The sequence below is a fragment of the Salminus brasiliensis genome, chromosome 1 (assembly GCF_030463535.1).
Source record: "Salminus brasiliensis chromosome 1, fSalBra1.hap2, whole genome shotgun sequence".
NCBI classification, from domain to species: Eukaryota; Metazoa; Chordata; class Actinopteri; order Characiformes; family Bryconidae; genus Salminus; species Salminus brasiliensis.
This window is the reverse complement of record NC_132878.1, coordinates 97,186,736-97,306,827: the sequence shown is the minus strand read 5'-3', so window position 1 is coordinate 97,306,827 and position 120,092 is coordinate 97,186,736. Positions and strand designations below refer to the sequence as shown.

The 120,092-nt window shown below is 42.8% G+C and overlaps 6 protein-coding genes across 11 annotated transcripts in view; 5 read left to right on the top strand and 1 right to left on the bottom strand.

Moving 5' to 3' along the window:
• Positions 1–4,937: 4,937 nt before the first annotated feature.
• psmc4 (proteasome 26S subunit, ATPase 4) lies at positions 4,938–15,144 on the top strand. Its single transcript, XM_072692527.1, has 11 exons — positions 4,938–5,011; positions 7,224–7,322; positions 7,537–7,723; positions 8,131–8,277; positions 9,094–9,203; positions 9,522–9,615; positions 9,932–10,099; positions 11,418–11,494; positions 13,325–13,493; positions 13,658–13,713; positions 14,728–15,144. The coding sequence occupies exons 1-11, from the start codon at positions 4,976–4,978 to the stop codon at positions 14,839–14,841; spliced, it is 1,257 nt and encodes a 418-aa protein (XP_072548628.1). The 5' UTR covers positions 4,938–4,975; the 3' UTR covers positions 14,842–15,144.
• An 8,333-nt stretch (positions 15,145–23,477) lies between these two features.
• Positions 23,478–48,639, top strand: LOC140537638 (beta-1,4-galactosyltransferase 3). Its single transcript, XM_072659756.1, has 7 exons — positions 23,478–23,589; positions 39,798–40,672; positions 42,589–42,824; positions 44,429–44,616; positions 44,842–44,964; positions 46,027–46,131; positions 46,365–48,639. The coding sequence occupies exons 2-7, from the start codon at positions 40,405–40,407 to the stop codon at positions 46,624–46,626; spliced, it is 1,182 nt and encodes a 393-aa protein (XP_072515857.1). The 5' UTR covers positions 23,478–23,589; positions 39,798–40,404; the 3' UTR covers positions 46,627–48,639.
• Positions 48,640–56,676: 8,037 nt separating this feature from the next.
• Positions 56,677–71,870, top strand: mtdhb (metadherin b). 2 transcript variants are annotated; one of them, XM_072692526.1, is made up of 13 exons: positions 56,677–57,132; positions 59,593–59,688; positions 62,452–62,533; positions 63,057–63,386; positions 63,503–63,580; positions 64,126–64,266; positions 65,420–65,479; positions 66,076–66,150; positions 68,290–68,387; positions 68,924–69,034; positions 69,125–69,193; positions 70,114–70,216; positions 71,370–71,870. In XM_072692526.1, the coding sequence occupies exons 1-13, from the start codon at positions 56,854–56,856 to the stop codon at positions 71,435–71,437; spliced, it is 1,590 nt and encodes a 529-aa protein (XP_072548627.1). In that variant the 5' UTR covers positions 56,677–56,853; the 3' UTR covers positions 71,438–71,870. The 2 variants fall into 2 exon arrangements, with proteins under 2 accessions (XP_072548627.1, XP_072548626.1); XM_072692525.1 differs by having other exon boundaries at positions 66,073–66,150.
• Positions 71,871–77,097: 5,227 nt separating this feature from the next.
• On the top strand, positions 77,098–97,502 carry cep85 (centrosomal protein 85). Its single transcript, XM_072692524.1, has 15 exons — positions 77,098–77,260; positions 81,413–81,463; positions 81,549–81,680; positions 86,594–86,953; positions 87,311–87,582; positions 88,065–88,192; positions 88,887–89,004; positions 89,512–89,697; positions 89,816–89,968; positions 90,988–91,142; positions 91,740–91,857; positions 92,075–92,125; positions 92,293–92,400; positions 93,099–93,354; positions 94,525–97,502. The coding sequence occupies exons 2-15, from the start codon at positions 81,424–81,426 to the stop codon at positions 94,689–94,691; spliced, it is 2,244 nt and encodes a 747-aa protein (XP_072548625.1). The 5' UTR covers positions 77,098–77,260; positions 81,413–81,423; the 3' UTR covers positions 94,692–97,502.
• Positions 97,503–100,190: 2,688 nt separating this feature from the next.
• ubxn11 (UBX domain protein 11) lies at positions 100,191–110,478 on the bottom strand. Of its 2 annotated transcripts, XM_072659744.1 has the most exons (14): positions 110,287–110,478; positions 110,165–110,199; positions 109,788–109,901; positions 107,638–107,738; positions 106,780–106,825; positions 105,903–105,982; positions 105,137–105,233; positions 104,667–104,884; positions 103,616–103,693; positions 103,351–103,504; positions 101,240–101,343; positions 100,911–100,984; positions 100,533–100,676; positions 100,191–100,444 (listed from the first exon to the last, which is right to left on the bottom strand). In XM_072659744.1, exons 1-14 carry the CDS (start codon positions 110,355–110,357, stop codon positions 100,288–100,290), a joined length of 1,473 nt encoding a protein of 490 aa, XP_072515845.1. In that variant the 5' UTR covers positions 110,358–110,478; the 3' UTR covers positions 100,191–100,287. The 2 variants fall into 2 exon arrangements, with proteins under 2 accessions (XP_072515845.1, XP_072515846.1); XM_072659745.1 differs by lacking the exon at positions 110,165–110,199 and having other exon boundaries at positions 110,287–110,375.
• A 3,053-nt stretch (positions 110,479–113,531) lies between these two features.
• The window catches only part of atp2c1 (ATPase secretory pathway Ca2+ transporting 1), a 50,057-nt gene continuing 43,496 nt past the window's right edge, over positions 113,532–120,092 (top strand). For 2 of the 4 annotated variants that reach the window (XM_072692521.1, XM_072692523.1), the window contains exon 1: positions 118,144–118,740. In XM_072692521.1, coding sequence (XP_072548622.1) covers positions 118,738–118,740 — 3 coding nt within the window. In that variant the 5' untranslated portion in view covers positions 118,144–118,737. Of the gene's footprint in view, positions 113,629–118,143; positions 118,741–120,092 lie in introns of those variants that run through there. The other 2 variants (XM_072692522.1, XM_072692520.1) reach the window with 2 other exon arrangements.

Here is a 120,092-nt window from a genome sequence, read left to right as displayed (position 1 = left end):
AACTGTGTTCTCTGGAATGATGGTGGTGGAGCTCCATCCAGTACTTGTGGGATGAGTTAGGGATGATGAGGTGGGGTGGTGATCATCATCATCATCATCATCATCATCCAACATCCTGACCTCACTAACACAGCTCTTGTTGCTGAATGCAATCAAATCCTCACAGCAATGCTCCTCCTCCAAATTCTACTAGAAACCCTTCTTCACTGGACTGTAGAGACAGTTACTCCAACAGAAGCAGGATCAGCTCTTTTAATACCCTTAATTTCAGAAGAAACAACGAATGTGCAGGTGTCCCAATACTTTTGTCCAAATATCATATATGTTTTTCCACCATTTAGTTCCCTTCTGAAATTTTTAAACACAAATTACAAACCTGTTTATTCAGCCTGGCTTTTATTTAGTGGTTTTAATAACTCTTTTGATGAGTTCATCGTTATTTCTGTTTGTTATTATTTTATTTGTTTATATTATATTATTTGTATTTCTTTATTTTGTTACTGTTTAATAATATTGTACATTTTTCACTTTGCATAGCACTTTATACTTTATCATTAAAAACATTTTTTTGCTTTTTTATTTTATTGTTCATATTTTGTGTTTTTTTATTGAAAATATTTAAATTAAAAGTATTTTAAACATTTATAATGCTGTGATTTGTCTGAAAAATGCAATATAAATACAGTTTAACTGATTGATTGGTTTCAATATGGCTCACAGCACAGGCTTCTACAGTCTGGAGTTAATTGAATTGAATTGAACTGGATTAAATTGAATTAATTGAATTTTCCCTCATTTTATTTCATTAAACTCATTTCCAAAACCACGTCCACAACAACTGCAGGCCACAGTCTGACCAAAGCAATCCCAAGCACAGGCCATGCCAAGACTAACATGAGCAGAAGATCCTTTAAGTCCTGTAAGTTGTGAGGTGGGTGGAGCCTCTATAAGCATTAATGAGCCTTGGGCGTCCCAATACTTTTGCTCACTTGTGCACCTGCTTTGGTCCACCTTTGGTTTGCATTTTCCTGATCCAGCTGTTGCGGTTAGCCCTGACAGGCTTCCTCTAGTGGGTGGGGTTTGTGTAAATGTTGGGGGTGTGAAGACTGTGATGTAACAGTTTTGGGGTTTTGGAATCGGCCTGTTTTCCAGCTCTGTTCATACGTGTACATGAGCTGTACATAAGCTCCAAGCTCCGATCGGACCCAGTGCATCTGGGCTCAGTGAGACATATCTCTCATTTTTTTTAACCACCGCCGTCCAAATGTCCTTTCAAGCATGCAATAGTGCTCCACCTACAGGTGGGGAGTGTACTCCTCTTCTACACCACAGCAGTACATACAAATCACCCTTTAAGCACCCCATCATGGACAGCTGGATATATGCGTTTGTTGACAGAGTAAATAATACAAGGGTCAATACTGTAATATATAATACCTTGGTCTATGCTGTATATTGTTATATATATATATATAATATGAATCTATACTCATCCAGCCGTTGCGTTTAGCCTTGACAGGCTTCCTCTAGTGGGCGGGATTTGTGTAAATGTTGGGGGTGTATCAAGTGTGAGTCTATACTCTACACTGTAATATATAATTGTAGGGTATATAATGTATGTTGATCATTAGAATACATGAGTCCATACTGTACACTGTCATATATAATACAGAGGCCTATACAGTATATTGTAATATATAGATCATGAGTCTATACTATACACTGTAATGTATAATACAAGGGTCTATACTGTTTATTGTTATATATAATACATGAGTCTATACTGAATACTGTAGTATATAATACCTGGGTATATACTGTATATTGTTATATATAATACAAGGGTATATAATGTATATTGACATATATAATACATAAGTATATACTGTACACTGTAATGTATAATACATGAGTCTATACTGTACACTGTGATATATACTATAAGGGTCTATAATGTATATTGTCATATATAATACATGAGTCTATACTGTACCCTGTAATATATAATACATTAGTCTATACTATACATGGTGATATACTGTATAATACAAGGGTTTATAATGTATATTGATATTTATAATACATGAGTCTAAACTGTACACTGTAATGTATAATACAAGGGTATATACTGTTTATTGTTATATATAATACATTAGTCTATATTGTACACTGCAATATATAATACCTGGGTCTATGCTGTATATTGTTTTATATAATACATGAGTCTATATTTACACTGTAATATATAATACAATGGTCTATAATGTATATTGTTATATAAAATACACAGGTCTATACTGTTTATTGTAATATATATTTCAGGGGTCTATACTGTATATTGTTATATACAGTATAATACATGAGTCTATACTATACACTGTAATATATAATATATGAGTCTATACTATATACTGTAATATAAAATACATGTACACACACACACTCTCTCTCTCTCTCTCTCTCTCTCTCTCTCTCTCTCTCTCTTCTCTCTCTCTCTCTCTCTCTCTCTCTCTGTCCTGTCAGTGTGAGGGGGTGAGCTGCACGGGACGGGGCCTAATGGGGATGAAGAGCAGGACACGGTGTGCTCACTCTGCAGCGGTGTTTCCATAACCGCAGACTCTCCGTTTCACCAGAGGAGGACGCTGTTTCCACATTCACTGTAATCACAGTTTCATCACTGCAGGAAGGAGGACAACATCTACACTGATGTGATTCTTCTGGGAAAGCACCATAAATTACCATAAGTACCACAAACATCTACACCTATACCTACCACACACATCACAAAGAGCTTCTCCTGCTTCTGCTGGAGTGACTGTCTCTACTGTCCCAACCCAACTCCCCAACTCATCCCAGAAGTGCAAAAGAACTTAAAGTAGCTCAATGCATCCATTAGAAGGGGTGTCCACAAACATTTGGACAGGTAGTGTAGCTCTATTCTGTATATTGTTTTATATATATAATACATGAGTCTATACTATACACTGTAATATTGAATACAGGGGTCTATAATGTATATTGGAATATATAATACATGAGTCTATACTATACACTGTAATATATAATACATGAGTCTATACTATACACTGTAATATTGAATACAGGGGTCTATACTGTACACTGTAATATTGATTACAGGGGTCTATAATGTATTTTGTAATATATAATACATGAGTCTATACTATACACTGTAATATATAATACATGAGTCTATACTATACACTGTAATATATAATACCTGGGTCTATACTGTACGCTGTAATATTGATTACAGGGGTCTATAATGTATATTGTAATATATAATACATGCATCTATACTATACATTGTCATATATAACACAAGGGTTTATACTATACACTGTAATATATAATACCTGGGTCTATACTGTATAATACAATATATAATACATGAGTCTATACTATACACTGTAATATATAATACAAGAGTCTATACTGTTTATTATAATATATAATACAGGGGTCTATAATGTATATTGGAATATATAATACATGTACACACACACACACACAGTCCTAACCCAACTCCCCAACTCATCCCAAAAGTGCAAAAGAACTTAAAGTAGCTCAATGCATCCATTAGAAGGGGTGTCCACAAACATTTGGACAGGTAGTGTAGCTCTATTCTGTATATTGTTTTATATATATAATACATGAGTCTATACTATACACTGTAATATTGAATACAGGGGTCTATAATGTATATTGGAATATATAATACATGAGTCTATACTATACACTGTAATATATAATACATGAGTCTATAGTATACACTGTAATATATAATACATGAGTCTATACTATACACTGTAATATTGAATACAGGGGTCTATAATGTATATTGGAATATATAATACATGAGTCTATACTATACACTGTAATATTGAATACAGGGGTCTATAATGTATATTGGAATATATAATACATGAGTCTATACTATACACTGTAATATATAATACATGAGTCTATAGTATACACTGTAATATATAATACATGAGTCTATACTATACACTGTAATATTGAATACAGGGGTCTATAATGTATATTGGAATATATAATACATGAGTCTATACTATACACTGTAATATTGAATACAGGGGTCTATAATGTATATTGGAATATATAATACATAAGTCTATACTATACACTGTAATATATAATACACGAGTCCATAGTATACACAGTAATATATAATACATGAGTCTATAGTATACACTGTAATATATAATACCTGGGTCTATACTGTACACTGTAATATTGATTACAGGGGTCTATAATGTATTTTGTAATATATAATACATGAGTCTATACTATAAACTGTAATATATAATACATGAGTCTATACTATAAACTGTAATATATAATACATGAGTCCATAGTATACACTGTAATATATAATACATGAGTCTATAGTATACACTGTAATATATAATACCTGGGTCTATACTGTACACTGTAATATTGATTACAGGGGTCTATAATGTATATTGTAATATATAATACATGCATCTATACTATACATTGTCATATATAACACAAGGGTTTATACTATACACTGTAATATATAATACCTGGGTCTATACTGTATAATACAATATATAATACATGAGTCTATAGTATACACTGTAATATATAATACAAGAATCTATACTGTTTATTATAATATATAATACAGGGGTCTATAATGTATATTGGAATATATAATACATGTACACACACACACACACAGTCCTAACCCAACTCCCCAACTCATCCCAGAAGTGCAAAAGAACTTAAAGTAGCTCAATGCATCCATTAGAAGGGGTGTCCACAAACATTTGGACAGGTAGTGCAGCTCTCACGCGCATGGAAGCGTAACTCGAGCCTCCATATAGGAGTGAGTGGACGCCGGCCGTGACGTCACCGCGCCGTCACCGCGCCGTCACCGCAGAGCAGCGCAGAGCAGCGCAGTGTCAACATGGAGGACGGCGGAGTGCTAGTGGAGAAGGTGCAGGTAAAGCCCTCACTGCCCGCTGATTTAGGGGCTCACTCCGGCCGGGTGGCTCTGCTTCACATGTCCGCGGTGTTTCTGTGTGAGATACGCCCCTCAGCGGCTCCAGGAAGCGGCCCGCAGCTGCGGGGTAATCGCTTTAGTCTCCAGAGCAAAAAGCTGCCGATTCATTCAGATGCTCCGTCATGCTGCTGCGCTAGGCTAGGCTAGGCTAGGCTAGGCTAGGCTAGGCTAGGCTAGGCTAATTAGCTAGCGCGTTTACCGGCGTTGTGCGTTTCTCCTGCGTCTAAAAGAGGACAGGGGGTCTGTTATTCGGCTAGGTCCTCTTTTACTGAGCTGAGCTGAGCTGAGCTCTCAGCTGTTTTGGATAGGTGCAGTAGCGCTAATGCTGGCTAGCGGCGTTAGCATAGCGGCTAACTGAGCCCAGTGTAGTGCAGAATGAGCGGCTGTAGCGGCTCAAACAGCCCATAATAGTTACAAACGGGTCAAACCCAACTTCTGGACCCGCGGAGGAGCTTCGGAACCCCTCCAGCATCTCTCAGCATCTCTCAGCATCTCTCAGCATCTCTCAGCACACGAACCGAGGAGTGTTGGGCTCTGTTTGGGTCTTTATGGTGGACAATAATAATACCATCAGCTCGGCCCCATCAGCTCTGCACCATCAGCTCGGCCCCATCAGCTCAGCACCATCAGCTCTGCACCATCAGCTCGTTAAACTCCCTGTTTATCCACATGTTTATGGACACCCCTTCTAAAGAATGCGTTCAGATGCGGACACTGGTCCCTGTAGAGAGGTACTGCCAATAGAATAGGACAACATCATGACCCTATTGGCTCCAGGCTGCCTAATAATGCCAGGCGTGGGCTAGAGGGGTATAAAGCCCCCCAGCATTGAGGAGGTCTGCCTGTCGGCTGGTCGGTCCCTCTATGGATGTCTGTCGGCCGGTCGGTCCCTCTATGGATGTCTGTCGGCCGGTCGGTCCCTCTATGGATGTCTGTTGGTCGGTCGGTCCCTCTATGGATGTCTGTTGGTCGGTCGGTCCCTCTATGGATGTCTGTCGGTCGGTCGGTCGCTCTACGGATGTCTGTCGGCCGGTCGGTCCCTCTATGGATGTCTGTTGGTCGGTCGGTCCCTCTATGGATGTCTGTTGGTCGGTCGGTCCCTCTATGGATGTCTGTCGGCCGGTCGGTCCCTCTATGGATGTCTGTCGGTCGGTCGGTCCCTCTATGGATGTCTGTCGGCCGGTCGGTCCCTCTATGGATGTCTGTCTGTCGGTCGGTCGCTCTACGGATGTCTGTCGGTCGGTCGGTCCCTCTATGGATGTCTGTCGGCCGGTCGGTCCCTCTATGGATGTCTGTCGGCCGGTCGGTCCCTCTACGGATGTCTGTCGGTCGGTCGGTCGGTTGGTCCCTCTACGGATGTCTGTCGGTCGGTCGGTCCTTCTACGGATGTCTGTCGGCCGGTCGGTCCCTCTACGGATGTCTGTCGGCCGGTCGGTCGGTCCCTCTACGGATGTCTGTCGGCCGGTCGGTCGGTCCCTCTACGGATGTCTGTCGGCCGGTCGGTCGGTCCCTCTACGGATGTCTGTCGGTCGGTCGGTCCCTCTACGGATGTCTGTCGGTCGGTCCCTCTACGGATGTCTGTCGGTCGGTCCCTCTACGGATGTCTGTCTGTTCCTCTATGGACGGATGTCGGTCGGTCGTTCGGTCGTTCGGTTTGTCTGCCCCTCGACGGATGTCGGTCGGTTGGTCGGTCGTTCGGTTTGTCTGCCCCTCGACGGATGTCGGTCGGACGGTTCGTCCGCCCCTCGACGGATGTCTGTCTGTCTGTTCCTCTATGGACGGATGTCAGTCGGTCGGACGGACGGTTTGACCGCCTCTCGACGGATGTCGGTCGTTCGGTTTGTCCGCCCCTCGACGGATGTCTGTTGGACAGTCTGTCCCATTACAGATGTCAGTCGGTCCGTCCCTCTACAGACATCGAACGTTTAGTCTGTCCTTCTACATCTTTCGGTCGACCGGCCAGTCCCTCTGTCCGTCCCGCTATGTCTGACCCTGTGTCTGTCGGTGGGTGGATGGGTGGTTCTGTCTGTCCCTCTACAGCTGTTTATCTGTCCGTCTAGGTGTCTGTCCGTCCGTCTACAGTGTGGTAGTAGGAGGTGTTCTTCAGGTGAGCTTCCTGAAGGTGATGTTCTTCATGTGTCTCTCTTTACAGGAAGACGTGCCGGCCGTGCTTAGCTCCCGGCCCCAGACCGGCTTGTCTTTCTTGGCCCCTGAGCCGGAGGATCTGGAGGATCTCTACAGCAGATATAAGGTTCGTTAGTGATTGTATTCAAAACTTCACCATAGCACTTTCACAGGGGCTCTTCAGAGTGAACAGTGTCTGCAGGTCCAAAAGTATGTGGACGCCTGCTCCTCCTGTATGTCCTCAAATGAAGGATATTGGCTGAAAGTTTGTCCTCCTTTACAGTAGTAGCAGACTCAGTGGCGTGTGTGTGTGTGTGTGTGTGTGTGTGTGTGTGTTGTAGAAGCTGCAGCAGGAGCTGGAATTTTTGGAGGTGCAGGAGGAGTACATCAAAGATGAGCAGAAGAACCTGAAGAAGGAGTTCCTCCACGCTCAGGAGGAGGTGAAGAGGATACAGAGCATCCCTCTGGTCATCGGCCAGTTTCTGGAGGCTGTGGACCAGAACACCGCCATCGTCGGCTCCACCACAGGTAGATATACACCTTAAAAATTCGCAGGAGTGGTCAGCGTGGGTCTCAATGGTCGGTCAGTGTAAACAACGTACTCTGTGCAGTAATATGAATATATAGATATTCGGTATTGGTGGCAAAAACACAAGATAATACAAGACAATGCAAATATTTATTTATTATTATTATTATTGTTTTTTAATAAAATAAACATGTATAAAATATTTGTTTGTTGAAAAAAAAATGTTTTAGGATGCAGCTGAATCACTGCCCTGAAGCCTGACATTGTAAAGTCCCTAGTACATGTTATTAACAGACACACTAACGGGGCTAACAGAGACCTAGCTGCTTACCCTAGCCCTCACCGTTGCTTTCTTCCATGTTCAGACGTCAGTGTGATGTGTTGTGTTGGCTGTGCTCCGTTTCAGGCTCGAACTACTACGTGCGAATCCTGAGCACCATAGACCGAGAGCTGCTGAAGCCCAATGCCTCGGTGGCTCTGCATAAGCACAGCAACGCTCTGGTGGACGTACTGCCCCCAGAGGCGGACAGCAGCATCATGATGCTCAGCTCAGGTAAACACATGCGTTCCTTTACTGTTGTCTGCACCTCTTCTGGGGTTAAGGATTCATTTGGGCTTTACAGCAGCACACATGCAGCAGAAACAGTTTAATAAAACGGTAGCGAGGTAAGGTAACGCTCAGCTGGTGTGTGTGGGTGTGTGAGCCTTTGTTTGTAATAGTGGAACATTTAATGTTATATAATAATAATAATAATATATTCTGTCCTGTTGGAGATTATTTGGTTCCTCCATACATAATAATGTAATGTCTTTTAAAATGACTGCAAATTCATACTGGATTAAAATATCTCTACAGTCATTAGTCAGAGTGTAAAACCCTACACACACACTGCAGATTCATCAGATTCATACTGGATTAAATATCTCTATAATCATTACAGTCAGGGTGTAAAACTCTACACACTGCAGATTCATCAGATTCATACTGGATTAAAATATCTCTACAGTCAGAATGTAAAACTCGACACACCTCAGATTCATACTGGATTAAAATATCTCTATAATCATTACAGTCAGAGTGTAAAACCCTACAGAATGCAGATTCATCAGATTCATACTGGATTAAAATAGCTCTACAGTCAGAATGTAAAACTCGACACACCTCAGATTCATACTGGATTAAAATATCTCTACAATCATTACAGTCAGAGTGTAAAACCCTACACACACACTGCAGATTCATCAGATTCATACTGGATTAAAATATCTCTACAATCATTACAGTCACAGTGTAAAACTGTACACACACCTCAGATTCATACTGGGTTGACCTGGAGCGTAACTCTGTCTGCTGTTTCTGTCCTCACAGACCAGAAGCCGGATGTGATGTATGCTGATATCGGTGGGATGGACATTCAGAAGCAGGAAGTGCGGGAGGCTGTGGAGCTGCCCCTCACACACTTTGAGCTCTATAAACAGGTGTGTGTGTGTGTGTGTGTGTGTGTGTGTGTGTGTGTGTGTGTGTGTGTGTGTGCGTGCGTGCATGCAGACCACGGGTGAAATTTGTGAGCAGTATAGTATAGGCTACATCACTTCCCCAGTTGATTACTTGCATTAATTATTATATTATGATGTTGGATTAGTGTCCTCTGGTGAATAAACTATTATTATTATTTATTTATTTATTTATTTATTTATTTTTTATGTGTATATATAAATATTTTAGTATATAGTGGCCGTGAAGTAGACCAGCCGTCCGTCTGCTTACTGCTTGCTTGCTTATTTACTTTCATTCAGATTGGTATTGACCCACCCAGAGGTGTGCTGATGTACGGCCCACCCGGCTGCGGGAAGACCATGCTGGCTAAAGCTGTGGCTCATCACACTACAGGTAACCCACCCAACCAGTTACCGCCCAGCATCATCTAGAGCCTGTCTGCTTAGTGTGCGCAGCCTGTGGAACGTGGTTCTAGCTGGTTTAGGAATGAGTACGCTCTTTAAAAAGGGTTCTCCAGAGTCGTCTAGTAAAGGCAGCAGGTTTCCATAGAACCATGGCGACTCCAGGGGATGCTGTAATGGTTCTCTGGCCGGTTGTGGGGTTCTTAACGTTGGTTCCGCTGTTGTTACGAGGCAGAGAACCCTTTTGACCAAGATTTGTCGTGATCGTTCTTACAGTTGTGTGTGTTTGTGTGTTTTCCGGTGCTCAGCTGCCTTCATCCGCGTGGTGGGTTCAGAGTTTGTTCAGAAGTATCTCGGCGAAGGCCCCCGCATGGTGCGGGACGTGTTCAGGCTGGCCAAAGAGAACGCCCCAGCCATCATCTTCATCGACGAGATCGACGCCATCGCTACCAAGCGTTTCGATGCTCAGACTGGAGGTACACGTCTCCTTTATTGAACATGTGTTCCTTTATAAAGGCATTTGTGGCCAGGTGGGGGTGGGTGGGTGAGCCATACCACTGAGCCATCAGCAGCTGGAGCCTGGGAGAGCACAACTGGCCGTGATTTCTCTACAGGTGGGTAGATGGCATTGTTGGCTGGCCCAGGTGTGGTGGAGCTGGAGACCCGGTGCTTTCCTCAGAGTGTGCATATGTGAGAGGAGACGTGTTGGTAGTGTTGGTAACATTGCTGGTGCTAGTGGGAGCTATGAAGGGGTGGGTTCATTGGCAGAACCAGATTTTTGACAAAACCGGTCTATAAAGCAGATGGGGGTGGGCGATATGGTGAGAATATCATGTGTGTAATTTCACAGGTCAAATTCACCAGATTTAGAACAACCTGCTGCTTATTTGCTCTCCTACATTTTGGTACGTTGTTTTTTTTATCCACAGCGTTTTGCGCTACAGCCGAGTAAACCAGACTAATTACTGATATTACTGATGATACAGGGGTTACGATTCAGAATATTGATATATTGCATTACTGCTTTACATCATTTTAATGTTTATCATATTCAATTTAAGGGCAACTTTCATCATAGTATTAAAAACACCATCATATGTATAAATTCTGAGTAGGTTTGTTTATGGCTTCTCTTCTACTGTTGCTCGGAGTTGCTGGTGATTTTGGGGACGTGAGGACGCTTGATTGTGGCTTCTCTTCTCTTCTCAGGCTGAGAAGCAGCCTTAATATTGGGGATTTGGTAGACTGTGTTTTTAAACCCGGCCACTAGATGGCAGTGTTGTACTTTGTCACAAGTACTTTACTTTTTTTATTTTTTAGATTTTATGCAATTTTGTTTTTAATTAATTAATAATTTGTCTTTGAAGTGCTTTTACATCGACAGCTGTCTTTGAAGTCCTTTTTTTTCCCACCTTAATCAAGACAACACTGCAATCTAGTGGTCGGGGTGTAAACACAACACTAAATTAATCATTAGTCTTTACATCTAAACTACTGATCAGAAATCAATACTGACAAGACAACAGAGCTGGGCAATATGGTAAACATACTAGATCATGATGTTTAAAGACTTTTATGATATTTATCATGATGTATTTAATAACAGACTAAAAACATCAGTATCAGATTTTTATAAACTACTATTCAGTGTGAGCTAAATGGCGTGGAGGTCATATGATTATTATTATTATTATGATTATTATTATTATTATTATTCATTTATTATAGCCCAGATATGTTCTCCCAACTATATCTAATCAGATTTATTCAACTTTTTTATTCCCTCTCTTCCAGCTGACCGAGAGGTGCAGAGGATCCTCCTCGAGCTGCTGAACCAGATGGATGGTTTTGACCAGAATGTCAATGTAAAGGTGGGTTTGGTCCGATATTCAGATCACACTGTCCAATCAGATGGACGGACCCAGAAAACATTGGTGTGAGCTCACTGCAGACGTCCCCGAAGGATCAGGGGAAGTAACTAAGAAAAGATTATTAAGGAGCTGCCGCTGTGCTCAGAGGGTCGCTGGTTCGAATCCCTTGCCATACTGTGTTTTGATGTGTTTTGATGGCACTAGATGGCAGTGTTGTACTATGTCTTCAGATCCCACTTTTTGTAATTTTGTTTAATTAATGAATTAATTAGTTAGTTAGTTAGTCTTTGAAGTACTTTTACATCGACAGCCGGGAACTTGAGAGAGCGCAATTGGCCTTGCTCTCTTTAGGGTGGGTAGATGCTGCTGCGAGGGCTTCCTCTGAGCACAGGCCGACCAGGACTTCAGAAGGATGGTGCCACATGTCCAGTAACCACCGTTTACCACAGCTTATTAAGTGACAGGCCTGAGCCTGCTGTCAGCTGGTTTCTTAACCCGTCCAGTACACGTCCAGACTTTGCTTTTTAATAGTGTAGTCTGCCTTTTAGTTGATGAATTTGATTTATTTTAACGAATGTCTTAAACTGTGCGTATTTAAGCTGCATTTTCCATATTATTTTTCATTATTCTCCATAAAGACTCCTGAGAAATCTGCAACCTGTGCAGTCTTGGCAGTGGTAAACACATGATACTCACACATCAGCATTGACTACTGCACCGTTTCTCCAGATATACAGTATATTAATATATGTAATATGAAATATGTACATTTTAGTGGACATATATGCACCTATAATGAGCGAGGCCTTAGTAAAGCAGTGTGCTCCGTTACTGTCGCCGACTGAAGCAGCTCCGAGCTCCACTTCTCTGCAGTTCAGGACTGAGCAGGAGGTTCGGAGGTGGGTTAAGCGGACCAGACCGACCGGGATGTGCAGCAGGATGCTGCCGGATAGAGGCTGCAGGTTCTCTGTAGAGGAGTTGGAGGAGTCGTGATCTCTATATGGTCCCGTTATGGCCCGGTGGTATGAACAGGGTGGAGGGGCTGAAGTGAGCCCCACATCGCCGCAGTGTGAATTTGTGTTGACGCCCTAGAGCCCGGCAGGTGTTCTCATTAACACTTTTACCGAGTGGAGCAGTCAACAACCTTGAGTTTGTCCTCACTCCCCAGGTAGAGCTAAAGGAGCTAATTCGGCTGTGTAATTTGGGTCAGTATGAAGCCGTACAGGCTATAAAAATAAAGTCTTGTGTTATGAATTAACCTTCAGATTCGTTCAGACGCGAGTGCCGAGTTTATTTTGGTCCAGTCTTGTCTGGAAGTTTTTAAAATGGAACTTTAGAAGTGCAAAAAAGGCATTTATTAAGTGTTTTAAGTGTTAAAAGTAAGTAAACTATCTGGACAAAAGTATTGGGACACCTGCTTGTTCACTGTGTCTTCTGAAATGAAGGGTATTAAGGGTTGATCCTGCTGCTTCTGTTGGAGTAACTGTCTCTACTGTCCAGAGAAGAAGACTTTCTACTAGATTTTGAAGGAGGAGCATTGCTGTGAGGATTTGATTGATTGCATTCAGCAACATGAGCGTTGGTGAGGTCAGGATGTTGAATGATGATGATGATTATGATCACCACCCCACCTCATCAGCCCCAACTCATCCCAGAAGTATTGGCAGCAGCACCATCCATCATTCCAGAGAGCAGGGGGCTTTATACCCCTCTAGCCCACGCCTGGCATTAGGCAGCATGGTGCCAATAGCTTCATGATCCAGACAGTCCTATTCTATTGGCAGTACGTCTTCTCTACAGGGACTAGAAACCTTTCTCTCTTCTCTGCAGGTCATCATGGCCACTAACAGGGCGGACACTCTGGATCCTGCCCTGCTGCGCCCCGGTCGACTGGACCGAAAGATTGAGTTCCCCCTGCCGGACCGGAGACAGAAGCGGCTCATCTTCTCCACCATCACCAGCAAGATGAACCTGTCTGAGGAGGTGGACCTGGAGGACTGTATCCTTACCGCTGCCTACTTTACTGCTTTTACTAGACCTGATGGTTTTACTGAGTTCATGGAAGGCGATAGTTCAGGTAGTGTGTTGGATATGAGTGTGTGTGTGTGTGTGTGTGTGTGTGTGTGTGTGTCTGTGTCTGCTTTGGCCTTAACCAGCGTGCAGACGTTGCCAGGCCGGACAAGATCTCTGGAGCGGATATCAACTCCATTTGCCAGGAGGTGAGTTGTTAAACTGTCAGCAGGTCCTTCTCACTGAGCTGGTGCCCGCCAGACCACAGCCTGACACCCTGCCCTGATTTAAGACACATCGATATCCAGATCTTTTCCGGAGGGTCTTAAATCTGACCACCTTCACACCCCTCCTAGCAAAATCTACCTGCGTGTGCAGGTGTAACCTTGTACAAAATGGAGCTTTAAAAGTGCCAAAAAGGCATTTTTGAGTGTTAAAAGTAAGTAAACTATGTGGACAAAAGTATTGGGACACTTGCTTGTTCACTGTTTCTTCTGAAATTAATGGTATTAAGGGTTGATCCTGCTGCTTCTGTTGGAGTTAAATGTAGAAGATGAGCTCATGTGAGTGTAGAAGTGCATTTGTGAGGCATCAGTCTGAAGGTGGTGATTCAGCTGCATCCTCCTCCAAATGTAAAGATAAGTTATAATCAGTTACTGAACTTTTAATTTGAATAATTAATATTTTAAAACCTTTTTGCCAACATAACACATTTTTTAATGATAAATAATTGAATTGGGCTAAATTTGTGAGATTTATAGATGCACAGATTTCCTCAGACAATTGTAATATAATTATTAAATGTTTGAATTAATCTATTATAAGGGAAACTCCCCTTCCGAAGACACATCTTGAGGGTGGGACAGACTTGAAAAGCGTCAGTAAGCACAGTGCCTTTAAAATAAACAAATAAACAAAATAGAAATAAATATTTAAAAAATCTGTATTTAATAAATTGCAACAATTATTAATTTATTAAGTTTAATTCCTCTTTATTTAATTTATTTTATAATGCAGCAGGCTAACATTACTGCTAGAAAGCTTTTCAAAAAGCCCCGCCCCCTACAAAATCCACCCCTAAGCTCCTCCCACCGACTAAACACCTCATCAGTAGGGTGCTTTCCTAGTCTGGCTAAAGCTGGGCTCTAACTTGACCTTAAGTTAAGAGTTCTTGGTATGTTTCTATGGTAACCATGGTCTCCGTCTCCGTGCTGTGTCTCCAGGCTGGAATGCTGGCTGTGCGGGAGAACCGCTACATCGTTCTGGCCAAGGACTTCGAGAAGGCCTACAAAACGGTCATCAAGAAGGACGAGCAGGAGCACGAGTTCTACAAGTAGAGAAGGCGGCGGCCGTACTGGGATTAGCCCCTCCCCCCTTGTTTTCCCCTCCCCCCTGGTTTTTCCCACTGTGGTTTTCTCATTCCCAGCGTTTATTTGTACGTTCAGTACGTGGTTGGTGTAGAGGACTGCCCCTGAGCCCCTGGGGGTGGGGGTGGGGGGGGTCAGTAAAGGGACTCTGACTATACAGCAATTCATGTAAACAAGAAACACACACACTCTCCTGCAGACAGACATTGTATGTATTCAGTTTAATAAGTTTGTTCACGGCAAAAAGAATCAATAAAATGTTTTTCCATAAAACTCCAGTTTAAATCTTCCTTTATTAATAATCAATAAATGTCTAGACCCAGTCCAGAACTGATCTCTCTGCATACTTATGATTTTGGTAATATGATGATTATTCTTTAATTTAGTCAATTTAACCTTCAATCATTTACGGCACACATTTGACAATCAGAAGCTGAATGAAATGCAGTGGTAATAATGAAGCGCAGGTAAACGGACGCCGTTCAGGTCCAGGAGGAGGAAGAACACCTGCAGTGTTTTGGGCAGCAGCAGTATGTCAGCAAGTTTAACGGCTTAATATCTCAAAATAATGACTTCAACATTAGAGTGTATATAAAACAATTATAAGTATTAACATTAACACAATTTTTAAATGATTTGAAATGTTAATTATTTAAATACTTGAATATTTCCCTTAATTTTTATTTTACTTATTACTTTCAGATTTCAGATATTTTTCTTCAAATTTGTATTTAGTACCCCTTTTTTTAATTAATATCTAAAAAAAAAATATTTTAACTTGGTATCTCAATTTACATTTTAAAATATAATTAAAATACTTTTCATATTTTACTTCTCAATTCATTTTTTTATTTGATTTCAGAATAATTTATTTTATTTAACATTCTGACTTGGTCTCTAATTTGCTTTCAAACTATTGCCTTAATAGTTTAAAATAATCACTTAATTTTAAATAATCACTTGATTTAATAGAAATTTATGTAAGTAATGATTCCCACTATTTTTAAAGTTAATATTTTTTAATGACTTTTAGTTTATCATTACTATTAAATAAATGAATAACTAAATAAATTTAGTGTAAAATAATTTTAATGATGAACTATTTTTGTTTCTTGAAATTGAATTGAAATTTACATAAAATGTTTTCTCTGGTATTTTGAGATCACTTAAAAAAACCTACACGACAAACTGCTGAAGGAGATTCTTCTCCTCTACCCGGTGGAATTGAGTTTCCATATAAAGAGTGTTTCACAAATAAAACTGTTTATTTTATTACGAGAACCAAATGTAATGTTGAAATATTTCTAAATAAAATACAAAAAAAAACTGCTGTGAAATGAAGTATTAAAAGGTGGCTCAGTAATTTTACCCTAAATAAGAAACGCAGGTACATTTGCAGGTACTTTAGCCACTGACGCTCCTCATCTCCAGCTGCTGGGAAAGTTCTGGAGGTATGGACCTCTCGCGCCTCCTCTGGCTCTGTACTGCGCGAGTCTGGACGAGCGAGGGCCGCTGGTCCAGCTGTTTCTCTCCCTCTCCCTCTCCTGCTCTTTTTCCAGGTCTGCCCAAGAGTTGAAGCAGCTCAGACTCAGGTTGTAGTTCTGCCTGTAACCACAAGAGGGCGCTACAGTCAGTGGTCAGTGGTGCTACAGTGGTCCTAACAAATATAATAACAATGGTTACAATTATATTGTCAATAAGGCGATCTCCAGCCGAGGTCTCACAGCTAGGATGGAGGTTGGCCACCTAGCTAGCTAAAGCCACGGTCACACTAGGCCTCTGTGGGCGAATTTTCGCAAGTAATTTCCGTTAATTTTAACGAAATTTGCTGCGAAAACTGCAATTTTGTGTGACTTCAGAGAATCAGTGTCGCGTACGAATTTGTGTCGAGTGAACTTGTAAACTTTGCTGCACATGTTTGCGTTGACCACCAGTAGCGCTGTTGCGCTGATGCAGGTTCGAGTGGTGCCGTAACGTGAAAAATATTGCGTAGCTTAGAAACTGCAGCCGAACGACCAGTTCAGAGGTGCTTAACAGTGGGAAACTCTGGATCTGCCCATTAAAACCATGCATATCTGTGGGACATCCTAAAGCAACGACATTAGAGAAGTCCGAAAACTCGACTAAATATTCAACTAAATTAATAAACATTCATTAATTTAGTGAAGTTGTTTTTACTAGTTAACCATCCGGGACACACAACCTTCTGATGAGCTCTTGAACGCAGCATAATCACAAAAACCAGGATTAAAGAAGGTAAAACTGTCTGATAATAATTATTTAATTTAATTTAATTTAATTTAATATTTAACATTATTTATTTGTGGACGACTTTGATGTTCTTGGTCAGAGATCTCTAATAATCACCATGGTTTTAGTGGGCGGGTCTCCTGTTGAACGCTGCATGACTGGACTGAGGCAGCCCAGCACTGACGACCCAAAGCTGAGATGCTAATGTTTACAATTTTACACTAAATATTTTTATACTTAATCAAACTGATATTAAATTGCAATTTTCTCAATTATTTTAATATCATATGTAAAAAAAAAAAAAATTAAAAAAACATACGGCAAACTGACGGTGACGTGTCTCCTCCGATTACGTAAATTAGATACATTTTAAAAATGTTTTAAAATGGAAAATGTTGAATATTTTACTCCTAAATATGAAATACTAACTTCAAAGTCCAAATTTAACATTTAAATATTTCTCAAATAAAATATATCCCACACTTTTAGGCCGTTTGAAATGTACTAAAAGAAATGTATATTCTTATTAAATTTACATTTTGAAATAAATTTTTTTTTATATTTATTAATATTAATATTATTATTAATTATTGTAAAAAAAAAGACAAACTACTGAAGATGACGTTTCTTCAATTGTGTTCGTTTTTTACCGAAAATGTTGAATATTTTACGTCTAAATGCTAAATATTTATTAAAAACTCATCATTTATGAAATTGAAAAAAAACATTTAAAAAATCTAATAAAATATATCCCATGCTTTTAGGCCGGCTCTTGCAATATGCACCTGAACGCTGCATGATTGGACTGCGCTGACCACTGAGGGGAGGCAGCCCAGTGGCGAAGACCCAAAACAGAGACGCTAGCTAACGTTTGAAATGTACTCAAAATAAATGCAAATTTTTATTAAATTGATACTTTCTAAATTATTTTGAGAAAAAATAGACATGCATGCAGAGCCGGCCCAAGGCATCCTCGAACTACGCGGCCGCTTAGGGCCGCAATGCCACCAGGGGGCCCCCAAGAGCACCAAGATATCATAATAAAAAATGTATATTTTAAAAATAACATTGAATAATAAAATGAAATGATTTGACACAGATAAAAGGGAGATGTGAGGGTAAAATGGGTGTTGGATAACGGCCCGGGCGCTTTAAAGAGGTGGTGGTATGGGGGGCCCCAAATGAAAGCAGCTAGGCCTCAGACTGCAGTACTGCCTTTAACCACAAGAGGGTGTCGCATGTGCTGTGCTGGGGCATGGGGCTTTGGCTTCAGCCTCGTTTGCCCTCTAAACCTTCCTGTTGTTCAGCTGTCAGCTCGAGGCCTTGTGCGTTCCTATTGTTCCAGGATGCGGACACATGAAACCGGACCCATGGTGTCGGGTTTATAAACGGGTGGTTCTACTGGTTCCACCGCTGTGAAGAAATGAGGACACCCCCTGGAAACCTGTGTCTTTTTGAGCATATCTGAGCAGCAGTGATGCGATTCCCACCTGTTCCCACCGCATGGTCGGCTGTCGGGCAGGTGGGTGGCAACCGGGTCGAAGTGGCAGGTGTAAAGGACCCAGGTGGCGGCCTCGCCGAGCTGAGACAGCTGAGTGGAAATGGAGCCTAAATCAGAGCTGTGAGGCCACCTACAGCCTGGACAGAGAGCCCGCCACAGGGCCCTCACCAGAGCGTCCAGCAGGGGCTGAGGCTCCCACGGCTGGAACGACGGGTCAGGTGCGAGCGGGCCTGCTGACATTCTGTGAAAAAAACAAAAGTATGCACAAACCAATCAGCCTAAACATTAAGACCACCTCCATCACCCCCCCCCCCCCCCCCACCCGGTTACGGATCCACGGCAGGATTTGGGAGTGGGCGTGCAAACACACTCCAGCAGGAGCTTTACATAAAGCCTTCATACACTCCCTGTGACACAACACACACAATCCATATATACACACTATACGTCCAAAAGTTTGTGGACACCCCTTCTATTGAATGCATTCAGCTACTTTAAGCTGCACCCATTGCTGCTGATACAGATGTGCAAATGCACACACACAGCTTGTCTAGTCCCTGTAGAGAAGAAGTACTGCCAATACAATAGGACTCCCTGCAGGAGCAGATTGGCTCCATGCTGCCTAATAATGTCAAGCGTGGGCTAGAGGGGTCTAAAGCCCCCCAGCATTGAGGAGCTGTGGAGCAGTGGAAGAACTGTGTTCTCTGGAATGATGGTGGAGGAGCTCCATCCAGTACTTTTGGGATGAGTTGGGGATGATGAGGTAGGGTGGTGATCATCATCATTCAACATCCTGACCTCGTTAACGCTCTTGTTACTGAATGTTCCTCCTCCAAAATCTAGTAGAAAGTCTTCTTCTCTGGACAGTAGAGACAGTTACTCCAACAGAAGCAGGATCAGCTCTTTTTATTAGCCTTGATTTCAGAAGAAACAGTGAATGAGCAGGTGTCCCAATACTTTTGTCCATACCGCATGTATGTAAATGTGTTTCGTTCTGGCTGCTCTGTATTGTGACTCATTCAAGAAGCACTTACGCAAAAGGACTTACACATGCATGATTAAACTGGGAGTTAATGGTGTGTGTTGAAACTTTAACAGTTTTACACAGCGTCACACTCTTTTATCTCAAGTTAGCGATTTTCAGTTTCTGATATTTCACACAGAAATGTGTTGCTATGCAGTTGCTATTGTATCCAAGATATTTGCTATGGTATCTGAGGTGGTTACTAGGTTGCTGCCATATAGTCACTGTTGAACCCCATGTATTTATAGACCTTATAGATCTTACATTCTTTACTTTTGGTCCTTATAAATATTACATCATTTACTTTACATCCTTGTATATGTTACATCCTTTATTTTAGGTCCTTATAGATCTTGAAATCTTTACATTAGGCTCTTACAGACCTTACATCCTTTTCTTTATGTCTTTATAGACCTTACATCCTTTACTGTAGTCCTTATAGACCTTACATCCTTTACTTTAGGTCCTTGCAGACCCCAAATCCTTTACTTTAGGTCCTTATAGACCTTTCATATTTTACTTTAGGTCCTTATAGATATTACATAATTTACTTTATGTCTCTATAGATCTTACATACTTGACTTTAGGTCCTTTTAGATATTACATCCTTTACTTTAGGTCCTTATAGACCTTTCATATTTTACTTTAGGTCCTTATAGATATTAAATCCCTTACTTTAGGTCCTTATAGAACTTTCATATTTTACTTTAGGTCCTTATAGATATTACATCCTTTACTTTAGGTCCTTATAGATATTACATCCTTTACTTTAGGTCCTTATAGACTTTTCATATTTTACTTTAGGTCCTTATAGATATTAAATCCCTTACTTTAGGTCCTTATAGAACTTTCATATTTTACTTTAGGTCCTTATAGATATTACATCCTTTACTTTAGGTCCTTATAGATATTACATCCTTTACTTTAGGTCCTTATAGATATTAAATCCCTTACTTTAGGTCCTTATAAATATTACATCATTTATTTTACATCCTTGTATATGTTACATCCTTTATTTTAGGTCCTTATAGACCTTTCATATTTTACTTTAGGTCCTTATAGATATTAAATCCCTTACTTTAGGTCCTTATAGATATTACATCTTTTACTTTACATCCTTATAGATATTACATCCTTTACTTTAGGTCCTTATAGACCTTTCATATTTTACTTTAGGTCCTTATAGATATTACATCCTTTACTTTAGGTCCTTATAGATATTAAATCCATTACTTTAGGTCCTTATAAATATTACATCATTTACTTTACATCCTTATAAATATTACATAATTTACTTTACATCCTTGTATATGTTACATCCTTTATTTTAGGTCCTTATAGATCTTGAAATCTTTACTTTAGGCTCTTACAGACCTTAAATCCTTTACTTTGGGTCCTTACAGACCCTAAATCCTTTACTTTAAGGCCTTATAGACCTTGTGTAACATATACAAGGATATTACATGCTTCACTTTAGGTCCTTATAGATATTACATAATTTACTTTATGTCTCTATAGATCTTACATACTTGACTTTAGGTCCTTATAGATATTACATCCTTTACTTTAGGTCCTTATAGACCTTTCATATTTTACTTTAGGTCCTTATAGATATTACATCCTTTACTTTAGGTCCTTATGGATATTACATCCTTTACTTTAGGTCCTTATAGACCTTTCATATTTTACTTTAGGTCCTTATAGATATTACATCCTTTACTTTAGGTCCTTATAGATATTACATCCTTTACTTTAGGTCCTTATAGAACTTTTATATTTTACTTTAGGTCCATATAGATATTACATCCTTTACTTTACATCCTTATAGATATTACATCCTTCACTTTAGGCTCTTATAGCCCTTATAGACCTTGTGTAACATATACAAGGATATTACATGCTTCACTTTAGGTCCTTATAGACATTACATAATTTACTTTATGTCTCTATAGATCTTACATACTTGACTTTAGGTCCTTATAGACATTACATAATTTACTTTATGTCTCTATAGATCTTACATACTTGACTTTAGGTCCTTACAGATATTACATCCTTTACTTTAGGTCCTTATAGACCTTTCATATTTTACTTTAGGTCCTTATAGATATTACATCCTTTAATTTAGGTCCTTATAGATATTACATCCTTTACTTTAGGTCCTTATAGAACTTTCTTATTTTACTTTAGGTCCTTATAGATATTACATATTTTACTTTACATCCTTATAGATATTACATCCTTTACTTTAGGTCCTTATAGATATTACATATTTTACTTTACATCCTTATAGATATTACATCCTTTACTTTAGGTCCTTATAGATATTACATATTTAACTTTATGTCCTGATAAACCTTTCATATTTTACTTTAGGTCCTTATAGATCTTACATCCTTTTCTTTAGGTCCTCATATACCTTTACTTTGCAGGACTTACATGCTTTAGTTTAGGTACAAACATTACATCCTTCACTTTAGGCTCTTATAGATCCCGTACAGACCTTACCTGTTTCACTAGGCACTTTTCTACACTGCTTTAATCCTCATTAAAATACATGTTCATTCTAAACGACTGTAATAATGTTAGATTAGCTCTTCATGAGTAACTCGTGCTGTACCCCCTCCTAACTGAGCTCTGAGGGCTGGTCTGTTAAAGGTAAATACTGACTGATTCCAGGCTTTGTTAGAACTGTGGGACTAGATGAATGGGTTCTAGCTCTCTACCTGACAGTCCTCAGCAACCTCCCTCTGATTTATAGACCCCTGAGAGCTCGGACCTACCTCCAGTGCTCTCGAGCTGCAGTCTGGAGGTCAGCCCTGATTGTGTTTATGTTTGATTTGGAACCGAACTTCAGAGTTCTGTGGACCGAGGGCGGTCCGGCCACTCTCCAACTGACCCACACATTCATTAACCCTCATCAAACGAACTGAGCCGAGCTGAGCCAATTAAACACCTCCAGGAAAACTAACTTAGTGGTCAGAAGCCCTCTGTACCGAGTGCATCACTTCCTGTGCTTTCAGAGCGATTCACTTATGAGTGACTCGGTTCTTTTGAATCTTTTGAATTGATTGAGAGGGAAGGAGAAAAGAGAGGGGGGGGGGGTCACATGGGTGGAACATGGTCATGGTGGGCTCTGAGTGGGTTCCCACATGTGCTGTTACTGGACTTCCCAAATGGGACCTATTGTTGTGTGGCCCACCTTAATCTCACATGGGTCCCATCAAGGCCCTACACTCAGATAGGGCCCATGTTGGACCCCTCCTGGTCCCATCCCTGACCCTGATGGGACCTTAGTGGGCATCCATCCCCATGGATTAAGCATTCTGGGTCGCAGTTAGTCCACCTATGTTATCTGGGGAGTTGAATGAGCAGAGCAGGTGTCCCAATACTTTTGTCATTTGTCCATATGGTGTATAAGTATGTGTAGAAAGTAGATGTAACCTTTTATAATATTTAATTCTGTAAAACTGTGGTTGCTTTAATACTTTAATTATCCATTTTTGCAATACTGTCCCCATCCCATTCTGAATCTGAATCTTTGAGGAGGAGGAAGAAGAGGGAAGATGATGAAGAAGAGGAAGGAAGGCTGGATAGACGAGAGATGATGGATGAAGGTGATGAAGAGGAAGAGGAGAAAGAGAAGTAGAGGGAAAATAGACCAATAAATCCAACAAAATAATAAAAAAGAGGAGAAAAGCAGCTAGCTAGCTCCGTAGAATCGGTTCGTTGCTTCGAGTCGGCGATCAAGCGTTTGTCAGAGTGGGAGGAGCGAATCAGCCCAGTGACTCGGTTCACTGCTAAGACTCATTCATAAGGATCCGAGCAGTGGGGAACGCGAATCATTGAATCTCGTAACTCCAGCGGGCAGATGCGGGCTCAGAAGAGGGGCAGATGGCCGGTTTCTCCGGGCTGTTGTAGGAAGTGAGCCGGGGATCGAGCGGTAAGCGCGGATAACTAACTTGCCGTGGTGTTTGGAGGCTCGGTGGCGTTGGGCGGGTTTTCCGTTACAGCCGGGGACCGCGCTGTTAGCCGTAGCCGCAGCAGCTAACCTGCTAACCAGGCTGGCTGATGTCGCAGAGCGCTGCGCTGCTGCGGCTTGTTTTGGAGGGGAAATTCAGCGGAATGGGGGTTAATTTCAGTCTTAAACCGGGTCAAACGCATGTAGGAGCTTGTGTACTCTGTCTGAGGCAGTTTGGAGCTGTTTGTTGAGCTCGCCGTAGTTTAACGGGACCGGACTGGTTCAGTCAGCAGTGATACCGTCTCTGTTTACATCTGTTACCAGACTGAAACCAACTGGACCGGTCTGTAAAGTGACCAGACTCGAAGATAAGCCCATATCTGATCAGATTTGGGTAGTTAGGGGTATTTAGACACGGTTCAGCTGCTTTTAAGATGGGATAAGTTAGTTAAGCTAGTTAAGTTTACCACCTGTCTGTCTGACTGTCTGTCTGACTGCCTGTCTGTCTGTCTGTCTGACTGCCTGCCTGACTGCCTGTCTGTCTGACTGCCTGTCTGACTGCCTGTCTGACTGCCTGACTGTCTGCCTGACTGACTGACTGTCTGTCTGACTGTCTGTCTGTCTGTCTGTCTGACTGCCTGACTGCCTGTCTGACTGACTGACTGCCTGACTGACTGCCTGACTGCCTGCCTGTCTGACTGCCTGCCTGTCTGTCTGTCTGCCTGTCTGACTGCCTGTCTGTCTGTCTGTCTGACTGCCTGTCTGACTGTCTGCCTGTCTGTCTGTCTGACTGCCTGACTGACTGTCTGACTGTCTGTCTGACTGTCTGTCTGCCTGACTGACTGCCTGCCTGACTGCCTGACTGTCTGTCTGTCTGACTAACTGCCTGACTGACTGACTGCCTGACTGACTGACTGTCTGACTGACTGTCTGACTGACTGTCTGACTGACTGCCTGTCTGTCTGACTGACTGACTGACTGTCTGACTGACTGACTGAGTCAAAGAGACTTTGTGTAAAATAGAAATCTTAATACCAAACCTTTTATTTCTAAGTCTTTATAAAGTCTTACAGACTTTACCCGGAGTCCCTATAGACTGCTTTCCACTGTAGGTCTTTATAGATCTTGTAGTCTTTAATTTAGGTCATTTTAGACCTGACAGCATCTCATCTGAGGGGCTTATAGACCTTACAGCCTTCATATGAAGCCCTTATAATCCTGGCAGCGTTTACCTCGGGTCCTTATAGACCGTACGGTCTTTACCTCGGGTCCTTATAGACCGTACGGGCTTTACCTCGGGTCCTTATAGACCGTACGGGCTTTACCTCGGGTCCTTATAGACCGTACGGTCTTTACCTCGGGTCCTTATAGACCGTACGGTCTTTACCTCGGGTCCTTATATTCCTTACTTTGGGTCCTTATAGACCGCACGGTCTTTACCTCAGGTCCTTATAGACCGCACGGTCTTTACCTCGGGTCCTTATAGACCGCACGGTCTTTACCTCGGGTCCTTATAGACCGCACGGTCTTTACCTCGGGTCCTTAGTGTCCTTTCTTTAGGCCCTTATAGTCCGTACAGTCTTTACCTCAGGTCCTTATATTCTTTACTTTGGGTCCTAATAATCTGTACATCCTTTACTTTGGGTCCTTACAGTCCTTACAGTCCTTACTCTAGGTCCTTTTAGTCCTTCTTTAGGCCTTAACAGTCCTTATAGTCCTTACTATGGGTCCTTATAGTCCTTACTATGGGTCCTTATAGTCCTTACTATGGGTCCTTACAGTCCTTACTATGGGTCCTTATAGTCCTTATTATGGGTCCTTATAGTCCTTACTCTAGGTCCTTACAGTCCTTACAGTCCTTACTCTAGGCCCTTACAGTCCTTACTCTAGGCCCTTACAGTCCTTACTTTGGGTCCTTATAGTCCTTATTATGGGTCCTTATAGTCCTTACTCTAGGTCCTTACAGTCCTTACAGTCCTTACTCTAGGCCCTTACAGTCCTTACAGTCCTTACTCTAGGCCCTTACCGTCCATACAGTCCTTACTCTAGGCCCTTACCGTCCATACAGCCTTTACTTCAGTTCCTCACAGTTTATCTGACTGTTTTGCCCTGAATCATAGACTGGTCTGGTAAGAGATTGTGTGTGTGGGGGGGGTTTGGTGTTTAATAATGCTCAGCTGCTTTTCAGTTAGGTGGGAGTCCCCTCCTGTGTGCAGGCTGACTAATACTACAGGTGTGTGAAAAACAGCTCATGTAGCTGACGTCCAGTCAGCAGAGTGACGGTACAGATAGGAGTTATAAAGCTTATTTAACGCACAGAGCTGTTGGCTGATATGTCAGATTAATGTGGAAACCGATGTGTGTGAGTATGATCTTCCCCAAAATCTAGTGGAAAGCCTTCCTCTCTGGACAGTAGAGACAGTTACTCCAACAGCAGCAGGATTGACTCTTCAATACCATTGATTTCAGAAGAAACAGTGAATAGGTGTCCCAATACTTTTGTCCGTATAGTGTAAAGCAGTGTGGGAAGCTGTTCTTTCATTATTGTGTTGAAACTAATCTGCTGTCTGTGTGTCTGCAGGCTGTTCTCTGTGAGATGGCCGTTGGTCAGTAATTCGTCCCGCTGCAGTTTCGTCCCCCTAAGCGTCACTGATTGTCTGGCGTCTCCGTATCGTTCACAGTAAACCACCGTCTTTCTTCAGTGTGAAACTCCTCCCAGCTGATCTGCTCACCCCTCCCCACAGCCCGCCAGCACAGACCCCATCAGCACAGGCAGACTGACCAGTTCAACCACAGATTAGCATTCAAGTGAGGGAGGGTGGGAGGGAGAGAGAGATCTAAACCAACTCACTAAATGGACAAAAGTATTGGGACACCTACTCAATTACCATTTCTTCTGAAATCAAGGGTATTAAAATGAGTTAATCCTGTTTCTGTTGGAGTAACTGGCTTTACTGTCCAGAGAAGACTTTCTACTAGATTTTGGAGGAGGATTTGATTGCGTTCAGTGACTAGATCTAGAGTTAGTGAGGTCAATAATAAGGTCTCCTCATCCCAATCTCCTCAACTCATCCAAAAGTACTGGATGAAGCTCCACCATCATCATTCCAGATGGGGTGCCTGGCATTAGGCAGCATGAAGCCAATAGGGTCATGATGTGTCCTATCTGCTCCAGAGGCTCCTATTCTATTGGCAGTTCCTCTCTACAGGGTCTAGACAAGCTGTGTGTGCATTTACACATCTGTGTCAGCAATGAGTGCAACTTAAAGTAGCTGAATGCATTCATTAGCAAAGGTGTCCACAAACTTTTGGCTGTTTTTTTTTTTTTGTGTGTGTGTGGCAACGAGAAGTGTGGGAAAAGCTGCTCTGCAGAAGCACAATGACAGGGGGTGGGAAAGACCTTGAGGTTGTTTGGACTACAAGACACACACACACACACACACACACACACACACACACACACACACACACACACACACACACCGTGAGAGGAGGACTGCAAACCTGTGTTTATCAGAAAGTGAGCTGTAAGTATGGTAGTCAAGGAGGCGGAGCTACAGTCTCATTAGGGTGAATAATAATTAATAACGCTCTAAATGTAGGTATTGTGATATACACTGAGGAGGAGGAGCTACAGTCTCTCATTAGGGTGAATATTAATAACGCTCTAAATGTAGGTATTGTGATATACACTGAGGAGGAGGAGCTACAGTCTCTCATTAGGGTGAATAATAATTAATAACGCTCTAAATGTAGGTATTGTGATATACACTGAGGAGGAGGAGCTACAGTCTCTCATTAGGGTGAATAATAATTAATAACGCTCTAAATGTAGGTATTGTGATATACACTGAGGGGGCGGAGCTACAGTCTCTCATTAGGGTGAATATTAATAACGCTCTAAATGTAGGTATTGTGATATACACTGAGGAGGCGGAGCTACAGTCTCTGATTAGGGTGAATAATAATAACGCTTATTTATTAGAATAAACACTAATAATAACACTCCTACAGAAAGTGGTGGAGGTTCTCCATCACTGTGTTCATCATTAGAACATCTCCAAAGTTCTCCTCTCTCATGGAGTCTAGTGTTATTTAGAGCTCTCCTCAGATCAACACCTGGTTTGGTGGTAAATCAGGGCTTAATGATGGTAAATCAGGTGAGCTGCTGCTGCTGCTGCTGCTGCTGCTGCTGATGATGGAGTTGAACACATCCTCCACGCTGTGCTGGCTGGACTGGGGGGTGTCCAGAGGAACCCTGGAGGAACCGAGCTCTGTTCTTCAGACTAGCTCACCGACAAGATCTCATCTCATTTAGCACTGTTACCACCAGAGGGAGCTCCGCTAGAACACAGCGGTAAAAACAAAGGATTGGAAGTGGATCAGGGCTTTAACGTGGGGTTTTGGGCGAGTGGTCAGATGTTCGACCATGAGCTGCCTCCCTGCCTGCCTCCCTGCCTGCCTCCCCTGGAGAAAGCCTTGCTGGTATTTTTCGTGGTTGCTATGCAAATCCAGTCAAATACTGCGGTATGCTTTTGAGGCTTCATATTGGCAGCTGCAGGTTCTGGCTGGAAACCGCAGGGGTTTGCTTCATTGGGCAGAACTATTATTTTACCTGGAAATCAGGAAACCTGGTAATTAGCACTATGCAAATTAGTGGCGTGTGTGCGGCGTCGCTATGTCTTGGCCTTGCTGGAGGACCGCGTTGGTGTTTCGTGCAGTTTGGATGAACTTCCTGTTTGAGTGATTTGTGATGAGATGTAAAGCAGCTGCAGAGTTCAGCGGCGTGTCCTGGTGACGAGCGACTCCCTGTGTGTTCGGCGTCGGCTCACGGTGGGCTGTTTGTTAGAGTGCTGTGTGTTTGGTCCCCATGGAGCTGATCGCCTGGATACGCAGCACACAGCGGTACCATCACATTCACCCCCTCCTCTCTCTCTCTCTCTCTCTCTCTCTCTCTCTCTCTCTCTCTCTCTCTCTCTCTCTCTCTCTCTCTCTCTCTCTCTCTCTCTCTAACCCTCCTTTATCTCGCTGTTCCCAGGTGATTCATCTTTCACACTCACTCTCAGGTGAAGCAGGTCTATCACACCTTACCCAGGTGAATCTCAGACTAAGCCAGTTTCTCTGGCCTGTCCCAGGTGAAGTCAGGCTCGTCTGGCCCCTTTGCCCCCGGGCGAGGCCGGGTTCATCTGACTGTACGGCCGGTGAGGAGGGGGGGTTCTCTGGCCCCTTTGCCCCAGGTGAGGAGGGGGGTTCTCTGGCCCCTTTGCCCCGGGCGAGGCCGGTGTTCTCTGGCCCCTTTGCTCCAGGTGAGGAGGGGGGTTCTCTGGCCCCTTTGCCCCGGTCGGCTCATCTTTTTGCCCCCATCTCACCAAGTAGCCTGGGTGGCTAACTTTTCTCACCTTTCCCAGGTAAATCTCAGTTTTGCTTAGCTCAGGTGGGCGGGGCTATCACACCTTTCCCAGGTGAACAAACTGACCTCCACCTACTAATGAAGACCTTTCACCCTGTTATTCATGAGCATAATAGATTAATCTGCTTACCTTTCCAGACGCCCTTTCCCCCCCGCACACACACACACACACACACACACACACACACACACACACACACACACACACACACCTACACCTAGTGTTCCTACTTCCTGACAGCTGATGAGAGAAAATGCGTCCCACTCTCGGACAGAATGAATAGGTGAAATCCCAGCCTCGACACACACACACACCCCCCGAGTGATGGTCTAAGGTTTTAGGTTAACCCGGATGCGAGGGCTCGGGTTCCGGATCTACATCGGGTTCTATTGACACTCAAAGAGGGCAAACAGGCCCTTACAGCCAGAACCTGGCAAAAAATCAAATGTCCTCTGGAGTGACGTCAGTCAGCCACGTCACGTTTGCTACAAGCTACAAGGCTAAAGTGGCTAACGGGTGGTGGAGACTTTTACACTATGTGGACAAAAGTATTGGGACACCTGCTCATTCATCACTTCTGTCGAGTTGATCCTGCTGCTTCTGTTGAAGACTCTCTACTAGATTTTGGAGGAGGAACATTGCTGTGAGGATTGCGTTAGTGAGGTCAGGATGTTGGATGGTGATGATGTTCAACACCCCACCTCATCATCCCCAACTTATCCCAAAAGTACTGGATGGAGCTCCACCACCGTCAGTCCAGAGAACACAGCTCTTCCACTGCTCCACAGCTCCTCAATGCTGGGGGGCTTTATACCCCTCTAGCCCACTCCTGGCTTTATTAGGCAGCATGGAGCTGATGGGGTCATCTATGTGCAACTTAAAGTAGCTGAATGTGTTTGTTAGAAGGGGTGTCCACAAACATTTGGACAGTGTGTATATATGCTGCTGGTGTCGCAGGGAGTGTATGAAGGCTTTATGTTTGCACACCCAATCCTGAGTCCTGCTGTGGATCCGGGGGGGTGGGGGGGGGAAAGGAGTATTAAGGTGTGTGTGTGTGTGTGTGTGTGTGTGTTCTGCATCAGATGGAGCAGCTGTGGCTTTTGGGTATTTGTTTCACAAATATCTCCTCCCAGGGTGCGCCCAATACACCCCCCCCCCTCACCGGCCGTACAGGCCCTGTCCCACCAGCCTCGCTCTCCAGCCCTCTCGCGCTTTCTCACCTTTACTCTCTCATTTCTGTTCTGCCTTTCATCTTCATTCTTCTTTGTCTTTTGTTTTTATTTACTCTTCTGCTCTTTTGATCTTTTCTTTTGTTTTCATTCTTTGGTTCTCGTTTTGTCTGGTTTCTTCTGTTGTCTTTGTTCTTGTTCTCGTTCTTTCATCTTTATTCTCTTTTGTCTTTAGTACTTGTGTTTATTTATTTATGTTTGATCTTTTCTTTCCTTTATTCTCATTCTTCGGTTCTCTGGTCTCATTTTTTCTATTCTCTTTGTTCTTGTTCTAATGCTTCTGTTCTCCTGTCTGTTTTTGTTCTAGATTTCTTCTTTTGTTTTGCTCTGGTTCTCATTCTTCTCGTCCTTCTTCATTCTCTTTTCTCTTTAGTACTTGTTCTTCTAAAAAAATATATATATACTTTATATAATATATATTTATTAATAATAATAATAATAAATATATAATAAAAATAAATATACAATATTTATAATGCTAAATATAATAATAAGAATACATATATATATAATAATAATAAATGTAATATTTATTATTATTATTATTATCACTGGTTTGTTTGTGTTCCCTCTTTGTTCTCTTGATGGTTTGATGGTCGTGGGTTCTCGTTCTTTCATTCTCAGCTTCTTTCTCTTTCATTCTGTTTTATTTTATTTTTATTCTTAATCCTCCTTTTTCGTTTCATGTCTTTTGTTGTTGTTGTCGTCGTTTTCTTGGTTGGTGTGTATAATTTAAGGCTGGGTGATTATCGTACAAACTAGTGTCTATATCAGTGCGGATACCGGCTCTTACACACAGTGTCGGTATCTGCGATAGAGAGCACAGATAGGTAGAGCTGGGCGATATGGAAAAGGTTTAATATCACGATATTTAAAGATTTTGTTTTTTTATGTTTTTTATATTTATCACTATTTTCTCATTTAGACAAAATGCACCAACAGTCAAACATTTTTAAACTACTCTCCAATACTGAGTGATTTTTTTACTCCCAACATGCAAATAATCAGTGCTTTTTAAGCTCTGACGATATTCACAATACACTCACAAAAGCATTTTGTAAACCTTGATACACAATTTATCACGATAGGATAAAATATTGTCATATTGCCCAGCTCTACCATGAAGCTTACTGACTCCTTAATTGAATTTTTTTTTTTTTACATTTTAATCAAACAGTAAAACGGCCAATCTAGTCATAAATGTAACTTTCAGCTCGTTCTGTCTTCATGTGCTGTTTATTAGGTTCAGAAAGCAGAAGTTTTCAGAGTTTCAGCAGCTTGTTTAAAGGAAACACTGAAGTCTTGAAGGGTGAAATTAGCTGCAGAAGCTCTTTCTGTTTCTAATCTGGTGTTTTTTTTTCTCACGGCTCTAAAATGTGAATTTAAACAGCAGTTAAAAGCTGTTTGGTGAAGCTGAGCCGGATTCTGCTTCCCCACCTGCTCGTGTTTCTGCACTGTGGAGTTGGAATGGTGTTTTTAATTATTTCAGCTCTGAAATGTGTTATTGTGCAGCTCGCTGCTCTTTCAGGGTCAGATATTAAAAAATACAACCTATAAAAAGTGGAACTCCTATAAGTATCGGTTTAGATTTAGAGCGTGTATCGCTGTTTAAGGCCGAGTTGGTATCAGTGTCAGCAGATGCTTTAAAATCTGTTATCAGTATCGGAAAGGAAACGGTGGTATCAGTCTGTCCCTAACACAAATATCACTGTTTTTTTTTTTTTAAGAATGTTTTTCTTGGTACAAAATATTCAGAATATTCTGTTTGTTACTTTTGCAAAATCACAAACATCGCCAGCTAGTGCACCGCTTTACTCAATATTAATATAAAAAATATTATATATTGTTTTTTTACAGTACTGCTCCTCAGCACATGAGCTCCAGATGTTGTGAACTGGAGCCAGTGTTGAGCCCCTCAGCGTCTCTCAGGAATCTCCAGCCTTCCTCTTACTCGCTCTGTCGCTCGCTCGCTCTCTCTCTCTCTCTCGCTGTCTCTCTCTCTCGCTGTCTCTCTCTCTCTCCCTCTCGCTGTCTCTCTCTCTCTCTCGCTGTCTCTCTCTCCCTCTCGCTGTCTCTCTCTCCCTCTCGCTGTCTCTCTCTCCCTCTCGCTGTCTCTCTCTCCCTCTCGCTGTCTCTCGCTGTCTCTCTCTCCCTCTCTCTGTCTCTCTCTCTGTCTCTCTCTCTGTCTCTCTCTCTCTCTCTCTCTCTCTCTCTCTGTCTCTGTGTCTCTCTCTCTCTCTCGCTGTCTCTCGCTCTCTGCCTGTCTCTCTCGTGTTCAGTTATAGAAAGAGTCTCTCCTGCTTCTGTTGGAGTAACTGTCTCTACTGTCCAGAGAAGAAGACTTTCTACTAGATTTTGGAGGAGGAGCATTGCTGTGAGGATTTGATTGATTACATTCAGAGACTGAGCTGCATTATTGAGGTCAGGATGTTGGATGAAGTTCTTCCACAGCTCCTCAATGCTGGGGGGCTTTGAACCCCTCTATAGCCCACGCCTGTCATTATTAGGCAGCATGGAGCCGAGGTTCATGATGTTGATCTGCTCCTGCAGGTGGTCCTATTCTATTGGCAGTAGTTCTCTGCAGACGTGTGGAGGTGGTGCAGCTCACTGTTGTGGGTGCAGCTGTTTGTTGATGGTTCTTGGTCTGGATTGTTCATTTAGTGAGGCTCTGAATGCGTCCTCAGCGGGATCACGTTGCTTCCCGGGGGTGTTTACACCTGGCTCTTCATGAGGACGCGTGAAATCTGAACCCGAGCCTCTGCTCTGAGTTTGTGCTGAAAACAGTGTGTTTAGAGGCGGGACCAGAAGTGCGGCCTCACTCTGTAAGCCTGTTTTCCTGTTGTTGGTCCTCTCCGATGGTACTGCAAGAACACACACACACACACACACACACACACACACACACACACACACACACACACAGAGTGCTATACAGGGACATGTACCTGGGCATGCTGCTTCTTGCTGTTAATGTCTTTGGGGTAGAACTTGTGCTGCTTCCTGGCATGACCCCAGACTGCAGTGAGGAGGAGGAGGAGGAGGAGGAAGATGACCCTAACATGCCTGGGCTTGATAAAGAGCGAGTTGTCTACGCTTCTAATATATATATATATATATATATTGTGTGTGTGTGTGTGTATGTGTATGTATGTGTGTATGTGTGTATATGTATGTATATATATATATATATATATATATATATATATATATATATATATATATATATATATATATACTTTAGTGGCCTAAGTTTATATAATCAGAATTAAAGCTATATTTTTTTTTTTGTTCATTGGACAGATAAATATGTATAAACACCAAAAAATATATCTAATTTTCTTTCTTTCTTTTTTTTTTTTTTTTGGTGTATATACATATTTATCTGTCCAATGAACAAAAAATATAACTTTAATTCTGATTATATAATTTAGGGCTGTGTGTGTGTGTGTGTGTGTGTGTGTGTGTGTGTGTGTGTGTGTGTGTGTGTGTGTAGATAGATAGATAGAGACATGATTTAAAAAAAATTGTTTAGAAAGATATAGATAGATGGACAGGGTGGGTTTGCTTTATTTATTTATTATTAATTTTATTATATTAATATAAAAAAAAACATAGTATTCATGAAGCATTTAGCTAATATAAGCCAGTAGTGCTGGGCAGTACACAGATTTTTATCATTATTAATTTTAAAATCCTTCAAACATCCAACAAACGTATTAAAAGCTAATTAAACCAAAGAGAGGCCAAATCAGAGGCCACGCCCCCTGAAAGCGGGCTGTGTCTAAACCACACTCTACCCCCTTAAATGTGCTCCTAAGTACACACGCCTGTAGAAGTGTGTTAGTAAGCACAGAGTAGGGGGCAGTGTGGTCTGGGACGCAGGCGTGTTCCTGCAGACGGCGAGCCGCGGCCTAAAGAGCTCCCCCTCGGCCGTCTGAGGACCGGGAGTGTTTTGGGCGGAGGCCAGCAGAGGGGCTCTCCGTAAGCTTGGCCAGGCGGAGGAGGCCGCTCTTGGTCAATTGCAGTCTTAAGCAACTCGATAGTAAGTAAGTAACGGCTGTGTCCTCATCGGCCCGGGTTAACAGGAGTTTCTGCGGCGCTGCTGTTGCATTGTGGGCCGTTTGTTATTGGGCTGTGGTCTGTTTCTGAGTTTAAGGGCGGTGTGCCAGTGAGGGAATCTTCTTAAAGCTCCTTAAATCTGCTTAATTACAACTCTGCACCACTCTGTTGCAAAATTACATTTATAATGATTACCTTAACTGTATACAGTCTTACCCCAGTGATGACCATTCCCAATAAGGCTGCACAGTACGGGAGGAAAGATTATTGTATATTATAATAAATAAAATAAATAAATAAATAAATAAATATTCATAATATATATAAAATAAATAATCAGATTACTGTTCAATCTTGTTGTTATTAGAACATAATAAAGGAAAACGAGTGGCACTGTGGAACTGCAGAGTTTAGATACTTTTTAATTTAATGTATTTCATTTTTAATTTCATTTTTTTTATGGACAGTTAAGATACTTATTTTTCATTGGACTTTTCAAAACTGATGAAATAAATAGTATTAGGCAGTCTGGTGGCTCTGTCATGGGAAATTATACAAAAATAAATAAAAATGTATATATTATAATTTTTATAATCAAGCAAAGCTTTTAATAAATGTTGACTTTGCATGTCCTGTGATGTGTCTTTTGCACATTATGATAATAAAAAAAAGCAAAATCAATACATTGTTTAGACCTAATTCCAAATTTTAGTGTTTAAATACAAATATTGACATTAAGTGACCTAAAGCAGAGGTTACCTGGTAACATTGAGGTAATTTTACTGTAGAATAATAATAATAATAATAATAATAATAATAATGATCTGAAGTGCAAGAAGATTAAAGCAAATATTGAAAATCAACATTTCTAATCTTTTAAAGATATTTATAATTGATTTAAATTGATAATCTTTGATTCTATATAATAATTACTAATTATTAGTTTTTCATTTTTATGGTTAAATTATTTTGACCCAAGTGTTGTTTCACACCAACAAACCCCTTTCAGTAACTTTACTCATTAGTAAGGTGCAGCCCTGCTCGTCACACCCCACCCGTCCTTTTACAGATCTAAAGAAGATCTGGAGGCGTTCTGAGGGTGGATGTTTTTGGTAGGTGTGTTACAGAGCTGAGATCAGGGTCGTTAGCAGGCTGCTGACTGCGGGCCTGAGGTGTTCAGTGACCTCTAATAGACCTGTAATCGACAAGCAAACAGTTTGAGCTACTTTTATTATTATTGACATTTAAAGCTCTTGTTCTACATCCAGACGACGGCGGAGTGATCCTACAGCGGCTGTTAACTTTATTATTATGGACTTTAATGACTGGCAGCCTTTGTCCTGTGGCTGAAGTGTTAAGAGGGACTCTATAAATGTACAATAACTAACAGCTGCACTTAGAGCTGAGCAATATGACTCTATTATATTATATTGTTAACACGATAACAAATTTATCACAGTATGCTTTTAGGAGTGTATCGTGGACATCGGCAGCGCTTAAACAGCACTGATTAACTGCACCTTTCATTACAGAGAGTGTATCGGTCTTATTTATTTCAGTGGGGTGAAGCGTATCTTGATTTACGTTGCTGGTGCATTTTGTCTGCTTCACAAAATATTGCGATAAATCTCGTATACCGTAAAATGTCTTAAAATATCGTGATATAAAGTTTTTCCATATTACCCATAACTAGCTGGGCTTTGAAGTTCAACAGAAAGTGGAAATATGACCATATTAAAGCCCAGCTAGAGCTTAGCGATATGGAAAAACTTTATCGTAAAATTACTTAAATTATCGTGATATACGATATTTATCGCAATATTTCGTCATGTAGACAAACTTGAATATGATCAAATTTCCACTTTCTGTTGACCACATTAGAGCCCAGCTAGTGCTGAGTGATATAGGAAAAAACTTTATATACCGATATTTAAAGACATTTTACGATATATATATATATATACACACACGTTATTAATCACGATATTTTGTCATGTAGATAAACTCGAATATGGTCAAATTTCCACTTTCTGTTAATCTTTAAAGCCCGGTGAGTTATGGGTGATATGGAAAAACTTTATATCACGATATTTAAAGACATTTTACATTTTATATATATACGATATATATTCACAATATTTTGTCATGTGGTCAAAAAAACAAAACAAACTTGAACATGGTCAAATTTCCACTTTCTGTTGACCATATTAAAGCCCAGCTAGTGATATGAGTGATATGGGAAAACTGTATATCCCAATATGTAAAGACATTTTACGACATTTTATATATATATACGATATTTATCACGATATTTTATCATGTGGGCAAAACGCTTGAATATGGTCATATTTCCACTTTCTGTTAATCTTTAAAGCCCGGCGAGTTATGGGTGATGTAGAACAACTTTATCCTGATATCTAAAGACATTTTACGTTTTATATATATATATATATATAACGATATTTTGTCATGTAGTCAAAAAAAAACAAAAACTTGAATATGGTCAAATTTCCACTTTCTGTTGACCATATTAAAGCCCAGCTAGTGATATGAGTGATATGGAAAAACTGTATATCCCGATATGTAAAGACATTTTACGACATTTTATATTTATTTATATATATATTTATTTATATATATATATATATATATATATATATATATATATATATATATATATATATATATATATATACGATATTTATCACGATATTTTATCATGTGGGCAAAACACTCTAATATGGTCATATTTCCACTTTCTGTTGAACTTAAGAGTTTTTATGTTATTGAAAAAGGATGGAATTGGGACTCCAGCTTATCGTGTCATACCCCCAGTGCTCCCAGTATCAAATAACGCTGCTCTTTCCACATGCCTCTCTCATCAAGGGCGTTTTCTCGTCACCCGATTTCGGTTCTGTCCGCCTCCGTGCTTTGTCTTCACACGTGAACTTTAACGAGGGCGGGCGTCTATTTCCGGTCCTCGTTAGCACTGATGTTTACACCACACCACGACTCCTTCAGACCCCAGCCATGTAACATGAGGACCTCTGCAGGGTTAGCACTAGCGCTTGTTGCCAAAATGTCCAGTCTCCGGCTGCTCAAGGCAAGGACGTCCTTAATTGTGCGGACGCTCTGATTTTGTCAGGTGCGTCCATCTGCAGAAACCGCCAGAATCCAGGCCTCGTCCCGCTCTGGGGGGGGACTCTAGGCCCGCTGTAGCTGAGGGTTTAGCGACATGCTAAGCTCAAGGAGGAGGGAAAGGAGGGTTATCCTCTGAACAGGTGGGATCTGATCTGAGCCTCCGTTAGCTGGACGTTCCAGACTGCATGTCGCTGTCCATGGACTGTTGGGTCTTTGGTAATGTGGACGGGTCAGATGGTCGCTGGTTTCAGTGCCATGGTTCAGCCGGGGGGGCCTCTATTGTATCTGGTTACGGTGAGTGAAACCGGTGTGAAGTAGACCTGGGCCAACAGTAGCCAGACTGGCACCTCCCGAGATGTTCTTGCGGATGGTTTTGGGGGCCGTTTAGAAGGGTCCGAGTTCATACGGCACATTCCCGTCTGCAAAAGTGCCAAGTGTGGAAACCACCCATGTTCCTCCACAGCTCCCAGTCTGGCTCCCGTCGGCCAGATTAGGATCAGAGCCGAGCGAGGGCCTGTTTTAACGAGCCCTAATTGATCTGCAGTTACAGGCGGCAGATTAACCAGCTCTGAACCAGGATCACTGGTGGAAGCTCCTTTCAAGGGTTGGTTTAAGTTCTTGCAAATTTCCTCTGTGTTTTCCCATGATCCTTCCTCTTCACACCCCGATTCTGTTCGGTACTGTTTTCAAGCTGTCCACAGGAATGATACCAGGTCTTCTGGAAAGCTGTGCCTCTGTTTTGATGCTCTATAATGCTCATATGATCCACACGCTCATTCTGACAGACTGTAATACACTACAGGAAGCGTAGGGGGCGCTCTATAATGCTCTATAATGCTCATATGATCCACACACTCATTCTGACAGACTGTAATACACTACTGGAAGCGTAGGGGGCGCTCTATAATGCTCTATAATGTTCATATGATCCACACGCTCATTCTGACAGACTGTAATACACTACAGGAAGCGTAGGGGGCGCTCTATAATGCTCTATAATGTTCATATGATCCACACGCTCATTCTGACAGACTGTAATACACTACAGGAAGCGTAGGGGGCGCTCTATAATGCTCTATAATGTTCATATGATCCACATGCTCATTCTGACAGACTGTAATACACTACAGGAAGCGTAGGGGGCGCTCTATAATGCTCATATGATCCACACGCTCATTCTGACAGACTGTAATACACTACAGGAAGCGTAGGGGGCGCTCTATAATGCTCTATAATGTTCATATGATCCACACGCTCATTCTGACAGACTGTAATACACTACAGGAAGCGTAGGGGGCGCTCTATAATTCTCTATAATGCTCATATGATCCACACGCTCATTCTGACAGACTGTAATACACTACAGGAAGCGTAGGGGGCGCTCTATAATGCTCTATAATGCTCATATGATCCACACGCTCATTCTGACAGACTGTAATACACTACAGGAAGCGTAGGGGGCGCTCTATAATGTTCATATGATCCACACGCTCATTCTGACAGACTGTAATACACTACAGGAAGCGTAGGGGGCGCTCTATAATGCTCTATAATGTTCATATGATCCACACGCTCATTCTGACAGACTGTAATACACTACAGGAAGCGTAGGGGGCGCTCTATAATGCTCTATAATGCTCATATGATCCACACGCTCATTCTGACAGACTGTAATACACTACAGGAAGCGTAGGGGGCGCTCTATAATTCTCTATAATGTTCATATGATCCACACGCTCATTCTGACAGACTGTAATACACTACAGGAAGCGTAGGGGGCGCTCTATAATTCTCTATAATGTTCATATGATCCACACGCTCATTCTGACAGACTGTAATGCACTACAGGAAGCGTAGGGGGCGCTCTATAATGCTCTATAATGCTCATATGATCCACACGCTCATTCTGACAGACTATAATACACTACAGGAAGCGTAGGGGGCGCTCTATAATGCTCTATAATGTTCATATGATCCACACTCTCATTCAGACAGACTGTAATACACTACAGGAAGCGTAGGGGGCGCTCTATAATGCTCTATAATGATCATATGATCCACACGCTCATTCTGACAGACTGTAATACACTACAGGAAGAGTAGGGGGCGCTCTATAATGCTCTATAATGATCATATGATCCACACGCTCATTCTGACAGACTGTAATACACTACAGGAAGCATAGGGGGCGCTCTATAATGCTCTATAATGATCATATGATCCACACGCTCATTCTGACAGACTGTAATACACTACAGGAAGCATAGGGGGCGCTCTATAATGCTCTATAATGATCATATGATCCACATGCTCGTGAACCAACATCTTTTTTGTCACTTTGCTCTTTCAGATGGTGAGCTGCGATTGGCTGAGCTTTCATCATCCAAGGCTTCCTGAGACTGTGGTGCAATCAGGCAACAGCTGCGGGTGCAGAACATCCTGTTTTGGACTCTGAGACCTCCTGATGGGCTGGCTAAGCTCCTGTGGACCAGCCCTTGGGTTTCGGGACTCTGCTCGAGGTTGTTAGAACCTTCTGCCCCGAGCTGGAACGTCCAGAAGGGAAGTGGATCAACCTGAAAGCCATCAGTAACCTGAGAGGAGCCGTTTTACTGTTTAAGCCTCATTACATCTCAAGTGCCTTCCTCATATAGCTTCTCCACCTGTGCCAGAACGTTTCCTTGTCCGTAACTCTCCACGGCTTCAGTTCTGAGTCATTTCAGCTGTTTGTTTGTTTGTTTGTTTTTGGTCTTCTCCAAAACTGCGAGATGATCCAGTAACAGTATCTCTCAGCACGTTTAGCACCGAGCCGTTCTCATGCCTTCATATAGGAGAACCTCATCAGCCTGCCCTCACCGCCAGGGATGAGACCCCCGTAGACTGAGAGCTCCTCAGTCTCGCCTGTTTTCTTTTGTTTGTTTGTTTGTTTGTTTGTTTGTTTGCTCAGTCGGACCGTCGCCATGTTCTCCTTTCACTCCAAATGGCGCTATCTGGTCATGCTGCTGGGCGTCCAGCTCGTGGTCATGGCTCTTCTGTCCAGGGATGGCTACCAGAAGAGGGTGACCTACTTCTTCCGGATTTTCCGGAAGCTGGACGTTCTGTCTGGCTCGCCGGCCGGTCATGGACGGAACCACACTGGCGCGGACGTCTATGCCAACCTATCCTACCTGCTCAACGTCCAGAGCAAGGACGACGTGCCCTACTGCCCGAAGAAATCGCCGCTAACAGGTGAGCTAACGGCACCGCCGGAGTGGGGGCCGGGCCCGGTGTTGTGCTTTTCCTGCTCGAGCCGGTTTAGCGGGTCTGTTGGAGCAGTGCTGGACTCCGGCCCCTGCTGCCCGCCCCCGCTGCCCGCCCCTAGTGTAGTAGAAGTGTACGCTTCCTTGCACTTGATCCCTTAAGAAGCCGTAGCCCGAATACGGGCCTCAAACCCGTCACTGTGAAGATCTAGCAGCATATCTGAAGCGTTACAGCTCCACTGTAAGCAATGAGAGACAATATTAAAGCTTAGATTCTCTGCTTTTCCTTAATTTTGCCCTTTTATCTTCAGTTTATTGCAAAATGTTAGGTACAGTATGCATATTCATATTTTTCATGAAGCCATTTTTAGCCAAAATGGACAGAATTGTATACAGATAGAACGAGCAGACTCTCAGCACTGCGGCGGTGTGCGGCTACTGAATTACAGTCAAAAGAAAAAGCTTTTCCAAACCAGAATCCATTCAGACACGCCTCACACACAAACACACACACACACACTTCATAGTATAATTTTATTATTATTGAGATCTATGATAACCTTATTATGTTTCTTATTTTTACTACTGACTAATTTTTATTATTGTTATTAATAATAATATATAAATAATGATTTACTACTAAAGGCAATCTATTTGACTGCTGCTGAGGGTGGTGATTTAATGTCCTCAATAATATAAATATAAATAGTACTACTACTACTACTAATAATAATAATAATAATCTGTAATTTAAAGTGTTTTTTTCCCTACAATGAGGACAGCTTATTATTATACTACTGATATTTAATAATAATAATAATAATAATCTATAATTTAAAGTGTTTTTTTCCTACAATGAGGACAGCTTATTATTATACTACTGATATTTAATAATAATAATAATAATAATCTATAATTTAAAGTGTTTTTTTCCTACAATGAGGACAGCTTATTATTATACTGCTGATATTTAATAATAATAATAATAATAATAATAATAATAATAATAATCTATAATTTAAAGTGTTTTTTTCCTACAATGAGGACAGCTTATTATTATACTGCTGATATTTAATAATAATAATAATAATAATAATAATCTATAATTTAAAGTGTTTTTTTCCTACAATGAGGACAGCTTATTATTATACTGCTGATATTTAATAATAATAATAATAATAATAATAATAATAATAATCTATAATTTAAAGTGTTTTTTTCCTACAATGAGGACAGCTTATTATTATACTGCTGATATTTAATAATAATAATAATAATAATAATCTATAATTTAAAGTGTTTTTTTCCTACAATGAGGACAGCTTATTATTATACTGCTGATATTTAATAATAATAATAATAATAATAATAATAATAATAATCTATAATTTAAAGTGTTTTTTTCCTACAATGAGGACAGCTTATTATACTACTGATATTTTACTACTATTGCTACTATTACTAATAATAATTATTATTATAATAATGATGAGAATTTTAAATGAGATCTTGGTTATGTTAATGCAGTCTTTCTCCTCGCTGAGTAAATCCAACCTGTATGTTTAAAAAATTACTCTATATACATACACACTGTGTATAATTCTTTTATTATTGTTGACCCCTGACGTCGCCTGCTTTCTGAAAGGACTTTGGGCTGCTATCAAAGTTATAATGTCCAGTGCTCCATCTGAGGTCAGTGCTCCATCTGAGACTGTGGAGTTTTAGTGAGGGCTGAGCTGTAAAACAGGCCAGTAAAGGTGTGTAATAAAACCATATAAACAGACTGAAGTTCAGCACAGTGCGGCGCAGGAGTGTCTCAGTGCAGGGTGTGGGGATTAACTGTGGGATAATAATAATAATAATAATAATAATAATAATAATCATCCCTGCTGGCTGCTCTGACAGGTGGACCCATCCATGTCAGCTTCCCATCCGGACTGACCCTTGCTCAGATCGAGAGGAAGAACCCACTGGTGGTCCGAGGGGGGCGCTACAGGCCGCCTGACTGTGAGGCTCGGCATCGCACTGCCGTCATCATCCCCCACAGGAGCCGAGAACACCACCTGAAGTTCCTCCTCTACTACCTGCACCCGTTTCTGCAGCGGCAGCAGCTGAACTACGGCATCTACGTCATCCATCAGGTGGGTCTGTAGACCTACGTCATCGCAGAGGGTGGTGACGTTACCAGGGCGTCTGACTGTGATTGGGCATAATGACTGCCTTGTTTGTTCCAAGACCCCGCCCCCTCACTGTTTATTCTGAAACTCCTCCCCCCTGACTGTGACTGGTTCTAAACGCTGCCACGTTTGTTGTGAGACTCCTCCCCCTTACTGCAACTGGTCCTGTTTGCCACCTTGTTTGTTCTGGGACCTCCCCCTGACTGTGATTGGTCCTCTTGACTGCATTGTTTGTTCTGTGGCTCCTCCCCCTGACTGTCATTGGGCCTAATGACTGCCCTATTTATTCTGAGGCTCCTCCCCCTGACTGTGATTGAATGAATGAGGCAGTGATCAGGATCAGAGACCTCCTGATCATTGGTTAGTCCTAATCACTACCTTGTTTGTTCTGAAACTCCTCCCCCTGACTGTGATTGGTCCCGATCACCTCCTACGGGATGTTGAGCAGTAGTTGGTAACTTTACAAGGACCTAGAAGAGCAAAGCGAGCTCTCTGGATTAATGTCAGGGGAAAACTCATCTGTAGCTGGACATTTATTCCCACCTCATATTAAAGCTTGGATTAGGCTGTAATCCCCGTGGGTCTGATCCGCGGTCTGATCCGCGGTCTGAACTCTCTGGATGTTCTGGGATATCCTGCGGCTTTAGAGGACTCTCCCCACAAACATTCACAACCAAATGAAATTATCCACTTAATTTTGTTGCATCAACTGTGTATTAGAGCTCACCTGAGCTGAGCTCTCCCAGACGATTCACAGCCTGGTGAGTCGGTTCCAAAAGAGTCGCTTATTTGATTCCTGTTGGGTAAAAACAGCCGCCTGTAAACCTTTATGCGCGCAGGGTCGCTTTGCCGCCTGTAAACCTTTACGTCCGCAGTCGCTTTGCCGCCTGTAAACCTTTACGTCCGCAGTCGCTTTGCCGCCTGTAAACCTTTACGCGTGTGCGCAGGGTCGCTTTGCCGCCTGTAAACCTTTACGTCCGCAGTCGCTTTGCCGCCTGTTAACCTTTATGCAGTTGCTTTGTCGCCTGTAAACCTTTACGTCCGCAGTCGCTTTGTCGCCTGTAAACCTTTACGTCCGCAGTCGCTTTGCCGCCTGTAAACCTTTACGTCCGCAGTCGCTTTGCCGCCTGTAAACCTTTACGTGCGTGCAGGGTCGCTTTGCCGCCTGTAAACCTTTACGTGCGCGCAGGGTCACTTTGCCGCCTGTAAACCTTTACGTCCGCTGTCTCTTTGTTGCCTGTAAACCTGTACGTGCGCGCAGGGTCGCTTTGCCGCCTGTAAACCTTTACGTCCGCTGTCTCTTTGTTGCCTGTAAACCTTTACGCACCCGCAGTCCGCTTTGTCGCCTGTAAACCTGTACGTGCGCGCAGGGTCGCTTTGCCGCCTGTAAACCTTTACGCACCCGCAGTTGCTTTGTCGCCTGTAAACCTTTACGCGTGCGCGCAGGGTCGCTTTGCCGCCTGTAAACCTTTACGTGCGCTTAGGGTCGCTTTGCCGCCTGTAAACCTTTTTTACAGTCCGCTTTTTTTACGGTCATTAACCGTTTGTTGGTTGGTTTGTGTTTGAAGGCCGGTAACTACACGTTTAACCGCGCTAAGCTGATGAACGTGGGATTTCGGGAGGCCATGCGGGAGGAGGACTGGGACTGCCTGTTCTTCCACGATGTGGATCTGATCCCTGAGGACGACCGGAACACCTACATCTGCGACCAGAACCCCAAGCATGCCGCCATCGCCATGGACAAGTTCGGCTACAAGTCAGTGTCCTCCCACCTGTCCATTCTGCTCCACAATAACACACACACACACACACACACACACACACACACACACACACACACACACACGAGGAGTCTGCAGTATCAGAACCTGCTCCTGCTGGGAGGTCCGTTATGTCCTCTGTCCAGCACTGGATGGGTGAGGAGTCAGGTTCCCGGTTCGGTCCATTAATGTGAGCTTCTGTCTGACCTCCTGTCCCTCAGACTGCCCTACAAGATGTATTTTGGAGGGGTTTCGGCGCTGTCCCCCCTGCATTACCTCAAGATGAACGGCTTTCCCAACAACTACTGGGGCTGGGGGGGCGAAGACGACGACATCGGGATCCGGTGAGTGTGTCTGAAATAGTCTGGGCTCAATTCCTCAATCTTTCTTTTCTTGTTTTCACCATAGAAACCAACTGGGATACCCTAGCAACCACTTAGTAATACTATTGCCAACCACCTTGGATACCACAGCAACCACCTAGGAAATTCTTAGCAACGCTGTAGCCGCCAACTAGGTTACCATATCAAGCACCTGGCATCATCATTGCAGCCACCTGGGATACCATAGCAGCTGCCTAGCCTAGCAACTAACTGGAATAACCTAGCAACTACCTAGTAACACCATTGCAACCTCCTTGGATACCACACACCATAGCAGCCACCAAGCAACCACTTAACACATTCCTAGCAACACTGCAGCAACCGCCTGGGATACCATAGCAGCTACCTAGCCTAGCAACCAACTGGGATACCTGAACATCCCCTAAGTAACACTACTGCAACTACCTGGTAACACCATTGCAACCACCTTGGATACCACATACCATAACAACCACCTAGCACATTCCTTGCAACACTGTAGCCGCCAACTGGGTGCCCATAGCAACTCCTTGGCACAACTGTATCAGCCACCTGGGAAACCATAGCAGCTACCTAGCCTAGCAACCAACTGGGTTACCAAAGCAGCCCCTTAGCACAATCGTAGCAGCCACCTGGGAAACTATAGCAGCTATCTAGCTTAGCAACCAACTGGGATACCCTAGCAACCCCTTAGGAACACTATTGCAACCACCTCGGCTACCACATACCATAACAACCACCTAGAAACCAATTCCTAGTAACACTGTAGTCACCAACTGGATTGCCATAACAGCCACCCAACCTAGCAACACCATAGCAACCACCTCTCAACCACTTAGCATCATCATAGAAACATCCTATTAAATCCATAGAACACGGAACACCATAGCAACTAGCACCAGCCTAGCAACCGCCCACTGTGCTGATCAGTGAAGAACTGTGTACAGTAAGATCTGTAAGGCAGTGGATTGTGCAGCGGTGTGATCTGTCTGTCTGTCTGTCTGTCTGTCTGTCTGTCTGTCTGTCTGTCTGTCTGTCTCTCAGGGTGTCTCTGGGGGGGATGGTGATCACTCGTCCGTCTGTGAAGGTCGGCCGCTACAAGATGATCAAACACAAACTTGACCGGGGCAACGAGGTCAACCCGAAAAGGTCAGCAGCTGCTCGTCGTCTAAATCTGCTTTATTTTACACCTTCAGGACCGCCCGCCACGGCCTGGAAGCCCACCTCTCAGTGTACAAACACACACATACACACACACGCACCTCTCAGATAACCTGTTTAATGAGGTGGTCAAGGGTGTGATTTACATACGACTGTGTAAACATTCACTCAGGTGGTCTCAGTCTAACCCACCCCCCCCCCCCCCGACTCTTGTCCTGCAGGTTTAACATGCTGGCTAAGACGAGGCAGACGTGGAAGCTGGACGGGATGAACTCTGCAGAGTACGAGGTGCTCTCTCGGGAACACCGCCCCCTGTACACGAACATCACAGTCAACATCGGCACCGAGGCGGGACTGCACCCCCCCACGCAGCCCCCACCCAAAAAACAGAAACCGGAGAAATCGCCTGCGGATGACCCGGAGGACCACGAGGACACCGAGGACCTGGATGAGGAGCTGACAGACTTTCAGTCTCAGCACTGACACAGAATGCCTGCACCCCTTTATCCCCTCCCAAACACACACACACACACGCTTACTTGCATACAGAGAACTGAGTGTGTGTTGTGTGGGTTTGGGTACGTCATGCCTTCACTGCACTCCTTAAACCAGTTACAGGCTGGTGCCATATCTGTCTCTCTCTCCATTTACCTAATCCCCTCACAGACTGCTGCAGGCTGGACCGCTGCTGCCCTCCAGTGGGCGTTGGCGGATGCTCTGAGGGCTAGCTGCACGCCATCCCACAGACGGACTGCCTCTCTTCTCCTCAGTGCCAGACGTGTGCTGGTAAACCGCTGTGGCCTTAGACTAAAGCTTCTCTCTCTATCTCTCTATCTCTCTCGATCGATCAATCAGTTGATCGATCAACTTTTCTAGGTTTTGATTGATTGGTTGTTCTAATATATCGTTTAAAAGGGAACTGCGCTGTTTGTTCAACCCAACCTTCATCTGCTGCTGCGTTAGCACCGTTAACGACGGTGACAGGTTGCTGGTTGACTTCCTACAAAAAAACATTTGAGGCAAAAAAATAATAATTGATTCCTTGTTTTAAGAAACACAAATTAGTTCCTGAACCTCAAATGAATTATTCTTTCATTAGACGCTGTTTAAGATTATTTTGGGTAACCGCTTGGATTAGCGGATCTTTTGTGGCGTCCCAACAGGCTCCGTTTTAGGGCCCATGACCCTTCCGTTGATTATGACCGTAGTGTGGGCTTACAGGGTCTAACAGGGCTTAGAGGCTCTTGTTCGTTGTTCGGTAAATAATTACATTATTAGTTACATAATAATCCACAATAGAGCCTTTGTTACCACCCTGTTATGCAGCTTATTAAGCGCTGTCTAGTTTGCAATTAGTGATTAGTAGAACCGACAGCACCTGGACTTGTCCGTTACAGCTGGACAGGTGTTAGTTTGACCCCTGAAATGTAGTAAAACCTCACAATAGAATCTGGAACACGTCTTGATGTTTTGACGATTATTAAACTCTGATTAACCAGAAAATTGCACACCAAGCAATACGTCTAGCACGATCTAGAACCCACGTAGCGTAAAGTATCAACGTTCTGCTAGCATGTGCATTTGAGTAGTAGCTCATGCTCGTTTCTTTGCGTAACGGGGTGGTAACGTAACGTTTAGTGTGCAGTAATGCGTCTGATGATGTGATTAGTAGTGATTTCTGCAGACGATGGCTGTAATTATGTACAGATAAAGGTGTGATGATGGATAAAAGCTTAATTCACACTGAAGAACCTTTAATATTAACCCTAATTTGTGTTCCGTTCTAGAAACCGCTACCTAGACGGACAGAGCTCAGCAGCTGCCCCTGACTTCTCACATAGGTTCTACAAATTTCAGCAAATTCTGCCAGTTATTCTCTGTAAAGATCGACTGTTCACCCCAAACGCAGCAGATGGGGATTAGCTTGAGCATCAGGGGCGTGTCCCTTTATAAGGAACAGGGTGCGGGGCCTGTAGGGCTGAGTCATGCCGCTTTCAGGCTCGTTAGGACTGGAACGCATGACTCTGCGGCGTCTGTTAGTGATTTTCTTTATTACGATTATTATCCTACTCTTCTTTTTGCGTACTGTAACGGATGAGCGGACTGAAACCCTTCTCCCGCACCCTTTTTTTTTCTTTTTTTTTAATGGAGTAAATGATTTAACTCAATCAGGACTGGTTTCGTAACGGTAGCCACTGCTGTGTACATATCTCCATAGCTCCGCTTTGCCATTATCGCCTTTCCGGACCGGCAGAGGGGCGTCTGGAGCGGCCTGCCTGCTCCCGTTATGAGTGAAGTGATCTGTGTTTCTGTTCTGTAGATGATCAGTGATGCATCAGGGCGATCAATCGATCTGATTGGCACTTTTAGACGGATGGCTATTCAGGGTCACTGTGTTGCAGTGACTGGCTGGGTTTGAGTGTGAATGTGAGTGATGAGACATTTCCTCCCGTTTTTCAAACTTGCACCACTGTGTCTCTCTCTAGGGGTCAGGGATTAGGGGGTAGGGGGTAGGGGTTAAGGATTAGGGGGGACATGTAGAGCAGTTTCTCCACAGTTTGACCATTTCAGTGTGCCAACACTCCACCCAGACCCTGCGTTCCTCTACCGGTCCTCACCGTAATGACCGAACTGGCCTGGCTCTGGCTCTCTGAGGGGAGTGTTGACCGCACTTCCTCCTCCTCCTCCTCACATCATCAGTCCTAGTGTGATGATGTGAGCAGGGGAGGAGCCGGGCTTTCCTCAGAGCCCTCTGGCTACCCATCAGCTGCATCAGCGGTGGCTGGCTTCATATGTCTGAGAAGACGTGCTAGTGCTAGTGCTAGTGCTAGTGCTAACCCTTCAGATCTGGCTTCAGAGAGTTGAGTTCAGACCCGCCCCCAATGTAAATATATTGTAAATATAACACAGCTGTAACTCTCAGTACTTCAGGTACTACTCAAGCAGATATATATACACACACACACACACACACACACACACACAGAGATTATATATTTATAAAAGTAGGTACTACACTTGTTTTTTATATAAATATGTATTTCATATATATATATAATATAGTATTTTATGTAAATATGAAATATTATCCATCTATCTATAGTATATTTCAGGTACCTTTTTAAAATCAGGTACTACTCAAGCAGAAATATATATATATAAAAAAAAAAACAATATATATATATATATATATATATATATATATATATATATATATATATATATATATATATATATATAATGTGTGTGTATAATAAATATATATATATATATATTTATTAATCTTATTTTCTAAATAAATAAATATTTCTGCTTGAAGAAGGTACCTGAAGTACTGAGAACTGCAGCTGCTATATTTACAATATAAATATTTACTACTAACTATATATATATATTAAATTAATTGATTGATTCTTTTGCTGTCTAATTAAAAAAAAAAAACATGTATCTCCATCTCCAGAATTTTCTACAAATGGTACAGAAGCAGCTACAGGGTTCAAACCATGGAAGAAACTAAAATCAGACAAAAATGGAGATACATGGTTTTCAGCAGCGTGATATATCAAATATTCAGACAAAGCTTTCTCCTGTTCTTAAGACGTCTGTTTTCCAGAGTTTATCAGCCTTTTCGTTTAGCGTGTCAACATTTCATGAAAACCCGACCAGTATAAACAGTCCAGATTTGCATAAACTAAACAGTCTATATAAAACAGTCTTGTGCAAAAATGATCAAAGGGTACATTAATTATTATTATTATTATTATTATTATTTTCTGCACAATTTCCACACTTTCAGTTGTTCTGAATTGAACACATGACTACATTTGACCTTTCATTTTTATTTATTTATTTTTCTGGGTACACATTTACACTTACATCCTCAGCACCAGATGTAACGTTACCAGCGGTGCCAAAACTTTTGCACAAGACTGTGTGTGTATAACCTATATTAATATGATATAATATAGGACCCTGCTAGTCTGTAATTCACAGTGCTGTTGTCCACCATTCAAAGAGGGCACCAGCAGTTACCTGCCACCCTTAGACAACTCCAACACAGGTGTGTGTGTGTGTGTTTTGGGGGGGGGGGGGGGGGTGTTTTCAATCCTCTTGCTGCTGCAGGTTGAGGGGTTTATGGGTAATGGCTGTTGGACCTCTTGCTGTTGATGCTGGGTGTTGGCGGACTAGGTTGGTTGTGTGTGAACATTAGCTGGCCATATAAACCACACACACACACACACACACACACACACACACCCTTAACCCCAAATGCAGTCCATTGTCCAAGTCACATCTGAAGTTGCACACGCTGGAGCAACGAGGCTAATCTACACTGTGTGGACAAAAGTATTGGGACACCTGTCTCTACAGCGACAAGATCTAGAGTTAGTGAGGTCAGGATGTTGGATGATGATGATGATGATGATCACCACCCCACCTCATCATCCCCAACTCTCCCAAACTCCTCCCAAAAGTACTGGATGGAGCTCCTTCACCACCATCATTCCAGAGAACACAGCTCTTCCACTGCTCCACAGCTCCTCAATGCTGGGGGGCTTTATATATACCCCTCTAGCCCACACCTGGCATTATTAGGCAGCATGGAGTCAATAGGGTCATGATGTTGATCTGCTCCAGAGGGTCCTATTCTATTGGCAGTACTTCTTCTCTACAGGGACTAGACAAGCTGTGTGTGTGCATTTACACATCTGTGTCAGCAATGGGTGCAACTGAATGCATTCACTAGAAGTGGTGTCCACAAACCTTTGGACAGATGGGTTTACCAGTATGACCAACCCGATCACACTGGTGGACCAGCCTGGTCAAGCCAGTCATACTGGGGAAACGAGTTCTATTCTGCTGGTGGATCAGTGTGGACAGGCTGGTCATGCTGGTAGACCAGCTAAACCGTCAAACAACATCCAGCACACTCAATGCTGGTCAAGAGCTGAACTGGTCAACCACTTTAACCAGCATGACCAGTTTGAGCTGTCCGGGCTTTATTTTCTAGCAGGGACTAATTAGCTAATTAGCCTCGTATCTCCAGTGTGAAATGACCGCAGCTGAACTTCAGAGCGTGAACCTGCGGGATTAAAAAGATGGGGAATCTTGAATTTCCAATTTTTGATGTTTTTGATGTAAATTAAGGCGGTTCTGAGTGTTTTAGGCACTAAAGCCAAGATGCTAGCTAAAACCCGCTAATGGCACTGTCCAGCTAACGGAGAGATCCTGCTTTGCCCCCCTCCGGTCTGAATGGCGCTTAAATTGGACTCTGAAGTGACCGGGTTCAATCATCTCAACGCTCAACATTTCTTCCATATCGAAGCCATAAAGGGAAACTATAGTTAGCGATTAGCTTAGCGTTCGTCTCGCGTTCCCACATTTCCGTTTCCCAGCTGAGCTTTCCAGCTGGGGTGTAAATATCAGATTATGAACGGCTGATCTCTAAACTTCAGTGAGGGCCTGAGTCCTGAGCCTTGAGGCTGGACTGGGAGCGTGACCTGGGACGGCCTTTCTGAACGTGCCTTGTAGGGCAGCGGGACCTGCTGGATTTGGAGCTCCTTGATGGACGGAGGTCAGACGGGATAACGTGGCGTTTTTATTATTATTATTATTTTAATTTTTTTTTTTTTTCTTGAGTGAATGAGTGAGAGTGAATTCTGCACACAGTACATAGTGGCCTTATAATGAAGATTAATAAAATAAACATGTTCATGATCTTTGATTATTCTGCTGTTTTTATTTATTTATTTTTAACCCGTTTTCTCCCCAGTTACCCAACCCCTACGCTAGTGAGGGTGAGACCAAGACACTCCCCCTCCGACAGGTGCACAGCCAGCCACACCTCTTTTTTTCCCGACTGCAGCTAACCTCCGACTCTGACGCACCGGTTAGCACACGCCAGTGACGGCCAGCGCCGCACTAGAGCGATGTGGGGGGAAACAGCGCCTTCTACCCAAGGCCAGTTGTGCTCTCTCTGGGTTCCGGCTGCCGATGGCTAGCAGCGTGAGCGGTATTTGAACCAGCAACCCTCTGATCACAGTGATGGCGCCTTCATCCACTGTTTGGAGAAGGTGTTCGTGTGACGGCGACGAATTTTGCACAGAAAAATGTTTGGTACCAATTAGCCATAACATTAAAACCACCTGCCTAATATTGTATACGTCCCAAACAGCTCTGACCAGGGCTTCCCACGACCTCTGAAGGTGTCCTGCCCTGGAATCTGAGACCAAGACTAACGTTAGCAATAGATCTTGTAAGTTGTGAGGTCAGTGGAGCCTCCATTGACATTGGTGAGCCTTAACCTCATGACCCTGTCACTTTAGATTAGGCACTGACCACTGCATGCCTGGACGGGAACACCCCACATGACCTGCCTGATCGTCTGGAGATGTTCTGACCCACTTTCCTGCTCCTGCACATCACCTGCAAGAACTGACCGATCACTTGCTGACTAATATGCGTGTCCCGCCCCCTTTTTTTCATGTCACTTGTAGGTGGTTTTAATATTATGGCTAAATAAAAGGACTTAGTAGATGGAAGCAAGAAACTGTGAACCTCCAACACTGCTGTTCCTCCTTCAGAAGAGCCTCCAGCAGAACCAGAACAGAGCTGGAAAACAGGCCGATTCCAAAACCCCTAAACTGTTACATCACAGTCTTGTAATATTTAAACCCCGCCCACTAGAGAAAGTCTTTCAAGGGCAAAACACAACAGCAAGGCCAAAAACAAATGGCTAAATGCTAATTCTCGGCTGAAGCTAGCATGTGCTAGGCTAAACGCTAACCCACCCTGCCACAATCTCTGTAGCTAGCTAATCTCACACCATAAGGACAGCAAAGCTAGCAAGAATTGTGAATGATTGCGGTGCCCGGCAAACTGCACTGTGCTATGGCGCTAACGTCGACCATCTCTGCTACGAAAACCAGCCGAGGTCAAATAACAGGGTGGTAAAGGGGGCATTTTTTCACCCCAGCCAAAACCACACACTTCTTACTGACGCATCAAACACCACCTTAAATACTCAGCAAATTGGAGAACTGAAATTGAGGACTGGTGATCATTATGTCTGGTGGGCCAGATTCGGACCTCTGCGGTGGTCGTCCCAGAAGGTGAAAAGTTGAGTAGCTCTTCAGGCCACCTTCTTCTCATTAGCATATTGTTTAATAATGCCACAACCAAATTTGCCATCAGTGAGCCAATAGAAAGAAAGCATTCAGTTGCTCATTAGCATATACCAAACATGGCTATTCATACATGATCTACAGTCACTGTAGGTACGTGTTCTGCCTAGCTGGACAACTATCAAGCACACCCATAAACAAGGCTTCATATACAAGGAAAATACGCCCTGTTTCAGTTCATTCGCACCTTCACGGCTGTACTGCTGTTAACACAGCGCTGGGATACACTCTGAACTGCAGTAAGGAACACGCCTACAAAGATATTTAAGGGTGCTTTAGAAAACCGGTATCCCGACAGTCTTTGACTGTTTCAGGAAAAGTTTTCCCGGGAGTGTTGTGGTCTTTAGCCCCTCCCATTACTACCTCCACCTGCCAATCAGAAGAGAGCAGAGTAAGAAGTGGCAACACTAAGGTATAGACTACATACTGATATTCATAGTGTGGGTTTGGGAGATTAGCACACTCAATATTAACATACTAACCCACTTTCTGCTAACAGGAAGTGATGACGCATTGCTAGGCCAACATACATCACCGATATTGTTCCCGATATTAATGATACTGTCGCACTTGCTTTGTTATCCGGCACTTTTTCTAATCATTTAATAAGACATGAGCAGCTCCTCCCTTTCCATTTCGCACTGCATTGTGGGATAATAGTGTCCCACTGTGACCACACTCATGTATCATGGATATTTGAGTATACTCAACTTTGACCATTTCGTCTATATTACATAATTCATACTCACAGAGTAGTTAGTGTTAGTAATTTAATGCCCACATTTAATGTTCAGCCTGATTTCAGTCCATTCGCACCTTCACGGCTGTACTGCGGTTAATACATTGTGCCCCTAGTGGACACCTTGTGAACTGCAGTTGCTTGAGAAGCTTAAATATAATTATATTATTATTATTTTTTATTTTCTAAACGAGTTTCAGGTACAATTTCAGGTCAGAGTCATTCAGGTATCTGGGCTCAGGCTTCCTGATGGGATGAGGAGCTCTGTTATCTGAGAGAGGCTCATAGTAGAGCCACTGTGCCCACAGCCAACTGGGAGGAGACCCTGAGGAGGACCCAGGACCTGCTAGAGGGGGTAACACCTCACAGCTGGAGGCGAACACATCACTCTGCTCCAGAAATGCTAAAAAATCAATGTTTGATGAATAAATTTGTTCTTCGTAGCTTTACAGCTTTAATGTAGTCCCTCTGAAAGCTGCCATCCAAAGAATGACAAAAGTGTTGACACTCATCACTCAGGTAGTGAAGTGGAGATACGAGGGTTTAAAAGACTTCTATAGAAGCTGAAGTATCAACTGAAGCTTTTTACTCCAGTAAAAGTGTAAAAGTACTGGTTTCAGAACCACTTCAAGTAGAAAAGTAAAAGTAATGGAAGGAAAACAAAGGCTGAAAGCTTAGGCCGCACCACAGGGGTCTATAGTGCACTACCCCCCCCCCCCCCAATCCCCAAAACCCATTTCTCTAAAAGTCATAATGAGGATACTGTTCTATATTAATATTAATATCTGATATTCTAATGTTCTATTAAAATGTTGATGTTAAAATGTTGGGCTGCACTAGGCCCCTGTTTCAGCTGCAGATCTGCCCATTGAAAATGAAGCATTTCAGTAATATCAGCTCTATTAAAGGAGCGTCTCTGTGCTCTACTGAGCATCAACATGAGCTTCATGGAGGAAAATATGAGGAGTCGTTGTCTAGAAGTTCTGTAAAGCTGCAGAAAGTCAGACTTCAGAGGCGTGTGATCAATAAGCTTTATTGGAATGTAAATGTGGGGCTCAGTCGGGACGTTTCACTGCAGCTCTCTTGAGTCTCTGCCACGGACACAGTCTTCATACTAGACTACAGACACAGTCTGCTGTGAGCTCTCTGTCCGGATGGAGGATTTATTTGGAGGGTTTTTTACTTTAATTCAGACAGAGGCTAAAACTTAGCAAATCATCAGCTAATAAAGATCTTCTCCAGTGAACTGTCCTGTAAATCATATGGATCATATCTGCATCTGTATTTAATATTGGTGTATTTTTGGTCTGTTTGGGTGTTTTTACATCTTTTCCAACAGTCAGCAAAACTCAGAACACAGCGGCTAGCAGTGTGGAGCTAAAGCTATCAGTGCAATGCTACAGAGACCCTCACAGATAAAGGCCAAAAAAATCATATTTAAAAATAAAATAAAAGTAATAAACTCTTAAATTGGACGCTTAGGAATGGATTGTTAAATAATATTTTTTTAATTTAAGGAACAGTTTGTTAAAAGGAATAAAATATTAAAATCAGAAAACTATTTTTATATACTGAAGAAAACAATATTACATTGAGAAAATTAATTAATAAACAGAAGGAAAAATTATTAAATGGAGAAAATTAATTGTTAAACTGAAGGAATAAATTATTAAAATCAGAAAATTAATAGTTTATATTAAAGAAAAATTATTAAATGGAGAAAATTAATTGTTAAACTGAAGGAATAAATTATTAAAATCAGAAAATTAATAGTTTATATTAAAGAAAAAATATTAAATTGAGAAAATTTATTGTTGCATTGAAGAGAAAAATATTAAAATTGGAAAATGCATTGTTAAACCAAGGGAATGATTTAAAACCAGAGGAGACCATTTATTATTTATAATTAATATATAATAATTTAACAATAATAATTTAATATATATATATATTTATTATATAATTTAAGAAAAAAATATTTTCAACTGAAAGGAAAAAATAAAAAATTGAGAAAATGAATTGGTAAACCGAGGGACCATTTATTATTTAACCATTAATTATTATTTATATATATATAATTTAACAATAATAATTTAATATATATATATATATATATATTTTTTTTTTTTTTTTGAGAAAATAGTTGTTAAATTAGAGGGATTAAAATTTTTAACTGAAAGGAAAAAATACAAAATTGAGAAAATGAATTGTTAAACCGAGGGAATGATCTAATACACAAAGGGAACCATTTATTAAATTGAAAGAATTGTTTATTAAAATCAAGGGATTTAATACATTTCTGTTGAAATGAAAAAATAAAATGTATTTAACTCTGATGACCTTTTGACCTTTGATGATCTTTCCTGTGTGTGTGTGTGTGTGTGTGTGTGTGTGTGTGTGTGTGTGTATGTGTGTGTGTGTGTGTGTGTGTGTGTGTGTGTATGTGTGTGTGTGTGTGTGTGTGTGGGGCTGTGGAGATCCTATCAGTATTTGCTCTGAATCTGAGTGAACTGAGTGGAAGCAGCACTGCTGTCAGATGCAGTGTAGGGTCTGAAGGCGGGCAGCAGGCGGCGCTGTTCAGCACACTGAAGATAAAGCCGCTACACCGAGCGCGACCACCACCACCACCACCACCACCGCCACCGCAGCAGCAGCGGGAGCAGCAGCGGGAGCAGGGACGCGGTTTCTCGGCCTCTTCGTGACTCATTTAGGCCAAAATGGCTCGATTTTCACTCCTTACCGCCATGTTTTAACGCCGCGGTCCGTTAACGCACCGCCCGGGCAGAAATGGCGCTGAGCTGGGCGGAAAGGGCCGAGCAGATGGTGTTTTCTTTGGGGGAAATGCTGGGGCTGGAGGCCGCGGCGCCTCTGGCCCTGTGGCCGGCCGGAGTGCTGCTCTTGTCGGTTGGCCTGGGGCTGGTCCTCACGCTGCTGCTGCTGGGGCTCCACAGGCCCGGAGCAGCGAAGGAAAAGAGGGGAACGGCCGAAGACACCGCGCTGGAGGCGGGCCGGGCCGGGAAGGCCGAGGAACCGAGGAAGAGGAGCAGAAAGAAAGCGGGGGAGAGGGTAAGATCAGGCGGGGAGAGGAGACTCAGCCCGCCGCCCTCAGACCGGCACCCAGCCTGGAGGCCCCCAGCCCTCAGTAGAGCTGCTGGGGTGTAGAGCTGCAGAGCTGCTGGGGGGTCACCGTTATATTTATTTACTAAAATTAGACATTTTTAATTCAATAAATCAGAATAATGGTTGTATTGAGTGAAAATGGTGAATTTTAGTGTTTATTAATTAAAAATAAGAGTAGTTTTATTCAGTAATTCAATAATAAAACTAAAAACAGATGATTTACATTCATTAAAAGCAGAATAATGATCATATTCACTCAAAAAAGCTGGAAATTATGATAATTTCATTCATTCAAAATGACAGTGAAATCATTTATTCACTGAAAATGAGAATCTAAACTAAATAATAAAAAATCTAATATTAGTTTGGTAAAGTAACAGTAGAAATACTGTAATATCTCAAAATTAAAATGTAGTAAAAATGAGAATTATGCTGTTTTTATTCCCTAAATTGAGAATAATGCTTATTGCATTCAGTGAAAACTGGAATAATACAGTGATCATTTGCTAAAAATGAGAATAAAGCTAATTTTCATTCTCTAAAAATATAACGTCTCTTTAATTTGCTACAGATTAATGAGAATTGTGCTGCTTGCATTTAGTAAAAATGAGCTGAATCACTAAAAATAAGAGTAATCCATAAACATGAGGAGATAATAATGCTGTTTTCATTCATTAACATGGAAATGATGCTTCACACATTCAGTGAAACTGGAATAATACAGTGATCAGTTGCTAAAAATGAGAGTAAAGATAATTTCCCTTCATTAAAAAAGACTCCTACTATTTTAATTAAATCTATAATTAAATAAATATATGTAATAATAAATAAATAAATATAATATAATGTTTACTTAATAAAAGGGGATTTAGTCGGTGGTGGGTTTACTTAATGGAGGGGTTTAGTCAGTGAAGGGGTTTACTTAATAGAGGGGGTTTAGTCAGTGAAGGGGGTTTAGTCAGTGGAGGGTTTACTTAATGGAGGGGGTTTAGTCAGTGGAGAGGGGGTTTAGTCAGTGGAGGGGTTTAGTCAGTGGAGAGGGGGTTTAGTCAGTGGTGGGTTTACTTAATGGAGGGGGTTTAGTCAGTGAAGGGGGTTTAGTCAGTGGAGGGTTTACTTAATGGAGGGGGTTTAGTCAGTGGAGAGGGGGTTTAGTCAGTGGAGGGGTTTAGTCAGTGGAGAGGGGGTTTAGTCGGTGGTGGGTTTACTTAATGGAGGGGGTTTAGTCAGTGGAGGGGGTTTAGTCAGTGGTGGGTTTACTTAATGGAGGGGTTTAGTCAGTGGAGGGGGTTTAGTCAGTGGAGGGGGTTTACTTAATGGAGGGGTTTAGTCAGTGGAGGGGGTTTAGTCAGTGGAGGGGGTTTAGTCAGTGGAGGGTTTACTTAATGGAGGGGTTTAGTCAGTGGTGGGTTTACTTAATGGAGGGGTTTAGTCAGTGGAGGGGGTTTAGTCAGTGGAGGGTTTACTTAATGGAGGGGTTTAGTCAGTGAAGGGGGTTTAGTCAGTGAAGGGGTTTACTTAATAGAGGGGGTTTAGTCAGTGAAGGGGGTTTAGTCAGTGGAGGGTTTACTTAATGGAGGGGGTTTAGTCAGTGGAGAGGGGGTTTAGTCAGTGGTGGGTTTACTTAATGGAGGGGGTTTAGTCAGTGGAAGGTTTACTTAATGGAGGGGGTTTAGTCAGTGGAGGGGTTTAGTCAGTGGAGGGGGTTAGTCAGTGGAGGGGTTTAGTCAGTGGAGAGAGGGTTTAGTCAGTGGTGGGTTTACTAATAGAGGGGGGTTTAGTCAGTGGAGGGGTTTACTTAATAGAGGGGGGTTTAGTCAGTGGAGGGGTTTACTTAATGGAGGGGGTTTAGTCAGTGGTGGGTTTACTTAATGGAGGGGTTTATTCAGTGAAGGGGGTTTATTCAGTGGAGGGGTTTACTTAATAGAGGGGGGTTTAGTCAGTGGAGGGGGTTTAGTCAGTGGAGGGTGTTTACTTAATGGAGGGGGTTTAGTCAGTGGAGGGGGTTTAGTCAGTGGTGGGTTTACTTAATGGAGGGGGTTTAGTCAGTGGAGGGGTTTAGTTAGTGGAGGGGTTTACTTAATGGTGGGGGTTTAGTCGGTGGATGGGGGTTAGTTATAGGTGGGTTTATTTAATGGAGGGGTTTAGTCAGTGGAGGGGGTTTAGTCAGTGGAGGGGGTTTAGTCTGTGGAGGGGGTTACTTAATCGAGGGGGTTACTAATCGAGGGGGTTTAGTCGGTGGAGGGGGTGTTTAGTCGGTGGAGGGGGGGGGTTTAGTCAGTGGTGGGTTTACTTAATGGAGGGGTTTTGGGTTAAGGGAGTGTATGCTGACCCTGTCCTCTAAACTGGGGGAGATCCGTGGGGGTCTGCTTCATGCCGTCTGTGTGTTTCTGCTTTGTCCTGCAGAAGCTTCAGAGGAACGGTCTCGCCGTCGAACCACAGGAAGAAGTGAAGCCGGCGGAGCTCCGGAGTCCGGATCCGGCCGAGCCTAAAGCAGATAAGGTAAAGGTCCAGGGCTCTGGGGGGGCGCGTGCGGAGGGAGGGTTCAGGGTATGTATGGCGAGTCAGGAAGTATAGACGTTGACCTGAAAGCGGCAGCTGTCGGTGTCGGGTTTCTGCTCAGTCTGCAGAAGCAGTTTTAGAGATGTGTCTACGGTGCCGGATCTCCTTACTGAGCTGAGAAGAACCCGTGTAGAACCAGGACCACTCCTAGAACCTGTGCAGTGGTTATGTAGAACTAAAGAGTTCTGGTGGACCCGAGTACTGTGTACTGTGTAGGACCTTGTTTGTTGTTTGTTTGGAGGCGTGTGGGTAGAGTGAGTAAAGTGGGCGGGGCTTGAGCTGTCAACACCTCCACATTCAATTTACTGCCTTTTTTTTGTCACTTCTACAAGTCATTTGAATTAGTTTTATTTATTTTATGGTGAATTTGACGTTTTCGGGAGAGTTTGGAGGGGATTTGATAAGTGAGGAAGTGTGTAACAGCAGCTCAGGCTCACTGATAAGCAGCCCCACATGTGTAGTACAGGGTTTTAGTGGTAAGACGACGTCACAGGTTGCTGTGTCTCATTTTTATATTAATATTTTTATAAATATCTTTCTAACGGTGGATAAAAAGGTTTATGTGTGTAAAATATCCAGCTGCACTTTATTTATGGTCTGAAACTGATGTAGAGCATGTTGATTTGGACGGTCAGTAACAGCTGCTTTGAGGGCTGAGCTTCGGTCTTTAAGCCAAGGGGAAAATTGGCTAGAACTTTCTTGGTCCTGAAGGGAAAATAATTAATTAATTAAATAAGAATATAAAATACACATAAATACATTAATTAATAAATTAAAATAAAGTAAAATTAAAGTAAAGTTAATTAAATAATAATAAATTAATAAAATAAATTCAAATATTAATTCTAAATCAATAATATAATAATTATAATATAATTTAATTAATTATAATTAATATATTTTAATATATTATAATATAATTTATAATATATTTTAATTAATATTTTAAAATGTTATAAATTATCATAATAAATAAATCTAATGAATTAATATAAACCAAATAAATTAAATTGTAAAAATAAATAGTAACTATTAAGTAAAATAAAGTAATTAATTAAAAAAAAAATGTAATGTGCCCCGTAAAAATCAAAAGAAACATAAAGGTAATTAACGTCTAATTATACATATTTTGGAGTAATAAAAAGTGCTTTAACATTTTTAATGTGGGTTTTTTTATGTTTTTTTTTTTATATTTAATCTCTGCTGCTGATACGATGCTGTGTGTAAGTGCCCGTTTCAGCGCTGATACCGGTACAGTACAGTCGTCAGTGCAACACTAATTATATTGCAACTGGCAAGCGTCGGGGCCCAAGCACTACACGGCCTCTACGATACTAAAAGAGGTTCTAATGAATAGTGGTCAGATCGTATAAGAGGTTCTACACAGAAACGTCTACATCGGCTTTTTTCCACCAATCTGAATCTGAAGAACCGTTTAAGTGGTTCTAGATGGTGTTGAGATGTCGTGGTTCTGTTTGATACCATCGTCTTTACTGAGGAACTTAATTAAAACTAAATAAATAAATAAACTTGATATTAAGAGAATGTGAGCGATTATGGAGCCAGTAGAGCACAAACGATGGCCGTGTTTTTAGACTGGTCTTAGTTATGAAAGATGTGGGTCTCTGTTGTGGGAGTTTTTTGGACATTTACGTAGTTTTTCAGCTCAATAAACTTGATATTTTCACGTTAGCCGCACCGATATTTTCGTCTTTGCAGGTTTTTAATTTTTTTACTGGGAACGATGCCAACCAGAGCTGCTACTAGTGACGTCCTGATCCAGTAAATTTGCCCCGATGAAATCAGAGTCTCTTTATTCTAAATATCAGCCGATACTGATCTGATCCGATCTGATCCATGTTAATATAAATGATCCAGCTCCACAGTTTAGATCAGATGAGCTGCTGATTTAATCTGATCAGTAAAATCCTTTATTTTCAGGATCAGTTTCTATAATCAGACTTTCTGGACTGACTGATTTAGTTTAGTCAAGAGGTTTATTAAAATCACTGTTTTATAGTGTTTAATATCTGATAATCCAGTCTGATCTCCTCCCTGACCAATCAGCTCCCAGCTCCTTTACAACACTGCAGTCTGATCACTTCCTGTGTGTGTAAGTGTGTGTGTAGTGGTACGCAGTCTGGACTGGTATCTGTGGTTGTTGTTGGTCTACTGGTGTGTAGTAACTGGTTTATAGTGGGTGAATGTGCTGTGTGTGAGATTCGTGTTGCTATAGCTAGCGAGTGTGTGTGTTAGCATTAGCATTAGCCTCCACTCGGTCCTGACCGGGTTCTTCACTGCTGGTTTATGAACAGAGAGAGGTGAGCGAGCTGGTAAAACAGAGCGTTTCAGTGAGAGTTTTATAAAGGATCAGATATTATGGTCTGTTTTCAGGTTCCACTGTAAAATAGCTCCACACTGCAGAACCTCAACTCCTTTATTTACCTTCTGAGAACGTCCACACTGCTGCAGCTGGGGGTAATGTCCGGTATTGGCGCCTTGAGGAGACCAGAACACTGTTTTTTTTTAAACAAAGCCATGGAACTGGATTGGGATTAAAATAGCCAAGACCCGATCCATTCAAACAGGCCTGGATTGGCCCTGATCCCGATCCACTGGATCAGATCTCTAGCTTTTACGGTGGTTTTTGGGCTTATTTATCAGTTGCTGTTGATTTTCACAGTCTGTTTTATCTGCTTTTAGGCCAAGAAGAACAAGAAAAAGCCCAAAGCTCCAGCAAAAGAAGCTAAATCTGCCCCTTCAGAGCGCAGAGAGCTGGATGAAGGTATGTTGTGACGGACAGTATTTATAAAAGTCGTAAACTCCCTGAACTCACTAAACTCTCAATCTTTGGTGATTATGTGGTTTCTGCCAGTGTGGGACTCACTGTTATCTATCAACATAGACTAAATTTGGGCCCAGAGTGGTCCAGCGGTCTAAGAGCTGGTCATGCTGCCAGCCGTCAGCAGCTGAGAGAGCACAATTGGCCGTGCTCTAAAGGGTGGGTAGATGGCACTCTCTCTGGGCTGGTCCGTTGGGAGGCTTGACGGGCCACCCTCACTGGTGTATGTAGAGGTTGGGTGTTGGCGGCCCAAACTGGGAGAAAATGGGTGAAAATTTAAACTAAAATTTAGCTGCATTAGCTGTTTAGCTCCAGCGCTAAAAACAAAGGAGCTAAACCGCAGACGGCCAGCGTATCTGTCCTGCTGAGAGAAGGGAGTAACTGCATTATTGATTATTGACCGATCTATCGCTTAAATAAGAGTGTGTGGAGGTGTTCTCATTGGCTGGATGTTGTTCGCCGGCAGCTGGAGCCTGGGAGACGAAGGTCAGTAACCGTGAGAAGCGCCAGCAGAGGAGGAAGGATAAAGGAGCAGGAGGTGACGAATCGGGAAGTCCTGGAGGAGTGGAGCCCAGCGTCAGTGTTTCAAGCACTGCACAGCCCATAATACCTCCAGATGAACCAAAAGTCACCACCCCGCCGACCCCCACCAACAAGAAAAACACCACTAACACCACCAGCACCACCAGCAGGACCACCACCACCACCACCACTACTACCAGTAAAAACACCACCAGGACAAGCAGCAGCAGCAGCAGCAACAACACCACCCCTGCCTCTGCAGCCCAGAGAAAAGGTAGGACCTGGGTTCCTACCGATTCCTCTGGCTGTGTGTGTGTGTGTGTGTGTGTGTGTGTGTGTGTGTGTGTGTGTGTGTGTGTCTGCTTACAGTGCTGTCATTGTTCTTTACAGAAGAGCCTCCTACAGCTGACGTCCCTCATGCTGTCGTTCCAGTAGACATACATCCAGCTGCGTCTTCTGAAATCAGGGGTATTAAAGAGTCTCTCCTGCTTTTGTTGACTTTCTACTAGATTTTGGAGGAGGAACATTGCTGTGAGGATTTGATTGTAATCAGCGACAGATAAGTGCGTTAGTAAGGTCAGGATGTTGGATGATGATCAGCACCCCACCTCATCATCCTCAATCATCTGTACTGGATGGAGCTCCACCACCATCATTCCAGAGAACACAGCTCTTCCACTGCTCCACAGCTCCTCAATGCTGGGGGGCTTTATACCCCTCTATAGCCCAGCCTGGCATTATTAGGCAGCATGGAGCTGACAGGGTCATGATGTTGATCTGCTCCTGCAGATGGTCCTATTCTATTGGCAGTACTTCTTCTCTACAGGGACTAGACAAGCTGCATGTTTGTGTGCATTTGCACATCTGTGTCAGCAATGGGTGCAGCTTAAAGTAGCTGAATGTGTTATTAGAAGGGGGTGTCCTGTCCACAAACATTTGGACACCGTGAATGATGTAGGAGAGTTGTATGGTCTGAAAGGATGGCAGTGTAACTGTGTGTGTTGGGTCTGCAGTGTCTCCTGGCTGGGAGGAGGTTCTGAACATGAACGGGTCCGGCTGGAGAGAGTTCGGAGCTCCGGTTCAGCTGGACAGCTCCAGCGGCCTGAGCTCGGAGCGGCAGGACAGACACAGCGCCTGGACGCACGACATGGAAGGTAACGCACCAGCTAAAATCGTGTGATTAATGGTCTGTAGGGGGCGCTAAAGGGCCTAGGAATCTCCACACTCTACCCAAAAACTTTTAACAATAGTGGAACCCTGTCTGGTTCTATATGGGAAGGTTTTTAATCGGTTCTAAAATAAAAAAGAGGTTTTTAATCAGGCAGAGAATCAGAGAAGCATCCAGGGGTTCGTTCAGTTCACCTTTCCTAAGGAACCCTTGGAGAACCCAATGGTTCCACTATTGTTAAAGTCAAAGAACCCCTTTTTGGGTAGAATGTGGAGATTCTTAGTCCCCTTAGCGCCCCCTACAGACCATCAATCACCCGATCTTTCCCTCAAGCGCCCACTGTTTAAGGGTGTGCATATTTAGGCTGATAAAATATTTAATAAATCACTCAGGCTGATACAGATATGAATAATGTAAATTATTTACTAATTAATTTTAGAATATTACAAAAAATCCCATTAATTTATAACTGAAGTTCAGTGAATGCAATGTAATATTGATCAATTTTACATAATTAATATTTAACTATAATTAAAAGTACATGTTGTTTATAAAATTAAATGAATAATCAATCAATAAAACCAATAAAAGTTATTAGAACAAATCTTATAGAAATATTACTAATATTAAGCTCTTCTATTCACCGTTCACATTAGGGGTGTAAGAAAATATTGATAAATCAAAGTATCGTGATATCATGTTTTGCACTATTGTATTGATCCTCGAACGCACTATTGGTTTTTGATTAATAGTAAAGATTGTTGGTGAGCAGTGGTCCGCTTATCGCTGTGTCTAAACCCCGACCGCTAGATGGCAGTGTTGCGCCGTCTTCAGACATCTTTTCTCATGCAGATTTTATGCAGATTTTATGCAGATGTTGTGTCGGGATACGTCAGCGAAACTGAATCGTAAGCCCTGTATCGTGATGCGTATCGGATCGTATCACCGTGTTATGGCCAGCACCCTGCTGTAGTTCTGGACGGTAGGTGAAGGGAGCGCTGGACTGAATACGGCCCGTTTAAAGCAGGTTGAAGAGAGGTCCGGCTCCTCAGCGCTGCCTGTGCTGCAGCTGGAGGGGCTCTGGTTGGGTTTGGGAAGGGAAGCTGGAACTCCAACGGTCCTCTGTCTGTTCCTTTAAGGCTCGTGGACGATCGTGGACAGCTCTAATATCCCAGTCTCCTTCCCTGGACTGCCCGCAGGTACACCATACACCATAGCAGCCATCTAGCAATCATGGCCACAGCAAACACTGTGGCAACCAACTGGCATACCATAGGAAGTACTAGGCAACACCATAGCAACAACCTAGCAACGCCATCTGAGATACCATAACAACCATCTAGCAACATCATAGCTGTCACCTAGCAAACACTGTGGCAACCAACTGACATACCATAGCAACACATTGGCAACACCATAGCAGCCACCTGGGATTCCATAACAGCCATCTAGCAACATCATAGCTGTTGCCTAGTAACCACTGTGGCAACCAGCTGACATACCTTAGTACTCTCTTTGCAACACTATAGCAACCACCTAGCAACACCTTGGTAACGCCAAGGCAGCCACCTGGGTTGCAATAACAACCATCTAACAACATTATAGCGGTTGCCTAGCAAACACTATACAACTGGCATGCCATAGCACCCACTTAGCAACACCATAGCAATCACCTCACTCCCCCCCCCCTCCCTCTCCCCCCCTCTCTCTCTCTCCCCCTCTCTCTCTCTCCCCCTCTCTCTCTCTCCCCCCTCTCTCTCTCTCTCTCTCTCTCTCTCTCTCTCTCTCTCAGCAGCTGTTGAAGCTCAGGCTGTTCCGGACCTTACCTGGCCCTGCCAGCCTCCGGTGGACGACGAATGGTCTGAACTGAGTGAGTCCTGTTCCCACGCGCTGTGGTGGCCTGATGGTCAGACAGCTGTTCCTGTGCTGCCGAGTGAAACCCAGGCCTTGCTCCCAAACTGACTGAAAAACAGTGAAATTGAGCTTTTAGAAAATTCAGTTTGTAATGAACTACAATCAGTAAACAATCATTTAAAACGTTTAATCACAACAATATTCTGTCCTTAACGATTAATCACGAGTTTAAAAAGCTAGCTAGCACAGCCTTCAATCTGCCCTTTCATTTATTTATTTATTTATTTATTTATTTATTTTATCCCATTTTCTCCCCAACGTGGTCCGCCAGTTACCCAACCCGCACGTACTCTTCTGCCCGACACCATTGAGGGTGCACTAGCACACGCCCCCTCTCATTTTTTAAACTTCCGCCTGGGAGGGAAGCGCCATATACCCGGCTCCGATACACCAGCGATCGGCCTATTGTGCTCTCTCTGGGCCTCGGCATCATGACTGGGATTCGAACCAGCGACCCTCTGATCATAGTGACTGTGCCTTAGTCCGCACCTTGGTCTGCCCCCCGGTTTTGATTGATTGATTAATTAATGTGTGTGTGTGTGTGTGTGTGTGTGTGTGTCATATATATATATATATATATATATATATATATATATATATATATATATATATATATATATATATATATATAATTTTTTGTTTAGAGAAGTTCAGCCTCAAACGGGATGAAGCTCGAACCCAGACGCTTTAATAGAGAACAAGCTTCAACAACTTTCTAAGACATAAATGGATGATCAGTGATTGAGCTGGATTAGCTAAGAGCTAAGTGTGTGTGTAAAAATTAAGAGTTAGTTATGAGATTTTATCCATATTTCAGCATAAATAAAGTGTAATCTACCCTCTGAACAGTAGCGACGCAGTGTTTCCATCGCTAAGTAAAAGCGCTAATGCGTCACTAAACTCTGTAAAGAGAGAGAGAACTACGGGGAGGAGTTCGGCCCAACTTCAGTAAAATTATTCATTTGTGAAAAAGAAATCATCTACGTGACACTAACAATAACTTAACAGTTAAAAACGGTGAAACTGGAAACGTGTCGTTACCATCACAGCCGGTTTGTGTCGGTAATGAGTTTTCAGTTTTTCAGGAAAAATAAAAGACTCTAGATCACGAGTTTCTGAACACGTCTATCTTTTATTAATTAATTAATTTATTGTGAAATGTTGTCGTGATGACAGAAGCAGTAATGACACTGAATAAATCGACCCCATGATCAGGAGGAACACATGATAATATCCAGATAATATCCAATATCCTTTTCCAGACGTCAGAATGTCACTCGTTTCTCGTGTGACTACTTTGTTTCCATGGTTACGAGACAAACGCATGCGACCAAAAACAAAAGTTACAGGCTGTTGCGGTAATGGTGGGATGGTAGTGTTGGGGTGGTAGTGGTAATGATGGGGGGGTAATGTTGGGGTGGTAATGATGGGGTGGTAGTGGTAATGTTGGGGTGGTAGTGTTGGGGTGGTAATGTTGGGGTGGTAATGGTAATGATGGGGTGGTAATGTTGGGGTGGTAGTGGTAATGGTGGTAATGGTAATGGTGGGGGTAATGTTGGGGTGGTAATGGTGGGGGGTAATGTTGGGGTGGTAATGGTAATGTTGGGGTGGTAATGTTGGGGTGGTAATGGTAATGGTGGGGGGTAATGTTGGGGTGGTAATGGTAATGGTGGGGGGTAATGTTGGTACTGGTAATGGTGGGAGGGTAATGTTGGGGTAGTAATGATGGGGTGGTAATGTTGGGGTGGTAATGATGGGGTGGTAATGGTAATGTTGGGGGGGGTAATGGTAATGGTGGGGGGGTAATGGGAATTGTGGGGGAGGTAATGTTGGGGGGTAATGTTGGTACTGGTAATGGTGGGAGGGTAATGGTGGGGTGGTAATGATGGGGTGGTAATGGTGGGATGGTAATGGTAATGGTGGGGGGGTAATGGTAATGGTGGGGGGGTAATGGTAATGTGGGGGAGGTAATGGTGGGGGGGTAATGGTGGGGTGGTAATGGTAATGTGGGGGAGGTAATGTTGGGGGGGTAATGGTGGGGTGGTAATGCACTGCTCACAGATATAAGCACTGCTAATACGGTGACTATGCGCAGACTCTGACTGGAGGGAGCCGTCTGAGGAGTGGGGTCATTACGAGGATCAGCCACCGCAGAGCGCTGTGGACACCCAGCTGCCGCCAGCCGAGCCGCAGGTGAGCCATCCAAACACCCAGACGCCCGTCCAGAGTTATAACCTGACTGTTCCATTGGTTAAAACCCCGCATGTCATTAATTTTCAGTCTTCATGCTGCTGTCGTAATTTACTGATGAAGTTTCTATGCTAGCTAATGCTAGCTAGTCGAAAGGGGATCAGCCCAACTGGCTAACTAGTAGCAAGTAGCATGATGGCTAATACAGTCGAGGGGGTGGACCAGCACAGCTGGCTGACTAATAGCATGCTAGCCAGTACAATCGAAGGGGGATCAGCTTGACTGGCTAACCAGTAGCAAGTAGCATGATTGCTAATACACGGGTAGCATGCTAGCTAATACAATTGAAGGGCTAGATGGACCAGAAGCTAGAAGCTCCTCTGTAGGTGTAGAAGGTTCATCTGCTCCAACTAAACCCAGCAGGTTCTAGAAACCCTCTCTGGACTTCCTCATGTCTGAATTGGTCTCATGCCCCTGCTGGGCCAGAACATGCCCTCTCTGAAACCGTATGACCCTGTGTGACCTTCCTGTCCCTGCAGGAGTCTGATCCTGAAAAGGACAAGGACGACCCGACTGCCCCCGGCAGCGGCAAAGCCAAGAAGAAGAAGAAGAGGAAGAAGAAACCAGAGGAGGGTGGAGCTGCTGCTCAGGTGAGCAGTACCTCAGTACCCCAGTGCTCTCTGATCCAGTATGTTTCTAAAGTGAAGGCATCTCTGACTTGACTCTCCTCTAATTGGCAGGTGGAGGTAGAAGTGGGTGTGGCTAAAGACCAGAACACTGCAGGGAACGTTTTGCCTAAAACAGTCAGAGTAAGTTCCTTAATTAAGCGTGATCGAGGCTGCAGTTCGGAGTGCGTCCACTAGGGGCAGCGGTGTGTTAATGGCAGGACAGCAGTGACGGTGCAACTGAGCTAGAAATCAGGCGCGAGCATATTAAAGGTGCTCGGAGATGAAGCCAGCTCTTTCTCGATCGTCTCGCCTCTGATTGGCAGGTGGAGGTAGGAGTGGGAGGGGCTGAAGAACATTTTCTCTCTGTCCAGATACTGGTTCTCAAAAGCACCCTTAAACACGGTCTCAAACCGTCCCTGTAGGTTACTGCAGTTCAGAGGGCGGGGCAGCTACTAGGGGGCAGCGCTGAGTTAACAGCAGTACAGCAGTGAAGGCGCGAATGAACTGAAATCAGGCGTGAACCCGATGGTTTTGGAGCATTTCTATTGGTCCATTCATTCTGGCACACTATAGATTACTTTAGTGTGTAGTGTATTTCCCCTCTGAGTAATGAGGGCTTTATCTAGTACCTAAAAGGCTATGGTTCTACATAGGATCCTTATTGAAGAACCCCTGTAGAACCTCTTATCTGAGGGCCTTTTCTAAGTGCTTGTAGTTCAGGGTGGCCTAAAGAAAGCGGACTGGTCTAAGTGTTGGATCAGTCATCAGTTTGAATCATCCCGAGTGATGCCACAGCCATCCGTCAGTGACTGGGGGTCTCTGGGTGGGTAGGAGGGTCGCCCCTCTCCCCTGTATCTTAGCGTGGGTGATTAGCAAACCGTGCTAACCTTCACCATCCAAGTGCAGGTCGAGTCTCGTGATTAGTCGAAAGCTGTGGAGAACGAATTGTGTGCTAAAATTGTTCAGGTGTGTTTGCACTGATTTGAGGTGTGTGTGTGTGTGTGTGTGTGTGTGTGTGTGTGTGTGTGTGTGTGTGTGTCTCTCTCTCTCTCTCTGTGTAGGAGCAGGAGAGCATGGCCCCAGCTGGTCCTCCCCGAGCTGCTGTGAAAGCAGCTGAATCGGCTGAAGCTTCAGTCAGGAGCACGGCGGCTCCACCTGCACAGAGTAAAGCCCTGCACTCAGGAGCAGCTCGGCTGTAGCTCCTCCCACTACAGCAGTTTCTCCTCCAACAAACTAAAAATAATGTCATTTGCCGGGGGGTGGGGGGAATAAATAAATATATATATACACACTTTTTAAAAATGTAAATAAGGGGTGAATTGGGGCGTGGTAAATAAGTTTCGTGGGGGGGGGGCTTGTTTCAAAAAAGTGTGTGTGTGTGTGTGTGTGTGTGTGTGTGTGTGTGTGTGTGTGTGTGTTACATGCATGTGTACTGTGTATACATACTATTCTGTGAATAGAAACAAGCCCCACCCACACCATTAACCTATTATGTACAAATGCCACGCTCTATTTGCCCCTTATTTACATTCATCTTTTTTTTTTTTTTTTTTTTTAACTGATTGTTGCTTTTGCCTGATCACTCTCTCTGATCTCTCTGATCGCTCTCTCTGATCTCTCTTTCTGATCTCTCTGATCACTCTCTTTGATCTCCCTTTCTGATCTTATTGATCACTCTCTCTGATCTCCCTTTCTGATCTCACTGATTTCCCCTTCTGATCTCACTGATCACTCTCTCTGATCTCTCTCTCTCTCTCTCTCTCTCTCTCTCTCTCTCTCTCTCTCTCTCTCTCTCTCTCTCACTAATCTCACTGACCACTCTCTGATCTCCCTTTCTGATCTCACTGATCTCTCTTTCTGATATCACTGATCACTCTCTCTGATCTCTCTCTCTCTCTCTCTCTCTCTCTCACTAATCTCACTGACCACTCTCTGATCTCCCTTTCTGATCTTTCTGATCTCACCGATCTCCCTTTCTGATCTCCCTGATCTCCCTTTCTGATCTCCCTGATCTCTCTTTCTGATCTCCCTGATCTCTCTTTCTGATCTCACTGATCACTCTCTCTGATCTCCCTTTCTGATCTCACTAATCACTCTCTCTGATTACACTGATCACTCTCTCTGATTTCACTAATCACTCTCTCCGATCTCTTTGATCTCACTCTATCTCTCTCTGATCTCACACTATCTCTCTGATTTCACTAATCACTCTCTGATCTCTTTGATCTCACTCTCTCTCTGATCTCACACTATCTCTCTGATTTCACTAATCACTCTCTCTGATCTCACTGATCACTCTCTCTGATCTCTCCTCTAGAAAAGCCTGAGGAGAGCTGGGAGTCCCCGAAGCAGGTGAAGAAGAAGAAGGCCCGGAGAGAAACGTGAATGAGTGTCCTGCAGGAGAGGAAGTCGATATGCAATTTTTTTTTTGGTTGTACGAAATTTCATAATTATTTACCTTTACTTCTCAGCCGTTGCCAGTATTGATTAGGGTCAGAAGGTGACCGGGTGCATTCAGACGATGCACGGATAGTAACATATCAAACTTGTGACTGGAAAAAAATTAAAGGTTTGTGTTTCTTTGTTTTTGTTTTTAATTTTTTTTTAAGTGCGTCTGTTAATTTATAACTGTAGTGACTGACGAGGTTTTTATAGTGACGTTTGTTCTGAGCAGAAATCAAATCCGGATTAAACTGCTGACCGTGGTCAGAACTGAGGTGGTGGTTTAGTTGTAATATAGAACAATCTGCCTAAAATCACCTTTAACTGAGAAAACGATCAAAAACTAATTCCATCAAATAAATGGAAATTAAAATTAGCTGTTTTATAGATACGATTATTATAATTTTTTTTTAATCCCCTGTCAGAAATGATGAACCCCGTCGTTGGTATTTGCGTATTTTTTTGCATGTGTTGTTCTTTGGTTTGAGGACGTTAGTGGTTAATATTCATTCGCAGGTTTGTCCGTGTTTTAGCTGCACAGCTCCGGAGCTGCAGACGCAAAACTCAGTAAATTAAACCCTATAAATAAACTAAAATCACCCTCATCGGTTAAAGGACTCCTCTAGTGCTTTCCAGCGTAACCGCTCCCTTCTGCATCCGCCCGCTGACGTTCATAAGTGATTGACCCGCAAGTAAACTGTCAGCAGATGCAGTTCCTTAATATGTGTGGTTTTTATTAGGGATGCACCGATCCGGCTTTTTCAGTTCCGATACGATACATAAACTTTGCGTATCGTTGATACTCGATACCGATCCGATACCATTGTTAAATTAATAAACTGTAACCTCACCATGTGGGAGAGACTTACGGCATTAGGTTTGACTAAATCATAACAAATGAACATAAATATAAATGTAGTAAATGGCTTTCATTAATTTATTTGTCACTAAAATAAACAATTATGCAGAACACAGCATTCAAATTAAGAAAAAAAGGAGTCATGCTTCTAACATTTTAGGTATTTTAATATATTTTAAGAATTTTGAATTACGCTAAACAAAATTTAAATAAGATTAATTACCGTTTGTGTGTTTGACAAAGCGAAGCTACAGATTTTTAAAATTAATTAATTAATAATTTTTTTTGAGCTTTGGCCAATAAATATTATTTAATATATTTTAAGACTCATTTTTTAACTTAACTCAAAATGAAAAAATGAGTCCAAATTCTTAAAATATATTAAATAAATCAAATTAATCGGCCATATCTATAAATAAATAAATAAATTTTAAAAATCTGTAGCTTCGCTTTGTCAAACACACAAACAGTAATCAATCTTATTTAAATTTTGTTTAGTGTAATTCAAAATTCTTAAAACATATTAAAATAAATGAAACTTATCAGCCAAAGATAAAAAAAAAAAATCAGTAGCTTCTCTTTGTCAAACACACAAACAGTAATTAATCTTATTTTTTTATATTTAGCATGAACAGTAACTCTGAATAAAATCTAGCAGCTGAACCTGAGAATAAATAAGTAACTTGGTCAAACATGTAAACATTCAGTTCAGTCTCACACCAACCAATTAAAGAGAAAGGATCGGTTCCATGGATCGGCCTAATTATCCCATACCTGATCCCACTAATTTAGTTAATATCGGGACCGATATCGGATCCTAATATCAGATCGGTGCATCTCTAGTTTTAATCCTTAAAACCTTTAAGCAAATCCTGTGAACAGCTCATAACTGCACAGCAGACGGTTCCCCAGTCTGTAAAGCCCAGCATCCAGCCCATTGGCTTCCATTCTAAGTGACTCAGCAGACTGTGTACTAGCTCTAATAGGTCAGTGGCCCATTGACTTCCACTGTGGTCACGCTCGGCCTTTTCAGTGACGCATCTCTTGAACTCGTGGCAGCCAGAACAAACTTGGATGCCTTAAAAGCTCTCGTGTGCAGAACGACAGCTGGAAACATCTGTCTGCCGCATGCATTTCTGTGCTGTTGTGGATTAAAGCAGTCCTGTCTGATTAAAGTCTGATTATAAAGATGGGTTCTTTACAGATCTGCTGTTTCCTGTAGTTCTTCCTCCTGACCCAGTAGCACACCTTCAGACCCAGAGCTCTAGTGTGGTGGTGTGTCAGGTTTGTTAATGAATCATTAAAAAAATCAATTAGATATAAATGAAATTATAATGTGGATAAATAAACGGATGAAAGGGGGCTGGAAGTTACCATTAAACACTAAGCCTAAATCAGCTGAATGCATTTATTAGAAGGGGTGTCCACAAACATATGGACACACTAGGTACAACCTAAAGCAGCTGAATGCATTCATTAGAAGGGGTGTCCACAAACATATGGACACACTAGGTACAATCTAAAGCAGCTGAATGCATTCATTAGAAGGGGTGTCCACAAACATATGGACACACTAGGTGCAACCTAAAGCAGCTGAATGCATTCATTAGACGGGGTGTCCACAAACATATGGACACACTAGGTGCAACCTAAAGCAGCTGAATGCATTCATTAGACGGGGTGTCCACAAACATATGGACACACTAGTGGCAACCTAAAGCAGTTGAATGCATTCATTAGACGGGGTGTCCACAAACATATGGACACACTAGGTGCAACCTAAAGCAGCTGAATGCATTCATTAGAAGGGGTGTCCACAAACATATGGACACACTAGGTGCAACCTAAAGCAGTTGAATGCATTCATTAGACGGGGTGTCCACAAACATATGGACACACTAGGTGCAACCTAAAGCAGTTGAATGCATTCATTAGACGGGGTGTCCACAAACATATGGACACACTAGTGGCAACCTAAAGCAGTTGAATGCATTCATTAGACGGGGTGTCCACAAACATATGGACACACTAGGTGCAACCTAAAGCAGCTGAATGCATTCATTAGACGGGGTGTCCACAAACATATGGACACACTAGGTGCAACCTAAAGCAGCTGAATGCATTCATTAGACGGGGTGTCCACAAACATATGGACACACTAGGTGCAACCTAAAGCAGCTGAATGCATTCATTAGACGGGGTGTCCACAAACATATGGACACACTAGGTGCAACCTAAAGCAGCTGAATGCATTCATTAGACGGGGTGTCCACAAACATATGGACACATTAGTGGCAACCTAAAGCAGTTGAATGCATTCATTAGACGGGGTGTCCACAAACATATGGACACACTAGGTGCAACCTAAAGCAGCTGAATGCATTCATTAGACGGGGTGTCCACAAACATATGGACACACTAGTGGCAACCTAAAGCAGTTGAATGCATTCATTAGACGGGGTGTCCACAAACATATGGACACACTAGGTGCAACCTAAAGCAGCTGAATGCATTCATTAGACGGGGTGTCCACAAACATATGGACACACTAGGTGCAACCTAAAGCAGCTGAATGCATTCATTAGACGGGGTGTCCACAAACATATGGACACACTAGGTGCAACCTAAAGCAGTTGAATGCATTCATTAGACGGGGTGTCCACAAACATATGGACACACTAGGTGCAACCTAAAGCAGCTGAATGCATTCATTAGACGGGGTGTCCACAAACATATGGACACACTAGTGGCAACCTAAAGCAGTTGAATGCATTCATTAGACGGGGTGTCCACAAACATATGGACACACTAGGTGCAACATAAAGCAGCTGAATGCATTCATTAGACGGGGTGTCCACAAACATATGGACACACTAGGTGCAACCTAAAGCAGCTGAATGCATTCATTAGACGGGGTGTCCACAAACATATGGACACACTAGGTACAATCTAAAGCAGCTGAATGCATTCATTAGACGGGGTGTCCACAAACATATGGACACACTAGGTACAACCTAAAGCAGTTGAATGCATTCATTAGACGGGGTGTCCACAAACATATGGACACACTAGGTGCAACATAAAGCAGCTGAATGCATTCATTAGACGGGGTGTCCACAAACATATGGACACATTAGTGGCAACCTAAAGCAGTTGAATGCATTCATTAGACGGGGTGTCCACAAACATATGGACACACTAGGTGCAACCTAAAGCAGCTGAATGCATTCATTAGACGGGGTGTCCACAAACATATGGACACACTAGTGGCAACCTAAAGCAGTTGAATGCATTCATTAGACGGGGTGTCCACAAACATATGGACACACTAGGTGCAACCTAAAGCAGCTGAATGCATTCATTAGACGGGGTGTCCACAAACATATGGACACACTAGGTGCAACCTAAAGCAGCTGAATGCATTCATTAGACGGGGTGTCCACAAACATATGGACACACTAGGTGCAACCTAAAGCAGTTGAATGCATTCATTAGACGGGGTGTCCACAAACATATGGACACACTAGGTGCAACCTAAAGCAGCTGAATGCATTCATTAGACGGGGTGTCCACAAACATATGGACACACTAGTGGCAACCTAAAGCAGTTGAATGCATTCATTAGACGGGGTGTCCACAAACATATGGACACACTAGGTGCAACATAAAGCAGCTGAATGCATTCATTAGACGGGGTGTCCACAAACATATGGACACACTAGGTGCAACCTAAAGCAGCTGAATGCATTCATTAGACGGGGTGTCCACAAACATATGGACACACTAGGTACAATCTAAAGCAGCTGAATGCATTCATTAGACGGGGTGTCCACAAACATATGGACACACTAGGTACAACCTAAAGTAGCTGAATGCATTCATTAGACGGGGTGTCCACAAACATATGGACACACTAGGTGCAACATAAAGCAGCTGAATGCATTCATTAGACGGGGTGTCCACAAACATATGGACACACTAGGTGCAACCTAAAGCAGCTGAATGCATTCATTAGACGGGGTGTCCACAAACATATGGACACACTAGGTACAATCTAAAGCAGCTGAATGCATTCATTAGACGGGGTGTCCACAAACATATGGACACACTAGGTGCAACCTAAAGCAGCTGAATGCATTCATTAGAAGGGGTGTCCACAAACATATGGACACACTAGGTACAATCTAAAGCAGCTGAATGCATTCATTAGAAGGGGTGTCCACAAACATATGGACACACTAGGTACAACCTAAAGCAGCTGAATGCATTCATTAGAAGGGGTGTCCACAAACATATGGACACACTAGGTGCAACCTAAAGCAGCTGAATGCACACTACGTGTCCATATGTTTGTGGACACCCCTTCTAATGAATGCATTCAGCTATCATCATAACATCATGACCCTCTCAGGACCATGCTGCCTAATAAAGCCAGGCGTGGGCTAGAGGGGTATAAAGCCCCCCAGCATTGAGGAGCTGTGGAGGTGGATTGTTGCTGAATGCTATCAAATCCTCACAGCAATGCTCCTCCTCCTAAATCTAGTAGCAAGTCTTCTTCACTGGCGAGTAGAGACAAAGGCATGAAATACCACATCCAAAATACATGAGCAGGTGTCCCAATACTTTTGTCCACAGAAGTGCCACCACTCACTCAGGCTCGCTCTGCAGGCCTCTCTGTGCTGCTGTTCGGTGTTCGGCCTCGGGGCGGCGCTGCGGCGCTTTCACTGCGGCAACAAAAGCCGCGAAGAAGAAGAGCGCGGTCGCTAAGAGCCAAAAAACAGCGGCGGTTTCGGAGCTGCGGCGCGTTAAAGGCTCGTAAATACCCCGATTATTAACCCAGTATTAACCCGTTTAATACCCCAATAAACACCCACAGAGGACGGGCAGCTCTGCCCCGCCATGTTCAGGTGAGTCCCGGGCGTTGTGTGCGTGTTGGGGGCGGCGGGAGCGGGAGCGGGAGCGGGAGCGGGAGCGGGGCAGCGGGGCTGAGCGGCGGGGCAGCGGGAGCGGGGCAGCGGGGCTGAGCGGCGGGGCAGCGGGAGCGGGGCAGCGGGGCTGAGCGGCGGGGCTGAGCAGCGGGGCAGCCGGGCTGAGTGGCGGGGCAGCGGGAGCGGGGCAGCGGGGCTGAGCGGCGGGGCTGAGCGGCGGGGCGGCGGGAGCGGGGCAGCGGGGCTGAGCGGCGGGGCTGAGCAGCGGGGCAGCCGGGCTGAGTGGCGGGGCTGGCCGGGCTGGTCAGACTCACCATCGCGCTGTTTCACCCCGGTTCTCTGCGTCCGGTCGCAGTACAGCCCTTACTGAAGGCAGTCTGGAGTTCCGAGGTTTCTCCAGTTCTGAAATAAAGACCTTTTAGCTGTTTTAGTCTCCTAAAATCAGAACTCTGACTACCGGAGGCAGGGGGCTCGGGCAGGGGGTTCAGCTCCAGTCTGGGCTGTGTCTGACCGGAGGGGTTCGATGGTAAAGCTGGATGATTTGATGGTGTTGAAGTGTTTTCTGAGCTTGTTGAGCTTCAGCTGCAGGTTTCAGTACAGGGTGATTAGACTGGGTTAATCAGCTGTTAATTGGATTGTAATCAAATCAGGTTTGTCTCTACAGTTTTGGAAAACTGTAGTGAACTTAACCTATACCATACACACACCCCATACACACACCCCATACACACTATGAACGCACCCTATACGTATACTATACACACACACACACTATAAACACACCCTATACGTATACTATACACACACACACACTATAAACGCACCCTATACGTATACTATACACACACACACTATAAACGCACCCTATACGTATACTATACACACACACACTATAAACGCACCCTATACGTATACTATACACACACACACTATAAACGCACCCTATACGTATACTATACACACACACACTATAAACGCACCCTATACGTATACTATACACACACACTATAAACGCACCCTATACGTATACTACACACACACTATAAACGCACCCTATACGTATACTATACACACACACTATAAACGCACCCTATACGTATACTATACACACACACTATAAACGCACCCTATACGTATACTATACACACACACTATAAACGCACCCTATACGTATACTACACACACACTATAAACGCACCCTATACGTATACTATACACACACACTATAAACGCACCCTATACGTATACTATACACACACACACACACTATAAACGCACCCTATGCGTATACTATACACACTATAAATGCACCCTATAAATATACTATACACACACACACACTATAAACGCACCCTATACGTATACTATACACACACACTATAAACGCACCCTATACGTATACTATACACACACACACACACACTATAAACGCACCCTATACGTATACTATACACACACACACTATAAACGCACCCTATACGTATACTATACACACACACACACTGTAAACGCACCCTATACGTATACTATACACACACACTATAAACGCACCCTATACGTATACTATACACACACACACACTATAAACGCACCCTATACGTATACTATACACACACACACTATAAACGCACCCTATACGTATACTATACACACACACTATAAACGCACCCTATACGTATACTATACACACACACTATAAACGCACCCTATACGTATACTATACACACACACTATAAACGCACCCTATACGTATACTATACACACACACTATAAACGCACCCTATACGTATACTATACACACACACACTATAAACGCACCCTATACGTATACTATACACACACACTATAAACGCACCCTATACGTATACTATACACACACACTATAAACGCACCCTATACGTATACTATACACACACACTATAAACGCACCCTATACGTATACTATACACACACACACTATAAACGCACCCTATACGTATACTTTATACACACACTATAAACGCACCCTATACATATACTATATATATTCTATACATATACTATATACACACACACTATACATGCATTGTAGATATTCTCTACACATACTATACACACACCCTGTAGATATTCTATACACGCACTACTGATGTTCTATACATAGGCTTCACACACACACACTATGCATATACTATGCACACACTACATGCACTATAGATATTCTATGCATATACTACACACACTACATATGCTATACTACTCATACAATACACATACTATTGACATACCCTATACATATACTATACATGCACTACTGATATTCTATACATATACTATATACACACTATACATACACACCCTATACATATACTGTGCATACACTATACACGCACTACTGATATTCTATACACATACTGTACACATACACTCACACACACCCTATACATATACAAAATACACACACACGCTATATACACACACCCTATACATATACTATACATGCACTACTGATATTCTATACATATACTATATACACACACTATACATACACACCCTATACATATACTATACATGCACTATATATTCTATACATATACTATACGCACAATACATATACTACACGCATGCTGTGTGTGTGGTTGTTATAGCGGTGTGTTATAGTGTGTGTTTATCTGGTTGATGGTCACTCATATTACAGGTCAACTTTGTCCTTCCTTCTCACCTCCGATGTGTCTCTGATCTAAATGTAGTTACAGTGATAACACTGTGCTAAATTTAGCCCCGGTAAGCAGAACACACTCAGTATTATATCATGATCACTGAGGTTTCTGCTTTGTGACATTTGTTGTGAAAAGTCTATAGAAATAAACTTGATTTGAGTTGAATCTGTGCAGACAGATCTTGGGGACGGCTGGTTTACGAAGGTTGGCTTAGATTGGATTTTAAAAGGGAGACATGTCTATATGTTTGCATCATGTAAGTCAGGGGTTTTGGGGGGGGGGTGGATGATATGATGAGATTTTGTTTTCTTGATACAGGAGAGCATATTCTATTCTGGGGTTCTACAGTACAACCCTGTTAGGCCAAGTATGTGGTGCAGCAATAGATGGGACATGGTGCAATTAACGCTGGACTGTGTTACTACACTAACAGTGAAATATAGTAAACATGTGGAGTAGTGATGGATGTGCTGTGGGTGTAAATAAAGAGTAAACGGGGAGGTCAGGAGTGTGTATGCTGGGGTAGACCAGTCAGGTGCTGTAAACAGAGTGTAGGGGGCAGTACTGAGTACAGCAGCTAGTGCTCAGGTAAAGAGAAGAGTACACCGCTTGTGTTCAGAAAGGGACTTTAAAGAATGTTGACCCAACTGCACCTTCCTTTCCTTTCATTACAGGGAGGCTAATTAGTGCTGTTTAATTAGATGAAGAGCAGCGGATTGTGAAGAATATTTAAGATGTGTTTTGTCTGAAATTTCAAAATATTGTGCTAAATATTGTCTTCACAATATTGTGATAATATTTTTACCATATCGTCCTATAAGTTTCTGCAAAAAGCAGTTGATCCTCAATTACTGCATGTACCACAGTTTGAGCTCCACTGTGAACAAGGGTCAATGTTATCAGTAGTGGAAACATTAAATTTGATGTAAGAATTCATTTCTAACATGCTGAGAGAAACCCTGTACCAATAAACAGCCCCTGTAAACAACGCCAGCCACTAAGCCGGCTAAAGCCACTTAAAGCTTAAAGTCATGCTGATGCTCCACTGCCTGGAACAGGGGGAGAACGGCGTCTCCGTCATTCCCACTCCGGGCCGGAGCGCTGCTGCTGCTGCTGCACTATGGAGGTTTGGTGGTGGAGCTGCAGGAGGAGAACCTCTCTCCAGAACTGCTGCTGTGTAACACTGCAGAACCCATAGAGTCATATTAGTGTAAAATCCTGTAGTATTACTCTACCACCTCAGCCCACATGCTGCTACACCTTCAGCTCTCAGCTTGTCCAGAAATGCACATGTACAGCAGTTTTAAACATGTGCAGTAAAAGTGAATTGCGCTGCCTGAGTTAGCTTAGATGTAGCGTCGCTGATGAGACGCTCCACATCAGCTCCTGTCTGCCAGCTCTTCAGTGTGATTAACCTGTTGTTTCTGCACAGCTGAGTCTGGAATGACGACGTCTCAGAGGTATCAGAGCTCCAGGACTAAAGGTAAACCTCCACAGCATTGCAGGAGTCCAGTCTAACCGGGCTGTCCTGCAGCAGAACAGTGATGGAGTGTGTGATTCTGTTGTAGCCGGACACTCAGACATGGAGTTCCAGACGCCGGCTATATCGGAGAAGTTCCAGAGCCGCTTTGGCTGGAGGCAGAGCCGAGCCGATCATTCGGACACTGGGCTGGGCACTACAGCCTCGGACGGCGCAGAAGGTGAGTGTGTTCTGACCTCTGGCTTTGGGCTGTGATCAGAAATGTCAGACAGACAGACAGACATTGATGGAGAGCGACAGACAGACAGACAGACAGACAGACAGAGATGGAGAGAGACAGACAGACATTGATAGAGAGAGAGAGAGAGACACAGACAGACAGACAGACAGACAGACAGACAGACAGACATTGATGGAGAGCGACAGACAGACGTTGATGGAGAGCGACAGACAGACAGACGGACACATTGATGGAGAGCGACAGACAGACAGACGGACACATTGATGGAGAGCGAGAGACAGACAGACGGACACATTGATGGAGAGCGAGAGACAGACAGACGGACACATTGATGGAGAGCGACAGACAGACGGACACATTGATGGAGAGCGAGAGACAGACGGACACATTGATGGAGAGCGAGAGACAGACGGACACATTGATGGAGAGCGACAGACAGACGGACACATTGATGGAGAGCGAGAGACACACACATTGATGGAGAGCGAGAGACAGACAGACACACATTGATGGAGAGCGAGAGACAGACACATTGATGGAGAGACAGACAGACAGACACACATTGATGGAGAGCGAGAGACACAGACAGACAGACACACATTGATGGAGAGCGACAGACAGACAGACACATTGATGGAGAGCGACAGACAGACACATTGATGGAGAGCGACAGACAGACAGACAGACACATTGATGGAGAGCGACAGACAGACAGACAGACACATTGATGGAGACAGACAGACAGACAGACAGACAGACAGACAGACAGACACACATTGATGGAGAGCGAGAGACAGACAGCCATTGATGGAGACAGACAGACAGACAGACAGACAGACTTTGATTGGGGTGTGGTGCGGGGTGCAGGGGACAGTAACGTCCTGCTGTTTTGAGGCCGCTGGTATTTTAGCTGGGGTGGTGAGGTCAGCGGGGTGGTGAGGTCAGCGGGCTCCTGGGAGAACTGGAAGTGTGTGTTATGTCCTGTTCCACTCCCAGAATTTCCAGCAGCTCTGCGGCTCCTTGCTAGGAGGACATGAACTGGACGGCTGAATGGAAAGAGTGAAAGCCGCCCTCCTCCTTCCACCCTCCACCCCTCGTCCCAACACGGCCAGGTCAGCTGTTCTGTGAGGCACCCCCTCACCCTCACTGCAGCTGATCACAGCTGAGCAGAGCTCTGACCGCAGCCTGGCCGGTGAAGGGAATATGCTACAGGGCTGGACGTGAGATAGAAAACCCGAATAAATTTGGAAAATATGATGATCAATATTTCTAACAGTAACAGTAAAAATGCCTTATTTCAATTAAGAAAATAATAATATATTAGCCTTCTTATTAAGATCAATAAACGTAGCAATAATATAATATTAAATTAGCTCTAAAAATAATTTATTTAATGTAATTAAATGTGATTATAATTGATATTGATGTTAGTATAGTAGTATGTAGAGATTTTTAAAATAAAATTACAGCTTATTTAATCAGATCAGATCCGGGAATATAATTTAAATAGAAGTTATATGAATGGCTGACGGTAAGAATTTATAAATATATAAAATATTTAATATTTGTTATTATATATATATATATATATATATATATATATATATATATATATATATATATATATTTTTTTTTTTTTTTTCCATCACTGATTAAAATGAAATCAGTAGAATTTGGCGCGATCAGACAGTGATGAATTTATTTATGTATTATTTTGCATTGATCCTGGCTGATCAAGCGTTCACTGTATAAACAGAAGAACGAGGCAGTGCTCTGATTGGCCGGGCCGTCGTTAAGCTGTGGTCGTTAAGCTGTGTGCTGTAAAGCGCTCGGAGCTCCAGGCCTCGGTTATCGGGCTGTAAAAGTGCAGCTGGTTCTGATAAACTCCTCCGCGGCTGGCGCGCAGGGGCGTGTTGGGCCGTTACGGGGTGGTTCTGTTAGCAGTGTGTGGAGTCTGGCGCTGTTGTGATGTTATCTTGAGTTATCTTGGTTTGGGGTGCAGCTCGTAAACCTGTGACTGTCTCAACTTGTCCTGAGAGAGAGAGCGGGCGAGAGAGCGGGCGAGAGAGAGAGAGGGCTAACACTGCACACCCTGAGTGAGAGCACAGCAGCTCCTGTTGCCTGGCTGTTAAAGGAACCGTTGGGCTGAACTAGTTAGAACTGATCTGGGATCTGTTTAAACCCCTTCCCAGACTCCTCTGCATCTCCACCCTTCTTTCTGAAGGCCTCAGAGAGCTCTCTGGATCTGACCATGATGGTGATCTTCACCCCCCACTTCAACCATCAATCCAGATCAGACCAGACTAAACGTCTGAGGTTTAAATCAGACTCCAGACTCATCCAGAAGAATCCTCTCCAACCATGTTCTGAACATCTGCAGCTGATGTTCTGCACCGGAGTGTGTGTGTGTGTGTGTGTGTGTGTGTGTGTGTGTGTGTGTGTGTGTGTGTGTGTGTGTGTGTGTGTGGGGGTATTATTATTATTATTATTATTATTATTATTGTTATTTAATTTCATTTAATAAATGATGATTTAAAGGCATTTCCTCTGGTGCAGTAGCCGTTTAGAGCCTGCCGTTGGTCCACACCTCCAGCCGTGTTTATAGATCTCGGGGCATCGTACAGTGTCAGAAACCACATAAGCAGACTTGCCCAGTGCTGATTAATGTACATAAGCGTCCATCGCTTGTTAGAATCACACATTGCAGTTGTTACAGTTGCAACCGTTCATGTAAGAATAAACAATTAAATAAACTATTAAATACATTTAAAACAAATAGAAAAATATGAGAAACAAATAGTATGTACAAATATTTAAATTAGATGAATATGGTGAAATGGCATAGTGGTGATAACTTCAATTAAGAATGAAAAATTAAGGTTATTGCACACATTAATATAAATTGTATTATTATTATTATTATTATGATTGTTATTATTGCACATATGAACAGTACTTAGTATATAATTTCACAAATTTACAAATCAGTATTGCATAGATGAGCCATAGCTACTTTAGTGCAGAACTGAGAAAAATGTGAAATCCTCATAAATGTAGTCTGCATATCTAAAAGTGCACATTGTGAGATTATTGTAGTAATTATTAGATTATTTAACTAGTTTTTAACCTGTTTCTACTGGTTTACAGTGATTTTTATGTACTAAAAGTGTTTTATTCTATTGGCAGATTATTTTGCTTGTTTCTGTAAATAACAGAAAATTCAGCTTTTTAAAAGAAATCCAGCTAAAAACAAGCAGCCTGATCTGCCGGCGGGATAAAGAGACACTTTCAGTAGATAAGACTGACATTTAGACACTTGAATAAGTCAAAATAAATGAGTTACCTTTGATCAAATTCTTGCATAAACATAAAAAATTGAAATATAAGCTAAACTATGTGGACAAAAGTTTTGGGACACCTTATTTAGTGTTCTGAAATCAAGAGTGTTAGAGTTGATGCTGCTTCTGTTGGAGTAACTGTCTCTACTGTCCAGAGAAGAAGGCTTTCTGCTAGATTTTGGAGGAGGAGCATTGCTGTGAGTTTGATTGCATTCACTGACCAGAGCGTTAACGAGGGCAGGATGTTGGAAGATGATGATCACCACCCCACCTCATCATCCCCAACTCATCCCAGAAGTACTGGATGGAGCTCCACCACCATCCTTTGTTCCAGAGAACACAGTTCTTCCACTGCTCCACAGTTCCTCAATGCTGGGGGGCTTTCTACCCCTCTAGCCCACGCCTGGTATTATTAGGCAGCATGGAGCTGATAGGGTCAAGTTTATCTGCTCCTGCAGATGGTCCTATTCTAATGGCAGTACTTCCTTCACTACAGGGACTAGACAAGCTGTGTGTGCATTTGTACAACTGTCTCAGCAATGGGTACAACTCAAAGTAGCTGAATGCATTCATTAGAAGGGGTGTCCACAAACTTTTGGATGTAGTTTTTAGCCGCAGCTAAGCTGTGGCTGTGAGGGGGTGTTTTGCACTCTGGTGAGTGTTTGTTATGAAGAGGGTCGTGGGAGTTGGGTGGTAAATCGGAGGCAGGCGGTGCGTCTCTCTGTCTGTAATCTGACCCGGCTCTATAAATACTCGTAACCTTTCTGCGTGGGCGCTCTGATTCAGCCCCGGGGGAAAAAAAAAATATCTACAGCTGCATGCTCACCTTGTCTGGGCTTGACTGTGCTGTGTGGAAGGACGAGGTTGGCTTCGACTTCGGTACGGAGAGCAGAAATGTGGCGGTGGAGAGTAGACAGCGGTGTGGAGTGCGCTGCGGCTCGCCGGCCTGCGGCTGGACATGCTGCTGCTTGGTGTTTGCGGCGGTTCTGTTAGTGCTGCTGAGCTTCAGGTGAGTTGTATTAACTACGGGACTCGTACTGGTTCGGGATATTGGATGCACTGTATGTCCAAATATTTGTGGACGCCCCTTCTAATGATTGCATTCAGCTACTTTCAGTGTGCGAATGCGCACACACACACACACACACACACAGCTCGTCTAGTCCCTGTAGAGAAGAAGTCCTGGACTCTCTGCAGGAGCAGATCAACCTGATGAACCTCTCAGCACCATGCTGCCTAATGCCAGGCGTGGGCTAGAGGGGTGTAAAGCCCCCCAGCATTGAGGAGCTGTGGAGCAGTGGAAGAACTGTGTTCTCTAAAATGATGGTGGTGGAGCTCAATCAAATCCTCACAACAATGTTCCTAATCTAGTAGAAAGTCTTCTTCTCTGGGCAGTAGACCGTTACTCCAACAGAAGCAGGATCAGCTCTTTTTAATAGCCTTGATTTGAATGAAACAATGAATGAGCAGGCGTCCCAATAATTTTGTCCATATAGTGCTAGTATAGTATAGTGAACTCCTAAACTAACCCCCCCCCCTTTTTCTCTTTGGTAGAGCTGTGCAGCTCCAACAGCAGCCCGTCCTTCCAGCCAATCCGGAGTCAGATCCCAATCCCCACAGCTCATGTCATGCCGTCCACGGCCGCCCCCCCGGCCGCCTCGACCCGCTCCAGTTCCTCCAGCTCCAAATCCTCCCTGTCCAAATCCGCATCGTCCCCCAATCTGGAGGCGCAGGGCGGAGTCGCTGCAGAGGGGGGCGGAGTTAAGCAGGACTGCCTGAGCCGCTACCGCAGCCTCGTCAACGGCCTCGACCACTCGCTCTTCCCCACCGCCGATCACACCCGGCTGGATGATGGGCACCGGTTCGAGACCCCGGCCGTGGAGCCCACTCTGAACCAGTCTGGCCTGCTAGGAGGTACAGCTAGATTCTCACGCTTACTGACCACTGACTTTATGTTTATCTGGGTTTATTCTAATGTTATATAGAGTTAATTACAGGTAGACACTCTCACTGACCACTGACTTTATGTTTATTTGGGTTTATTCTAATGTTATATAGAGTTAATTACAGGTAGACACTCTCACTGACCACTGCCTTTGTTTATTTGGGTTTATTCTAATGTCATATAGAGTTAATTACAGGTAGACACTCTCACTGACCACTGCCTTTGTTTATGTGGGTTTATTCTGATGTTATATAGCGTTATTTACAGGTAGACACCCTCAGTGACTAATGTTATAGAATAAGAGTTTTAACTGGTACATCGTGCAGGTCTGATGGGAGGCTACACCCCGGATGTGCGGATGCAGCTGCACATGACCGGCCTCAGGGACGGCCCTGAATGTCGGAGCGATGGTTATACTGGCCCTTTAGAACAGACCTACAAGGTTCTTCCTGAAGCCAGAGCTGGCGTCCCCTGCTCCTTGGACCCCTGCAGTAAAAGGAGCGCCCCCCTGGTCCCCGGGCCGGTTGGGGATCCGTCAGGATGGCAGCAGCACAAACAGAAACTGGAGAGTCTGCGGCTGCAGGTGGAGCAGATGCAGGTGAGCAGCTACATAATGGTACGCATCTCATCCAGATCCCATCAGATCAGATAAAGCAGCTGAACGTGAACCCAGCCCTGATTTACCACCAAACCAGGTGCTGATCTGAGGAGAACTCTAAATAACGCTAGACTCCATGAGGAGAACTTTCTAATGATGAACACAGTGATGGAGAACCTCCACCACTTTCTGTAGGAGTGTTATTTTTAGTGATTATTCTGATATTTATGTATGTGTGTGTGTATGTGTGTATATGTGTGTGTGTGTGTGTATATATATATATATATATATATATATATATATATATATATATATATATATATATATATATATATATATATATACACACACACACACACATATACACACACACACACACACATACATACATATATATATATATATATATATATATATATATATATGTATGTATGTGTGTGTGTGTGTGTGTGTAATATATACACTGTGCTCCTCTTTTGTAGTTAATGACCGGCGGGAGTGGTCAGTACCCCCCTCTGTACCCGTCTCCTCTACAGGCAGAGAGTAAATGGGAGGCGGTCGTGAAAGCCAATGAGAATCTGCTGAAGGAAAAGGAGCTCGTCATTGAGAGGTATTCCACCAATCAGCTTCTTCAGCTTCTGGCTATTAATCTAAAATTACTCAAAACCGACATTCAGAACTTTAAACCAACATAATGTTACCCATGTTGATTATTCAGGTATTATTTTCTTATTTATTTCTTTTTTTATTATTATAATTTTTTTTTACTTCAATTTATAATTTTTTTTTTTTTTCTTCCTTTTCAAATTCTGTTCGAAGTCGAAATCGGCCCACTCTCCAGCTCCGTTCTGGTTCTGCTGGAGGTTTCTTCAGAAGGAAGAACAGCAGTGTTTGAGGCACCATCAGCACCTTTTTAAAACCGTTGATCCTGTCTCCATATCACAGCCTCTACAATATTACAGCAGCATTATGGAATAATTCTACCTTAAATCAGCAGCTTCAGGATCATGCAGATGTGTGACGCTGCAGAACCCATAGAGTCATATTAGTGTAAAATCCTGTAGTATTACTCTACCACCTCAGCCCACATGCTTCTACACCTTCAGCTCTCAGCTTGTCCAGAAATACACGTGTAAAGCGTGTCCTGCTTTAGGAGTGTCTGAAAGCGCAAATTAAACTTCCTGACTGTAGGGGGAGCCCAGGAGCAAACCATATGCAAACAAGCAAACCCTAATGCTGCTTTAATATAATGTACAGTAATGAATATAGAGTCATTTAGTTGTTGCTGATTGGCTGTGTTTCAGGCAGAAGCAGCAGCTGTGTCAGCTGGAGCAGCGTCTCCGAGAGAGCGAGTTACAGATTCACGGGGCTCTGATGGGCCGCGGAGCGCCGTTCACTGACGTCTGTCTGTTACGACTGCAGGTGAGCACCCCTGCTACCCCCCCCCCCCCCCCCAGTAATTTTGGAGCATTTCTATTGGTCCGGTCATCCAGATTATAGGATTCTTATGGGATAGTGAAAATATGGTGGTGGTGGTGGTAGTAGGCGGTCCACATGGAGCTGGTGGTTCTTAGCATGCATCAGTGGTGACAGTTGGGCTTGGTAGGGTAAGTCACCAGGTGGGCTGGTGATGGGTCTATGAACTGAGTTAAGAGGGGAGTGGAGAGGGTCTGGGTCACTGGACCTCACTGTTGAGCCTTCCAGAATTGCTGTGGGCTTGATTCAGCGAAGCCCTGATAAAGGGAGGTGCCTACCTGCTGTATGTAGCGGGTGGTTAGAATAGGGGTGATGGGTGCAGGATTTTGGGGTATTTCACTCACTGGCTGGTGTAAATGCATCTGGAAAAGGATGAAGGTCATTTTTGATGATGATGATGATGATGATGATCTTTGATGATGTTCTATGATTAAAAACTCGATACATTGGCAGGAGGCTCAGCGGGAGAACGCCTTCCTGCGCTCTCAGTTTGCAGAGTGCAGCGACTCTCTGGCTCAGGAGAAGCTGGAGGCGGAGCGGCGTCTGGCTGCTGTAGAGACGGAAACCCACCGGCTGAGTGAGACCCTGAGGGAGAGCAAAGAGAAGCACAGCGAGGAGCTGAAGAAGCAGGAGGAGAGGGTGAGCGTCCCAGTACCGTATCCACTTAGACACAGAGGCTAGGACCACTGGAGATGTACTGTAGATGTGATGGTGGGTCAGGAGAGTCCTGATGGCGCCAATCTTGTTGTTCTCACAGATCCGAAATCGAGACAAGCACATCAACAACCTGAAGAAGAAGTGTCAGAAGGAGAGCGAGCAGAACCGCGAGAAACAGCAGCGCATCGAGACGCTCGAGCGCTACCTGGCAGATCTGCCCACCATGGAGGACTACCAGAGCCAGAGGAAACAGGTACCGGCCTCGCTCTTCACACACACACACAACATATGATTCACTCCTAAATGATCGGAGTCTCCTCTTGGTGGCGTAATAGAGCACTGTTCAGAAGCAGATCAATTTCAGCTCACACTGAGAGCTAGCCAGGCTAAAGTACAGCCTCCAAACATGGTGGAGGTAGTTTCACACACTACTACTGTAACTAACAATATGAGTGGGTCAGGAGTGTACTGTAGATGTGATGGTGGGTCAGTCAGGAGTGTACTGTAGATGTGATGGTGGGTCAGTCAGGAGTGTACTGTAGATGTGATGATGGGTCGGTCAGGAGTGTACTGTAGATGTGATGGTGGGTCGGTCAGGAGGGTACTGCAGATGGGATGGTGGGTCGGTCAGGAGCGTACTGCAGATGTGATGGTGGGTCAGTCAGACGGTGTGACACAGTAGCCTCTTTTCACTGGTCAGAATTATTTGGACACATATATTCTGATGTGTTTAGGTGGGAAAGCTGGTCTGCTTCAAACAGTATACAGGATGGGCCATTTATATGGATACACCTAAATAAAATGGGAATGGTTGGTGATGTTAACTTCCTGTTTGTGGCACATTAGTATTTGGGAGGGGGAAAACCTTTCAAGATGGGTGGTGACCATGGTGGCCATTTTGAAGTCGGACATTTTGGATCCAACTTTAGTTTTTTCAATGGGAAGAGGGTCATGTGACAAATCAAACGACATCAAATCAAATGGTTTTAACGTAACTTTATTCTTTCATGAGTTATAAAATGTGTTCAAAGTGCTGCCCATTGTGTTGGATTGTCAGTGCAACCCTCTTCTCCCACTCTTCACACACTGATAGCAACACCACAGAAAAAATGCTAGCACAGGCTTCCAGTGTCCGTAGTGGCCGACTTCAACCATTCCCGTTTTATTTAGGTATATCCATAGAAATGGCCCACCCTGTAGAACTGGACTGAATTAATAGCGTTTGTATGTTTACACTCGCTCAGCTGTAGTGTGTGTGTATGTGTCTGTTAGTTGGAGGCAGCCGAGCAGAAGGTGGATGAGCTTAATGCTGCGGTGTTGGAGCTGGAGACCCAGCTAGAGGAGACCCGATCAGCCAATCGCAGCAAAGACAGCCAGCTGGAGGAACAGCGGCGTCGAGAAAGAGAACTGCTCAGCACTGTCACCAGGTACCCACCCCCAAACATCTGGAGTGCATAGATGTGAAGAGCATCTCACACACACACACAGACACACACACACACCTTTCTCATTAACTCAGCATTTGCAAATGATGACATAAGTATTGGGACTCCTGCTCATTCATTGTTTTTTTGGGGAATTTAGAGTTGATCCTGCTTTTGTTGGAGTAATGATCTCTACTGTTTAGAGAATGCTTTCTACCATTTATTTATTTATTTTTTTTGGGGGGATGAGCATTGCTGTGAGGATTTGATTGCATTTAGTGAAGAGCGATAGTGAGGTCATATTACCTCATTATCCTCAACTCATCCCAAAAGTACTGGATGAAGCTCCTCCACCATCATTCCAGAGAACACAGTTCCTCCACTGCTCCACAGCTCCTTAATGCTGGGGGGCTTTATACCCCTCTAGCCCACGCCTCGCTCAGTTTAAAAAGATTGGTCATGGTCATGAGCTGTGTAGTGAGTTTCCTAATGTAAGTGAAGCTACATAAACACACACACACATGAAATTCATTGCAAAAATGTGTGTGTGTGTGTGTGTGTGTGTGTGTGTGTGTGTGTGTGTGTGTGTGTGGTATAAAGTCTCCAGGCCAGGGTTCAGGAAGGCCTTGAGGATGGTGCTCGGTTGCCGTCTCTGGATGTGGAGAAGCTCAGAGAGGAGAATGCGGCCTTAAAGGAGGAGCAGCAGAAGCTGAAAAAGGTGTGTTGGTGTGTTGCGCTGTATGATGAACACCATCAGAGGCCCTGTGCTAGCCTTAACCCTCCCAGCACTGGTAGCGTTGTGAGATCATGGCAGTTCTAGATAGTGGGGGTGATCACACTGGGGGGGGGGCATTAGGGTAAATGCCAGTCATGTGCAGACGAAACCTAAAATAATAAATAAATAATGAAATAAATAATGAAATGTTCTGTTTCAGGTTATAGAGAAGCAGCTGCGGATGATGGAACAGCTCGGCTCACAGATGAGGGTAGGACGTTCACTCACATGCTAACAGGGGCTGCTCAGTGTAGTAGTGCAGAGAGCTTGACACGGTCCTAAGGGCCATTAATCAGATAATCATTGTGTGTGTGTGTGTGTGTGTGTGTGTGTGTGTGTGTGTGTGTGTGTGTGTGTGTGTGTGTGTGTGTGTGTCAGAGTGTGCAGCAGCACCTGTGTGAGGAGGAGAGCAGTAGTCAGGCTCTGAGAGAGGAGCTGGAGGTGAAGGAGAAGGAGCTGCTCCAGCTACACTCCGCTATGAAGGAGGTCAGTGGTGCTCTTTTTAAAATGTGTATTAAATTATTATTATTTATTTAACTTTAATATTCCAGCAATTTATTATTGGTGGTTGGTGTAGTGCAACAGAACACCACTACCTGCCAGTGAGCTACCACACCATGTGAGAGACTGGGGTTTGATTCCCGGTCTGGGTGACTGTGGGTGCTGCGCTACACCAATAAGAGTCCCTGGGCAAGACTCCTCACACTACGTTGGCCCACCTCTGTAATACGAGTCACCCTGTAAGTCGCTCTGGATAAGAGCCTCCGCTAAACGCAGTGAATGTAAATGTATTATTCAGTTATTAATCTTAAAACTATTCAGACCTGTAGATAATTCAGCATCTACTATTAATTATTCACTGCCCACTATTACATACAGCTATTTTAAATTATAATTAAGTTATAATATTATTCATTGATCCTGGCTGGAAATTACAGTGTCTGAGTACTGTACGTATTGCACACAGGATCAGACGTCCATTAGTAGAATAAATACATCAAAAGTTATAGAAGAGCTGTTAAATAATAAAAGTTAGCAGGACTGATATTTGGATATTTAAAGCATGTACAAGAGCAGCATATGTGTTATTGCCCTGCAGAGATCTGAGGTAGTAAGACTTTATAGATTAAATGTAATTACTAGGAGCCACAGTGACAGGAGAGGTGTGTGTGTGTGTGTCACAGCTGTCGTTACAGAACCAGGATCTAATGGAGCAGAGCGTGACTCTGCGGGAGCGTCTGCAGGTGTCCGTGGGGTCTGCTGATGGAGGCGTCCGGTGGGAGGTTGGTGGGGACCTCCAGCCTGGGGGGGTACAGTTGACCCAGCAGCTCCACAGAGAGATGGCGGCCTGCCTGAGTGACCTCAACTCCCTGTGCAGCATCCTCACACACACTGCTCAGGGCAAAGACCCCAACCTGTCCATGCTGCTGGGCATCAGCTGTGAGTAAACATACACACACGTGTGTGTGTGTACACACACACACTCATACACACACATATCTATAACTGCTGTTTATTTTTGGTGTAGGTGGGTGTGTGTGTGTGTTATGGTAACTCTGTTGGCACTGAAAGCAACAGTGCTGATGTATTCTGTAGGTCTGTGGCAGGTGTGTGGGCATGGTAACTAAGAGGGGTGTGTGTGTGTAGCTGTTGGAGAGGTTGGCAACTGTGTTCGCATCATTTTTTATGTATGTATGTGTATAATGTATATAATGCTATTAGAGCTTCATACTGGATATTAATGTTATTAGAGCTTCATACTGGATATTAATGTTATTAGAGCTTCATACTGGATATTAATGTTATTAGAGCTTCATACTGGATATTAATGTTATTAGAGCTTCATACTGGATATTAATGCCATTGGAGCTTCATACTGGATATTAATGCCATTGGAGCTTCATACTGGATATTAATGCCATTGGAGCTTCATACTGGATATTAATGTTATTAGAGCTTCATACTGGATATTAATGTTATTAGAGCTTCATACTGGATATTAATGTTATTGGAGCTTCATACTGGATATTAATGCTATTGGAGCTTCATACTGGATATTAACGCTATTAGAGCTTCATACTGGATATTAATGCCATTAGAGCTTCATACTGGATATTAATGCTATTGGAGCTTCATACTGGATATTAACGCTATTAGAGCTTCATACTGGATATTAATGCTATTGGAGCTTCATACTGGATATTAATGCTATTGGAACTTCATACTGGATATTAACGCTATTGGAGCTTCATACTGGATATTAATGTTATTAGAACTTCATACTGGATATTAACGCTATTGGAGCTTCATTCTGGATATTAATGTTATTAGAACTTCATACTGGATATTAACGCTATTGGAGCTTCATACTGGATATTAACGCTATTGGAGCTTCATACTGGATATGAAAGCTATTAGAGCTTCACACTGGATATGAATGTTATTTGAGCTTCATACTGGATATTAACGCTATTTGAGCTTCATACTGGATATTCAGTCTGAACTACATTCTGGACTAATCTGCCATTTCTAGATCTGGAGTTTAACAATATAGAGACTGTTGATTCTGGACGAGCTGAATGAATTTAATGTGTCTTTGTCTTCACACAGCGGCTCCCGTGGTGTCCGAGCAGTGTGGAGAGGACTGGCTCAGCCCTGCCGTTCTGCAGAGGAAACTGCAGGAGGCGCTGCAGCTCCGCCGTGACGTGGAGGCCCTTCGGACCACCGTCTCTGACCGCTACGCCCAGGACATGGGGGACAACTGCACCACCCAGTGACCCACGACCTGCAGAACCAGAGGAACCGACAGAGCTTGTCCCGCTCATGGCTTTTCCTCTGATGGGACGTTTTAGGCTCTGCCTGAGCCGTGTGCCTTCATTCAGAACCGTCTGGAACACAGAGCAGGTTCTGTTCGTGCTTCTGGAAGGGCTGCAGTACTAACACTGATGCTCATGACACTACAGTGGCTTATTTTTATACTGAGGATGTAATATTGCTAGGGTCCCTAATTCTGTTGGCATTCCCTGGCGTTTGGGGACGGATGTGATGTGGTTGACAATCAACTGACTTTTTAATGTGTCGTTTTGGGGGTTTTTTTGTAGCGTTGTGGATGATGATCCACCATCATCTGCCAATCATCTCAAATTAACATGAGCATGAGGGCAAACACTACCCGCCCTTATCTCCCCTGCTCTGAGGTTGTGCCTTTATGCTACAAGCTAACATGCTCTAAAAATAGCCCCCCCCTTCTCTCCCCCAAAATTCTTTCCATATCTCAGTGAGAGCTGAGCTCAGTCAGAGTGGAGCTTCACTGTAGAGAAACTGACCCACTCCGATCTCTCTACAGTGGAGGTGAATGGAAGCAGACGACGGTCGCCATGACTACAACAACACAGATACAGCCCATAATTTATCTCCTATCCAAACCCACCAGTGAAGCTACATCACGAGCCTTCTGAGTTTTATATGGATGATGATGATGATGGTGATGATGATGAAGGTAAAATAGTGAATAGAGAATCTGAACTAATGCAGTTCTCTTTAGGGACTACTTTCTGTAGCCGCACTACACCCTGCAGCATGTATCCCTCCACCATTTTAATGATCTGATTTTAAAAGCAGGTTCTAGAGCCGAACTCTTCTCAGAACTCTGGTAGAACCGTGTCTCAGGCATCAGGCAGCGTCTTCATCACCATTAGGTGAAGAACTTTCTGTGAGGAGCTTTTATTATTAGAGCTTCAGACGTCTGCTTCCCTTCCCCTCCACTGTAGAACTCCAGCTCTGACTGGAGGAGGTTATCTAGAACCTCCACTGTAGAACTCCAGCTCTGACTGGGGGAGGTTATCTAGAACCGAGCGTGTCGCACTAAAACCCACCAAACCCCCCTCTGAATGCAGAGAATTTTAAAAAATCGGTGGCCTTTACCGAGCTTGAGAGACACCTGCACCCACAATAACAGTTGATGAAAGCTCATTTAGAGACGGGGGTCCGATAAAGAACTTTGTTTGTTTTCGTTTGTTTATTTGTTTATTAAAGCTTCATCAGCTTTGTCACAACATTCCATCACATATTCAATGATTTTATCCCTTCACCTTTTTTTTTGTTTGTTTTGTTTTTTTTTGTTTGTTTCATACTTTAAGCTGCACCCATTGCTGACTAATATGTGCAAATGCACACACGCAGCTTGTCTAGTCCCTATTGGCACCTTGCTGCCTAATGCCAGGCGTGGGCTATAGAGGGGTCATTGAGGAGCTGTGGAGCAGTGGAAGAACTGTGTTCTTGGGGATGATGGTGGAGTTGGGGATGATGAGGTGGAGTGGTGATCATCGTCATCATCCAACATCCTAACACTGCTCTTGTCGCTGAATGCAATCAATCAAATCCTCACAGCAATGCTCCTCCAGAATCTAGTAGAAAGTCTTCTTCTCTGGACAGTAGAGACAGTTACTCCAACAGAAGCAGTGAATGAGCAGGTGTCCCAATACTTTTGTCCATACAGTGTATGTATTTTAAAGCGCTACTTTGGTGAAACAGTAAGAAAGTTCAGCTTCTTTAGTTTTACACTGAAGCGAACAGGCTAACGATCTAGTTAGCATCATGCTAAGCTTAGCTACAGCTTACCAATATTAGCATCTTAGTAAACCTAGAGACGTGCTGTTAGCACCATGCTACCTTGCTTACACACTACTTAGCCACATTAGCCTCGTCGCTCCAACGTAAAACTAATGATCTAGTTAGCATCATGCTAATCTTATCCACATCTTATCTATATTAGCCTCATTGTAAACCTAGAGACGTGCCGTTAGCACCATGCTAACTTCTTCTGCTAACTGCTTAGCTTGCCACATTGGCCTTGTAGTGTAAAACTGTAGAAGCTTAACTTAGCGTGATAAAATTTCACGTAAACAAGACATATCAGCAAAATATCGCTTTAAAAACCTTATTTTCTTCACGTTTTAGAGACGTTTCGCACAAACACGAGGTCATTTTGTTACATTTCATATTAGCGAGCGTGCGCTGTGGCGTCTGAGGGGTTGTAAATGTGCTAATCTGGCTAATATTTAGTTTTCTTGTAATGAAGCCCAGTTAGCGCAGCTAGCTGTAATCCGCTGCTCTGGCCAGCATTCGGTGTTAGCAGCATTAGCATCGTTTTTAGCATCGACTGCAAAAGCATGACACTAGCAGAGTAAAGGGCTAGTTCTGGGCTTTTCTTTTTCTTCATGGTTATTATTTAACGTCGTGCCTTTTTCTGTGTGTTAATGACGAAAGGTGTTTAATTCAGTGTAGCGGAGGAATGGTGTATCACCTCATTTCTACTACAGCCTGAACACGTCTTCCATTCAGTTTCCTGTGTGTTATGAATAAATAAAGTGTGTATGAGGAGTATGAGGAGGTTGGGGTGGAGTGTATGTGTATATGAAGCTGCTATTGAGCTGTTCTGAACGGGGTTGGATTCAACTGTGTAGAAGAACGATGGAGTGAGATGCCAGGTTTCTGAATCCGATTCCAAGTTTCAACATAACCAGCCAAGTAAGACTGATCCCAGCACTAAAGCTGTTCCTGTGTGATCTGTGTGTTTTCGTGTAGAAATAAAGGTCTTTTCTGGAAGTCTTGGTGGATGTTGTGTTGGACTGTGGAAGGCTGGTCGTCTCTGTGGGGCTTTTCTCAGGATTATGAGGAGTCTGATACTGATGTTAATCAGATCGGCCTGTGCTTGGGCCTGGAACCTCTGAGCCTACATCTACTACTTATTATTATTATTATTTATTCATTTATTTATTTTATTATTGTTGTAGTTGTAGTAGACGTAGCTGTAGTCAAAATAGAGCTGGAGTAGAATTAGAGCAAGAGAAGTAGAAGAAGCAGCAGTAGAAGTAGCTGTAGTAGAAATAGAGCAGCAGTAGAAGTGGCTGTAGTAGAAATAGAGCAGCAGTAGAAATAGAGCAGCAGTAGAAGTGGCTGTAGTAGAAATAGAGCAGCAGTAGAAGTAGAGCAGCAGTAGAAATAGAGCAGCAGTAGAAGTGGCTGTAGTAGAAATAGAGCAGCAGTAGAAGTAGCTGTAGTAGAAATAGAGCAGCAGTAGAAATAGAGCAGCAGTAGAAGTGGCTGTAGTAGAAATAGAGCAGCAGTAGAAGTAGAGCAGCAGTAGAAATAGAGCAGCAGTAGAAGTGGCTGTAGTAGAAATAGAGCAGCAGTAGAAGTGGCTGTAGTAGAAATAGAGCAGCAGTAGAAGTAGCTGTAGTAGAAATAGAGCAGCAGTAGAAATAGAGCAGCAGTAGAAGTGGCTGTAGTAGAAATAGAGCTGTAGTAGAAATAGAGCAGCAGTAGAAGTAGAGCAGCAGTAGAAATAGAGCAGCAGTAGAAGTGGCTGTAGTAGAAATAGAGCAGCAGTAGAAGTGGCTGTAGTAGAAATAGAGCAGCAGTAGAAATAGAGCAGCAGTAGAAGTGGCTGTAGTAGAAATAGAGCAGCAGTAGAAGTGGCTGTAGTAGAAATAGAGCAGCAGTAGAAGTAGCTGTAGTAGAAATAGAGCAGCAGTAGAAATAGAGCAGCAGTAGAAGTGGCTGTAGTAGAAATAGAGCAGCAGTAGAAGTGGCTGTAGTAGAAATAGAGCAGCAGTAGAAGTAGCTGTAGTAGAAATAGAGCAGCAGTAGAAGTAGAGCAGCAGTAGAAATAGAGCAGCAGTAGAAGTGGCTGTAGTAGAAATAGAGCAGCAGTAGAAGTAGCTGTAGTAGAAATAGAGCAGCAGTAGAAATAGAGCAGCAGTAGAAGTGGCTGTAGTAGAAATAGAGCAGCAGTAGAAGTGGCTGTAGTAGAAATAGAGCAGCAGTAGAAGTGGCTGTAGTAGAAATAGAGCAGCAGTAGAAGTAGAGCAGCAGTAGAAATAGAGCAGCAGTAGAAGTGGCTGTAGTAGAAATAGAGCAGCAGTAGAAGTGGCTGTAGTAGAAATAGAGCAGCAGTAGAAGTAGCTGTAGTAGAAATAGAGCAGCAGTAGAAATAGAGCAGCAGTAGAAGTGGCTGTAGTAGAAATAGAGCTGTAGTAGAAATAGAGCAGCAGTAGAAGTAGAGCAGCAGTAGAAATAGAGCAGCAGTAGAAGTGGCTGTAGTAGAAATAGAGCAGCAGTAGAAGTGGCTGTAGTAGAAATAGAGCAGCAGTAGAAATAGAGCAGCAGTAGAAGTGGCTGTAGTAGAAATAGAGCAGCAGTAGAAGTGGCTGTAGTAGAAATAGAGCAGCAGTAGAAGTAGCTGTAGTAGAAATAGAGCAGCAGTAGAAATAGAGCAGCAGTAGAAGTGGCTGTAGTAGAAATAGAGCAGCAGTAGAAATAGAGCAGCAGTAGAAGTGGATGTTTATAAGCATGTGTCTTATGTTCTGTTTACCTTTAAAACTCTATGGGTCTTTTCCCCAGACGGAAATTAAGTCTAGTGCTGGACTACCAGAATTCTGAATAGAGATTCTCTATTGAAATATCCTAGTCCAGGAAACTGATATATGTTTATTCTAATGTTATAAAGTTAATTACAGTTAGACACTCACTGACCACTGACTTTGTGTATTTGGGTTTATTCTAATGTTATATAGAGTTAATTACAGGTAGACGCTCTCACTGACCACTGACTTTGTGTATTTGGGTTTATTCTAATGTTATATAGAGTTAATTACCGGTAGACACTCTCACTGACCACTGACTTTGTTTATTTGGGTTTATTCTGATGTTATATAGAGTTAATTACAGGTAGACACTCTCACTGACCACGCCTTTATGTTTATTAGGGTTTATTCTAATGTTATATAGAGTTAATTACAGGTAGACGCTCTCACTGACCACTGACTTTATGTTTATTTGGGTTTATTCTAATGTTATATAGAGTTAATTACAGGTAGACGCTCTCACTGACCACTGACTTTGTGTATTTGGGTTTATTCTAATGTTATATAGAGTTAATTACCGGTAGACACTCTCACTGACCACTGACTTTGTTTATTTGGGTTTATTCTGATGTTATATAGAGTTAATTACAGGTAGACACTCTCACTGACCACGCCTTTATGTTTATTAGGGTTTATTCTAATGTTATATAGAGTTAATTACAGGTAGACGCTCTCACTGACCACTGACTTTGTGTATTTGGGTTTATTCTAATGTTATATAGAATTAATTACAGGTAGACATGCTTACTGACCACTGATTTTATGTTTATTTGGGTATATTCTAATGTTATATAGAGTTAATTACAGGTAGACACTCTCACTGACCACTGACTTTATGTTTATTTGGGTTTATTCTGATGTCATATAGAGTTAATTACAGGTAGACACTCTCACTGACCACTGACTTTATGTTTATTTGGGTTTATTCTGATGTTATATAGAGTTTTCATGCAGGATTGGTTGATGAAGTCTCTGGTGGGCAGCGCCGCAGTAGCAGGGCAGCATTTGGGGTCAAACCACAGGCCTGGAGAGATTGAGTGTCATCGCTATGGCAACGCTGAGGAAATCCACTGATGATGTCATAGGCAGGGTAGAGTGACCCTCTGATACAAAAAAAAAAAAGAATGTAATAATCGTTACACACTGCTGAGCTGCGCTACACACACCACAACACAGTACCGTCCACTCCACCTGTGAGCGTCCAGGCGTTGGCGCAGCTGCCCGATGGTGTCGGAGAAAAGCATTTTCAGGATGAAGGTCTGCTCCCCGTCCTCAGACTTCACCCGCAGGGTTGTGACTTCGTCCTCCAGGCGTCCGGCTTCCCTCGACTTCAGCCTTACAGACAAATTCAACGTTCTGTCAAAACTCATTTCTACACCCCTCACAATAAACACACTGCTTCTGTTACTGTGCCTTTAAGAGCAATGTATGTCAATGAGCTCTGCTGTGATTGGCTGCTGCAGTTCAGGCAGCTGTGGGCTGAATGGGTGGGGCTAAGCTGCTGTGGGCTGAATGGGTGGGGCTAAGCTGCTGTGGGCTGAATGGGTGGGGGTCTGTGTGTTTGGGTACCTCTCTCTCAGGGCCTGTAGAGCAGGAGTCTCTAGAACACTCACTGAGGGATTCTCAGCTCCATCAGCAGAACCCTACAGACAGAACCCACGACAATAACTTTGATATATTACAGGTAGACACTCTCACTGACCTATATTTCTACATTAGAATATATGGAATTTACCTTATGTACACTATACATTTGTTACATATATGATAATATTATGATATTATATATGTATATTTTGTAACTATATGTAAATATATATAACAATATATGATAAAAATGATCATCCTCATGCAAAAACCTTACCTTACCAAGAGACTTCTGGTAGTGGTGGTCTTACCTGCAGGTGGGCTTTCAGTGAGGAGCGGATACTGATCACTTTACCTCCTCTCACCACACTCTCCGGGAGCTTACTGAGGAACCTCTCCATGGACACCTCCTGGCCTTCAGTCACACCGAACATCAGACACATGGAGGAGGATGTAGTTAAAGGGACAGTCTGATAAAGGCTAATGTTGCTAACAAGCAATGGAAGCCTGTTGTCTAACCGGCTGTAGCATGATGCTAACTGTCTTCTTAAAGGTCCCATAGAATGCATGTGTAGAGTGTGTAAGTTGTAACAACCACTTAGCAACTCCATAGGAACCACCTAGCAACACTATCGCACCCATTTAACAACCACTTAGCAACACCATAGCAAACACCTAGCAACCACTTGGGATACCATAGCATCTGCCTAAGCATTTCCAAAAGCAAACACCTGGAATGCAACCACTTAGCAACTACCTGGCAACTCAACAGCAACCACCTAGCAACTACTCCACTTAGCAACTCCATAGGAACCACCTAGCAACACTATCGCACCCATTTAACAACCACTTAGCAACACCATAGCAAACTCCTAGAAATCACTTGGGATACCATAGCATCTGCCCAAGCATTTCCAAACACCTGGAATACTATAGCAGCTACCTAACAACCACCTAGCAACACCCTAGAAAACACTAAGCAACCACCTAGTGTACCATAGCAACCACCTAGCAACTACCTGGCAACTAAACAGCAACCACCTAGCAACTACCTTGCAACTCTATAGCAACCTCCTGGATAGACGTACGTGCAGTTAGCTAGCTAAAGAGACTGTATCCAGTCAGGTACAATAGGGTTCGCTTTTAGCCTAGCTTCCTGCAGTCAGCCTAGTGTTAGCTTTTAGCCTTTTTGGGCCGCTTCACCAGCGTCCCTGTGTGGATAGCCACAGCAGAGCTCCCTCCAGTCTATAGAGTGTTAGCTTTTAGCTAAAATTAGCCACTATGTTTACCCCCGAAAGTCTTTGTCTACTGGGCGGGGTTTATGCAACCTTTGGGTGTGTAAATATAATGAGTCAATGACTATAGGCTGAATGGGTAGAGCTAAACTGCTGTAGGCTGAATAGGTAGAGCTAAACTGCTGTAGGCTGAATAGGTAGAGCTAAACTGCTGTAGGCTGAATGGGTAGAGCTAAACTGCTGTAGGCTGAATGGGTGGAGCTAAACTGCTGTAGGCTGAATGGGTGGAGCTAAACTGCTGTAGGCTGAATGGGTAGAGCTAAACTGCTGTAGGCTGAATGGGTGGAGCTAAACTGCTGTAGGCTGAATAGGTAGAGCTAAACTGCTGTAGGCTGAATGGGAGGGGCTAAACTGCTGTAGGCTGAATGGGTGGGGCTAAACTGCTGTAGGCTGAAAGAGTGGGGCTAAACTGCTGTAGGCTGAATAGGTAGAGCTAAACTGCTGTAGGCTGAATGGGAGGGGCTAAACTGCTGTAGGCTGAATGGGTGGGGCTAAACTGCTGTAGGCTGAATGGGTGGGGCTAAACTGCTGTAGGCTGAATGGGTAGAGCTAAACTGCTGTAGGCTGAATGGGAGGGGCTAAACTGCTGTAGGCTGAATGGGTAGAGCTAAACTGCTGTAGGCTGAATGGGAGGGGCTAAACTGCTGTAGGCTGAATGGGTGGGGCTAAACTGCTGTAGGCTGAAAGAGTGGGGCTAAACTGCTGTAGGCTGAATGGGTGGGGCTAAACTGCTGTAGGCTGAATGGGTGGGGCTAAACTGCTGTAGGCTGAATGGGTGGGGCTAAACTGCTGTAGGCTGAATGAGTGGGGCTAAACTGCTGTAGGCTGAATGGGTGGGGCTAAACTGCTGTAGGCTGAATGAGTGGGGCTAAACTGTTGTAGGCTGAATGGGTGGGGCTAAACTGCTGTAGGCTGTTTTGGGGTTTTGGAATCGCCCCGTTTTCCCAGCTCTGTTCTGGTTCTGCTGGATGTTCTTCTGAATGAGGAACAGCAGTGTTTGAGGTTCCATGATAGGATACACACAGTGCTGATCTAGGACCTCTATTAGTCATAATAAGGCTAATGTGCGTTCTGACTCACTGCTGTCTACAGTCACAGACACCCGACCTCATTATCCAGGTGCTGACCTGTTAGCTGGCTCTGTCTGTGGTCCAGCAGTGTGTGACTGGCCTCCTCTTGCAGGCCCAATGGTTCCTCCTTTGCCCCCCCCACAGTGTGACCTTTCCCTGGAAACCCGATGGGCCGTCTCCCCCTGAACTCCTCCCCCCGTCTGTCACGAACCTGCATGGAGAGATGGGAAAACATCTCTGCCTAAACACGGAAACACTGGATCAGTTATCACACAGTCAGGCAAACACACACACCCACACACCCACACACACACACACACACCTGAAAGACGACTCCGTCAGGAAACCTCTCCTGCAGCTCTGCGGGGAAATACCCGTCCATCAGGTCCTGCAGACACCGCTGGAGTCCAGAGTGACAGTAATGAGAAATGATCTGCAAACTGGACGAGGTGTGCAACCACCTAGCAACCACTTGGGATACCAGAGCAACTGTCTAACAACTAATAAACACCATAGCAACCACTTAACCAGCTAGCAACCCACCTAAGCAACTCTCATAGCAACCACCTAATGCTCCCATCTATCAACCACTTAGAAACAGCATAGCAACCACCTAACAACCACCTGGGATACCATAGCAACTACCTAGCAACCACTAAGCATCTCTATTGTAACCACCTACAAACCACCTGGGATACCAAAGCAACTGTCTAACAACTAATAAACACCATAGCAACCACTTAACTAGCTAGCAACCCTGTGGCAACCCCTAGAACACCATAGCATCTGCAGAGCAACTACCTAAAAGCACTAAGCAAACACTAAGCAACTCCCATAGCAACCACCTAGCAACACTGTTGCACCCAATGAGCAGCCACATAGCAACACTACTGCCATCATTTTTTAAACCACTTAGAAACAACATAGCTGCCACCCAGCTACCTAGCAACCACCTTAAAACACCCTAGCAACCATTAAGCATTTACACAGTAACCACCTAGCAACCACCTGGGATACCATAGCAAATACCTAGCAACCACTAAGCATCCCCATAGCAACCCCTAGAATACCATAGCATCTGCCGAGCAACTACCTGAAAGCACCCTAGCAAACACTAAGCAATTCCATAGCATCCACCAAGCACCCATATGGCAACCACTGAGCAACGACATAGCAACACCATAGCAACCCCCTTCACCCTAGTGACCATGTAGAAATCTCCTTGAGGAAATACACCTTGTTCTTTCTCTTCACGGATGAGGCGATTGCACAACTCTCCAATACTGTTTTTTTGTTGATTGATTATTGATTTATTTACATAAATAAAATAATAAATAAAACAATTCATATTTAAATGAAATGTAATATTGGACCTGAGTGCTCGGGTCCTGGTAGGAGCGGAAGGGGCCATTGAACATCATGATGCCATTTCTGTAGAGCTGCAGTGGGACCGGATCTGGCTGGGTCAGTCTGGCTCCACCAGGAACCGAGGTCACGCAGGACTGGCCCTCACCGGCCAGGATGTTCAGGTCTTGAACGTTCCGCAGAACCAGGTCAAAGTTCATGGAGAATCCTCTAACCAGAGACGCTCCTGTAGAAAGATCAACCTCAAGTCCATTAAAGCTTCACTCTGGATGTTCTGCAGGTTCTCCGTCAGTGTAAAACCATCTACAGCTCTGTTCACTAGAGTCTGTCTTCTGATGTTATAAAATAACATCAGAGCAGATTAGATATTCAGATTTCATTTGTTTATATTCATATTTTTATTTAATTTATCTTAACGTTAATTCCAACCTTGTGAACGGTAACATAACCACCCTCATGTCTTATCTGTGTCGTATACCTGGTGGCCACTGCATGTCTCCTGACTCTGCTTCCTCAGCCGTATCGTGGTCCTCACCATTTCCAACCCAGATCATTCCATAGTCATTCAGAAACCTCTGAGAAACAGGATATTAATGTTATTAGAGCTTCATACTGGATATTAATGTTATTAGAGCTTCATACTGGATAGTAATGATATTAGAACTTCATACTGGATATTAATGTTATTAGAGATTCATACTGGATATTAATGATATTAGAACTTCATACTGGATAGTAATGATATTAGAACTTCATACTGGATATTAATGATATTAGAGCTTCATACTGGATATTAATGTTATTAGAGATTCATACTGGATATTAATGATATTAGAACTTCATACTGGATATTAATGTTATTAGAGATTCATACTGGATATTAATGTTATTAAAGCTTCATACTGGATATTAGTGTTATTAGAGATTTATACTGGATATTAATGTTATTAGAGATTCATACTGGATATTAATGTTATTAGAGATTCATACTGGATATTAATGTTATTAAAGCTTCATACTGGATATTAGTGTTATTAGAGATTTATACTGGATATTAATGTTATTAGAGATTTATACTGGATATTAATGTTATTAAAGCTTCATACTGGATATTAATGTTATTAAAGCTTCATACTGGATATTAATGTTATTAGAGCTTCATACTGGATATTAATGCTATTAGAGCTTCATACTGGATATTAATGTTATTAGAGCTTCATACTGGATATGTTCATTATACTCACCTCCATTTCCCACACCTGGTTCTGAAGTTTGCGACACTTTTCAGTCAGGTCTTCCCTCTGAACATCGTCTTCTCTCCTCTCTAAAGTCACACAGAGAAAATCCTGTTCTCACAAATCCAGCTGTTCAGTCTTCAGGAAACAACTTCTGTTAGTGAAGCTTCATTCTGACTGAATTTAAAAGGGTTTCCGTCCTTCAGGAACACTGATGTAATCAATCTGTTCAACACTAGGTGGCGCAGTGTGTAACCTAATGGTGTAAGAGCTCTGGCAACAGTGGTTACTTGTGCTTTGCATTTATTTTCTTATGCAAATACCAGAGTCTCCACCCCCCTCTGCGGCAGCCTGGGGCAGTCCTGCTGTGACTCCGCCCCTCATCATCACCTGTTCCTTGTGTATGCTCTCATTAGTGTGGACGTAGGCTGAGGCCTGCTGGGTTCTGTGGGTTCTGTGCTTGTTTCTTTGTGCTGGAGCAGTTCTGCTGATTTTCCAGGTGATCTCTCCGGTTACCTGTCCACTGTTCTGACCTGCTGTCATGCCTCCCGCTGCCTCCACCTCACTGCTGCTACGGCAGGTAAGAGCTGTGCTGTGTGGTTGTCTGTGTGTGGGCTTGTCTGTGTGTGGGCTTGTCTGTGTGTGTGGTTGTCTGTGTGTGGGCTTGTCTGTGTGTGGTTCTGGTAGACACTGATATAGAATTGAACCCAAGTGTTAAAGTACTGGGTCAGCTGTAAGGTAGTTAGGTGTGTAAGTTAGATAAATGAAGAGTGTGTGTGTGTGTGTGTGTGTGTGTGTGTGTGTGTGTGTGTGTGTGTGTGTGTGTGTACACGTACGTACAGGTGGATGTACTATGGCTGACCTTATGCCAGGACTTAGCATTTACCTTGCAGGAGCTTAAGTTTCTCTTCCAGCACAGCTATTCTTCTTGCCTTTTGAGAAAAAGTTAGATTATTATATAGATTATTATATTTTATATATAGAGTATTTTGAGACAGCAATGATTACATTAAAAAAGGGGGTTTACACATACATTTTTAAAAAATTGCTCTCATTAAAATATAAATAAAAAATACACATAATTATAAAAATCCTGATTTATTATTATTTTTTTTTTATTATTATTATTAATTAATTAATTTGTTTATTTTTTTGTGAGACAGCAATTATTAAAAAAATAAGTTTCTCTTCCAGCACAGCTATTCTTCTTATTATATATATATATATATATATATATATTGTTTGTGTGTGTGTGTACTGTATGTATGTGTATAAGTTAGAAGTTTGATTAAATGTAACATACAGGATTTTTATGTAGTTTTTTTATGTATGTGTATATGAATTAAAAAATTATATATATTTTTTATTCATATACATTTTATCAACATTTTATCAAACTTCTAACATTTTATTAACATCTACATTTAATCAAACATATATATATATATATATATATATATATATATATATATATATATATATATGATAAATATAATTAGCAATGATTTAAAAAATAAATTATATATAAATATACACAATAAATATTTTAAATTAAAAAAAACGTATCTATAAAGTGTCATTTTCTTTACAGTAATGGGAAATATTTAATTGAAATAAGGTCAGAAAGTGGAAAATGGCAAAAATGACAGCAGTGATGCTGTAAACCTTTAAAAAAAGAGAACGTCCTACTCGTCCCCGTGTCTCCTAAACATTCCTTTATTTAGGTTCTGCTAGTTTGTCTCACCTTGCTGCTGATATCCAACGCTTGAGTCTTGACCTTTTTCTCCAGCTGACCCAGTCTCTGCACCATGCTGGACATCAGCTCCACATCACTGGGTGGACAGCCTGGGGGTGTTCATACAGACCATTTAGTGTAACCCCTTAACGTTTGTCTACGTTCCCTGAGCACACCTAACACCGACTACACTCTGGCCGAGTGTTTCTTCTCTTACCAGTTCTCTTAAAGGTCTTTCCCTGACAGGCAGAGGATAGTGGACCACCGTTGGCCCGCTAACGGCAAAGCTGGTGGTCCACTGGTCTTCTGTGGTGGTTAAGCAGAGTATCAGACAAAGTGCCATTCTCCATCGCTCATTTTCCACCAACAGTCCCTGCGTGGGGCGTACCCCTGTGTATGGGGCGCAGTGTGCGGGCGTATCCCTGTGTATGGGGCGTATCCCTGTGTATGGGGCGCAGTGTGCGGGCGTATCCCTGTGTATGGGGCGCGTCCCTGTGTATGGGGCGCGTCCCTGTGTATGGGGCGCGTCCCTGTGTATGGGGCGCAGTGTGCGGGCGCGTCCCTGTGTATGGGGTGTCTCCGTGTATAGGGCACTGTTGGTGGGCGTATCCCTGTGTATAGGGCACTGTTGGTGGGCGCATCCCTGTGTATGGGGCGTATCCCTGTGTATAGGGCACTGTTGGTGGGCGTATCCCTGTGTATGGGGCGTATCCCTGTGTATAGGGCACTGTTGGTGGGCGTATCCCTGTGTATAAGGTGCTGTTGGTGGGCGTATCCCTGTGTATGGGGCGTATCCCTGTGTATAGGGCACTGTTGGTGGGCGTATCCCTGTGTATAAGGTGCTGTTGGTGGGCGTATCCCTGTGTATGGGGCGTATCCCTGTGTATAGGGCACTGTTGGTGGGCGTATCCCTGTGTATAAGGTGCTGTTGGTGGGCAGATCCCTGTGTATGGGGTGTCTCCCTGTGTATAGGGCGCTGTTGGTGGGCGTATCCCTGTGTATGGGGCGTGTCCCTGTGTATGGGGTGCAGTGTGCGGGCGCATCCCTGTGTATGGGGCGCATTCCTGTGTATGGGGTGCAGTGTGCGGGCGCATCCCTGTGTATGGGGCGCGTCCCTGTGTATGGGGCGCAGTGTGCGGGCGCGTCCCTGTGTATGGGGCGCAGTGTGCGGGCGCGTCCCTGTGTATGGGGCGCAGTGTGCGGGCGCGTCCCTGTGTATGGGGTGTCTCCGTGTATAGGGCACTGTTGGTGGGCGTATCCCTGTGTATAGGGCACTGTTGGTGGGCGCATCCCTGTGTATGGGGCGTATCCCTGTGTATAGGGCACTGTTGGTGGGCGTATCCCTGTGTATAAGGTGCTGTTGGTGGGCAGATCCCTGTGTATGGGGTGTCTCCCTGTGTATAGGGCGCTGTTGGTGGGCGTATCCCTGTGTATGGGGCGTGTCCCTGTGTATGGGGTGCAGTGTGCGGGCGCATCCCTGTGTATGGGGCGCATTCCTGTGTATGGGGCGCAGTGTGCGGGCGCGTCCCTGTGTATGGGGCGCATTCCTGCAGAATTATGATATAAAGACGCCGCCGATCTCGTCTTACTGCATTTTAAAAATTCAGCTCCCTTCAGCTTCAGTGTGACCTGAGAAACCTGCTGCAGTGATTACAGCCTGCCGCTAAGCTAAAAGCTGCTAAACCGGGATGCAGGTGAAACCAAAAGTATGCTACACTGCATTAAAGGCTCCTCCTGAGAACACTCCGGCTTAGCAAACCTGCCTTGACTTGTAATTTTTTTGGGCTCACTTCGGGCCTTCAGCGCCAATCCGTCGTCACTTGAAGGCCGCAGACTGTCCGAGTATTGCTGCTGACCATGTGCAGGCCTTCATCACTACAGTTTAGCATCATCTAACGCATAGCTACTTCCAGCATGACGATGACCCAGCACCACGTCTCATACTGGTCTCAAGGGTTCTTCAGTGCTGGTTCGTCCCAGTCGCTGGATCTGAATGCAGTAGAACCTAGCGTTCCTGATAAAGTGCTTGGTGAGGTTTTACTGTTTTACATGTTACAGCCCAGCGTAATGTACAGTGGGACATATGGTGGGCATCCATATGTGGGCCTACCCATCATACCCATACAGGCCCCACATGGACATGGGCTATTTCAGGTCACCTTCTTTGGGGCTCCTTCGTTGCATGACCTTTGCCCTCGGTGCTGCCATGCTGCCTGTGATGTCTGGCTGTGGTGGATCCTGAGGGAACAAGTCTCTCAGCAGCAGGGCTTCATCTAAACCAACCAAACAAAGCATCATCTTCAGATATTAGTAATATGGCCCTATTATAGAACCCCTTTTATTAAAGGGTCCATATCAGAGGCTAGCTATTAGTCCTACGGCCTGAACGAGGTGCTCTACAGGGCCTCGCGTATCCCACTGTAGTGTCTCGGACACTTGCTGATTTGAATAAATGAATTCAAGGATAAAGACCGTGGTGAAGTAATACTGTGTTTTTTCATATGGCTCCTTTAATGAAGCACAGAGCTCGGCCTACCTGTGTGAGCGCTGTCCGTGCAGATCAGCCTTTCGCTGCCACAGAGAGGGAGGAAATGCTGTTAGCTCATACCTGGTGGTGGTTGTGATGAGAACAGGCTTTCTAAGGATGGGAGGGCTCACCTCTGGTCCTCTCCTCCTGGTATTAGAGGAGCTCGTCTGGTTTTCCTCAGTGTGTGCAGAGCTGAACTCATGTCTGTTGATAATTCTCCAGATTAGAGCGACTGTCTGTTCATCTGCCTGCATAATACAGAGAGGTGTGGTGGTCTGGTGGTCTGGTGTAGAGAGAGGTTGCTGGAGTGCCCTGCCTTTCTCTCTCCGTCCTCGTGCTGTTTGTTTGCATGAGGTAGTCATTGGTAACAGGTTCTACAGCGTGCAGTACTGACAACATCCGGCAGAGGGCGCCAGCGTTCAGCGTTTAAACACTATACAGGGCGCTTTAAAGGGCCCATATCCAACCCCCAAAACCTCCCAATTATTAAAAGTATTATTAATAAATAATTGATCGAGTTGTATAACCTGCCATAAGGAAATAATTATTTTTAAGCGTTTTTAGCCTGGGTTGCTTTATAAATTAGGCACAATACAGGACAGCCAATCAGAACGATTTTCATTAGCATATTTTAGGATTAGGGCGGGTATTTACATATATTAGTGTAATATAATTTAAGAAATGGTAATAAGTACACACCATAAGTATAGAAAAAATGTACCCTTTTAAAATATTAATAATGTAGGTGTGTAATTTTCACAAATCTAACTTAAATTTAAAATATAATTAAAATAAAATATAATTAATACGCTATACAGTATAATTTAATACAAATACAATAAAAAATATGCATTTTAAGCATTGTATAAATTAACCGTGACCATCCTGTAGCTATGCATTAAGTTAGTAGTAAAGGATATGGTTATATAATTATTGTTGAATAATTTTAACAGTGAATAAAGTTAGCAATAACAATAGAAGTACTTTGTATAATAAAATGTGTGACGTAAAATAACCACAATCCTCTCAGATATATAAACCTAATCTATAACTAAACTTCACTGAACCACAATGGATTTAACTGCAGCACAGTATTGAGGCCTAACATTAGCATTAGGATTATTAATACATAATTTTCTGTAAATGTTTATAATCTGTGTATAATAGTGTTTTTTTTTTTCATTTACTTTTAGTACATTGTAAACATTATTTTTTACTCTATTTATTGTTTAGTGTATTTCTCTCTATTAGTGTAATACTTGTTAAGTCTGTTTGTTACATGTCACTTGTGTTCCTCTCACCAATAAAACTTATGTGTAACAAAGAAGTAAATAAATAACCCAAAAACAATTAATACAATATATCCAAAACAATACATATATACACATAATAAAATATACAATATATAAATATATAATATTTAAAATATACACATAAAAATACAGATACACATATTAACATACACTACTGCTTAGTCTGTTGTCACATATACAAGCTATGCACTCATATACTACAATAATAAATAAGAAAAATAAAACTACAATAATAAATAAATAAATAAAAAAATAAAACTACAATAATAAATAAATAAGACAAATAAAACTACAATAATAAGAAAAATAAAACTACAATAATAAATAAATCAAATAAAACTAAAATAATAAATAAATCAAATAAAACTACAATAATAAATAAATAAAAAAATAAAACTACAATAATAAATAAATAAGACAAATAAAACTACAATAATAAGAAAAATAAAACTACAATAATAAATAAATCAAATAAAACTACAATAATAAATAAATCAAATAAAACTACAATAATAAATAAATAAATAAGAAAAATAAAACTACAATAATAAATAAGAAAAATAAAACTACAATAATAAATAAATAAAACTACAAAAATAAATAAATAAATAAGAAAAATAAAACTACAATAATAAATAAATAAGAAAAATAAAACTACAATAATAAATAAATAAATATAAAACTACAATAATAAAAAATAAATAAATAAGAAAAATAAAACTACAATAATAAATAAAAAATAAATAAATAAGAAAAATAAAACTACAAAAATAAATAAGAAAAATAAAACTACAATAAATAAAAAAATAAATAAATAAGAAAAATAAAACTACAATAATAAATAAATAAATATAAAACTACAATAATAAAAAATAAATAAATAAGAAAAATAAAACTACAATAATAAATAAAAAATAAATAAATAAGAAAAATAAAACTACAAAAATAAATAAATAAGAAAAATAAAACTACAATAAATAAAAAAATAAATAAATAAGAAAAATAAAACTACAATAATAAAAAATAAATAAATAAGAAAAATAAAACTACAATAATAAATAAAAAATAAATAAATAAGAAAAATAAAACTACAAAAATAAATAAGAAAAATAAAACTACAATAAATAAAAAAATAAATAAATAAGAAAAATAAAACTACAATAATAAATAAATAAATATAAAACTACAATAATAAAAAATAAATAAATAAGAAAAATAAAACTACAATAATAAATAAAAAATAAATAAATAAGAAAAATAAAACTACAAAAATAAATAAATAAGAAAAATAAAACTACAATAAATAAAAAAATAAATAAATAAGAAAAATAAAACTACAATAATAAATAAATAAATAAGAAAAATAAAACTACAATAATAAATAAGAAAAATAAAACTACAATAATAAAACTACAATAATAAATAAATAAATAATTAAAATAAAACTACAATAATAAATAAGAAAAATAAAACTACAATAATAAAACTAAAGTAATAAATAAATAAATAAGAAAAATAAAACTACAATAATAAATAAATAAATATAAAACTACAATAATAAAAAATAAATAAATAAGAAAAATAAAACTACAATAATAAATAAAAAATAAATAAATAAGAAAAATAAAACTACAATAATAAATAAATAAGAAAAATAAAACTACAATAAATAAAAAAATAAATAAATAAGAAAAATAAAACTACAATAATAAATAAATAAATAAGAAAAATAAAACTACAATAATAAAACTACAATAATAAATAAATAAATAATTAAAATAAAACTACAATAATAAATAAGAAAAATAAAACTACAATAATAAAACTACAATAATAAATAAATAAATAATTAAAATAAAACTACAATAATAAATAAGAAAAATAAAACTACAGTAATAAATAAATATATAATGAATGTATTAAATATTAAAACGCTGCACCGGAACCCCGCGGCGTGTCCGGGGTCTTCCTGCCGGACAGTAGTAAACACTGGTGCTGCTCTGCTCCTCCTGCTGGCGTGACATCACCATCACACTCTTCCTCCTCCTCCTCCTCTTCCTCCTCCTCCTCCTCCTCCTCTTCCTCTTCCTCCTCCTCCTCCTCCTCCTCCTCGGAGCGGCGGCGGTTCGGCGGAAGATGCTGAAGGAAAAAGCGCCGCTGGTGAGTTTTTACCCCGAACCCCCGACCCTCTTTAGCCGCACACAGCCGACCCGGTCCGGCTCCTCGCCGCGGTTCCGCTGACCTGCAGCGGTCAGAGGAGCCGAACCCACTGAAATGGTTCGGAAACGTCCAGAATTGGACCCTGAGCGCGGTGCTGTTTCCCTCTGCTACTGAAAGCCCATTGACTTGCGCTAGCGCAGCGGCTAACGGCTAACGGCTAACGGGGCCATTCACACGGGCGCTGCGAGGGGGGGTTCCGGCTGCTCTGGGGTCTTCACAGGTTCTGGGGGTCGGGGAGGGGGGTCGGCCCGGCTGTCTTGGCTCAGTGGGCGTGTTGTGGAGCTCGGGGGTGGCTGGATCGCGAGCCCGGGGGTGGTGTTGTTAGCCAGCCGGCTAACCCGCTGGCTAGCTGCTGATACTCCAGTGTTTTGGGTGGAAACTGAAGGACGGGGTGTCCGCTGCTGACAGCGAGGCTGGGTTCGGTCCCTGTTCGGAAACACGGCGGATTAAACTGGGTTTATTTCTGTAAAGTGACCCAGGATCCGGCGAGCTGCGCGCGCTGCCAGTTCTGTGTTTGTGGGTAATGAAAGCTGCGACACCTAGCTGCCTCGCGCTTCCGCCCGCTGGCCATTTTATCGGAAACACCTGTCGGGAGTTGGACTTGCTGGCCACTTTATCGGAAACACCTACCCTGTGCTTCTACTTACTGGCCACTTTATCGGAAACACCTACCCTGTTCTTCTACTTACTGGCCACTTTATCGGAAACACCTACCCTGTTCTTCTGCTTACTGGCCACTTTATCGGAAACACCTATCTGGACTTGGACTCAGTGGCCACTTTATCGGAAACACCTACCCTGTGCTTTTGTTTACTGGCCACTTTATCGGAAACACCTACCCTGTGCTTCTGCTTTCTGGCCACTTTATCGGAAACACCTATCTGGACTTGGACTCAGTGGCCACTTTATCGGAAACACCTACCCTGTGCTTTTACTCACTGGCCACTTTATCGGAAACACCTACCCTGTGCTTTTGTTTACTGGCCACTTTATCGGAAACACCTACCCTGTGCTTTTGTTTACTGGCCACTTTATCGGAAACACCTACCCTGTTCTTCTGCTTACTGGCCACTTTATCGGAAACACCTACCCTGTGCTTTTGTTTACTGGCCACTTTATCGGAAACACCTACCCTGTTCTTCTGCTTACTGGCCACTTTATCGGAAACACCTACCCTGTTCTTCTGCTTACTGGCCACTTTATCGGAAACGCCTACCCTGTGCTTTTGTTTACTGGCCACTTTATCGGAAACGCCTACCCTGTGCTTTTGTTTACTGGCCACTTTATCGGAAACACCTACCCTGTGCTTTTGTTTACTGGCCACTTTATCGGAAACACCTACCCTGTGCTTTTGTTTACTGGCCACTTTATCGGAAACGCCTACCCTGTGCTTCTGCTTTCTGGCCACTTTATCGGAAACACCTACTTTGCGCTTCTGTCCACTGGCCAGGAGATACACCATATGGACAAAAGTATTGGGACGCCGGCTCATTCGTTGTGTCTGCTGAACTCGAGGAGGGTATTAGGAGTCTGTCCTGCTGCTTTTGTTGGAGTAACTGTCTCCACTGTCCAGAGAAGGAGGAGCATTGCTGTGAGGATTTGATTGCATTCAGTGACAGACGAGCATTAGTGAGTTCAGGATGTTGGATGATCACCACCCCACCTCATCATCCCCAACTCATCCCCAACGAAAGTATCCATCCATCGTTCCAGAGACCACCGTTCCCCCACAGCTCCTCAATGCTGGGGGGCTTTATACCCCTCCTCTAGCTCACGCCTGCCGTTATTAGGCAGCATGGTGCCGATAGGGTCATACGTCCGTCTGCTCCAGAGAGTCCGTATCTCCTTGAAGTGAGCAGGGGTGTCCACATACTTCTGGACAGAGTGTGAGTGTGGTTTAATGGGCTGGTTGAGGGCTCGTAGGTTGCTTGTAGGAACGCGTAGTGCTGGTTTAGGCTAATCTGCTCTCGCTCTGCAGCTCTGACCAGTTTTTCTCGCTTGTAGCAAGAAAGTCAGGCCTGGAGCAGCCGGCTGAGCCGTGTCCTCGTGCTTCCACCCGCTGTCCACTTTATCAGAAACGCCTCCTTTGCGCTGTCCTACACGGTGGAGGGAGATATGCTCTGTACTGTAGGTGGCTCTCTTTTGCAAGGGCAGGCAGAGAGTATTGATGGTTTGTCGTGTGTGTGTGTGTGTGTGTGTGTGTGTGTGTGTGTGTGTGTTTCTACTGTGGTAGGAAAAAAAACACCTTTCACGCAACCCATTGCAACCTCATTGGCCGCTTGGGACGTCCCCAACCCCACCCAGGCCTATTTGAATGGATCGGGTCTTGGCTATTTTAATCCCAGTCCAGTTCCAGGTCTTTGTTTTAACCACTGTGTTCATAGCGCCCTCTGCTGGCCTCAAGGACGCCGTTAACGGACATTATTCCCCAGCCGGCTGCAGAAGCAGGATCGGTATAGGCTGATGCTCCACATTTAGACTCTGGGAGGGGCAGAATTGCCGGATCAGGACGTCCCTAGTAGAAACGCCTCTTTATCGGGAGGGTTTAGGACGTCCTCGGACCGCAGGGTCAGCTCTAAAGCATGAAAGTGGAATCGCACCTCGGATCCCAGACGGTCCGCGTTAGCCATTACCCTGTTGAAGAAAATTGACGCGTACCTTTAAGGTATCGGCGCCCCCTGCTGGCCTGCGGGTTAGTGAAGTGGGCTTGTGATTGGAAGGTCGCTGGTTTGATGGCCTGAACCGACAGGACGCCACTGAAACTGGGTGTTTCGTTTGTTTTAGCCGAAGTTTTAGCTCACGACGTCGTCGTCGTCTGTGGAGAGCATGGCAGGGTCCTAACTCTGTATCCAGAACTGTCCTGGCATTCGGACCCCACTTTACCCAATCACGTCTCTTATGTTCCCCTCGGTTATTCAGATAAGGGTTCTGTTTCCAGCACAGGCCTGATTACAGACCTGCTGACCCTATTCTGGCTTGTATTTACTGTCTGTCATTCTTCTCGTGGGCTTATATGCTGAGTGACCCCTATTTTCTGAGGTGAGACAGTTCTGAGTGCAGGTCAGCCATGCTACAGAACACCCTAGAGGATTAAGGGTCTTGCTCCAGGGTCCAGCGGGTGCAGATTAGTAGTCCTGGGTGTGATCAGTGACCCGTTACTCAAACCACATATATGTAATTACATATATACACACGTTATATATTTTTATTTATTTATTTATTTATTTTCTCATAATCTGAGCATTTGAATATCTGCATCCGCCTCCACCACCTCAGTCCTCCATCTGTCCTCCAGCAGCTCCTTCTCCTCTCCTCTAACTCACCTTGCTCAGCTAATGTCTTTTTTCCAGAACCTAAATGGGCGTCATTATTAGGAGCCGGGGCAGTTAAGCTGCTCTGAGCCTGCCGTTTAGATATGGAGGGGTGAGGGGGGGGGGGGGGGGGGGGGCTGATGTTTTGTATGGAAAGTTCTGGAAAGGTGACGAAAGTCTTTAAACCCTAAATGATGAAAGTTGGATTATTTTAAGGGTTCCTATTAAAAAGTGTGTGTGTGTGTGTGTGTGTGTGTGTGTGTGTGTGTGTGTGTTTGCCATAACTTTAACAGTGAATCCAGGTGTCCTGTTTTTGTTCCTGTGCCTTTTAGATATATAGTATATGTGAAATGAGCTTGGTGTGTGTATATATATATATATATATAGATAGATAGATAGATTGCTGGGCTGCCCGGTGTGTTTAAATATGTTGTGGGTGTTTAAAAACAAAAGCCAAAAAGACAACTTTAAGAAGTTTCACAATTAAAAATAAATAAATAAAATAAACATTTGCCCCTCTTAATTAAGTGATTATGTAAATGTGACGTTACAAATACATAAACTATTTTCCCAGAAAATAGTTTCCCAGCTGAATTAATATTTATTTATATATATATAAATATAAATATATTTTATTTATTTTTCTCACCTCTAAGAATTAAATATTAACACTTTAATTAGGCCATTTTAATCCACTGTTAAAGGTCTAGTTTGGTTTTGCTGTGCTGCTCTTTTTAATACATTAGTGATCTGTAAATATGTGTAAGGTTGTGACCTCACAGCTACAGAAACGTGCATATTCCGCTTAGTTTGTTTATTTTTAATAACTTGCTGGTTTTAAAGCTTTTTTTAATACAGTAAGTTTGTTTTCTATGGTTTGAGCTCTTTAAGAGTTTTGCCTTGGATTTGCTTGGAGTTTTGGTTTTAAAAATGACTGATGGTAAATGTTTGGGACTAGTTGTGACCCCTCAGACATTTATTTATTTATTTTTATTTTTCAAAATTATTTTTAGCGTATTTAAGAAGTTATCTATGATGAGCCATTTTTCTACTATAGAAGGTTTGTGGGGCTTATTTATTTATTCATAATTACATAAATTCATAATTTTTTATATATATATATATTTGTTTATTTAAGGGGTGTCCGGTTGCCCTTAATAAACGAAGCAGGTTATCTCGCAGGTGTGACCTGTAGTGAAAAGCCAGTCGATCACCTCTGCTCAGATTACGCTGCCACCTCTGTTTGCTTTAGTGTGGGGGGGGGGAGAAAATGCCTGTAGGTTTGCCTCTCCCACCGGCGGGAGGTTGAACCCGGCGTGCTCCTACCTCTCCCAGCGTTTCTAAGAAAAAGGAGTCTACGGTCAGACAATACTGCTATTGTGTTCCTCTCTGCAGTCTCATGACCCGCCGCTCTTGGCCACGGGCCGAGCGGGCTGTGATGTTTCTGTGGAAGGCTCTTGGTGAAATTGATCTGCCCGCTCTGTCCTCAGGCCTCCTGTGGGCTCTGGAGCTTCAGGTGGAGGTGTTAGAATCCCAGGCAGGCTCAGACGGCAGAGCCTCCGGACCCGGTAGGAGCGTGTTCGCGGTTTGGCGCCGCTGCTGATGTTCTGCAGGAACTGAATGGCCTCTTTCTGAGCCGGCCTCTTGGGAATTTCTCATAGAGGGACTACAGAATATTCCCCTCCTGCGTTCCTACTGTTGTGGAGGCTTGTTGGAGGTCTCCCTCAAAGCTGTAATCATGGTAAGTTTGAGACTGAAAGCCCTTTCAGTGGAGTGACGCATCTTTTTCCTCATTGGTAGCAATTATCAGCTCCTAATGACTGTTTATGATCAGCCGCTGTTCTGTAGAACATCACCATAAGCTCTTCAGAGCTCTCCGTGGACGTAAGGGCTTGTGTACGGTTTACTGCAGAACACACCCCACAAACAGGGCAGGTGTGATGGCGCAGCGTCCTGCCGGCTTCACGCTGTGGTTTGGAGGAGGTGTAAAGGAACAGGTCTGTAAGAGTGTAGGTGAATAAATGTAGGTTAATCCATGTGAAATTAGTTGCACAATCTTTTCCAAATATATCTAGAAGTGACTGGATCTTTCATAAATTCTCTTATTTGTTTATTTGTTTTTTAAAACCCTTACTCTTGTTACATATTCAGATTAGTTTATGTGAATGAATTGCTTAAAAAAAAGAAAGAAAGGGAATGAATTACTTTATAAAAAAGGGGGGAATGAATCACTTAAAAAAAAAAAAAAGAAAGAAGGAATGAATTACTTTTAAAAAAAGAAAGAGGGAATGAATTACTTTTAAAAAAAGAAAGAGGGAATGAATTACTTTTAAAAAAAGAAAGAGGGAATGAATTACTTTTAAAAAAAGAAAGAGGGAATGAATTACTTTTAAAAAAAGAAAGAGGGAATGAATTACTTTTAAAAAGAAAGAGGGAATGAATTACTTTTAAAAAAAGAAAGAGGGAATGAATTACTTTTAAAAAAAGAAAGAGGGAATGAATTACTTAAAAAAAAAAGTAAGGGAATGAATTACTTTTAAAAAAGAAAGAGGGAATGAAGTACTTTTAAAAAAGAAAGAGGGAATGAAGTACTTTTAAAAAGAAAGAGGGAATGAAGTACTTTTAAAGAAAGAGGGAATGAAGTACTTTTAAAGAAAGAGGGAATGAAGTACTTTTAAAGAAAGAGGGAATGAAGTACTTTTAAAGAAAGAGGGAATGAAGTACTTTTAAAGAAAGAGGGAATGAAGTACTTTTAAAGAAAGAGGGAATGAAGTACTTTTAAAGAAAGAGGGAATGAAGTACTTTTAAAGAAAGAGGGAATGAAGTACTTAAAAAAAAGAAAGAGGGAATGAAGTACTTAAAAAAAAGAAAGAGGGAATGAAGTACTTTTAAAAAAGAAAGAGGGAATGAAGTACTTTTAAAAAAGAAAGAGGGAATGAAGTACTTTTAAAAAAGAAAGAGGGAATGAAGTACTTTTAAAAAAGAAAGAGGGAATGAAGTACTTTTAAAAAAGAAAGAGGGAATGAAGTACTTTTAAAAAAGAAAGAGGGAATGAAGTACTTTTAAAAAAGAAAGAGGGAATGAAGTACTTTT

Coding starts and splice junctions, on each gene's coding strand:
- LOC140537638 (XM_072659756.1), top strand. CDS start 40,405: ATGTTCTCCTTTCACTCCAAATGGCGCTATCTGGTCATGCTGCTGGGC. Junction 40,673..42,588: donor GAAGAAATCGCCGCTAACAG/GTGAGCTAACGG, acceptor CTGCTCTGACAG/GTGGACCCATCCATGTCAGC. Junction 46,132..46,364: donor AACGAGGTCAACCCGAAAAG/GTCAGCAGCTGC, acceptor CTTGTCCTGCAG/GTTTAACATGCTGGCTAAGA.
- cep85 (XM_072692524.1), top strand. CDS start 81,424: ATGACGACGTCTCAGAGGTATCAGAGCTCCAGGACTAAAG. Junction 86,954..87,310: donor CCAGTCTGGCCTGCTAGGAG/GTACAGCTAGAT, acceptor TACATCGTGCAG/GTCTGATGGGAGGCTACACC. Junction 89,698..89,815: donor TGAAGAAGCAGGAGGAGAGG/GTGAGCGTCCCA, acceptor TTGTTCTCACAG/ATCCGAAATCGAGACAAGCA.
- psmc4 (XM_072692527.1), top strand. CDS start 4,976: ATGGAGGACGGCGGAGTGCTAGTGGAGAAGGTGCAG. Junction 7,724..8,130: donor CATCGTCGGCTCCACCACAG/GTAGATATACAC, acceptor GCTCCGTTTCAG/GCTCGAACTACTACGTGCGA. Junction 8,278..9,093: donor CATCATGATGCTCAGCTCAG/GTAAACACATGC, acceptor CTGTCCTCACAG/ACCAGAAGCCGGATGTGATG.
- ubxn11 (XM_072659744.1), bottom strand. CDS start 110,357: ATGAGTTCAGCTCTGCACACACTGAGGAAAACCAGACGAGCTCCTCTA. Junction 107,739..109,787: donor ACGAAGGAGCCCCAAAGAAG/GTGACCTGAAAT, acceptor GAACACCCCCAG/GCTGTCCACCCAGTGATGTG. Junction 104,885..105,136: donor AGACATGCAGTGGCCACCAG/GTATACGACACA, acceptor ATCTTTCTACAG/GAGCGTCTCTGGTTAGAGGA.
- mtdhb (XM_072692525.1), top strand. CDS start 56,854: ATGGCGCTGAGCTGGGCGGAAAGGGCCGAGCAGATGGTGTTTTCTTTG. Junction 57,133..59,592: donor GAAAGAAAGCGGGGGAGAGG/GTAAGATCAGGC, acceptor TTTGTCCTGCAG/AAGCTTCAGAGGAACGGTCT. Junction 70,217..71,369: donor GGCGGCTCCACCTGCACAGA/GTAAAGCCCTGC, acceptor TCTCTCCTCTAG/AAAAGCCTGAGGAGAGCTGG.